Here is a 113,414-nt window from a genome sequence, read left to right as displayed (position 1 = left end):
TATACAACCTTTAGAAGACATCTGAAGGCAGCCCTGTAAAGGGAAGTTTTTTAATGTTTAAAATTTTATTATGTTTTCATATATGTTGGAAGCTATCCAGACTGACTAGTAAACTAGTAAAATTATTATTATTATTATGCAATAGGACATCCATATTTTCATCGGAGAAATGTTGGAGGGTATGGAAGGGCCTGGGCATATTCTTTCCACAAAGAGCAAGACTCCCTTGTGTGGGACAAGCAAGAGGTTTCAATTTCATGAAAGGCAGTGGAAGGTTCTGGGTTCAAATCCTGAACCACCTCCAATTCTGGTCTCTGTATGGGAGGGCCCCCAAAGACCTCGCCCCAGCAGGGCAAAGGGCTCGCCCGCCCCCCCACTTTGAATAGCAACTGCCATTTTTGGCATGAGCTAAAGGGCTCTTCCTGCCCCCTGGAAGGCAGAAAAGAGCTTCTCAACTGCTCCTGTCTTGCAGGAAATGCCCTTTGTCCCCATGAAATCCCACGCATCTTGGCTGGCTGTACCAAGGAGCTGCCCAAGGCCTTGAGAATACGGTTTGAGTCTTTTGAGCAGCTTACCCTGGAAAAAAAGGCATCAAGATTTTTGTGAGATCTGATTGAGTTGAAGGCCATCTTCCCAACACTACTTTTTTTTTAAATTTTCAATACTGTTTTTATTTATTTTCATGGTACAGCAAATAAATTTTGAGAAAACAACTGTTACAACAGTAAACAACAAGTAACGTCCTTCTAAAACCTCGCTGCATTATGGGCTCCCTAACACTCAAAAAATCAAACAGAATCTTGGAACATGCAGAGATGGGAAGATTGATAGCACTGATAAGAGATACAAATTTTGAATATTTCAAAGGAGACTTTTCTAGTCTATATAAAAAGTTGTTTCTCATAAGTGAAAGCCACAGCGGTGTTTGGAGAGTAGGAAAACAGCAGAACATATTAAGAAACATGTTAGGGTGAAATTAGATAAGACAGGAATGTAAAATGCCATTGTATGTAAACATCGATGTTGGGCGAGTGAGAAGTCACTAGTTCTATTGAATTGGAATATAATTGTTGAGTAATAAATGCAACTTTCTATACGGAAAAGGGATAAAATATTATTTAAAAAACCAAATAAAATCTCTAGGCATGTCCCCAATCTTGAAAGGGGTCTCCATTTCTGCCAGAGCTTCAGGATGGCCCCCCACAAACACACTTCATTTGGTATCTACTAATAAATAAAAAGTAAAGGAAAACCCAAGGGTCAGGAAATGGTTCTTTTATCCCAGGGTGTGAGGGAACCTTTTGAGGGCGGCATGATCTGAATTTCCACCTTGGGGAGGTTGCATGCCAGTGTGTGTAAGGGGCCCCAGGCAAAAGGAGCAAAGGGCCCCATTGTACAGAGAGAAAGATTTGGGCTACACCAAAAGCCAGAGGCTTTGTTGTACATCCTCCCAAAGCAGGCTTCTCTCTGCCTGGGCAGGAAATAGGCCTCACCTCTGTAATGGCCAGCTAGAAGTGCTCAGGCAGGGGCTTGGAGCTGAGCCCACCGTCCAGGTGAAGTCCTTCTGGTCTGGGGGGCCACAAAACAAACCTCCTGTCAACATCACTGGGCTCCCACGAAGGTGAACTCCGGAGCAGGGAAATGATTCCAGCTTAGCGCGGCAGCTAAAAAGCCCCAGGTTCACCTCCACGTTGACGATCCTGGGCTGCCCTAGTCCAAGGCGGCTTAAGGTTTTCACAATCAGAAAGAGCCAGGTAGTTAAATCTAGCAGAGGTTTTATTGGGAATGTTTCGAACTACAGTCTGCAGAAATCTCTTTTCTGCATTGCACAGGGCAAAAAATGGGGGTTTCGATGCTGCCCCATGGCGGACCAGTGTGGGGAGGACCGGCTTCAGGTTTCACCTGTACGGGAGAAGCGCTGTCCTGGCACACAGAATCCTGCTCTGCAAGACATTGCCATCCGGAGCTTCCTTGCACCCGGCCAGTCTAGGCGCTGGGTGCGTACTGCAAAGCCAGGCGGTCAAAGTCATTCTCCTTCAAGGCAAAGAGACAGACGAAGCAGAAGAAGAGTGTGAATTACAAGGGGACGAAACCTTGATTGAAACAGACCCAGAATCGTAGAAATGTAGAGCTGGAAGGGACCCCGAGGTTCACCTAGTCCAATCTCCTGCTAGGCAGGATTCTGAGCTAAAGCATCCTTGACAGATGGCCGTGGACCTGACAACAGTGTGCCATTTGTGCAGTGATCATGCACAGTGCATTGGGAGAAGTAAGTTGTTCAAGGCTCCAGAGAACACCCCTCCCCCCCCAAAAAAAACATCGTGCCTGTTGCGTCTCTGCATGATCTATCCTTCCGGCATTCTCAATCAGTCTCTGCTTGGGCCAGAATTTTCACCTCCATGGTAGCAGAATTGCCTGACACGAAAGAGGAGCCTGTCGCTCGCCTCTCTGCGTGAACCACACCCAAACCAGAAATCTGCCAGTAGGACGAGAGCACAAGAGCAACTCTCCACTCCCGCAGCTTCCAGCTACGGGGATCCAGGAGCACGGCTGCCTCCCACCGTCGAGGCAGAGCCAGGCCATTGTGGATCGTGGCCATCAATGAATTTGTCTAATCCTCTTTGAAGCCATCCAGGTTGGTGGCTGTTGCTGCCTCCGGCCGGAGGGAGTTCCACAGTTTATGCCCTGCAGGGAATCAAGTCTCCCGCGATGAATGTGTGAAGGGGGCCCCTGCCCACCCACTGCGCTCTCGCGCGCGCTCTCTCTCTCTCTCTCTAACTTTATTCCAGAACCAAAAAAGAATTACAAACATCAAGTTCAAAATCCATATTTGTTTCGTAACATAAGCCTATTACATAGTTGACTAGATTAAAACACACCTAATTGCTATAGACTTCCCTTTGCTATATATAAATGCAACGCAATTAGAAATATTATATTAGAATTTTTTTTATAAATTCCCCTATACCCCCCACTCCCCTTCACCCATGTGTGATCTCAATATTTTTTTAACTTCTTCCATCTTGTTGTGTTGTTGTAGTTTAATTATTATTCAATTGATTCTTTTTTTATTTCCTTGCTTACCCCTGCACGCTTTACACATTATCTATTAATATTCCAGTTCCGGAACCATATTTTTTCATGTATTCCTTCACTCCTCCCACTCTTTAATTATTCTCTGATTTGAACGGCCTCTAATGATTGCTGTCAATTTTGCCATTTCCACAAACTCACAGCGCTTGCTTCGCCATTCTAATAATGATGGCATTTTCTCCCCCTTCCAATTCTTTGCGATCAATATTCTGGCTGCTGCTGTTGCGTAAGGAATACATTTTTCTTATCTCTGGGAATTTTGGAACGAGGTATATGAGGAGCTGAAAAAACTATTTAAGATTTTGTTTATCAAAAAGCCAGAGGCTTTTCTGTTAGGCCTGATCTCTAATGACCTGCCCACCCACTGCTCTCACGGGGGGCAAGTCAACTTCTGGTAGGTCCAAGACAGTGTTTCCCCAACTTGGGTCCCCAGCTGTTTCCGGACTACAGTTCCCATCATCCCTGGCCACTAGGCTGGCTAAATAGGGATGGTGGGAGTTGTAGTCCAACAACAGCTGGAGAAGCAAGTTGAGGAAACCCTGGGCTGTCCTTGGATGGCCACATGTCATGGAGGCTTTAGCTGAGGTTCCTGCACTGCAAGGGGTTGGACTGGATGACCCTCGGGGTCCCTTCCAACTCTACAGTTCTATGATCCCCAGCCCAACCCACCCCGGGCTGGGTGAACAGAAGAGACGGTCCTCTTACCTTGGTCTGGTGTTCCTTGATAAAGGGGTGGTGTCGGTGGGCATCTTTCAGCTGCGACAGGTAACGGTTGGTGACCTCAAAGGGAGGAAGAAGACGGAGGGTCAGACAAAGGGAGAGTAAAGGGGTCGTCGGGAGGGGAGAACATGGCCCAGGTGGGGAGCTTTCCATGGGATGGGATTGTGACATTTTGCTCTTTGGGGGCTGGCAGAAATTCCTGCTGCTGTTACAGTTACGGAGCAAATTGTCCCTATGGACCCAAAGGTAGAGCTACACACCTCTCCAGAGTTTCACAGCTTAACAAAGAAAGATTTAATCATGCACCTGAGAACAGCTGCAAAGCTAGTCATCGCCAGACAGTGGAGATCCCTCAGCAGAGATCTTTTTTGAAGCTCAGGTCTCACATGCCTGGGGCTTGATGCTCATGGACAAATTAACCGCCTTGAGGCATGAACATCGTAGGGGGATGAGGAGCGCCATGGTTGCATTTTATTCAACATGCAGAATCCACGGAGCATGGCTTTCACGCACCAGGAACACCATGGAATGACACTTTGCATGAATTACTTTATTGATGCTTGTGAAAATTTAAGAGCTGGACAGAAGCTGCATCCTACTCAGAAGCAAATCCACCCTCTGAAGGAAAGAGTGTTATTTATTATGTAACTATGTTTTAAGTTTTTTAATATAAAAAATGTGTTCTTTAAAATCTAATCTAAAATCATCAGACCTAGCAGGGCAGCAGTTGAAGAAGGAGCCAAAAGGGTTTTCTTGTGTGTGTGTGTTTCTTTGTGGCTGATTAGCTGTTCTCCCTGTGCAAAGGTCAGAGGGGGCAGGGTTTCTGTTGAGGAAGGTGATTAGCTGTGGGAGGAGCTTATCAGAGGTAGCAGGGCAGCAGTTGAAGAAGTTTGATCCATCTTTTAGATTTAGGGGCGCTAGTCTCAAACGTTTGTTGGGGGAGACCTAGGTTTTTTTGTGGGGGGAGTTATTTGTCCTGTCTTCACGCTTTTTATGATGGAGGACCGCTGTAGCCACCCCAACGACGTTCTCAAGATGGAGGGGAAGGGAACAGCTGCAGTCGCCTGCGGTTCCTGCGCAATGTTTGCCATCTTGCCAAAGGTTGCAGGCAGCTTTACCTGCAGCAATTGCACGTTGATTGCCCTCTTAAAAGACAAAGTCCAGCAACTGGAGGAACGTGTAGCTACGCTCCAAAGAATTAGAGATCTGGAGCTCTTCTTGGAAGCAACAGAGCACACCGTCTCCACCAAGGAGGAGACAGGGGACTCCCCTGAGAAGGAGGCTAGTTCATCAACACAGGAGCCAGATATATGGAGAAACGTGACTCAAAGAAGTAGGAGGCCCAGGGTTCGTTCTGATAGTTTAGAAATACACAATCGCTTTGAGGTCCTCTCCCCTAGCATGGAAGACGAAGAGCAGACTCCATTTGAGGATCTCTCCCTCATTTCAGTCGATCAGGTATATGAAGACGAGCAGCAAAGTCAGTCCTCAGGGAATGTGCAGGCGACCTTGGAACGGACAGCTCATGGAAGAACCCCGACCAAACCTAAGAGGAGGCGTGTAGTGGTGATAGGGGATTCCCTACTGAGGGGAACAGAAGCAGTGATCTGTGGGCCTGACAAGATGTCTCGGGAAGTGTGCTGTCTCCCCGGGGCTAAGATCCAAGATGTAACTGAACGACTGCAAGGAATCATAAAACCCACTGACAAATACCCCTTCCTCTTGGTTCATGTGGGAACCAACGACACTGCAAGCAATAGCCTCCAGAAGATCAAAAGAGACTACGAGGCTCTGGGCAGGAAATTGAAGCAATTAAATGCACAAATTGTCATCTCATCTGTCCTCCCAGTTGAACGACGTGGCCCAGGGAGAGAGGGAAAAATAGTGGAAGTGAACAGCTGGCTTCGCAAATGGTGTAAACAGGAACGGTTTGGATTCTTAGATCATGGACTGCAGTTTCTTGAAGATGGACTTCTGGCAAGCGATGGGCTGCACCTCACAACGGTTGGGAGAAATGTTTTTGCCAAAAATCTCAGAAACCTCATCAGGAGGGCTTTAAACTGACTAATGTGGGGGAGGGAGACAGTGCTCCTGAAGGTAGGAGTCTATCAATTGATGAAGATGATCATCCAAATGTCATAGACCAAATGGAGCAAACAGCACGCAGACCTAGTGGTGGGAGGAAAAAATCCTTAAATAAGAGACACTGGGGAATGATTAATGGACTTCAATGTCTGTACACTAATACGCAAAGCATGGGAAATAAACAAGATGAGCTTGAGCTCTTGGTACAGCAAACTAAATATGACATAATAGGCATCACTGAAACCTGGTGGGATAAGTCCCACGATTGGAATGTAATAATGGGGGGATACAATCTATTTCGGAGAAACAGACCAGACAAGAAAGGAGGAGGAGTGGCGTTATATGTCAGGGATGTGTATACCTGTGAAGAGATCCAAGATTTAGAACCTCAAAGCCAAAGTGAGAGCATTTGGGTCAAAATTAAGGGAGAGAAGAATAACAGAGACCTCATTGTGGGAGTTTACTATAGATCGCCAAGCCAAACGGAGGACATAGATGATGCTTTCCTGGAACAGATGGCCAAGCATGCAAAAGGAAGGGAGATAGTAGTAATGGGGGACTTCAATTACCCGGATATTTGTTGGATGTCAAACTCAGCCAAGAGCATAAGGTCAAACAGATTCCTCACTGGCCTTGCAGACAACTTCATTGTCCAGAAAGTGGGAGAAGCAACAAGAGGAACAGCCATTTTAGATCTGGTCCTAACCAATGTTGATGAGCTGGTTAGTGGGGTAGAAGTGGATGGATCATTAGGCGCGAGTGATCATGCTCTTCTGAAGTTTACTATACAGCGGAAAGGAGCAGCCAAGCATACTAGGACTCAATTTCTTGACTTTAAGAAAGCCGACTTCATAAAACTTAGGGAAGTGCTGGGTGAGATCCCATGGACAGTAATACTAAAAGGAAAGGGAGTTCATGATGGCTGGGAGTTTGTTAAGAGGGAGATAGTAAAAGCACAACTTCAGGCAATACCAATGAGACGGAAACATGGAAGGTGCCTAAAGAAGCCAGGGTGGCTATCTAAAGAACTTTTAACTGAGTTAAGATTAAAAAAGGATGTGTACAAAAAATGGAAAAGGGGGGAAACCACCAAAGAGGAATTCAAACAAATAGCCAGCACGTGTAGACACAAAGTCAGAAAAGCTAAAGCACAGAATGAACTCAGGCTTGCTAGAGAGGTTAAAAGCAACAAAAAAGGCTTTTATGGGTATGTTCGTAGCAAAAGGAAGAACAAAGAAACAGTGGGGTCACTCAGAGGAGAAGATGGTGAAATGCAAACAGGGGACACAGAAAGGGCTGAACTCCTCAATGCCTTCTTTGCCTCAGTCTTCTCCGATAAAGAAAACAATGCCCGACCTGAAGAATTTGGAGCAAATGATTCAGCAAAGGAAACACAGCCCAGAATAACTAAGGAGATAGTACAAGAATACTTGGCTAGTTTAGATGTATTCAAGTCTCCAGGGCCAGATGAACTGCATGCAAGAGTATTAAAAGAACTGGCAGATGTGATCTCAGAACCACTGGCAGTCATCTTTGAGAATTCCTGGAGAACAGGCGAAGTCCCGGCAGACCGGAGGAGGGCAAATGTTGTCCCTATTTTCAAAAAGGGGAAAAGAGAGGACCCAAATAATTACCGCCCAGTCAGTCTGACATCAATACCAGGGAAGATTCTGGAGCAGATCATTAAGCAAACAGTCTGTGAGCACCTAGAAAGGAATGCTGTGATCACCAATAGTCAGCATGGATTTCTGAAAAATAAGTCATGTCAGACTAACCTGATCTCGTTTTTTGACAGAATTACAAGCCTGGTAGATGAAGGGAACGCAGTGGATGTAGCCTACCTTGATTTCAGCAAGGCATTTGACAAGGTGCCCCATGATATTCTTGTAAAGAAGCTGGTAAAATGCGGTCTTGACTATGCTACCACTCAGTGGATTTGTAACTGGCTGACTGACCGAACCCAAAGGGTGCTCATCAATGGTTCCTCTTCATCCTGGAGAAGAGTGACTAGTGGGGTGCCACAGGGTTCTGCCTTGGGCCCGGTCTTATTCAACATCTTTATCAACGACTTGGATGATGGACTCAAGGGCATCCTGATCAAATTTGCAGATGACACCAAACTGGGAGGGGTGGCTAACACCCCAGAGGACAGGATCACACTTCAAAACGACCTTGACAGATTAGAGAACTGGGCCAAAACAAACAAGATGAATTTTAACAGGGAGAAATGTAAAGTATTGCACTTGGGCAAAAAAAATGAGAGGCACAAATACAAGATGGGTGACACCTGGCTTGAGAGCAGTACATGTGAAAAGGATCTAGGAGTCTTGGTTGACCACAAACTTGACATGAGCCAACAGTGTGACGCGGCAGCTAAAAAAGCCAATGCAATTCTGGGCCTCATCAATAGGAGTATAGCATCTAGATCAAGGGAAGTAATAGTGCCACTGTATTCTGCTCTGGTCAGACCTCACCTGGAGTACTGTGTCCAGTTCTGGGCACCACAATTCAAGAAGGACACTGACAAACTGGAACGTGTCCAGAGGAGGGCAACCAAAATGGTCAAAGGCCTGGAAACGATGCCTTATGAGGAACGGCTAAGGGAGCTGGGCATGTTTAGCCTGGAGAAGAGGAGGTTAAGGGGTGATATGATAGCCATGTTCAAATATATAAAAGGATGTCACATAGAGGAGGGAGAAAGGTTGTTTTCTGCTGCTCCAGAAAAGCGGACACGGAGCAATGGATCCAAACTACAAGAAAGAAGATTCCACCTAAACATTAGGAAGAACTTCCTGACAGTAAGAGCTGTTTGACAGTGGAATTTGCTGCCAAGGAGTGTGGTGGAGTCTCCTACTTTGGAGGTCTTTAAGCAGAGGCTTGACAACCATATGTCAGGAGTGCTCTGATGGTGTTTCCTGTTTGGCAGGGGGTTGGACTCGATGGCCCTTGTGGTCTCTTCCAACTCTATGATTCTATGATTCTATGATTCTAATGCATGTTTCTGTAAATCCGCTGCAGGTCGCTTGGAGAGCTTTGAGTAACAAGCAACTAGAAGTTTCCCATTTTATAAATCACTTTGAGGTTTTTCCACAATCATTTCATGAAATAAAAAAAAAATAAAAAAATAAGAATAAGAATAAAATAGTAATAATAATAATAATAAGCACCAACATAAAACCAAAGAATACCCTCTGGTCTTTTTCCAGTAAGTGTAGGAAATCCAGATTAACGCAAGCAAAAATTTAGGGGAGGGGAATATCCTTAAAAAGGGATGGAGGAGTAGAGATGGGCACTGATTTTCCTAGATGAAGGGCAGTGGAGAGGGAAGAAGGCAAGGAGCTGGGGACAGAAGCTTCTCACTTTGTATGCTTTTTAATGTTAAGGTCTTAAAGAAAAGAAATCCCACTAAGGTCTCAGCTGGAAAGCTTCGCTTGGTGCAAATGTCTCCCCCACCCCAGATTGTAGTTGGAAAGAAAAGGAAGCACAGATTTTGGAGCAGGTGGGAAACAGAGAAGGAACCATGAAGCGAGAAACAGGCAGAGGGAAGGCTAGTTTCCAGATATGGAAGGGCAGAATCTGCCCCCCTCCTGGTGCGGCTGGACTCCCGACTGCTGCCGGGATGCTGGGAGTTAGAGTCTAGTGGGTTGCAGAGACCCCCTCCCCCCGCCAGGCCTAAAAAAAGAGGGGGTGGCCCTCACCTCTGGAGGCTTCCCCAAGTGCTGCGAGAGGACGACAAAGTTGATCAGGGTTTCAGGATGGCTGCTGTCCTGTAGGAAAGGAGGAGAAGTCAACGCTAAAGGAGAGGGAGCCGCTTGTCTTCTGCTGCTTCAGAGGGCAGGACCTGAACTGAGGGATTCAAATCGCAAGAAAGGAGTTTCCGACTCAACTTTCTGAGGGTAAGAGCTGCTCAACTCCCTCAGAGCGTGGCAGACTCTCCTTCCTGGGAGGTTTTTAAGCAGAGATTGGCAGGCCACCTGTGGGGCCGGGGGGGGGGGCTTTAGCCGAGATTCCTGCATTGCAGAGCTTGGACTGGATGACCCTTGGGGGGGGGGTTATTTCCATTCTGCGATTCTAACAAGGGAGGACACCTCATCACCAGGCCAGCTGATTAATTCCTCTAGCCCCTGAGCTGGTGGCACTAAACCTGCTTGGGCCGCAGAAGATGCCAGGTGCAATCCACACGGGGCTGAGTCTCTCTGCCTGAATTCAATTGGAAGGGAGTTCCAAAGTTTAGGAGCTGCCACCCTGAATGTGGAGCAGGTGTTATGTAGCACCTGTAACAGGGGCAGCTCTGCTGACGGGGTGAGACAACCTCGTAAGTCCCAATGTTCTAGTCCTCACTGAGCAGAGGACATGACCAAAACTGGAATGCGTCGCCTCTGCCTCTGGTTGGCCACATCAGCCGTTGGGGCTCCCTGGCTCCCACCCTACCAGTTCCAATGGGGAACAGCTGCTGCTGCACTGACCGCCTCCCAGGTGGGGATCTCAGAGGCTCTTGGCGGGCAGGGGGGTCCCTCACCTTGTCCAGAGCCTCCTGGAGAACCCCCTCGGCATCATCCCACTTGCCCTGGCCCATGTAGCAAGCGGCCTGGCCGTTGAGGAGCAAGAGGGTGGGCGACCACTTCTCAGACATCTCCTGGAAGATGTAATAGGCGTCCTGCAACTTCTCGCCGCCCTGCAGAGAGAGAGTCACAAGTGGAGAGGCCACCTCAAGCCTTTCTCCAGCCAGAGGGCTGCTTCCCCTGCCTGGGCCGGTGGTGGGCGGGGCTAAAGGTTAAAGTGGGTGGAGCAAGGCAGGCACATTCCTAGACATGCCCCTCACTCTGTCCAGCAAGGGTTCAGATGACACATTTCCAGCCAAGCAATTTTTTCCACTATTTCTGTTTAGTATACTTACATACCGCCCTTCATCAAAAGATTGCAGGGCCATTCACAGAATAAAACACAAGTAAATAATTTAACCGAAACAACAAAACAATAACCCTTCATAAATAAAATAAACAAAACCTTCCAAGGATGGTGCAAAGCAGGGCCAGGGGATAGGCCTGGAGGGCTACATGTGGCCTCTACGATACGATAATCTTTATTGTCGTTGTCCCATACAGAACAATGAAACTGAAGAAATCTACACCAGAAATTCAAAAACCAACAAGCCTGCTATCCCAGCTATCCCAGCCTGGTTAGCCCCCTACAAACGGTGATACCCCATTTTAAAAATACAATATACTCCCATAGAGACTACCTTACACTGTGTTTAAAACCAAAATCGCATTTGGATAGAAACTGTTTCTCAGGCAGCTAGTCCTGGTCTTTATAACCCTGGACCTTCTTCCAGAAGGCAGAAGCTGAAAGAGATCATTTCCGGGGTGCGCACTATCCTGCGCCATCTCTGCAGCTTTCTTATGACACCTGGAAGCATAGATTTGATCCAAGGTGGGAAGAGTGCACCCAATTATTCTCTCCGCAGTCTTTACATCCCTGGACAGCATTGTTTTTCCCCTGGGCATGATGCTCCCTAGCCATGGCGAAGAACAGGAGAACGGCCCACCGAGCCCAGCGCCCTATTCTCACAGCAGCCAACCGGATGCTCCAAATGGGAAACCTGCAAGCAGGACCAGATCACAAGAGCACCGTCCCTCTCTGGGGTTTCCAGCAACTGGACACACGACTGACTCCAGCCATGGAAGAAGAGCAGAGCCACCCTGGCTAGGAACCATCACTAGCTCTCCCCTCCATGAATTTGTCCAATCCTCTTTCAATGCCGTCTAGGTTGGTGGTGATCACTACCTCTTGTGGCAGGGAGTACCACAGGTTAACTATGGTACTTCCTCTTGTCTGTCCTGGATCTTCCAACGTTCAGCTTTGCTGGATGACCACAAGTTCTGGCGTTATGAGAGAGGGAGGAAAACCTTCCACTCTCCACGGTTTTCATGCCATGTGTAATTTTGTGCCCTTCTGCCAGGCCATCTTTCTCACCTTTTCTCTGAACTAAATAGTCCAAAACACTGCAAACTCCATTCCCTATCCTGAAGCCTTTTTGGGGGGAGGGGGCTGCTAGGCCATGTCCATCTCCCGGTGTTTTAATAAAAAAATGACAGAATGACGTGGCTTCACCCTTGACACAGGAATGCACGATATGGTACCCACCAGGGCGAGATTCACCCAAGCCGTCGCCAGCTGGGTCAGAGTCGCGTCTTCGTCTTGCTCCTGCATCTTCTTCAGCTCCTTCCTGGAGGGAGAGAGAGAATGTTACTGGAGATGGAACCTGGGACTTCTGCAGGCAACACAGGTTCTGTAACACTCAGCCATGTTCTTTCCCATAAAGACACTCGAAGATTCTAGTCCTCATGGTCCACAGCAAAAAAGATGATTTAAACATAGGAAGCTGCCTTATCCTGAACCAGACGATTTAATCCATGAAGCTCAGGACTGTCTACAGCAGGGGTCGGCAAACTAAGGCCCGCGGGCCGGATCAGGCCCAATTGCCTTCAGGATCCAGCCCGCGAACTGTCTGTGGATCAATGTGGGGATTCTGTTCGTTTGGACTGCACAATTTTTTCCCCTGAGCCATTCCATTCCCCCCCCCACACCCCATGGTGCCGCCTCCTCCCTCCCTCCTCCTGGCTTCTCCCCGCCCTGCCTAGAGGAGGAAGGGGGCTGGGCTGAGCTGGCTGACAGCCATTTTTGCAGCCCCTCTCTGGAGCCAGTCCTTTTGCACCGCTCATCTTCCCTCCGCTACTGCCGCCCTGCTGCTCCTGTGGGCCAGAGAACAGAGCAGACCAGCTCGCTCTGCCTACCCACAAGAAGCAGCAGCAGCAGCAGCAGCCCCAGGGAAGGTAAACGCAGCAGCTGGGGCTGGGGAGGAGGACTACTTGCCCCCCTCGGCTCTTCTTCCAGCTCCCCCCTCAGTGCCGCTTCTCTGGCCCGTCACAAGGTCTGAGGGACTGTGGACCAGCCCGCGGCTAAAAATTTTTGCTGACCCCTGGTCTACACTGACCAGCAGAGACTCTCCCAGCCTGGAGATGCCGATGAGGACTGAAGCTGGGACCTTCGGACCAAGGCTCTGCAGCTGAGTTATAGTCCTTCCCCAATGGTTAGGGATGGCCCAGGGCAGATGTCTTGCAGCTGGTACACCGGCTGAGACTCCGCCTGTCTACTCCCTGTCTCGCCAGAGTGGTTATTTCCTGCTTGGACTACTGCCATGCGCTCTCCATGGGGCTACCTTTGAAGGTGACTTGGAAACAACAACAAATCCAAAATGCAACAGCTAGACTGGTGACAGGGACCATATAACCCCGGTCCTAAAGGATCTTCATTGGCTCCCAGTACTTTCTGAGCACAATTCAAAGTGTTGGTGCTGACCTTTAAAGCCCTAAATGGCCTCAGCCCAGTGTACCTGAAGGTGCTGCTGCTCAGAGTAGACCTGCTGAGGGCAGAGGCCTCCAATCATGTGGCTCCAAACTGGAACTCGCTTATGCGTGACACAGCCAAGCATTCTGTGGCTGGTTACGCATTGCACCGCACATGCAGGAGGAGGTGGACGAGGGAATGGACGGACGGACAGACAGAAGCCGGCTGGTGCCAAAAGCGACTCCGGTTCTGGGGAAACTTACCGGGCCAGATCCAGGCGATCCAGTTTCAGAAGGATCTGAATAGTCATTGCCATGCTAGAGGGAACAAGAGAAAGGAGAGTTTTAGGAACTTGCACCTGTGAGTTTGCTGCCTGTGGACCTTGGGTCAGACAAGAGCCAAGTTCTTAACGTCTGAAAGACTTGTGGGCTTAGTGCCCAAAGAATCCTGGGAACTGTACAGCGGTACCTTGGGTTACAAACGCTTCAGGTTACAGACTCCGCTAACCCAGAAATAGTGCTTCAGGTTAAGAACTTTGCTTCAGGATGAGAACAGAAATCGTGCAGCGGCGGCGCAGCGGCAGCAGGAGGCCCCATTAGCTAAAGTGGTGCTTCAGGTTAAGAACAGTTTCAGGTTAAGTACGGACCTCCGGAATGAATTAAGTACTCAACCTGAGGTACCACTGTAGTTTGATTAGGATGCCAAGAGCTGTTAGGAGAAACCCCAAATCCTCTCCCAGAGCTACAGTTCCCAGGGAAGAAGGATTGGTTGCTAAAACATTCCAGTAATTAGAACTCTCTTAACTCTCAGCAGCTTTAGAAAACTACAGTTCCTGGTATTATTTGCAGTTTAAAAGATAATGCTTTAAATGTTCAGTGCAAATAGAACCTAACTTAGTTCAATTAATTTCAATGAGCTGTATGTTAGTCCAAATTTGCTATTAGTATCAGTGTTATTAATTAAATTTGTGTACCGCCCTACACCAGCAAGTCTCAGGGTGGTTCTCAACATAAAAACACAATATAAAAACACAAAATACATAGCAAAAATAATCCCCCCCTCCCATGACATTTTAAAAGGGCGTTCAGCCAAAGGCCTGGTTGAAGAAGAAGGTTTTTGCCTGGCACCTAAAGGTGAATAATGAAGGTGCCAGCTGAGTATCTCTAGGGAGAGCATTCCACAGACAAGGAGCCACTGCAGAAAAAGCTCGGTCTCATGTTACCACCCTCCAGCCCCCTCGTGGTGGAGGCACATGAAGGAAGGCCTCCGAAGATGATCTCAGGGTCCAGGTAGGTTCATATGGAAAGAGGTGGTCCTTGAGGTATTGCAGTCCTGAGCAATACCTACTCAAGAGTAGCCCCACTGAAACTAGAAGGCCTATCTTAGCCATGTGCACTCAGTTCAGTGCATCTACTCCAAGCAGAGCAAGCATTAGTCAACTCAGTGCAACTCTTTGAACGTGGTTGGCTATCAGTTCCTCGAAATATGGAAGGAGCCACTCTCCTGGAGAAGCCCCGGCCACAGTTTTGTTTTGACCGTTTGTACTGGGCTCTTCAACCAAAAAGGCTCCCACAGAGCGGCTGACATGCATTCATTTGAAACAAGGTGCTCTGGGCCCAGAGGCTTACAATCTAAAAAGATACACACACACACAAGGAAAAAGGCACAGGGAAGGAAGAGGGGGAAATCAAACTCAGGCACCAATTCGTCAACACTTGTTCTTATAAAGGTCAGCTGGCACAGTTCAGGTTTGTGCTATAAGCCAAGAAAGAAAGCCGCCACCACCACAACTCAATTCCACTCACCCCTCTAAGCTGTCCCCCTGGTGCAAGGTCCGCAATGCTGCGTCCAGGTTCTGGTCGTGGAAGTAGACTGAGGCCGCCATAAGAAGGAAAGTGTTGTGAGTGACGTCAATGCTCTTAGCCATCTTCTTATCCAGTTCAGCCACAATCGCATCTCTTTTGACACAGGGCCCAGGGTGGGGAGAGAGAGGAATGCCACTAAAGTAAGCATCAGGAAATGGAAGCAGCCCAGACCCCTCCACTCCCAGCTCTCACCTGGGAGTTGCCCCAGGGTGGCTTTGAAGACCACAGTTAATGGCAAAAACCACCATTTGCAAGCACACCTGCGAATGCCTCTCCCCACATGATCCCTGGATCCTGCAGTCCTTTTCACAGGCCCCTTGCTAAACGCCTAGTGCTAGAAATTCCCCAAGCGGCACAAGGCCAGCTGTGACCACATGGAGTTCTCCATCTGGCTGGCCCCTCCAGCTTTCTTAAGCAAGTAAGCAGAAGAGCTTATTCATTGCATTTATCTCCTACCTTTTTATCCAAGGGGTCCATTGTTCACCAACACCCCTCCTCAGCTAATCCCTACAACAACACAGAGGCTGTGACTGACTCACAAGGTCATCCAGAAAGCTCCATGACTGAGTGGGGATTTGAACCCTGATCTCCCAGGTCCAGGGCCGGCAAGGTTTACCTCACCTGGGCTGGTTCACTCCCACAGAGATCACTCCGTGGGCTGGATCACGTCTGCACATGTGCAGACTCAATTTCCAGCGCTGCAGAAGCGAGTCCTGCTCCGTGCTGCACCGGTTTAGTGCAGCGCACAGGGACTCACTGAGCAGGTGGCTTGGTTCGGGGATGGCTCGTGGGCCGTTTAAACGACCCCCGTGGGCCACTTGTCGCCCATGGTCCGCAGGTTGCCGACCCCTGTCCTAGTCTGACACTCTCACCACTACACCCCACTAGCTTCCTAGAATCCTTCTGCTATGGGGCAGCTCTATAAATTAAGTAGGCAAATAAAAATGGGGCAGAATGTCACTTAGGGAAAGATCTGAAATCTTTTCATTGAAGCTTGAATTTGTTTTAATCTGTACTGTTTTATTTGATGTTTTAATGCACTATAAACCACTTTGAAGAGTTTCCCCCCCAAAATATAAAGAGGTATAGAAATGAAATGATTAATAATAAAAATTTCACTGGGGGGGAAAATGACACCTAGACATTTTGTTGTGGTGACCATAACCCAGGTTTAAGGTGCCATTTTGCAATTAACTTATACATCTGAGTTTCTACCACTGCATGCACCTCATCTGAGGGGACCACACAAGGCAGGGACTTTTCAGTGGTTGCGCCCCTTTTGCTATAGGCTCTCCCTAAGGGTCAACCTGTCATCCAGAGTGCGCTGCAATTTTAAAATCTGGATATTATGCTTGAATCCCATCACCATTCCTAGGAATTTGATTTTCCAGGAGAAAGGCTGCTGTGTCTGGGCACCCAGACCCACCTTTGGCTCTCGTTAGAAAGGTATTCTGCAAACATCCGCACAGCTTGGAGTTCCGGAGGTGAGCTGGGCTTGATTTCATCCAACACCACTCCATATTTTCGCTGTACAAAAGGAGAAATGGGAAGTCTCAAAAGTGAATTTGGAAAGATAGAAGGCATGGCTGTTTCTGAGACAGTTGCTTTCAAGGTGTTATAAAAAAACACACATGGAATTTCAAAACTCAACCCACGCATTGGGCAAACCTGGAAGCAGGCAAACTGTCCTTTTTTTCAGAAGCCTCACCTGGGCAATGTAGGCACGATACAGGAAGATATCCCTTTCCATCTCTTTGTCAGGACTGGAGGGCTGAAGAAACAAGAGGGGGGAAGTAGAATCATTTGCAGAGTTGAAGGGCAGGAGTGGGAGGAAACCTAGAAGAGGAAGCTGTAAAGAAAGTCTCATAGAAACATAAGAAATGTAAAAACCAGTTGGTTCAGGCCAGGGGTGGGTGGGCATCTAGTCCACCATGCTTGGGCCAAGCAGATGTCCCAAAGCTTCAAGCAGGATATGAGCAGAAATGTCACATTTTGATCACCGTTCCCTTGACAAAAAGGCCTTTGGCAGGCTGTTGACATGCCATCCTCTATCTCACTCCTTTCGCCTGTCCTATCTCCCAGGAAGCTTCAAGGATATGTTTGGCGGGACAGTCTCGGATTTACAGAAGTCATCCCAGTTTCTGATTGATCCTGGAATGTCCCACTTTCCCTTAGGATGCCCCATTGTCATTGGAGGGTCTGGAGTTCTGCGACCCCCGAACCAAGGAGATACGTAACTGTACAACCTTTTGAAGACACCTGAAGGGAAGGTTTTTTATGTGTAACGTTTCATTATGTTCCTGTATACGTTGGAGGCTGCCCAGAGTGGCTGGGGCAACCCAGGGTATAATGGTTGTTGTTGTTCTGATTATGGGCTTGGGCTGATTATGGACTCTTTCCACTGGGGAGGCGCAATCAATCCCCACAGACATCAGCATCTCTGGATCTTCTCGTATTTATGGGGACTGCCTCTCCTGGTCTGCCCTGCAGAGGACCTTAAGGTCGATGAATAACCATTGTTTAGACGTCCCGGGCCCTAAGGAAGTCAGACTATCCTCCCCCAGGGCCCTGCAGGATTTAACCTCCTTCTGCAGGGCCTGTAAGACAGAGCTATTCCGCCTGGCTTTCAATTTGAACTTAGCCTGATCTTTAATTCCCCTTCCTTCCTCCCTCTCCCCTTTTTATGAACATTACCCGCTCTGAGACCCCACAGCTAATTCTCCCCTGGTCTCCTCACAGGCCCAAATAGGACTAATTTAGCCAGCTAGCCCTGGCTAAATAAACATCTAATGTTTATTTGATGGATTTTCCCCCTAAATTGATTTTTGAATTCTGAATTTATTGTTATTCACGTTTTATACTGTATTGTATGCTGTTTTTTGTTGCATCAATTAAGTGCTTTAAATTTGTTGTTTGCCGCCCTGAGCCTGGTTTTCTGAACCGGGAAGGGCGGGGTATAAATAAAAAATTATTATTATGATTATTATTCTGTGACCTTGACTCGCTGCGCTTCGTTAATGGCCGCCTGCGAGGCGCCGATGTAGAAGTTGTTCCTGACGTCGAAGAGCTCGTCGGCCTCGCCCTGGGTCGCCGCCGCCGCCGCCATCGCTGCGCCTCCTCGCCTTCGCCTCCGGGACCAGGAGCGGCCACGTCTTCGCCGCCGGACTCTCCTCAGCGCCCCTCGCAACGCACGCCGGGAAGCGCCGATTGGCCGGCCCTCGCCCTTTCGCCGCGCCCGCCCGCCCGCCTGACCAATCGGGAAGCCCCGCGGGCGAAATGCTTGCCGGGAGCTGGAGTTTTGGGGCCGGAGGGAAAGGGAGGCCCTTCTGCTTAGAGATACGAAAAGGGAAGAGGGACCCGCTCACTGCATACGGGCTCCGCCTGCTGGAAAACAAGCAGCTCGCTAAACAAAACAAGCGCCCTCTTCCTGTCAGAGCCATTGAAACCCCTGAGCCCCGCCTGGGAGTTGTATGTGCTGGGACTAGGGCTTGGTTCATTGGGCGCAATGCATGCTGGGCGTCGTAGTCCAAAGGGCGGGCCCTGGGAGGGGAGCGAGGCGTGACGCGCAGCAGATGCGCCGGCGCCTGTCGCGGTGCCTTGTGGGATTGCTTCCCTTCCTCCTGAGCGGCGAGAGGCTCCGGCCATGTCCGGCTTCCGCGCGCTGGGCCTGTCGCCCTGGCTGGTGTCGCAGGCAGAGCAGCTGGGCCTGTCGAGGCCCGCGCCGGTGCAGGAGGCCTGCATCCCGCCCGCCCTCCAAGGTAAGCCCGGCTCCCTCGCGCCTCAGGAAACGGACACGCAGGCCCCGCCCCCTGTCGTGTGAGCTAGGCCCCGCCCACGCCTCGGTCACCCATGGCTATTTAAGCCACGCCCACTGTGCCCGCAGTTCTGGAAGCCACGCCTCTTCCATGAGCCCACCCTCCTGTTCTTCTGGCCCCGCCCCTCCGCAGACACCCCGCCCCTTCACGCAGGTCCCGCCCACCCCTGCCTCAGCGAGCTAGGCCCTGCCCACCCTATTGCTGTTTAAGCCCCTCCCACTCTGCCCCCCTTCTGGAAGCCACGCCTCTTCCATGAGGCCCACCCTCCTGTTCTTCTGGCCCCGCCCCTCCGCAGACACCCCGCCCCTTCACGCAGGTCCCGCCCACCCCTGCCTCAGCGAGCTAGGCCCTGCCCACCCTATTGCTGTTTAAGCCCCTCCCACTCTGCCCCCCCTTCTGGAAGCCACGCCTCTTCCATGAGGCCCACCCTCCTGTTCTTCTGGCCCCGCCCCTCCGCAGACACCCCGCCCCTTCACACAGGCCACGCCCATTGACGGCAAGGCCTGTTGAGCCCCCCCTCTCCCCATTGCTCCAAAGCAGCTGCCTCAGCCTTTCCTAGGAACGGTTGCCCTGGCTGGGGAAAGAGTGCCTCTGAGCACGTGCAGAGCGCCTCCCTGCTTGCTGCCCTTCCCCTCTGCTTTCCTCCCGCAGGCCGTGACTGCATGGGGTGTGCCCAGACTGGCAGCGGCAAAACGGCCGCCTTTGTGCTGCCCATCCTGCAGAAGCTCTCCGAAGATCCGTATGGCATCTTCTGCCTGGTGCTGACGCCCACGAGGTAAGAGCCAGCCTGCTGCTTTTTCTTGCTGGAGAAAAGTCCTTGGTCCTCATCGAGGGCGGCCCTGCGTTGAACCAACGCTCAGATATCATTATTGTTAATCAAATTACTATAATTATTATTTATTAAGTTCATATAGGGACGCGGGGGCGCTGTGGTCTAAACCACTGAGCCTCTTGGGCTTGCCGATCAGAAGGCCGGCGGTTCGAATCCCCACGACGGGTTGAGCTCCCGTTGCTCGGTCCCTGCTCCTGCCCACCTAGCAGTTCGAAAGCACCTCAAAGTGCAAGTAGAAAAATAGGTACCACTCTGGCAGGAAGGTGAACGGTATTTCCATGCGCTGCTCTGGTTTCGCCAGAAGCGGCTTAGTCATGCTGACCACATGACCTGGAAAAACTCTGCGGACAAATGTCGGCTCCCTTGGCCAGTAAAGCAAGATGAGCGCCACAACACCAGAGTCGTTCACGACTGGACTTAACTGTCAGGGGTCCTTTACCTTTATCTTTAAGTTCAGATAGCGCTTTTTTGTCTCAGAGCAGTTCACGACAATATAAAAAACAAGAAATACATCATTATCATCATCATCGTACCCCATTCTTTCTGCCCAAGGAGTGGCGTGTTTGTTTTTTTTTTAATCTCCTGTCATTCCTTCTCCGGCAGGGAACTGGCCCACCAGATCGCCGAGCAGTTCCGGGTCTTGGGGAAGCCACTGGGCCTAAAGGACTGCATCATCGTTGGTGGGATGGGTACGTAAGTCCTGTTCAGAAAACAGAGGGGATCTTCCTCCGCCCTTCTCCCAAACAAAATTAAGGCATCTTGAAGGGCCACCAAGCAGCTGAAGATAATATATTGGCAAATCTGCACACAGCAGGGTTTCTAGTTTAAAACTACTGCTAGAGGATAAGAATCCCAAGACTACATTAAATGTAGCCAAATTCTGTGTGTCTGCAATCAATCGCAGGAAGCAGGTGGTATCCCATAATGACCAAACCCCCAAATGTTAACTACAGGAAGCACGCTAATAATTAATTTTAATTTTTATATTTAAATCCTTGTTATGCTCATATTGTTCTTTGTATTTCTGATATTTTTATGATCTGTGATATTGTGTGTGTTGACGCTGGTCTGTGACCGTATTAATAAATTCATTCATTCATTCACACAGCAGGGTGGGGGGGTGTCACTCTGCGCCCTTTGAGAGGGCTAAGGTATCCCCTTCTTTCCCCACTTTGCAGATATGGTGGCTCAAGCCCTAGAGCTGTCCCGCAAGCCCCACGTCGTCATCGCCACCCCAGGCCGGCTGGCCGACCACCTGCGAAGTTCCAACACCTTCAGCCTTCAAAAGATCAAGTTCTTGGTAAGTCCCAGAGAGTTCACCCTAATTTCCAAGGAGGCCCCTAGTTCGGCAGCCAGGCCTGCATCCGGCCACTTTCGAGCCTCCGCAGGGCTGTGCGATGCCTCTCTCCCCACAGCGGCTCAGAAAGCTTTTGGCTTTTTGCATTTCTGTTTCTCAGCAAGAAAAAGTGCAAATGCAGCAAAGAAAAGAAACAAAGGACATGTCATGTATAATTTAGTTGCGATTCCTGCATTGCTGGGGGTGGGACGAGCTGGCCCTCAGGGTCCCTTCCAACGCTGCAATTCTATGATTATGTGAATAAAAAATATGAACCGTAAGCCTTGACAGCCTGGAAGGGCAAAAGGACAAAAACGCAGCACAGCTCCAAAGGGATAGGCAACTATTAGCAAAGATTCCCTTTGCAAATAATAAAGATTCATAAAAATAAAAGTATTATCTGCCTCCCAAGTTCCATTATTATTGTGAATAACAGTTCTATAGAGTCTTAAGCGAGCCAGACATTCACATATACTGATGGTTTTGCAGGCGCCCATGTCAAATGTCCACTTTATGCAGAACCAAGGAATCGATTTATAAAACCTTTCTGCAGGAAAGGAGCTTAACCATGGCGGAGAGGGTGACTTTACAACTTACAACGTTGCTCTCTATGCTCTGACAGCCGGGAAGATTAGGGCAAATAAATTAGTTAAACGAACCGTTAATTGTAAAGGGGACGCTGAGATCTAACTTACACAATCTGCATGCAACTCCCCTTTCTCTGCTGGTCTGAACGCTTCATTCAATATACGGCCTTGACCCAGTATACCTGAAGGAGCGTCTCCACCCCCATCATTCAGCCCAGACACTGAGGTCCAGCTCTGAGGGCCTTCTGGCTGTTCCCTCACTGCAAGAAGTGAAGTCACAGGAAACCAGGCAGAGAGCATTCTCAGTAGTAGCGCCTGCCCTGTGGAATCCCCTCCCATCAGATGTCAAAGAAATAAACAATTATCAGACTTTTAGAAGACAGCTGAAGGTAGCCCCGTATTGGGAAGTTTTTAATGTTTGATGTTGTCTATGTATGTGCTGGAAGAGTGGCTGGGGAAACCCAGCCAGATGAGTGGGGTATAAATAAATAGTAGTAGTAGTAGTAGTAGTAGTAGTAGTAGTAGTAGTAGTATCTCCCCCTCCGCCTTCCATCAGCCATGAACGTTGGCTGGGGCTGCTTGGAGTCCCTTGCCCTGGGAAGGAGTAGAATGGCCTTCCTGGAGGTCTGACATTCCCATGTGGTTTTATGCTGTATGTAAAGCAGAGACAGCGGTTAGAACAAAGAGGAAAATTTAAAGGTGGAAAACTATAGAACAGGCATGTACAGTTGCACATGGGTTAGAATAGCGAGGTCCAAGTAAAGAATATCAGCCTTACCCGATTATCAAGGGTCGTTCCAGGTTTGTCTTGTCCAGGTTGTCTTGAAAAAAATGGTTCTGCTGTGTATGTCGTAAAAGACTGCCAGATCATAAAGAAAGTGCCTGGTGCTTCTTGCCCGTGTCCAGATCTCACATTAGGCGACATTTTCTCCATTATGGCTAAGGGGCAGTGCAAGGGGTGTCAACCACCCAGTGTCAGATTTGGGGTTGTTTTTCACTGAATTGCGATTACTATTCAGGCTGTCAATATCATACATAACACCAATTCTTTTAACAACACATTGGTATAATCAAAAGCATTCAGTGGCGTTTATTTTGGAAAACAAACAATATTTTCTTTAGTAATGTTCATCCTTTCTGTCAAAAGCAAATGCCAAAAACCTTGCAGCAACTTAAAATTCCCCCAATCCCTGTCTTTCCCTGGGAGGATTTCCCTTTCTGCTCCGTCCCCTTCCGTCTCTGGCAGTTCACTGGTGACACACCTGTCCCTGCCCCCTCCATTTTGGCTCAGGTCCTGGATGAAGCTGACCGGCTGCTGGAGCAGGGCTGCACCGACTTCACCAAAGACCTGGAAGTCATCTTGGCCGCAGTCCCAGCCAGCAGGCAGACGATGCTCTTCAGTGCCACTCTGACCGACACCCTGAACGAGCTCAAGCAGATTGCCATGAACAAGCCCTTCTTCTGGGAATCCAAATCCGAGTGAGTTTGACCGCCAGGCTCTGAGTGGTAGACAGTGTACATCAAGGTTCCCCAAACTTGGCCCTCCAGCTGTTCTTGGACTACAACTCCCATCATCCCTAGCCAGCAGGACCAGGGGTCAGGGGTGATGGGAACTGTAGTCCCAAAACAACTGGAGACCCAAGTTTGGGAAACCCTGGCTTAAGAGATACCTGAATGGATAGATGAGAGGCAGCCAAATGTCCTAAACATGCATTATATTGTCATTGGCGTCATTGTTGTTATATATTGTTTTATTATATGGATGATGATGATGATTCGGAGGCCTCGCAACAACCCTCATGTAGCCGGTCTCAGTCCCAACCTGCCATCTTCTTGCCCTGTTGCAAATGGAGGGGAAGAGACTGTATCTCACACTTTGTATGCTGGGAGGTCCCATGTTTAGTCCCCTCCTTTTGGAGAGTCCGGAAAACCACTACTGGAGACTCGGGGCCACTAAGAGACAGCCTTGTGCTGGGGAGGCACAGAGCCAGGTCTGGTGCAAGGAAGTTCTTAAACTCTCCGTCACCCCTAACTGGGCCTCCTCTTCCCCATCCTCCCAGAGTCCGGACAGTGGAGCAGCTGGACCAACGTTACCTGCTGGTGCCTGAGAAGGTGAAGGACGCCTACCTGGTCCACCTGGTCCAGACATTCCAGGATGAGCATGAAGACTGGTCCATCATCATCTTCACCAACACGTGCAAGTGAGTCTGGGGTTGGCCTCCCTCTGTTTCTCTGCCACTCTTCCCTGCTGGCTCAAAAGCTCACCTTCCGTTCTCAATTCCCAAGAGGGGAGAGTTCCCCAGGCTCACAGCTGGCTTGGAGGCAATCCTGAACTTCTGCTCCAGGGAGCGGCAGGTGCCAGGTTCAGCCCAGACTCCTCACTCCTGTCCCCGGAGGATTAACTGAGGCTGTCATTGCCTCCTAGCTATGATGGCAGCGCTCTACCCTCCCCTGTCTGGAGGGAATAAACACCTCTGGGTAACACCAGTTGCTGAGGAATCACAAGCAGAGAGAGCTGCTTTGCTCTGATCTTGCTTGTGGGCTTCCTGCTTGGGGCAGGTGGCTGACCACAGTGAGGACAGGATGCTGGACTAGATGGTAGGGAAATTCTTATGCCCTCAGGGCTTTTATGGTAGCTGTCTAGAACCCCATGGAGTTCTGTCTTTGAATTCCCATTTCTGGGGAAGAGCAGGAGAGGGCCCTTGTGCCCTTCTAGTGGGCTTCCCTTAGGGGCTTCTGGTTGACCCCTAGATGGAGGACCTCCTTGGGCCTCTTTGGATGTTCCCCTTGCAGGAGGATGCCTTTGAGGTGGCCGAAGGGCAGTTTGCTTGTGCTCAGAAGCACTCTTCCCTGCCAGCTGGCTTGTGGAAGCTTTTGACCTGTAGAAGAGAAACAGCTTTGCAGACGCAAGAATATGCTTGGGCAGGAGAGAAAAAGGGTAAGACAGAGTAAGACAGAAACCTTACTGGCTCTTTCCAATATATTGCATTCCCCTCTAGGCAAGTCAGGGTGATATTTGTCAGTCCTCTGAACAGCCCTGCCAGGTAAAGTACAGCTAGCTAGAGATGATGGGTGTTGTAGTCCAAAAACAGCTGGAGACCCAAGTTTGGAAAACACTGACCTCGGTCCTGCAATAGTAATTTGTGGCCACAGAGAACGGAAGCAACAACCATAACGGAACACCCTTGGCCCCCTGGATGTGGCAGAGGGTTTCCAAGAGTTCCCCTGAAGCGCCAAGGCTGACCCTCTTCCCCTCCAGAGAGCAGGGGCCGGGGCAGGCCAGAGGAAGGACGTAGATCTCTTGTTCTTGCAGGAACTGCCAAATCCTGAATATGATGCTCAGGAGGTTCAACTTCCCTTCGGTGGCTCTGCACTCCATGATGAAGCAGGTGAGCCGGAGGCTGGCAGAGGCCTTGCACTAACACACGGGGGGAGGGAGGGGGGCAAGCGGAGCCACATGCTGATGTTTCTTAAAGCAAGACGCAGTTGCTGTGTGGATTCTTTGGTGTGAGAGAATCCGTGGTCCCTCTTTGTTTCACCAGGAGCCCCCACACACCCACAGAGGGAGTTCTTGCTGGGGTTAGTTCTTCCTTCCTCTGCTTCCCCCAGTGGGTGGACCATACCTTAGTGGGGAGGGCACCTACGTAGCCTGCAGGCTTCACCCCTGGCACCTCCAGTTTAAAAAGGGTCCGCCAACAGGCAGGGGTCTCTGCCTCCCCATCCACCTGGACACTTAGCCCCGCCACTTCCTACATTTCCCTGCTCTGACTGCCTTTCCCCCTTCTCTCTCTCCACTCTTTCTAACAGAAGCAGCGCTTTGCAGCCCTGGCCAAGTTCAAATCCAGCGTCTTTAAGATTCTCATCGCTACAGATGTGGCCGCCAGGTGGGTACTGCCTATCATTCTTAACCACCCGCTTCCATCTGTATTTAATATCCTAATTATTTTTCGCTGCTACTTGCAGCTCAAGTCCTACTTGTAGGTTTATCTGACTGCTTAACTTCTTCAAATACTCTTCTTCAAATACTCTGCAAAGGGTTCCACTCCTCCCTTAACAATGATTCCTCCTGATCCCTAATTTTTGTTGTCATTCTCTCCAACTCCACATATTTTATCAATTTATTTTGACAATCTTCTTTGGTTGGTATTTCTTGGTCTTTCCACCTTTGTGCATAGATTATTTTTGCTGCTGTTGTCACATACAAAGAAAGATTAAAAGTACCTTCTTGGGAACACCTGAGTTTGTTATCCTCTGGTGATTTTAAATGTATATACAGTGGTGCCTCGCAAGACGAAAAGAATCCGTTCTGTGATTCTCTTTGTCTAGCGGTTTTTTCGTCTTGCAAAGCAAGCCCATTGACAGATTAGCGCTATTAGCAGCTTTTAGCGGCTTTTAGCAGCTTATCTGCTGATCGGATCAGCTGATCGGATCAGCTGATAAGCGGCTTAGCGGCTTAGAAAAGGGGGGAGGAAGGGAAAAAAACCCGCAGGAACTCACAAGGCATTGTCGTCTTGAGAAGCAAGCCCATAGGAAATTCGTTTTGCGAAGCACCTCCAAAACGGAAAACTCTTTCGTCTAGCGAGTTTTCCGTCTTGCGAGGCATTCGTCTTGCGGGGCACCACTGTATTTCCCCTTTTTAATTTTTGGTGGGGACAGTGCTGGGTGGACGGTTCTTCCCGACTTCTAACCCTGCCCCTCTCTTCTTCGTCTCTCTCACTTCAGGGGCCTTGACATCCCCACAGTCCAAGTGGTCATCAACCACAACACGCCGGGGCTCCCCAAAATCTACATCCACCGGGTAGGCCGAACTGCCCGGGCAGGTAAGGATGGCTGCTACAACCTGCTGATTAGCCACCATGATCAGAGTAGGAACTGGCTCCCGCATGGATGGAACATGCGGCACTTTCTTTTGCATTGGGGGTCCCTGGTGGGGAGGAGAATTGTCCTGTGTGCATGAACTCCCTTCTTCTCTCCATCCTTCCCCAGGCCGAAACGGCATCGCCATCACGCTGGTGACGCAGTATGACATCCACCTGGTCCACGCCATCGAGGAGCAGATCAGTGAGTTGAGAAAGAGAGCTTGGGAGCAACAGCCCATCGCACAGGAAATGCCAAGTTACCGGTTTGGCGGCTCCTCCGGCCACCTGGGAAAGAGGGCGATGCAAATGGCTGGGAAGGGGTTTGACGTGGCAGCACAACCTCCCTCCAACCTTCCGCCCTCCAGGCGGGAACAGCTCCCATCAGCACCCACCCAGCACAGAGTCGTAATCCGAAAAGTCCACAGGGCACCGTATTGGGGAAGGCTGCAGTCAAGCCCTAGTCAGCTTTGCTGACATTTATCAGCCTCCCTTCCCACTGGCAGACCACTCGTTTTGCAGTTGCTTCCTCTCACCCGGTTCTTCACACCGTTCCTGGTTGCCACCGCTGACCCTCTGTTCGCATGTACAGTGGTACTTCGGTTTAAGAACAGTCCTTTTTAGGAACGATTTGCAAGACCAGAAGTGGTGTCCTGGTTTGTGAACTTTGCCTCGGTCTAAGAAGGGAATCCAAACAGTGGAAGGGCACCAGCGGTGGGAGGCCTCATTAGGGAAAGCGCGCCTTGGTTTAAGAATGGTTTCGGTTTAAGGACGGACTTCCAGAACGGATTATGTTCATAAACCGAGGTACCACTGTACTTCATTTGTGTTTTAAACTTGTAAGCTCCTTAGAAACCTGCTCTGACCTTAAGCAACATATACGTGTTCAGTAACAATAAAACCGGCCAGTAACAGCAGCCACAGATAGAAAGCCCAAAAAGGCTGAGGAGGTTCGATGGAGGTGCTAAGAAATGTCTCAAATCCTTGCCCAAGATGCAGCTTCATAGAATCATAGAATCATAGAGTTGGAAAAGACCACAAGGGCCATCGAGTCCAACCCCCTGCCAAGCAGGAAACGCCATCAGAGCACTCCAGAGCTTCATCCCCCTTGCGCCACCAGCTCAGTTCTGGAAGCGCTCTGTGAGCAGAGGTGGGGGCCCCATTGGCGCCTCCATTGGCACTCACCTAAAAATAATAATTTTATTATTTATACCGCACCCATCTGGCTGGGTTGCCCCAGCCACTCTGGGTGGATTTGAACACATATAAAAACATAATATAACATCAGACATTAAAAACTTCCCTGAACAGGGCTTTTCTAAACGTCAGATAGTTCCTTATCACCTTGACATCTGAAGGGAGGGCATTCCACAGGGCGGGTGCCACCACTGAGAAGGCCCTCTGCCTGGTTCCCTGTAACCTCACTTCTTGCAGGGAGGGAACTGCCAGAAGGCCCTGGGAGCTGGACCCTGGCTGGCTGAAGGGGGGGAATGGAGACACTTCTTCAGGTATATGGGGCCGTTTAGGGCTTTAAAGGTCAGCACCAGCACTTTGAATAGGGCTCAGAAATGTGCTGGGAACCAGTGTAGATCCTTTAGGAACACCCCCATGCCTTTCTGCCTTGCAGAGATGAAGCTTCAGGAGTTCTCCGTGGAGGAACACAGCGTACTGAACATCCTGACCCAAGTGAACGTTGTGCGACGGGAATGTGAGATTGTGAGTGATGGCTTTGGGGTGGGCCGGGTTGTAGATCTGCAGTCTGGGAATACCAGTGAACTTTGCGGGGAAGCACAGATTTGAACTCAGATCTCCCCACTCCAAGATCAGTGTTTTAGCCTCCTCCCATTTCCCTGCCTCCCCAGGTAAAGCAAAACGGAAGCATACATGCTTTGAAATACATACATGCTTTGAAAACAGTGGTTCCATGAACTCGTCCCCTGCCCTTTAAAAAAGCATGATTCAGAATAGCGGTTTGCATGACCCACTAAGCAAGATAACAACACAATGAAATTCAAAACACTCGCAATTAATTTCATGTTTGTTCAAAATCTGATTAAAACCTTTTTAGCTTAATTAATTCAGCAAAACTGATGGAATCACTTGCTCCAGCGATATCAGCTTTTCAAATCCCAGTAGTCCTTTACAGCACCAGCCCCTCAGTAGGTAATCCCTCTCCTCCCCCCCCCCCCCGACAGTACTGCCTGCTCTGGGAAGCACTGCTTTCAAACAACCTTTATGTTTCTTTTCTTCCTAGAGATTGGAGGCGACCGATTTTGATGAGAAGAAGGAAATAAACAAACGGAAGCAGATGATCCTAGAAGGAAAGGTACAATCATTTCAGGGGAGGGGATGGCCCTGTGTGTGTCCCTCCCTCCTCTGCAGCAATTCCCCCTCTCGCCACATCTGTTTGCCTTAGGTGATCTTTAAGAGCGCCACATCTGCAGCAACTAGTTACATCTCCCTTCAAGGCACAAAGGGTCTCTTGGCAGCACAGTTCACAGCCCCCACCCCCTGCCCCCGCTTCTCCACTCCCTGCTCGCAGCAGCAGCAAGCAGCCTTGGCTCGGCCAGATTTCAACATCGCAATGTATCACCAGATCGCAGTGTTTGGCTGGTGATGCATCGCAATGTTGAAAAGCTGACATCACCCACCCCCTAGTCCAGGGTTCCCAAACTAAGGTCCGCGGGCTGGATAAGGCCCAAGGTACTCGTTTATCCAGCTCGCAGTGATGCCCACTGCCACCGCCCACTCTTACTGGCACTGCGCTTCGCGGCTGCCCACTTCCAGGTCAGAAGAGCACCAGAAATAGCTCGTGCGCATGCACAAGCATTATTTCCAGTGCACATCCGGGTCGGAGGAGGCCCATGCACATGCGCACAAGCTATTTCTCGTGCTCCGACCCAGAAGCGTGCCAAAAATAGCGTGTGCGCACGCGTATGGGCATACGCTCCCCCACCCTCCGGCCCACTGCGCGATCGGTGCTGGAGTCACCGGCCCCCGACCCCTGCCTTAGTCCTTGAGCAAACCCTGCTCCGTGCCCCCCTCCCTCAGTAAGCGGCAGGCCCAGCGCGGCCTCCAGCAGGTGCCCAGCCAGAAGAGCCCTGGTCAGGTGTCAAAAGAAAGCCTGTGGGCAGTGGGAGACTGGTAAAGTCAGGGTGCTCTGCGCCCCTCTGGCCAAGAGGGTCTGCTTCTCAGTCTCCTTGCCTTCTCTCCTCCTCGCTCACCAGGACCCAGACCTGGAGGCACAGCGAAAGGCTGAGCTGGCAAAGATCAGGAAGAAGAATGTCGAGTTTCGGAGCAGAGTCCAGCAGGTCCTGGAAGACAAGAAGCAGGTTGTCCTCCATCGGAAGCTACGGAAGAAGCGGCAGCGGCAGCAGCAACAACGGAAGCAGCCGGTGGCAGAGAAGTGAGGCTGCCTCTCCCTGACCCCTCACCACCCGGGGTTCTTGTGCCTTCCGTCTGGTGTGGGGAAGAAGTGGCGCGGTCCCACCTCTTTGCCCACCAGGGCTGGCCCCAGGCTGAGAAGGGCACCCCAGAGCCAAGACGGGCTCCATCAAAAGTTATTTCTTGGGGCAGAAGGTGGGGGGACTGCGGACAGGACAGGAGGATTCTGGGAATCCAGTTTTATTGAAATTTTCCATAAAAAGAACGGACTAATCTACAAGGTCTAATAACAAGAGAGAAATTAGAAGAAAAGAAAGGATATAGGAAACTACAAAGCCCTCTCTCGCTGCTGTATCTTAACTTTTATCCCATACAGAGAAAGGTGAGTCTTCCCAACTCTCACCTGGGAGTATCCCTCTCTCTCACCCTGGGAGATCGCCGGGAATCCAGTTTCCCAGGAAATCTGAATACGGAACTGGGCACCTTATCTTCATCAGTTTACCGTGGTTACTCTCTTGCCTGTACAGGAGTATCTCTCGTTCCACACAGCTGGGACTTTTGTCCCAGTTGCTTTTGACCCCTCAAGATAGTCTGTTTTCAAACTGGTCCCTTCATTACAGGATCACCTTCAAACGAATTCCTTCGTTACAAGACCACCTTCATTGTCTGCTCTCTTCTTGTACCCACGCTCTGCTGACAGATTCCGAAAACAGTTGCACCACCCAGCTTTTCCTGGGTCCTTTGTGGTTTGGATCCTGAGGACTGCAGCGATGGGAGGTCTCTCAGCCCCAGAAATCCAGCTGGTGGGAAAACAGGGTGCCTCCTATAAATTATAAGCCACGGGGAGGAGGAAATATCAGCATTTTTGTCTAGATCTCATTTGGGGTGGCTGCACCTCCACTTGGGAGTTGGGTTGTTAAGATCTTCATGAAGAGAAGCTGAAACCTGCCACCAGTGTGTTCAATTGCAAACTCGCGGCACATTCTCAGGGTTCTCGTCCCATGACGAAAAAGTCGGGAACAGAAGAGACAGGCCAAAATGAAAATTTGTGAGATAACGACTGTCCTCCTGCTGCAGAGTCTTTGCCCTGCGGGGCTGGAGGGTGGCAGGTTGGAAAGGCTGCTCTCTAACCCCAACAACCAAGACCAGTAACCCCCAAACACTCTGTCAATAAATACAAATTCTGGCGAGTCCAACCTACCCAAAGTCCCTCTCTGCATGAGTCTGTGCTCTTTTTTGGGTAGTGAGCAGGTAGTTCTTTGTCTTACACGTATTTCTTTCCATGAAGGGAAAGGCTGAAGGAAATCAGGGTACAGTTGAAACATGCCTTCAGTTTTAATCGGGGAGGGGGAGCCCAGTGGGGGGGCAGACATGCAGATCATTTAATAAAAGTGACTTTTTAGAACTATGATTTGGCCTTGGATAGTTTGGTGTTCACAACAACAAAGCAAAGAGCCAAGCTCCTAGCCCTCATGCCCGCACTGCAGCCCTGTCTCGAAAGTCGGAAGGGGGCAGGGGAAGATGAATTCCAGGGAGTTCCTGAAGGCACCTTTCTCCATCCTCCAGGTGGCCGTACACGATCGTTGGGCACTGGAGCTGACGGGAGTTGTAGTCAAGCAACACCCAAAGGATGCCAGATGGAGGAAGGCACAGAGATCCGGCTGTGAGGGTCTTCTGGTGGCTCCCTCACTGCAAGATGTGAGGTTGCAGGGAACCAGGCAGAGGGCCTTCCTGGTGGTGGTCCCTGTGGAACACACTCCCACCAGGTGTCAAGGAGATAAAGAATTATATGAGTTTCAGAAAACATCTGAAGGCAGCCCTGTATAGGGAAATTTTTTTATGCTTGGTGTTTAATTGTGTCTTTATATATGTTGGAAGCCACTCAGAGTGGCTGGAGAAACTCAGTCAGATGGGTGGGGGGGGTACTACTACTAATAATAATATGGCTGTCTTGCATGAGGAGGAACACCATCCTAAATCATGCAGAGTCTGCCTTCTTGCTTCAAACTGCAGAGTAGGGCTGGGCGATACAGCGATATATCACCCAAAACCGGTTTGAAGTCCATGTTATGATACCAGTTTCATAGTTTATGACCTGGCAATATATTGTGGATCTTCATGTGTGCGTGTGCACTATGCAAAAATCACAATGTGGGGAAAACCATCCCTATTTCAGACATTGTGGTATATCAGTATATTGCAATGTTTAGCCAGTGTATTTAGTATATTTCGATGTTGAAAACCGGATATTGTCCAGCCCTACTGCAGACCATGTTTTTTACTGCAGACTCTTGCTTTTCCTTAACTCTGACAGAGGACAAGAATTTCCTTCCCCTCCAAAGGACCTGTGGTCTCTCCCTGAGCGTCTTTTTGCACGCAGCAGCTTTAGTATTGAGCACAGTTCTGAACTTTTCAGATGGGGATGCTCTGTGTCTCCCTCAGCCACACCCTCGCCTAGCAGACTGGCCCACCTACTCCCAGCCCCTCCAGAGTAGCTGCGCAGCACTGACAAGGAGGGGGGGACCCCATTTGCTGAAGAAGCAGGCAGATCAGCAGAGGGATTTTGCTCTTCTGGTCTTGCCGTCAGCTGCTCCTCATCTGCCAAAACACCCCTCTGATCTCACATCGCGCTTCTGCCTTGGCAGAGATTAAAGAAACAGGTCTTGGCAAGCAGCCTTCATCTTCCTTATCACCTGCCGCTACCTTTCAAGGTGTTGCTTTTTTTGAAGCAGAGAGCCCCCCCCCTTGTTCCACTCCCAAACCTCCCCTCAGCTATTCAAGAAGAGAGCAGAGGCGCAAAGACTAGTGGGGATTCCAGCATCTCCGATCTGACTTGACGGCTCTTAGTGCATCATGCTGTTTGATTGTGGGTTTTGAAAAAACTTTAAGCTCCCTGCATATCGCACTCAAGTTTGAAGAGAGGGGGGCATATGAATTTTTTTACTATTCCTAGGGGAGTTGAAACACCAACACCACCCAGGCCAGAATAACTGCCTCCAGTTATTCCTGAACACTGCAGATTTTGAGATACAGGAAACTTCCTTCTGTCTAATCAGACCACGTGTCTTATCTTCCTCAATACTGGCTCCAGCTTTCCAGGGTTTCTTTCAGACACGGTCTCACAGCCTGACCTGGATACACCATTGAGAACTGAACCTGGGCCTCCTTGCAAAGCACTGAGCCACGGCCCTTTCTTGAAATTTAAGGTGATTTTGAAGCTCTGCTGCCTTGCAGGATATCTCTGGGAGAAGAAAAGACTCAGAAGCAAACGCTCCACAAATCCAGAGTTCCTAAGGTGGCTGGAAGCTGCCTTGCACGCCTCCTGCAGCCAAGCGGGTTCCAAATGTCTTGCTCTTCTTTGGACACCCTCAATGAGGCCGTGACACACAGCCCAGGCTTGTACCCCAGAGAGGTCACTTGGGTGCTGCAGCCGTTTGACTTCAACCCTGGCGGCACCCACTGTGGTCTCCTAAGACAGCCTGGAGGCTTGAACCCGGGACCTTCTGGGTGTGAAGCAGGTGCTCTGACCACAATATCCCTTTCCTTAAATCCAGGCTGTGCCTTTGTGCCTCAGCTGCTGCTCACGTGTTCGTTCTCGCTCTCGTTCTCCATCAGCTGAGGTTCTTGGAGGGGTTCCCTGATTCAGTTGCCATGGACACCGTTCCCAAGGTAGCAACTCCACTCCATCCACGCCTCTTTCAACTCTTCCCCTTCCGCTGTCGGGGTGCGCCAGCCACAACCAGAAGAAGAAAAGAAACGCGCACACCCCTTGCAACAAAGAGATTGCAGCAGCAAACGCTTTTCAAGGACTGACTTCGCGGTGGGCAAACGATCGAGGTGCCACTGCTCTGCCTTTCTTGGAAAGGAAGTGGCAACTGCTACCCATCAAACCACCGGCCACTGGAGGCCTTGTTTATTACCTTGTTTGCTTATTTATGGCATTTCCCACCAACATTTTTCTTCAAGGCGGCTGGCTTGGCTCTTCCTCCCCATTTATCCTCACAGCAACCCTGCGAGGGAGGACTAAGAATCATAGGCAGTGAAGGGACTGCAGTAATATTCAGTCATACAGTGGTACCTCTGGTTACAAACTTAATTCATTCCGGAGGTCCATTCTTAACCTGAAACTGTTCTTAACCTGAGGTACCACTTTAGCTAATGGGGCCTCCTGCTACCACTGCGCGATTTCTGTTCTCATCCTGAGGTAAATTTCTTAACCTAAGGTGCTACTTCTGGGTTAGCGGAGTCTGTAACCCGAAGTATTTGTAACCCGAGGTACCACTGTATGGCTCCCTGAGCGAGGCCAAAATTATCAGACACAGGTCACCAATAAAGGAAATAAATTATTATTATTATTATTATTATTATTATTATTATTATTATTATTATTATTAGAATATATATACCGTCCTATACCCAGAGGTCTCAGGGTGGTTCACAGAACAAAATAAAAATAGAAAACCACAAAATATATAATCAAAATAAAAACAACAACCCAATAACACACACACACCAGTCATCTCCACTCACGGTGAAGTTAACTCTTTATTCAAGGAAATGGCGTACAACTTAGCAAGTCGCTGCCTTGCACCTTAAGGCTCCTCCTCTCCCAGATGTTTCCCAAGCAGTCTCAAGCTGTGCCTGCGCACCTCTGGCCTCTGTTTTGCCTTCCGTGTTATTCTGCGTGTTCTTGGAGAGAGCTTGTTGCAGTCAGAGAGGGAGACTCCCTGATTCTTGACTCCCCTCCTCTGCTTCAGCCGGGAGTCTGAACTGCTCCCTGTCACAGACTCCTCCTGCTCATGAAACCCTGTTGCCCCTTCAGGATCCAACCCCTCCTCCCATTCTCCTCCCTCTGACCTCTCCTTGGTGCCCCACCTCCATTCCCCAGGCTCTGAGCCTTCCTCCTTTTGGGGGGTTCCCCTCCCAGTGCCTCCCACACTCCTCTTTGCCCAGCCAGCCCACGGCAGGCTCACCAAATGGACCTTCTCAATCATGGAGCGTCTTGGTTTGGCCTCCCCTCAGCTCCTCACCCCGTGGGGGGGAACTGCCTGCACTGCCCGAAATCTGGCACTGCCTGTTCTCATGGGGAAACCGAGGGGCTGGGCTGGGGGTGGTGTTTGCCAGCAGTCACACCAAGGTGGGCAGCAACCAAAGCGGGGGAGGGGGTGTCCAGAGGGAGGGCCAGGTGGGAGGCAAAGCCAGAGCAGTCTGTCTGTCCCCCTCCAGTGCAACCTGGCCACCCCCCCCAAAGGTTTGTTGTAAGACCAGGGCCTCCCCTGGTGAGGAATCCCCCACCCGCGAGGCCCTGGTGCAGCTGGCAAATCCAAGCCCTTTCAAGATCTTGGCTCCGACTCCTCTTGGCTTCCGCTGCTGATCCTGGGCCAGGCAGTAAATCTCTTCTCTACCCCCCACCTTCTGACCTCATTTTGCCTGCTTAGCATCGGCCTTCGTAGTCTTGCTCTACAAGCCTGCCAGAAATTTGCTGCAGAGGCCTTCCCCACCCCCTCGCTGCCTCCTCACCTTCCACCAAACCTCAGGGCTTGGTGATGCTCATTTCTCAGCTTAGAAGCATTTTTCAGGTCGAAAAAGCCTCATAGGCAAGCTTGCAAATATCAGCAGGAAAGCTGGTGCTCTCTTTCTAAAAAAAGAAGACACATCACTAAAGGAAAAAGGTACTGGGAGGGAGGAGGAATGGAAAGAGGAAAAGCACTGGCGCCAGTTCTGCATGGCACGATTCTTACTGCTTGGGTGACAATATTGAGAGGAGGAGTCGGAAGTGGCTGATCTTTTGGCCGAATCCTGCCTTGCGCGGGGTTGGACCCAATGATCCTCAAGGTCCCTTCCAACTTCACAATTCTGTGATTCTGTGATCCATGGTGAGAATCCCAGCTGTCCCTCTCCTAGGGAATTTGATGGCTGTGTTGGGGGACCTGCCCGATGCCTGTTCCTTGCCTGTTCACCCACCTTTCCCAAAGCGACCAGTAGTTTCTGCCTGCCTCCTATGTCTTGAGCCCAGAGGGTGAGGGAGCCCCAGAAATGAGCTGAGATGGGCTGAGAGTCTTAGTCCCCAAAGCTGGAAACTTCGTGCCCCCCAAGTCATCTTTATGGCTTCTATAGGAACAGAGGAAAGGCGCGGGGGCCGAATGCCATCCCCAGCCCCTCTATCTGGCTCTCGAAACTGTCCTCAGGCCACAACCCCTCTCCTTAGCCCACACTCTCCACCAGCCCTCTTGTCCCGCTGAGCAGTTGCTCCCTGGCTGGGAATGTCTCCTTCAGCTCTGATCCTAACTCTCGCTCGCCTAGAAGGAGAACAAAAAGTGGAAAATAAAACTCCAAGGTGGCTGTCACCGATGGAAGCGAAGGCTCAGAAAAAGCTCAATATGGAGGTCAAATGGCCGAAATATTGGGAAATTTTGGAACAAGAGGGAGATAGACTGAAATTGCAGAGTTTTGAGAAATTAAAAAACAAAGTGCGAGACTGGCTTCATTATTATCAGATAATGGAGGCATACAATTTGGACAAGAAAATTGGCTTCCAGGTGGAAAAATCAAAATTAGAAACAGAACTGTTAGAACCCAAAACTAAGATTTTGTCAAAGATGTATAACTTGCTGTTGAAATGGAATACACAGGATGAAACGGTGAAATCTGCTATGATTAAATGGGCACAAGATGTTGGACATAACATAATGATGGCTGACTGGGAACAGTTATGGACCACAGGTATGAAGTTTACGGCATGCAATGCCTTAAGAGAGAATATTATGAAAATGATATACAGGTGGTACATGACCCCAGTCAAGCTTGCAAAAATTTATCATTTGCCCGATAATAAATGTTGGAAATGCAAAGAAACTGAAGGTACATTCTTTCACCTTTGGTGGACGTGCCCAAGGATTAAGGTTTTCTGGGAGATGATCTATAATGAAATGAAAAAGGTATTTAAATATACCTTCCTGAAGAAACCAGAGGCCTTTCTCCTGGGCATTGTCGGCCAATTGGTGACAAAGAAGGATAGAATTTTCTTTATGTATGCCACAACAGCAGCAAGAATTCTCATTGCAAAGTATTGGAAGACACAAGATCTACCCACTCTGGAAGAATAGCAGATGAAGGTGATGGACTATATGGAACTGGCGGAAATGACTGGCAGAATCCGAGACCAGGGAGAAGAGTCGGTGGAAGAAGATTGGAAGAAATTTAAAGACTATTTACAGAAATACTGCAAAATTAATGAATGTTAGAATCATGTCAGAATGAAGTTAAGTGGTTTTAGCAGCAATGTTATAAAGGAATATGTAAAAATGGTTTGTTAACAGGTGAGAATCCAAAGTTACAATTTATTAAGTTAAAGGATTAGGATAAAAACAAAGAGGGAAAGGATTTGCTGAATTAACTAACTGAACTGGAATACAAAAAAGGGAGGTGTGAGGAGGTCAGGGAAACAAGTAAATGAAAGACATGACATGGAAAGATTGATTTGTTTTTAAGTGTTTTTATTTTTCTGTATTTTGTATTTTTTTTCCTTTTTCTTATTTTTGTAACCTTTTTGAAACTTTAATAAATATCATTTAAAAAAAAAAGGAGAACAAAAAGGAGCGCAGAAACGAGCCAAGCCTTTTAAAAAAGTATCAGATAAATAAAATACATCTCTTGCTCCTTCCACTTTTGCGGCCTCCGGAAGTGAATGCGGCCCCCGAGTTCCTCCACCCTTGCTCTCTGCAGCATCAAATGTTTGGGGGTGTTTTTTTTTCCGGGAAGCCAGGGCTGTTCTCCTGGTGGAATCGGCCAGTGCATGTTCTAAATTGCAGGTTTCTTTATTATTTCCAAGGTTCTTCCTGTACTGTTAATGTGTGGGGCTGACAAGGCAGGAAGAAAGAACAGAAACCTGCCAGGCGCTGCCAATCCTCTCCACAGAGGTGTGTGGGCTCCGTCCTCTCCACCTTGGAGGGAGAAGAAAAGGCTACTATGCTGTTCAAAGGGGGAAGCAGCCTTCCCTCCGCGAGGCTTTGCAAAGAGGCAAATGCTCCACTCCAGAGTGACAAACTGGCGGGAAGCCAGACATTTAATCAATTAACTGATTTAAAAACCAAAAAAAGTTGAGCCGTTTTATGCTCATTTTCTGCTCTGGGCTGGAATCTGGGCACGCATTTGTGGTTTCCACAGATTAAGATTGTGCCCCTTGTTCAGAGTAGGATTCTGGAATAAAAGAGGTATGTGTGATTGAGGCCTGGAACTAGTACACATTAGCATCTAAAGACAGTGTAGTGCAGTGGTTAGAGTCTAGGACGAGGACCTGGGAGAGAGCAGGGTTCAAATCCCGCCCCATTCGGCCGTGAAGCTGCCACTAGGTAACCTGGGGGCCGGTCACTGTCTCTCTCAGCCTGACCTACACCACAGGGCTGTTGTTGTGGGGGCTGAATGAGGGGGAGGAAGATCCTTATCTGCCTCTGCCTCTGGCTTGCCTGGCTGGAAAGCGGAGAGGGGTGGGAGGGGGGAATGAATTAACACTTGCTGCCCCTCCCACGCTTGCATCTGCCCTCCACTGCCCTCTCCCCCCCCCCACCCCAAGGCTGCCTTTAGTTTGGAAAAGGGCTCCCCATACACTCACCACCCCTGGACCCACATCTAACCTGCCTGCACCACAGTCTCCCTGGGAGGGAGTTGGCTGACCAGCCACTAGGCGGCAGCACTTGTGGGTCTTCTCATCCCTTTAGCCTCATTTTTGAAAATTCCCTGGGAGGCGACAGGAAAGGGGTGACATGGGTCTGATCCTGCAGGCCTCGGCTCCTCTCTGCTTCAGCGCCAACCTATTTAGTCACGACTCCTTGAGAACTAGCAGCTGCTTTGCATTTTGAAATGTGGGGGCGGAGAAATCCTGCGGAGGAGGAACCCATTGCTCGCTGCCTCCCAGAGCAGGACTCTGGATAGATGGGCCAGGAATAAGGGGGCTTCCTAGGTTCCTCATCGTCCTGCTCTCTTCTGCCTCGGTCAGGCCAAACCTGGAGTCCAGATCTGGGCGCCACAATTTAAGGAGGATTTTTAACAAGCTGGAAGGTGTGCAGAGGAGGGAGGCCAAGGTGATCAGGGGTCTGGAGACCAAGCCTGATGAGGAACGGTTGAAGGAGCTGGGGATGTTTAGCCTGGGAAAGAGAAGGCGGAGAGCAGATAGGAGAGCCATATTCAGACCTCTAAAAGGCTGTCACATGGAAGAGGGAGCCAACTTGTTTTCTGCTGCCCCAGAAAGGAGGATCCAATGGATTCAAATTGCAAGAAAGGAGATTGCGACTCAACATCAGGAAGAATTTTCTGGCAGTAAGAACCAGTGGAATGGACTCCCTCAGAAGACGGGGACTCTCCTTCCTCACAGGCTTTTATGCTGTTGGGGGGCCCTCTGTCATGGATGCTTGAGCTGAGATTCCTGCATTGGAGGGGGTTGGACTAGATGGCCCTCGGGTGTACCTTCCAACTTTGCGATTCTCCTCTTCTACTGAGAGCCTACTTTTCCACCCCTCCAATTTAAGGAGAGGCATTCCCTGCTGCATGCAAGAGATGGAGGAAGGCCTCTCCTTGGAACAGGGATAGAGAGCATCTGCATCCTTCCAGATGTTATCGGTCCCCCACTCCCCCAGCAGCAGCCCACTGGAGTCGGCAAGGCCACAGGCAACCCCCCTCCCTGGGCTCGGCAGCCCTCGAGAAGCACCACCTCGCCCCACAACCATTCTGCCGGGATGCCCCCTTTTGAAAGCTGCCCCCGAGCACCCACAATTTCGTTGTTCTCTATGGGACAATGACAGCACAGATTATCGTATCGTAGGGAGTCCCTCAGGTGAGCGGCCCACTGTGAGAAGCAGCTTTTCCCATGCTGTCTCTTTCTCAGCTGAGCTGAAACTGGAGCCAGCGACAGACAGGAGAGCAGGAGGCGAAGGCCTGCGAGGGAAGATCCATCTGGGCTCCTCTCCTCTGTTTGCCCTGGGAAAAGGATGACCCCGCCGAGCCGGGACGCGGCTCTCGAGGGAGACGCTCGCCTCCGGGCTGCGCAAGGAAGCCAGCAGCGCGCTCGCCCCTTCTCTGCCCTTCCTGCGAGATGCTCCCCCCGGAGGATGAGCGAGGGGCGGCCTCTCCCTGAGGATGTCGGTGTCCGAGGCTGAGGAAGGTCACCCTCTTGATTTCCTGGCAGCAGAGGCCGGGGGGGGGCCCAAATGTCCTCTGTCCGCCCGCTGGAGCGAGGTTCCCTGGAGAAGATGCGCAAGAGGCAGGACAAGGTCTTGCTCTCCTTTTGCGCCAGGGTCCTTCCTCTGGAAATAAAGTCACGACTCCAGTCCTCGTGGAATTAGAGAGTTCGAAGGGGTTCCCGTGGTCATCTAGTCCAACCCCCTGCAATGCAGGAATCTCAACTCAAGCATCCATGACACGCCCATCCAGCCTCTGCTTAGAAATCTCCAAGGAAGGAGAGTCATCGAATCCTAGACCCTGCCACGCTGCCCAGGGAGGCCTGGAGAGCTCCGTCGGCTGACAGTGCCAAGGTTGCAGGTTCGATCCCCATCTGGGACAGCTGCCTGTTCCTTCACTGCGGGGGTTGACTAGATCAGTGTTTCCCAACCTTTTTTGGGCAAAGGCACACTTGTTTCATGAAAAAAATCTCGAGGCACACCACCATTACAGCCCCATGACGTCAGCGCGCAGCGTCACGCCGGGAGGGACATGAATTGCTAGCAAATTACATAATCACCTCCTTGAGGGCTGGCTCATCTTCTCCGAAGGCAGAACCCCATTAATTAACAGCACAGACTCACACCATAGCCAAGACGAGGGGGGAAAACCTCAGTCATGCACAGTCATGCACATGTGGGGGCTAAATGAGGACGAAGACCGGGCAGAGAGCAGGGTTCAAATCACCCCACCTGGCCAGGACAATCCCTGGGTGCTCCCTTGGGCCACTCGCCTGACCCACCTCGCAGGGCTGTTGTTGCGAGGATAACACGGGGAGAGCCACGCGCGCCCCTGGGAGCTCCTTGGAGGAGAAAGCGGGCGATGAATGCAATGCACGAAATATATGAGAGGCGACCAGGTTTTGCAGGTGAGGGGCCCCCGCCAGCCTCCGCTTCCAACACCCGGCGCAACGACGCCGAAGTTTCCCCCCGGGCTCGGCTTGGGGAGCAGCGCTGCTCCCCCCCAGCTCCCCTTCGCCCTCCCGGCTCTCTCTGCCGCCCACTGGGGACCCCCCTCACCTGCCAAGTCCGGAGCGCCGGTGGAAGTTGCATGCATGCATGCAGGGCGCCAAGTTGCCATTGCATTGCACTGCACTCCATGCAACGCCTGCACGCATGCATTGCCTTGCACGCCCGTCAAGGGGTCTCCCCGCGGTCCGATGCATCCCCTCCGGCGCGGATGCAGCATTGCAAAAATAACCCCCCCGACACAGCCCTACCTGGGGGGCAGCCTCCGCCGTTCCGCCTCCCCGGGGATCCCCGGGCTCCATCCTGCCGCCCGATCTCCACGGGGGCGCAGGCAGGCTGCGCGGGGTCTGCGCGGAAGAGCCCCTGCCCGCCTGCCGCCGCTGCGCTCATTCCATGGCCGGGAGAAGAGCGCTTCAAACAAAACGCCCGGCCCGCCAGGCCACGCTGGGAAACGTAGTTTGCGCACCCCGCGCGGGCGCGGAGCCCAAGGGTGAGGGGACTACGGATCCCGGCAGCCCCCGCGCCGGGGACGGAGGGGGAGAGGCCGGGTGCAGGGATGGAGGGACGGGTGGGCGAGCGAGTGAGTGAGTGGCAGCCGCCAAGCCTTGGCCGAGAGCCAGGAAGGGCCTCCCCGGAGGAGGAGGAGGGAGGCGCAGAGCGGGAGGGAGGGAGGGAACCCCAGGGGTCATCTAGTGACGGTGCCCCAATCGAAAATTTGACTTAAAAAAAAAATATTTCAAATTTTTAAATTTTTCCCGCGGCACACCAGGCAACATCTCGCGGCACACTAGTGTGCCGCGGAACAGTGGTTGGGAAACACTGGACTAGATGATCCTCAGGGTCCCTTTCCAAGTCTGCAATTCTATGAGGACTCGTTTTCTGCCATCTCCCACCTGCCCCAGCAAAGAGAACCCCATTGAGCTGGAGCTGTGTTGGCACCCCCGGGTGGGGGCGGGGAGGTGGGGGCGCCCTGCTCTCTCAACCTCCTCTCTGGCTCAGGGAGCCGCGAGGAAGGGACGCCAGCAGAGGGAACAGCTCCCAGATGGAGCGCCAGTTGGCTTGGAGACTCGGATTCTGGCATCGCCCCACCCGGACAGCTGCTAGATTGGATTAAATGCCCCGAGCGCCCGCTTGGGGAAGAGAAGGCACAGCTCCCCCCCCGCCCCGGACAGATTCTTCACACCAAGGCATCTTATTTAACTTGGGGTGCCTTCTACGGCTGAGACGTCCCCCCAATCCAGCCACCAAGCTTCCTCCCACCTTCTCTTCGCAGGATCAGGCCCCCCCAGGCTTAGGCGAGGCAATCCACGGGGTGGGGGCGCTACCAGGTTTTTTGCCCCGGGTGACTCCTCCGAGGGGCTCCCAGCCTGTGTGTCTCTGTGTCTTTGAGCAGGGCGAAGAACAGCCTCGTTTCGCCTCTGCCGCCTGCAAGGTGAGGAGAGGAACATACAGAGCGCCTGCAGAATCAGGACCAGGGCCCATCGAGACAGGATCCTGTCCTCAGTGGCGAGGCCCGAAAGCAAGATCCGAGCACAAGAGTAACCCAGCGGCTCTTACTCCAAAGCAACTGCAGAGGCACCCTGGCTAGTAGCCATCAGTAGAGAGTGAATCTGAAGCCTTCCAAATGGGTGTGGGGGGGGGGGATTCCGTAGTTTCGCAAGGGGCTGGATTGGTGCCCTGGACTGGTGGGGGGAGCAGAGGAGGTGGGAGGAACCAGCTGGGGACCCCCCAAGGGAAGGAGGCTCAGAGCCCGAAGGGGGGGTGGTGGAGATGAGTGGCCAGAGGGAGAAGCCTGGGAAGAGGAGGGGCTGGAAGCTGAAAGGGCGACAGGGTGGAGTGAGCGGGGAGAGTCTGTGCCAGAGAGATGCCCAGGTGGGAAACCGCAAGCAAGACCCCGGCACAAGAGCAACTCTCTCCCCTCCTGCGGTTTCCAGATATTGGGTCTCCAACCGTAGAGGCTCCCACTCTGAATTAAGGTGTCAGCCCAGCTGGCGTCCCCCCCCCAACTCTATAGGTCTGGCATCTCTATGCAGCCAGCAGCCATTCTGGGGGTTGGCTTGGGCCAAAGGCACCCGCTTTGGAGACAGCGGGTCTCTCTTTCTTCACTGCCCCCCCCCCCATCTCTAAACAGGAGTTTCAGATCTGACTGGCACCCGTCCCCTTGGGGACACGTCAATCCCCCGGCCTCTGCGGCTGTTGCCTGCCGGCTGCGCCTGTCAAACATTAAGCCACCCGCTTTCTCAGCAGATTCCTCCTCTTCCCCTCTTCCTCCGCTTGCTGCAGCTGGCAGGCTCGTTGCCCGGCGGGGGTCCCTGAAGCCCCACACCTCACTCTTTGCACCCCCCACTTTGTCAGACATGAAGGAGGGACGGGGGAGGCGCAGCGGCGATGGAGGAAAAAAAATGGAGAATTTTCTGGGGAAGGGCTCCCATGGCAAAGCAGGCCCAGAGGCCACCACTCTCCTGAGGCCGCTCTCTCTCTCTCTCTCTCTGTATATGTATATATCTCCCGCACTTTTCCTCTGAGGAGGTGAATGAGATCCATAGTCCTCCTCATAGAATCCTAGAGTTGGAAGAGACCACAAGGGCCATCGAGTCCAACCCCCTGCCAAGCAGGAAACACCATCAGAGCACTCCTGACATATGGTTGTCAAGCCTCTGCTTAAAGACCTCCAAAGTAGGAGACTCCACCACACTCCTTGGCAGCAAATTCCACTGTCAAACAGCTCTTACTGTCAGGAAGTTCTTCCTAATGTTTAGGTGGAATCTTCTTTCTTGTCGTTTGGATCCATTGCTCCGTGTCCGCTTCTCGGGAGCAGCAGAAAACAACCTTTCTCCCTCCTCTATGTGACATCCTTTTATATATTTGAACATGCATCTTTCTTGATGGTAAAATTTCCTTACCGCCCCCCAGTGCTCAATGGAAGGAGGATTCAGCTTGTGCCGCAGAACCCTGAAGCCAGAACGTGTGCAGAGGGCAGCAAATGAGATGACCAAGGCTCTGGAAACTAAGCTTTATGAGGAACGGTTGAAGGAGCTGGGTATGTTTAACCTGAAAAAGAGGAGACTGAGAGGAGACAGAAGAGCCATCTTCAAACATCTTAAGGGCTGTCACATGGAAGAAGAAGCCACCTTGTTTTCCTCTGCTCTGGAGGGCAGGGCTCGAACCCATAGCTTCAAGTTACAAGAAAGGAAATTCTGACTAAACATCAGGAAGAACTTTCTGACAGTGAGAGCTGTTTGACAGTGGAATGGACTCCCACAAGAGGTGATGAGCTCTCCTTCCTTGGCGGTTTTTAAGCAGAGGTTGGGTGGCCATCTGTCAGGGATGCTTTAGTCAAGATTCCTGTATTGCAGGGGGTTGAACTAGATGACCCTCGGGGTCCCTTCCAAGTCTACGATTCCATGGCCTCAGAAGTTGGTGGACTCTCCTTCATTGGAGGTTTTCAAACAGAAGTTGGATGGACACCCATCCATCGGGGTTTCTTTAGCTCCTCCATTTCCCGGCAACTGGGACTCAGAAGCATGGATGCCTCCAGCCGCGGAGGCACAGCCTGGGAGACTGCCCTCTCCCTCCATGGCAAAGATCTTGCACTATTTGGCAATGGAGCTTTGAAACGGATTCCGGCTGGAACCTGGTCAACATGTGCCTTGAGCAGCCCAGGAGTGGGTGGCCGCGAGATCAAGAGCAGCCTGGTGGATTTGGCTGACGCTGCCAAGCCCCATTCACAATTAAGTTCCCAATGAAAGAGGAGGGAAAGAGAAAGGCAAGGGGAGAGAAGCACCCAGAGTCGTAGTTCCACCATTGCTTTGTCTTATTGAACACCTCCAGCAAAACCCGACAATCATCAGGTCACTTATACACAGCCGACAATCCACAGGTTTGCTTGAATACATTCTTTCTGGGACACGGGGACATTCTGAATTCATCACCAGGCTAAAACTCTTGTCTACTTAGTCTTAGAGAGACACAACAATAATCTGCTTTGGCTAAATACGGAGGGGTTGTAGCCCCACTCTAAATAATTCCAGCTCAACCCCCACCCACCTGTCCTCCCCTTCAGCATCACCTGTTTCTAGAGCTTCCACTGGGCATTGCCCAAATCTGTCCAAGCTTTCGTCTTCATGCAACAAATAATCAGATTTGCAAAACCAATTAGGGCCATGTTTTCATTTTGTTTTTTTTTTGGGGGGGGGAGGTTTAGAACTTCAAGAAAAGCGCAGGTTTGTGGGAAATAGCCCTGTCGCTGTACAATAGGTATGGCAAGACAAATGGAGGCAGCGTACCTGGATGCTCAGAGAAAACAAGGAAGCCTCAAGGGCCTCTATCTGAGCCTCCCGGAAGCAGGGTCTCTTCTTGGGTTCTTCAAAGTCAGGAGGACTAGAACCTTAAATGAGAGTGGAGTTTTCAAATTTGCCAAATTTCACATGGGGTGTGTGTATCAGTCTGCCTGGTGAAGGCAGCTGCATGGCAAATTCCCAGGCCATTGTCCCAACTTTTCCTCTCCTTTTTAACCACTAAAATAAAATAGGAGAAGCAAAACTGGCACTGAGCTTTGACTAACCCTGGGCACATTAATTTTGTACGTCTTGGATGCACTAGACCAGCATTCGCCCCCTTCCCTCCAAATTCCATGTGTTCAACCTGACTGGACACGCAGTTGACTCTTTGAGCGCAGGTAATGGGGCAGCCCCCTAGCTTAGCAGGTGCAAGGCAAGGGCAGCTTGGCACACACCCAGCTGTGCCCACTGCCTGCGGCTGCCACCTCACTCTGCCCCATGGCAAGAAAGGGCCCGGAAGAAAGAGAGGGCTTTGGCTGTAGAGCGCTGATTTGTTCCTTCCTTCCAGCCGCAGCTCAAATGCGAGGCAAACTGCTCAAACATTCTCCTCTTTTGTAGATCCATTTCCCAGTGGACACCAGGACAACCCATCAGCTGACTGGTGCAGAGAGAGCGCCTTCAAAAGCGCTTGCAGTAACTGGATTGGCAGGTACGGCAAGCGCCTCTGAAGTCTGGGTGTGGTTGAAACCTAATGGAGACATGCAAATTGAAAATTGCAATGGAGCAGGCTGGCGCTGCCATCGTCAGGTGTGCAGCAGGTGGGCAGAGGTTGGAGAACCACATTGTAGCCCTGTGGACCATAGGAACATACCAGACCCTGCAATCATTCTCTGAGGCCTCCTCAAGAGGTCCGGAGGGTGGCAACACAAGAAGAGGGCCTTTTCTGCAGTGGCTCCGTTTGTGGGATGCTCTCCGCAAGGAGGTTTGCCTGGCGCCTTCATTATACACCTTTAGGTGCCAGGTGAAAACGTTTGTCTTCAACCAGGTCTTTGGCTGATTGACACCCAATGCCCTTTTAAAATGTGTTGGGGTTTTTAAAATGCATTTTGTGTTTTTATCTTGTGAACCACCCTGAAACCTGCAGGTATATAGGGTGGCATACAAATTTAACCAATAATCAGTGCTCTCCCCCCCCCCACGGGGTACTCCTGGGTACGCAGTACCGGCACTTGTTTTCTTAGAAGAAAATCACTGGTTAAAAATGTGGCACTTAGTGTAAGAACTTCATAGTGAGTACCGGCCCCTTTTTTTTCTAGAAGAAAAGCACTGCAAATAATAATAATAATAATAATATTTTCGGTTCATGGGCCAGAGGTCCCATCACCTTTGGGCTAGCAAAGCAGACAAGGACCTACGTTCCTGCCAATGGGTCACACCCCCTGCCTGACTTCTTGGAATACACCTTGAGCAAGCTGCACTTCCTTCTCAAACCAGGAGAGGGTCAGGTTCTTGGTTTCGCACAATATTTGCAGAACTGGGCAACCTGCCAGATTGCCAGCTGGCTTGGCTTGCTGCCCCTCTCCCACCGGCCCCCTGGAAATAGCCTTTTCCCCTCTGACATTAGCACCCCCCACTTCCCCCCCCCGCACACACCCCAGTTTCCCCTGCCAGCTTTCCCAAGCTGACTATTCATTCCCACGTTCGCATTACCCCACTAAGACAAAGTCACTCCTCGCTTTGAAAAGAAAACCAAACGTACAATGGAAGGAGGGTGTTGTTGGGAGGAGAGTGGGGGGCGGAGAGAAGAAAATAGCCCCATTTACTTCCAGGAAGAGAGTCAAGGTTCCCTCTGGGGGGGGGGTTGAGGGGGAAGTCTCTGATAATCTATAAAAAGCAAGCTTGTTAAAAAGACTCAGCCAGGAGGATTACAAGAAAGGTTTTTGAATCAGCCGCTGGTTCTGGTAAGGCTGGCGGGGGGGGGAGGGGGGAGAAGAGTTCTCTATCAAAAACCTACTGGATCAGGGAAGGGAGGGGGGAACCACCGTACTAACTTGGCTAGAAAAAGGATAACTGGGTCTGTAGAAATGGAAGCATCCGAAAGGGAACTAAGGCCAGGAAAAAGAAGCCTGAAGGTGTCAGCCAGGATAGCTCAGCTGGTGAGAGCCTGGTGCTGAGAACACCAAGGCTGCAGGTTCGATCCCCTTATGGGACAGATGCATATTCCTGCCTTGCAGGGGGTTGGACTAGATGATCCTCAGGCTCCCTTCCAACTCCATGATTCTATGATGTCCAGCATCCTCTTGGAGGAGCATTTCTGGAGGACCAAAAATGTGCCCCACCAGCTACCCACTTCAGAGCCGCGTTGCCTGTCCGCTTCCGCCAGGAGGAGAACCACCGGGGCAGCCTCTCCACCTCCCCACCTCTGGCCAGGTTCAGTTGCTCTCCACCAGCTTGGCCAAGTCCTGCCGCAGCTCGCTCAGCTCGAAGATCTTCATGTCCATGATTTCCGCCACCTTGGCCACTTCGTGGTACATCTTCTCCCGCTCAGAAAGCGTCTCCGACAGAGACTGCTCAGCCAGGCGAAGGCGCCGCTCCAAGTCTGTGTTGCGCCTCTCCAAGTCCTGGCGAGAAAAAGGGGGAGAGGAGAATGACCTCAGGGTCCCTGTGGTCATGAGGGACCCTCCTGCTGGCTGCCCCAGGACCATCGCCCCCCAGGGAAGAGGAGCACCTGGGTTGCACACAGACCATCTCTCAGTTCCCCAGAAATGTTCAATCCATGTTTCTTTTGCAGGGGGTCTTGTGTGAGTGCCTGGAGGTGGTTGGAAGATGGATGGCTGAAATGGATTGAGGCTGAATCCTGACAAGACAGAAGTGCTATTTCAGGGTGACAGGGGGTGGGCGGGGGTGGTCCTGAATGGGGTCAGTGTGAAACACCAGGTCCGCAGCCTGGGGGTGATTTTGGACCATGGAGGCACAGGTCAATTCTGTGTCCAGGGCAGCTGTCTACCAGCTCCATCTGGTACGCAGGCTGAGACCCTACCTGCCTGCAGACTGTCTTGCCAGAGTGGTGCATGCTCTAGTTATCTCCCGCTTGGACTACTGCAATGCGCTCTACGTGGGGCTACCTTTGAAGGTGACCCGGAAACTGCAACTTATCCAGAATGTGGCAGCTAGACTGGTGGCTGGGAGCAGCTGCCGAGACCACATAACAGCGGTCCTGAAAGACCTACATTGGCTCCCAGTACTTTTCCAAGCTAGGGACGCAGGTGGCACTGTGGTCTAAACCACTGAGCCTAGGGATTGCCTATCAGAAGGTCGGCGGTTCGAATCCCCGCGATGGGGTGAGCTCCCATTGCTCGGTCCCTGCTCCTGCCCACCTAGCAGTTCGAAAGCACGTAAAAGTGCAAGTAGATAAATAGGCACCACTCCGGCGAGAAGGTAAACAGCATTTCCGTGCACTGCTTTGGTTCGCCAGAAGTGGCTTAGTCATGCTGGCCACATGACCTGGAAGCTGTCTGCGGACAAACGCTGGCTCCCTCGGCCAGTAATGTGAGATGAGTGCCGCAACCCCAGAGTCGTCTGTGACTGGACTTAACAAACAATTACCTTTCCAAGCACAAATCAAAGTGTTGGTGCTGACCTTCAAAACCCTAAATAGACTCGGCCCTGTATACCCGAAGGAGCATCTCCACCCCCCATCATCCAGCCCAGACACAGAGGCCCAGCTCCAAGGGTCTTCTGGGGGTTCCCTCCCTGTGAGAAATGAGGTTACAGGGAACCAGGCAGGGGGCCTTCTTGGTGCTGGCACCTGCCCTGTGGAACGCCCTCCCATCAGATGTCAAGGAGATAAAGAAGTATACAAGCTTTAGAAGGCATCTGAAGGCAGCCCTGTATAGGGGAGTTTTTAATGTTTTGATGTTTCATTATGTTTTTATGTGTCTTGGAAGCCACCCAGAGCGGCTGGGGCAACCCAGTCAGGAAGGTGGGGTATAAATAATAAAACAATTGTTCTTACAGGAATTGACAGGCAGGCCTAAGTCACTTAGGGGGTGGCAAACCAATGCTTTTAATTGGGAGCAAATGGTGTTGGGGAAAAGCTGGTGCCTCTGCTCAGGGGGATTTGGCCGAGTCACCATTGCAGCTGCCCCTAATCCCCCCCTCCTGCCCCCATTACCTGCACCTTCTGGCGGGTGTCCTCACACTCTTCATCCGTCTCCCAGCTTCCTCCTTTCTGCCCCTTTAGCTGCCGTAGTTCCTGGGTTGTTTAAAAAAACACACAAACAGGAATGGAAGAACGTTCCTTTTGGCCCTTCCTAGTCTGCAATGCTACGATTCTACGAAACAAAAAAGAGAACTATACCTTTAAAGAGCACGGCTCCCCCCACAATCCTGGGAACTGTAGTTTACTGCTAACAAAGCTACACCCCAAGCACCATTAGCAAACTACAGTTCCCAGGATTCTCTGGGCAAGGGGAGTCACAAGCTTTACATGTGATATGTTTGGAGGCCCTCCCAGTCTCCCTATTTTCCAGGGACAGTCCCAGATTTACAAAAGCTGTCCCAGTTTCTGATTTGATACTGGAACATCCCGCTTTTCCTTAGAACGTCCCTCTTTTTGGTGGAGAAATATTGGACTGCTATGCAACCCCCAAGCCAAGGAGATAAGTAAGTATACTCCTTGAGAAGACATCCAAAGGCAGCCCTGGATAGGGATTTATTTTTTAACGTTTCATGTTTTCTTGTGCTTTTATATATGTTGGACGCTGCCTAGAGTGGCTGGTGCAACCGAGTCACATGGGCAGGGTGTCGTTGTTGTTATTGTTGTTGTTGAATAGGACACCCTTCTTTTCACTGGAGAGATGTTGGAGGATATGTGTCCACAGCCTCGGTCAGGCAGCCCTCCCACCAACCCCATTATTTGTTTTGCAAAACGTGGTTTGGTTGCAGCATTCAAAATTACAGTGGACACTCGGGTTGCGAACATGATCCATGCAGGATGCACGTTCGCAATCCACAGTGGCGCGTCTGAGCACATGCGGGTTGCGATTCGGCGCTTCTGCGCAAAGTGTGATTTAGCGCTTCTGCTCATGCACGACCACCGAAACCCGGAAGTAACCCGTTCCGGTACTTCCGGGTTTCGGCGGTCCATAACCCCAAAAAATGCAACCTGAAGCCTCTGTAACCCGAGGTATGACTGTATTAAAATGAAAAGGGATACATTCTGACCAGCTTTCCACCCCCTTGCAGAATGCAATGGCTGAGAGGCTAAACGAGCCCAATCGCCAACCTGGCCCCCTCTGGGTGGCTTAGACTACAACTCCCAACCGCCCCAGGCAGCAATGAACCAACTCAGAGGTCCGATGCCAGGAGCACAGAGGCAATTAATGCACCTGCCCCTCTGGATAGTCACATTTCTGCATGCAATAACCTATTTTCCCTAATACAACCCCCATTGTGTGTTATTTTGACCATGCCTTTTTAGGAATACTTGACGCCAGTGCTTTCCCCCCTTTTTTTGATGGACAACCCCAATTTCTCCCCGATGCCTACTCATGAGTTTGATGTATTGGCATAATAAGAATATACACATCTGTATATTAAGGTATAGTAATGTAACAGTGTTTTTTCTTTGTCGTCCACTTTTTTCATTCTTTTTTCCTCACTCTCTCTTTTTAATAAATGAAATTCTTCTAATAAAATATTAATCTAGTCTCAAATCCCAGGGCTCAGCACATGCTCAGAGGAACTCTCGCTCCTTCATTTACGTCCACAGGGCTGAACCACAGCACTGCCCGGGGGACACCTCAGGCACCTAGCAAATTGCAACAAAGCCCCCCCCCCCCCCAGATCCTAAGAGGCTGCAGCTTAGCCCACTCCCTGCTCTACAGAAATGCTAATTCTTAGAGCTATGAGTCGTGGCACGAGTTTCTGCCGTGCGCAGCATTCTCGGAAAGGCGGATCTGCGTCTAGAGCAGGCGCCTGCCCTGTAATTAAACCTCTGCTTTAAACTGTTAATTTAATTGGCGCCCCAGCAAGAGCAGAGGTGGTGTGTGGGCTCCTGGCAGCTGCTGGTGTGGAAAGGAGAGCGATGGAGGAGGGAGCAGGGCTGGCAGGGCCAGGAGGGATGGGGGAACTCCAGCTAATCTGTCGTGGTGGGGGGGTGAAAGAGAGGGGGGTGTTGGTCTGTTGGGGCAACAGGGGCAGCCCTGTGCCCAGTCGAGAGGGAGTGTGCAAAAGGGTTGTGAGAGAGTGTCCTGATGTCTCATCCAACCATGAGACACGGTGGCTCTCCAAGGATGAAGCATGTTCCCACCCTGGTGTGGCAGGAGGATTCCAGGACAGCTAAGAAGCATTTAAACATTTCTGTGTAATATAGCATAGCATCAAAATTTGTTTATTTTTATGTGCAGAATGTGGGAAGATATCTTTTCAAAACGAGAGTAAGGTACCAAGATCCGGAATCGGCGTGACGAACTGTTTCAAAAGGACTGGAGCAAATTTATATTTAATATGAAAGAAAATTGTAAACAGGTTTGAGTTGAAATGTTTCGTAATGTGAAAATAAGGAGCTGATTTACATATAAGGAGGTGAATAAAAGAAGATATAAGGTAAAAAAGCGGCTATAGAAATGTGAAGAATTTGTAAAAGATGTTTGGAAGTCAGAAAGAGGGAGGGAAGGAGGTCAATGCTTTGTTTGAGCAAGTTATGGATTTATGTAATGAAAATGTAATGAAATATGGAAAACTCAATAAAAATTAGGTTAAAAAAGAGAGAGAGAGTAAGGTACCAAGAACAAATATGAAAGATCTGAATACAGCAAGGCTTCTTTGTGTTGATGAAAATTTATGGGAAAAGCCACGGCAGAAAACCACCGCCTGATATCGTAAGCTTTGCCTGTGAGCCCCCAGGAGGGCGGCAGCGGCCCCTCACCTCGTCCCTGGCTTTCACCAACTGCTCCAGTTCTTCCAGGGCTGGGCTGGACGACTCCTTGGCCTCCCCTGAGGATTCGTGGCCTCTCTGGGCTTCCAGCTCGGCCACCTGAGGAAGAGGAGGAGAGAACGGACAGGTTGAGGGGCAGCAGAGACAAAGGGAGAGACAGCACCCCAGCTCCCCAAGGCCTGGCGCCAGCAGAGCCCTCCATCGCACCCGAGGGCAGGAGCCTGGCTTAGGGGGTGCCCCACACACGGGGCTCCACCTCTTCTCCATACAGTATTCTGCCTGCCAGGCCCTCCTGGCACCTTCCCTGACATCCTTTTTAAAAATAATAATTTCTATTCACTTTTCAAAAATTTAACATACATACTTCAATACATAATAAGTTGGTCTTTTCCAGACTTCCCGGCCCATTTTCCGTGGTGTTTTACTTCCCCCCCACTGCACAATGCCTTCAATGTCTTATACCAATAACTCATCAATGCTGTTCTCTCAAATTCCTTCCGTTGCTCATATTTCTAATCCAGCTCACGAGTTCACCAAACTATACTATTTTCCTAAATAGTCTGAAAAGGACGTCCATTCTTCCAAGAAAACTGTCACTGTCAGAGTCTCTTACTTTGGCTGTCAACGTTACCAATTCCACGTAGTTCGTCACCTTACTTATTCATTCTTCTTTGGTGGGAAGTTCTGCCTCCTTCCATTTTTGTGCAGAGAGAATCCTAGCTGCTGGTGTTACATACATAAAGAACCAAATCATCTTTTTTTTAAACTTCTGTCCCTATAATTCCTAAGAAAAAGGCTTCCGGTGGGGTGTTTAATCACTTTAAACAGCTTTTTTAATCTCATTATACATCATTTCCCGCGAAGCCCTCACTTCCTCACAAATGGTGGAGAAAAGATCCATCTGCCTGCTTACACTTTCAGCAGTTATGCCTTCCCCAACATCCTTTTTTGGGCTAGGCAAAAACTTCTTTGGCGGACTGGTAGGGCGTTTGTCTGTAAGGCATAAGCAGGGTCTTGGCCCTCTGGGTGTGATTGGACTACAACTCCCATCAGCCATGACCGCTGAGCATGCTGGGAGATGTAGTTCAGCAACATCCAGAAGGTCAGAAGTTCACCAGCCCCACCGTAAATTGTAAAACTTGGCGCTGTTGGGGGTGTTTGGTGGTTCCCCCCCTTCTGTAATAATATTTTATTCTTTTTTCCATATAGAAAGTTACATTTGTTACTCAACAATTATATTCCAATTCAACCAAACTAGTGACTTCCCGCTCACCCAACATCAATGTTTATAACTCAAATTACATATATTGCATTTTAAGTTTCCGTCTTATCTAATTTCATCCTCTCTAACATGTTCCTTAATATGTTCTGCTGGTTGTTGTTTTTTGTACTTCAAACCCCACACTTTGCATATGGGAAATAACTTTTAGATAGACTAGATAAAGTTTCCAGTCTTCTTTAAACGGTTCTAAATTTGTATCTTTTATCAGTGCTGTCACTTTTGCCATCTCTGCATATTCCAACGTTTTCACCCGCCATTCTTCCTTGGAGGGGTTTCTCTCCTCCTTCCTTTTCTGGGCACAGAGAATCGTTGTCCCTGGAGCCGAGGCTTCCCTTGGGATTTTGCTGTCTAGGATCCCCAGGAGGAAGGATTCTGGCCTCTTGGAAAAATCACTTTAATCTGTTTATTGATTTCATTATAGATCATATCCCAAAAGGTCGTTGCTGCAGGTGAATGGTGCACAATTGAGAAGACCCATATCGAGAAGATCCACTTATGGGTGCTAAATTCCAGCCTTGCTCAGGGCACCACCATATCCCCAAAGATTACCAGGCAGAGCTCAGCCATCATGTCTAGCAGCCATCAATCGCCTTTGATCAATTAGAGCCAATTTGTGGGGGGCAACCAAAGCCGTCTTCCGAAAGACAAGGCCTTTTGCCGATCAGGAGAGCGTACGCATTGGAGCAGCAATATTGAGCTAGATGGGGCGTTGGCCTGGCTCCAAGACAGCTGCCCATGTTCCTGAGACGGAAGCCATGCTTCGATGCGCCCTTTCTCCCAGCACAAAGGAGGCGACCTCGCGTGTCCTCCCTCCTCCTCCTCCTCCTGCCCTTCCTCGCAAAGCCAGGCCAGCTGATGCAAAAGCGTCCAGCGACAGGGCCGGATCCTCAGGCCTGAGTTGTGGGAAGCTGTGCCGGCAGCTCTAGGCACCATTGCAAAAACCCCACAACAACAACAACAACCCATCAGAGAGGTAGCCAGGCACCGCCTCTCTTCCGAATGCCGCTGCCTGCAGAACGGGGTCGGCTGGAGAGAGAGGGAATGTCAATTATTCATCAAGACGGAGGGTTACATTTTTAGAAGTGCATTCTTCAAGCCTGCAGCTGCTGCTTTGGAAAGGCGGGGGGGGGGGAGTCTGGCGGAACGAGCCTGGGGTGTTGGGGTGGAAGAGAGCGAGATCCCAGGGACAAATCTGGAACCTCAGACGTTTGAGGAAAGGAAGATTCTAGCCCTCATGGCTATGGTGACAAGCTGAAGGAGGCAAGGGCGATCTTGCAGGATCAGAAGAAAAGACCATGATCCTGACATTTCGGTTCTGTTTGGGGGTTCATGTCCTGTTTGGGGGCTTCCCTGTGGGGCAGTTGGCCGGCCACTGTGAGAACAGGATCCTGGGCTTAGCTGGGCCCCCTTGGCCGGATCCAGCCGCCAGATTCTTCTGACATTCCACATAGCCAGTAGGTCGCTGTGTTCTGCATGGAGGTTTATCTTTCAAGGCCCCGTTCCATATTACAGTTGTGTTTTTAGCCTTGCAAAAAGGCTTCAGGGTTTCGAAACACGACTCCCGAAACCTCCAGCATGCAAAAAACAAATAATGAACACAATAAGATCCGCTGGAAACGTTAACTCTCCCCCCGCCAAATACTGAAGTGAAATTTTAAAAACACACATCAGTCAAAGAGTGGCGTTACAACCGATGTACTGGAAATGATGGGCTGGAGTCATTCAGGCGACTGAGTCTGCTCAGAGTATGACTAACGCAGGAGAGATCACCTTGATATTTCCTGAAAGTGAAGCCGCCTCGCAGAGAATTGCCTCCAGAATCCACCACTTCTCTCCCCACCAGCAAAGGAATTTCAGCTCCAGTGTGTCCATTTAAGTTGATTTATTTAAAACGCTGACAGCTCACCTTTCCCTGTTCGAGGTGCTTGCGGGCGAAACTGGGGTTGTCATATTTCAACAAGTAAAAACCAGGACACCCCAAAAGTTGTTGAGTTGTTTTTTACGAAAACACACACACACACAAAACCCGCACGATTTTTCGATTGACTTGCCTAAGATCCAGGACAAAGCGCAAACTTTTGGAAAGTCCCCTCGGATGTCAATTCCACCTTTGAAACCCCAGTAATGTCTGGGAAAATCCAGCCATATGGCAGCCCTAACAAAATTCGGTTTTTTATGGTTAACATTTCGAAAGAGGGAGAAGGAATGTGTGTGTGTTTGTGTGTGTATCAGAGGCAAAAAGAGGGGTGGGGAACAAACTCCCTTCCTCCCCCCAGAAATGAGGAGGGGCTGCAGCTCAGCGGCAGACCCCATGCTTCCCACAAATAAGGTCCTGAGTTCAGTTCCCATCATCTCCAGGTGGGGCAGGGAGGGCGCCCTTTCTAAGACCGGGCAGAGATGCTGCCACGAATGCAGAGCGCAGTGAGCTGGGGGGGGGGCACTGGCTCTGACGGCACAAGGCTCCTAGTTCAATTAGCCCCTTAGCCAGAAGCTGGAGGACTAGATCCTTGGTTTATTTCAATGAACTGTGCCGAAGTTCTGTGGCAGGACACCTGCTTTGCCTGCAGAAGGTTCACTCCCCCATGGCATCTTCAGGTGGGGCTGGAAGAGGCTCCTGAGTCTGGAACCCTGGAGAACAGCTGCCAGTCAGTGCAGGTAATACTGCTCTAGATGGACAAGGGGCCTGGCTCAGATTCCCCAGTTCCTGTCGGATGAGATACTCAAATCATGTGCTCACTGAATCTACTCTAAAGGGTTTCCCAGAGAATCAGAGAATTGGAAGGAACCCTGAGGATAATCTGGTCCAGTGTTCCCCAAAGTGGGCGATACTGTGGGGTGCTGGAACAATCCGGGGGGGGGGTAGCAGCCTCAGGTGCAACTGGGGTGTGTGTGTGAATAAAAATTAATAAATTGATAGCAGCGCACCAGGTTCATCTTTCTCACTGGGATTATTTTTAATATTATCCTTCACTATCTTAATTTTCTGTATGTAATGTGAATGTTACTATGGCTGATTTTAATAAATAATTTTATAATTTCAAGCTTCAAGGCGTCATATTTACAGCATCATCTTTCTTCACTATGTCGTAGGGCATAAGCAGAAATACAGGTACATAAAAGAACGCAAATTTGTCACTGCATCTTTCTGCTTGTTTGCTTAAAGAAGGTAGCTTTCCAGGGGGGCACTGAGTTTTGTTGTTTTTTTCCTGAAAAGGGGGCAGTAGGCCAAATAAGTATGGGAACCTCTGATTCTTCTCCAGCCCCCTGCAAGGCAGGACTATGCTGCTGTCCCACACAGGAATCGAACCTGCAGCTCTGGCATTATCAACACCATGCTCTAACCAGCGGAGCTATGCATGCGCTGACAATGGCCAAAAAGCGAGGTGGGGGGTGAGAGAAGAGACAGAGGGCATGGTGTATTCCCAGCCCCCGTCCTCCACCCCCCACCGGCAAAACAGAGTTGCACCAGTCAGGGTGGGGCAGTGACCTCTCCTTTGTCTGCAGAGACTGAAGTGGCCGGGGGGGGGGGGCTTGACAAGAGGTGGCTGCGCTCTCTCTCTCTCTCTCTCTCTCTCTCTCCCGCTTTCCCTCCCCAGCCGCTCCCCCCCCCAACCTGACGACCTTGGGCGGGAGCTAATATTAGCAAGCAAGGAGCGTCTTTCGCCACGCCAAGGGGCTGCAATGAAGCCAGGGACGTGCACAGCGACCTCTGGGAGAGGAATTACACGCATGCCTCTCCCTCTTGCCACATGGAAATACTTCCCCAGAGATGAGCGGCGGATCTGGTGCCGATTCCCCCAAGCTCTGAGTGTCTGGGGCGTATCCTGATTAAACTATCCTCTGCGGGGACCTATCCCCAAAGCGTCAGCTTCTGCTGGGAAATGGGGGCGGATTCCGCCAGAGCTCTATGTGCAGAGCGATCGGGTGAGTTGCTCAAAGAGGGAGCTGCCCAAACTAAAGTCTCCTGCTGGCTGCTAAAAATGTCAAAAGCCCTATATGATATATATGGGGGGAGAGAACCCAGGCGGCACCAACAGCACATTCCAGTCCGGCCGCCATGGCACAAGGTGAGGCTAGAGAGCACCCTTTGCACCCCGGGCGTGATCTGGTTGGTCAAAACAACACATATCAGCAACATTAAGGTCACAGACCATGCACCGGTAGAATCATAGAGCTGTAGAGTTGGAAGGGACCACGAGGGTCATCTAGTCCTACCCCCTGCAGTGCAAGAGCATTTTGCCCAACATGGGGCTCGAACCCACAACCCTGAGATTAAGAGTCCCATGCTCTGAGAACTGAGTTATCCCACAGAGGTCAACCTCAAACTAGAAGAGGAAATACAAACTGCCCCATCAGGATCTTTCAGCCCCATATTGTCAACAAATAAAACAAGAGAGAGTCTCTTGAAGACCCTCCAAAACTACTTTGTGAAGAGACTGAGTTGCTGATCAAGGCTTGTGCACCTCCCTTCCACAGTGGCGTAGCGTGGGGGGTGCAGGGGGGCCGGCCGCACCGGGCTCAACATCTGGCGGTTAGGGTTAGGGGGCGCAAATCCACTGGTTAGGGGGCGCAAATTACTTGCCTTGCCCCAGGTGCTGACAACCCACGCTACGCCACTGCCCTTCCCTCAGCCTACGCTGGCAGTGGGCAGTTCTGTCCTGTCTCTCTTCTAGGGGTCATTGTTAGCCCCCAATCGCCCTAAATGCAGAGATGATGCAGAACCACCTGACCTCAGAGGAGGCTGTCTTTTTTGGGGGGTGAGGGATTAGAGAGGTCCTTATCCTACCACCCCTGTGCAGCCAGCGTCTCCTGGGCCCACAGAGGCTGCATGGTCAAAGTCCAGAGGCTTCCGCCCTGAAGACCATATAGCACTGGTCCTAAAGGATCTTCACTGGCTCCCAGTTACGTTTCCAAGCACAATTCAAAGTGTTGGTGCTGACCTTGAAAGCCCTAAATGGCCTCGGCCCTGTAGACCTGAAGGAGCGTCTCCACCCTCATTGTTCAGCCTGGACACAGAGTGCCTTCTGGTGGTTCCCTCCCTGCGAGAAGTGAGGATACAGGAAAGCAGGCAGAGGGCCTTCTTGGTGGTGGCACCTGCCCTGTGGAACACCCTCCCATCAGATGTCAAGGAGATAAAAAAATTATACAACATTTAGAACATCTGAAAGCAGCCGTGTATCGGGAAGCTTTTTAATGTTTGATGTTATATGATATTTTTATATCTGTGGGAAGCTACCCAGAGTGGCTGAAGCAACCCAGCCATTTGGGTGGGGTATAAATAATAAAATTATTATTAATTATTATTATTATTATTATTATTACTACTACTACTACAACAACTACTACTACGACTACTACTATTCACAGCAAAACCACAGCACTCTTACTCCCATAGAATCAGTGCCTATTGGTGTCATAGAACTGTAGAGTTGGAAGGGAACCCAGGAGTCATCTAGTCCAACCCCTTGAAATGCCGCAATCCTGCCCAGAGCTGTCGCTGGGTGGGCTCGAACCACGAACCTTCTGGTTAACAGCCAGGAATGGCTTATGAAATGGATGGACTCTGCTGAAATGTCAAAACTGACTGCCAAATTAAGAGGACATAATGACGAAGTGTCTAAGGAAGAATGGAGACCACAGGTGGATTACCTATCCAATTATCCCCCATATATGAAGTCGCCACAGGCAGGATTTGAAATATAAGCAGCGGAATAATGAAAGATTAAGCAAAACTCTCGCCTTGAAACTTCCCTTGTACCACCAAGACCATCACCTGGAGCAGAATGTCATGGCGCCCTGAGAGCAGGACAGTGGTGAGGTGCGCTGCCAAGATGGTGGCCGTCTCGGTCAGCCCCCCAGCCAGGCTCCCACACCAAAGCCCCCCCCCAAGGTCGCCCCCTCACCCGTTGCCGCAGGGTCTCCGTCTCCTCCTGGTAGGCTGCCAGCTGCTTCTTCCACTGCTCCACGTTGGCATTGGCTTCGTTCAATGCGGCCACCAGCTTGTTGTTGTTGTCTTGCAGCGTGAAGAACTCTGCCTCCCACTGGACTTCGCAGACAGAGCTGGGAAGGAGACAGAGAGGGTCAGCGGCGGATCCAAGGGCCACAGAGTTGGAAGGGACCCCGAGGGCCATCTAGTCCAACCCCCTGCAAGGCAGGAATATTCTGCCCAAGATGCAGCTCAAACCCACGACCTGGAGAGTCTGGCGCTTTGCCAACTGAGCTATCCCAGCCGCTGGGGAGTAAGTGAGATTTGAGCAGGAATAAAATAGCCACCGTTCGGGTGGCCCTTCCCCAAGCCACCTCCGTTGCCCTCCTCACCCTTCGGAGAGCATCTTCTTGATCCTCTCCCTCTCCGTCGTCATCTCCATGTCGGCGCTCTGGCTGCGGAAGAGCTTGTCGTCTCCAGGTCCATTGGAACTGATGATGGGGCTGGGGAGGATCTGTGGGGCAGGAGAGCATGGGGAGGGGGCAGGTGAAGCAGAGCCCAAGTTCAGGTGCCCTCAAGAGCCACCTGTAGCATTCCAGGAAGGTGGGATCTCATGCACGGACAAACACAGCCTCTGAGGGGTCAAGTCCCCGTGCCACACTGGGAAATCCCAAACCTTCCAAAAATCCCAGGTGGTTCTCTTGCTATCCAAACCTAGAAGAACCCCCTCCCTTCCTCACCATAAACTTTTTTATGCTCCTCCTCCTCTGGAACTCCATGCCACTGGATGCTCAGAATTCAACTAGAACTGTCGCTTAGCACTTCAGAAGCATTGCTAAGTATTAAAATGGTGGCTTTATTTTTAACAAACGCTCCCTGCTCAATGCGAAGCTTCCCTTCTCTCCTCCTCCTCCTTCTCCAGGCCAAGGGACTGTTCACACTCCCTCCTCCGCACGGGCTGCTGATCCATCTGTGCCCAGACCGAGGAACATGGCATCCTCCACCCCCCAGATCCACCTGCCTGTCCCTTTTACCCAGGAGGAGCTGCCAAGGAGCAGCTGGGCGGGGGGTACTGCAATTCTCCTGTGTCTTCACCTGCCCCACACCTGGTGTCAGGTATGGGAGAGGTGGGCAGGCTCAAAACAATTTCATGGGCCAAATTAGGGCCCTGCTGGGCCTCGTTTTCAGTGGTTCCCCCTGCCTGGTCTGCATCCCAATCAGTCGGTTCAATTCCTGGTGAACTGGCCCATCCCCCGCTGCAGGGTTTTGGAGGAACAGGACACCTGGCCTGCTTACCTGCTGGGACGTCAAACTGAGGGCTGGGCTGGTCAGCTCCGTCTTATCCTGCGACTTCTCCCTTGCCAGGCGAGCCGCTTCCTTCACCTCCTGAAACTTCTCTGCAAACTAAGCAGGGAAAATAAAACGGAGTGGTTTGGCCGCCATCTTGGATGTTTGTAAAATGGATCAAAAAAGAGGTCCTGCCCTCTTCTACCTTGCTAGCTGAACAGCACCCTTTAACTCCTTTTCATAATTTAAATTTTTTATTACATTTCCCCAAAGTTTCCAAAGCTGCTAGGTAGGAGAACAAGAGCCAGAGAGTTGTGTGAGGGCTGAGCCGGAAGCTGGAGACACAGAGAGCTGCTTGCTCTGTGCTGGACCCAAAGCTGGATCTCTTGGGGTGCGAATGCTGTGAGCCCCCCTCACAATGCTCAGGTCATACTCATGTGCATATATCCTCAGGACACTGCAGTCTCTGCCAATCTTCCTTCCTTCCAACACTGAGCCCTGGTTGAGCAATTGGAACCCCCTGGAGTTTCCCACTGCTCAGAGATTAGGGTAGTGCATCGCTTTGCACTGTGTGTTAAGTTTAATAAAAAAACAGACCCCGTTCCTTCCTTTCCTTGTGCTGCCCCTGAGTTCTTACCTGGGAGAGGTGCTGCTCAGAGGCAAATCCCAGGCCATAGACGGTGTTTGCCCTGCTGTCGGCCCACTGGCCGAATTTCTGTGAGGTCTTGGTGAACGTCATGTTGGGGGTGATGGTGCTGTTGATGATGGCCTTTGGGGAGCAGAGAAAGGCAAGCGTTTTAAGGGTCTCCTTCGGCCTCAGGTCGCGAGAAAGTGGCAAGAGCAAAGCTCTCCTCACTTTCTCAGAACACTAGAATTTGCAGACACCCAAGGAAGCTGAGGGATGGGAGACTCAGGGCAGAGGAAAGAAAACACTTCTTCATGCAACGCAGAGTTGGACAGAGGAACTCCCTGCCGCAGTGACGGCCAACAACTTGGCTTCGAAAGAGGATTGCGTGGAGGAGAGGGCTATCAAAGGTTACTAGCCATGATGGCTGTGCTCTGTTTCTATAGATTTTAAGAAATAAGAAAAAAAGCTTTTCCAAAATGCATGCCTATAATGGGGTTTGTTTTCTCCCTCTCTCACCTTGGTGCCTCCCACACTGATGATTCGGTAGACGTTGCGTGTGGCATCGTAGAAGTAGGAGACGGTCAGCGCGTGCTTGCTGGTGGGGATCCAGTTCCTCTTGGTGGCCGGGTCGATCTGGAAGATGTGTGCCCTGGTGCTGAAGATCGGCTGCTCCCTGCAAAGGAGGGCGGGAGCAGAAGGGGGTGCTGAGCAGCGGCTGAGATTGGCAGCCAGCAATTGCTCCCCCACCCCCCACCCCCAGCCCACCTCGTGTGCTCTCCTGCTTAGTGCCAGGCTATATCTGAGAGACCTTATTCCCTGCAATGAACCTGCCTGGGCTCTGAGATCTCGGGGGAAAGGGTCCTCTCTTGGTACCACCACCCTCTCTGCAGGACGGTGGCTTCTTGGTTGCTCCCAGACAGCTTGGGAACTCTCCGTTCCTAGAGAAATTAGACCAGCTCCCTTCTTGTCACTCACCTTTGGTCCCTTTCCCTAAAAATGAAGCTAAGTTTCTAGTCCCCATTCTTCTGAATCAAAGGCTATAGGGAGATAGGAATCGGAGGGTTGATCTCCCAGCTCTAATGATTCAGCTATACCCATTCCCTGGAAACTGAAGCCCCCCCCCCCTCCCCACCAAGCAACGATCGATTCATGGCAGCTCAAAGCTCAAAATCAAAAGAGGGATTTCAAAGTCTTGGCCTTTGTTAGTTCGAATGTTAACACAGAGACACGGGGGGAGCAGAGCGCAGAGATTAAGGCAAGGCTGTTACCTAATTGTTGACATTGGTTAATTCTGACCGAAGCAGATGGTTAGGTGACAAGTGGGGGTTGGGAGAGGGGTCTGAGAACGGTCTTCAACCATCAGGGTAGTCCTTTCTGTCCCTGGGCGAAATTCCCAGTTTGGCTGGGGTCTGGCGGGCGATTCATTTCCTAGCCATGGAAAATGACGGCTGTTAATTGACACACAAAACACAGGAGAGAAAGAGACGGAGGCAGAAAGCAATATTGCTGAGCAAGAGCTGGCTAGAGGTTTTCTGAGCTGTTAATCTGTAATGATTTTGGGCCACTTAGGAAGAAGCGGGAAGGAGGGAGAGACAGACACAGAGAGAATCAATCTTTGCAACCCCTGTATACTGGGCTCCCATGTCTCAGGGAGATTTAGATTTCCTGACACCTAGAGAGGCGAATGCATCAAGAGTTAGCGACACAAACAAATGTTGCATCTCTGCTTCCTTTGCTGCGTCTATTTTTTAAAAAAATTGTAGGTGATGATGATGATGATTCTTAATTGAATTTGCATGCAGCCCTTCATCCGCAGATCTCAGGGCTGTTCACAACATAAAAGTACAATAGAAAACAACAGTAGTTGACGGTCTGCTGAGAGGCTTGGTGTGGGCAGCAGACCTGGTCCCTTGCAGCCTGCCACAGCAAAGCACATTCGGGAATCAGAGAAGCAGAGAACCACAGATTTAAGGCCCATCCGTAACGTGAAATGCCCGCAACTCGAAGCGCTGTGTCTGCGCAGGCGCATGACGCGATTTTGCGCTTCTGCACATGCACGAGCAGCAAAACCTGGAAGTAACCCGTTCCGGTACTTCCGTGGGATGTAAGGCGAAAAGACACAACATGAAGCGGATGCAACACAAGGTATGACTGTACAATGGAACCATCGTTTTCAAGACAACCCTAGTCATAAGCCGGACAAATCTGGAACTAGACTTGATAACGCTGGCATCTTTTAGTTGGACTTTGTGAATTTAGTTTACAGAAAAGCTGAGTATGAGTTATTATGCATGACATGGAGAAAGTGGACAGAGGAAAGTTCTTCTCCCTCTGAACATGAGAACTTGTGGACATCCAAGGAAGATTCTGAACAGGTCAAAGTCCTTCTCCACACAGCACATAGTTAACTATGGAACTTCCTCCCACAGGAGATGCTTCAGAAGAGGATAACACACATCCATGGAGGAGGAGACAGCTATTGATGGCCACTGGCCAAGATGGCTTTGCTCTGCTTTTGAATACCAGTCGCTGGGAGTCACAGGAGGGGAGAGGGCTTGTGTTCGAATCCTGCTTGCTGGTTTCCCACAGGCAACAATTTGGCCACTGCAAGAAGAAGATGCTGTACTAGCTGGCCTGCTGGCCCGATCTAGCAGAGCTCCTCCTATGCTTTCATTTTAGCCCACTCATTCTCCGTGCCTCTTCCAAAGTTTCGTTTGTCATCTTTTAATTTGCACCTGCCGTTCTAGCTGCTCTCTCTGGCTTTAAATATATTATAAAACAGAACGAAGAAATATTTACCAAGAAGGAAACACACACACACAGCTGGGATGGTTCCCTTCGCTCTTCTTCACAATACCTCACTGAGCAGGAGCAGTCTATCTGAGGAGTGTGGGCTCTGAATTTCAGCAGCTATTCTTAAACCACCCTCATAACCCCCTAGCCCGGCTCTTGATGCAGGTTCCTGTCCAGAGAAATCGCACCATTTATTGTCATAACCTGGTCTTTGCTTTGAGGTGGCTCCAGGCTTGTGGTCCAAAATTGCACCACTTATGCCAGTGGTTCTCAAACTTGTTTCTCTGGGCCACACTTTGAGAATAAAAATGTGCTTGCCCCACACTGATTTTTGTTGCTGTTGACAAGAAGCATCTTGAAAAACAAAAAGAAACCATTCCTAACAGTGCTTGGTTTATAACACAAACGCTACTACTTTATAATATGATCACAGGACACCCAGAAGGTATTACAGTGGTGCCTCGCAAGACGAAATTAATTCGTTCCGCGAGTTTTTTCGTCTTGCGATTTTTTTCGTCTTGCGAAGCACAGTGTCGGGAAAGTTTTGGAAAAGATTCAAAAATCACCAAAGTCTTTAAAAACCTCAAAAAAGGCTACCACACCGCGTTCTATGAGTTGCTCCTCGAAGTCAAGTCGCAACTGTATTAACGGTGTCAAGAAAAAGGAAACAAACTTGCAAGACGTTTCCGTCTTGCGAAGCAAGCCCATAGCGAAAATCGTCTTGCGAAGCAGCTCAAAAAACAAAAAACCCTTTCGTCTAGCGAGTTTTTTGTCTTGCGAGGTACCATTGTAAACAGTGCAGCTACAAAAGGGCACAAATCATTTCCTCACAACCTCACAATGCATATGATAGCAGCGTCGCACAACAAATGTTAACTGACCTGTGGGCAGAGCTCTAGAACTGAAAACAGAGATGATAGATGAACATTTGCAAACCATTAAAATCTTCCAATAAAACCAATTATATATATATGGATGGTATTTCTTCTTCTTCTTCTTTGTAAATTATTTTACTCTGTGTGCTTGTAAAGGTAAAGGTAAAGGGACCCCTGACCATTAGGTCGAGTCACGGCCGACTCTGGGGTTGCGGTGCCCATCTCGCTTTACTGGCCGAGGGAGCCGGCTTACAGCTTCCGGGTCATGTGGCCAGCAGGACTAAGCTGCTTCTGGCGAACCAGAGCAGTGCATGGAAACGCCGTTTACCTTCCCACCAGAGCGGTACCTATTTATCTACTTGCACTCTGAGGTGCTTTTGAGCTGCTAGGTTGGCAGGAGCAGGGACCGAGCAACGGGAGCTCACCCCGTCGCGAGGATTCGAACCACCGACCTTCTGATCAGCAAGTCCTAGGCTCTGTGGTTTAACCCACAGCGCCACCCGTGCTTGTAATTATGTGCTTTTCATTTTTCTATAAAGAATATATATATTAAGTAGGTATACAAACTCAGAGGCAGAGCTTGCTTCTGTTGGGCAATCTCTGGATAGTGGCTCCCTGGTTGGGGAAAGCTCTCCCCAGAGGTTCACCTCTGGCACCTTCAGTCTATATTTTTAGGAACCAGGCAAAAACATTCCTCTTCAACCAGGCCTTTGGGCGATTAATAGCCTTCTGTGGGAAGGGGGTTATTATGGTCTTGCTGTTTTGGTTCAATTATTTTCTTGTGTTTTATCTTGTATTTTCTTCTGTGAAGCACACTGAGATCTTTTGGTGAAGGCTGGTATTTAGTAGTAGTAGTAGTAGCAGCAGTAATAATAATAATAATAATAATAATAATAATAATAATAATAATAATATAGTGAGTCTAGTTTGAGACAAACTCATTTCCTCATCAACACAAAGAAGCCTCACTGTTTTCTGATCTTTCATATTTGTTCTCAGTATCGCTAGATCCTCTCTTATTTTGAAAAGATTCTGACCCACATTCTGCAAATAAATAAAAATACATTTTGATACTAAACTCTACTACCCTGCAATGCTTAGATGTTTCTCTGATCATCCTGGGATCTTCACGCCACGCTTGCCACCCTCTCCTGGCGCACCACACCCCTGGAGGCAGGGTTTGGAGGTCCCAAGCGGCAGGGACTGATCTGCTGACGGTGTGAGTCCCACACCCCCTTCCATGACAGGCGCACATTCCAGCAAGCCATGTCCCCCGCCCACCCCCAGTCTGCAGGCTGCCTTTTTCTCTCTTTTGTTCTTTGGCTTGCTTACAGATGCTTCCAACCAGCCGTTCAGGCTGCAGACAATGACTCTTGCTCCGCTGCCAGAAACAAACTCCCTTTGCTGATTTCTTTATGCCAGGCTGCTCTTTAAAAAAGGAGGGGAAGGCAAAGAGGACCAGCGTAGCCTGGTCAGTTGGCAACCCCATCTGGGAATCAAAACAAGGCCAAAGGAAGGAAGCCAGGGTGGTTGGGGGTTCGAGATCTAATGCACAAAAGGCTTCCTCCATATCCTGCAACATTTCTCTGATGAAAATAGGGACATCCTATTTAGTGGTGGTGGTAGTAGCAGTAGTGTTATATCCTGCCCATCTGACTGGGTTTCCCAGCCACTCTGAGCGGCTTACAACATACTGTATACAGAAACATAATACAGTCATACCTCGGGTTAAATACGCTTCAGGCTGAGCATTTTCAGGTTGCATTCTGCAGTGACCCGGAAGTAATGGAATGGGTTTTGCTGCTCGCGCATGCGCAAACGCTCAAAATGACGTCACACGCAGAAGCGGTGAACTGCGGCATGCGCAGACACGGGTTGTGTTCTGCTCAGGATGCAAACGGGGCTCCGGAACGGATCCCGTTCGCATCCAGAGGTACCACTGTAACTATTATTATTAATAATAATACCTTGCCCATCTGGGCAGCTTCCAGCAAAATATTAAAATACAATAATTCATCAAATATTAAAAGCTTCCCTAAACAGGGCTGCCTTCAGATATCTTCTAAAAGTCTGGTAGTTGTTTTTTCCTTTGACATCTGATGGAAGGGCATTCCACAGGGCAGGCGCCACCACCGAGAAGGCCCTCTGCCTGGTTCCCTGTAACCTCACTTCTCTCAAGGAGGGAACCGCCAGGAGGCCCTCAGAGCTGGACCTCAGTGTCCAGGCTGAATGATGGGGATGGAGACGCACCTTTAGGTATACTGGGCCAAGGCTGTTTAGGGCTTTAAAGGCCAGCATCAACACTTTGAATTGCACTCAGAAATGTACTGGGGGCCAACGTAGATCCTTTAGGACCAGTGTTATGTGGTCTCAGCGGCCGCTCCCAGTCACCAGTCTAGCTACCACATTCTAGATTAGTTGTAGTTTCCGGGCCACCTTCAAAGGTAGCCCAACGTAGAGAACATAATAAAACATTACACATTAAAAAACTTCCCTATGCACGGCTGCCTTCAGACGTTTTCTAAATGTTGTATAGTTACTTATCTCCTTGGCTCAAGGGTTGCATAACACTCCAACATTTCTCTGATGAGAATAGGGAAATCCTAACGAAAAGTGGGACATTCCAGGCAGTGGTGTCGCAAGGGGGGGGTGGGGGGTGATGCGCCCCGGGTGCCATGTCTGGAGGGGTGACAAGAAGGCACACCGCGGGGAGCTCACCCCGCCATCCCTGGGCGCAGTGGCACAATGGGCGCCGCATGCGGAGGATCCTCCGTTTGTGGCTGCAGCCGCGAGCAGAGGATCCCGCCACCGTCCCTACGGCATTCGAGCGGCACCAGTGGCAAACTGCTACATACAACGCATGCGCAGTGTCGCATGCACGCACTGTATGTAGCGATACCACGCAATGCGCCCTATGTAACGACGCTATGCATGTGTCGTACGTAGCAGCGCAATGCATGCGCAGCCAGTGGTTTGCCCCGCCCCAGGTGTTGGTTAGCCTTCATTCACCCCTGATTCCAGGATCAAATCAGAAACCAGGACGGCTTCTGTAAATCTGAGGCTGTCCCTGGAAAATAGGGACACTGGGGGGGGAGCAAAGTCTGCTTCTTTCCCACAAATGTTCAGACTGGATATGCAAACACTGATGTAGGACAGGCCTGCACCTCCCATGTTGTTAAGCACAGAATCTGTGAGAGATTGTAGACCTGGGAAAAGTTCTTTTCAGGATCATATCCCAAAATCACATGAGAGCACGGAACCCCAATTGGCTGCCATGCTCTCGCAATTAAAAATGGGACACCCCATTTCCCCCCCATGACAGTTGCAATGTAAAATATAGGAATATAGGTAGATGCCTTATACAGTGGTACCTCAGGTTACAAACACTTTGGGTTACAGACTCCGCTAACCCGGAAGCAGTACCTCAGGTTAAGAACTCTACCTCAGGATGAGAACAGAAATTGTGCAGTGGCGGCAGCAGGAGGCCCCGTTAGCTAAAGTGGTACCTCAGGTTAAGAACGGTTTCAGGTTAAGAATGGACCTCCGGAACGAATTAAGTTCGTAACCAGAGGTACCACTGTAAAGGTAAAGGTAAAGGGACCCCTGACCGTTAGGTCCAGTCATGGCCGACTCTGGGGTTGCAGTGCTCATCTCGCTTTATTGGCCGAGGGAGCCGGCATACAGCTTCCAGGTCATGTGGCCAGCATGACTGAGCCGCTTCTGGCGAACCAGAGCAGCGCACAGAAACGCCATTTACCTTCCCGCTGGAGCGGTACCTATTTATCTACTTGCACTTTGGCTTGCTTTCGAACTGCTAGGTTGGCAGGAGCAGGGACCAAGCAACAAGAGCTCAACCCGTCGTGGGGAGTCGAACCACCGACCTTCTGATCGGCAAGTCCTGGGCTCTGTGGTTTAACCCACAGCACCACCCGCGTCCCATAGTGAGGTACCCAAAGTGGTACCTCAGGTTAAGAACGGTTTCAGGTTAAGAATGGACCTCCGGAATGAATTAAGTTCGTAACCAGAGGTACCATTGTACTTAATGCTTTATTATGTTTTTATATATGTTGGAAGCTGCCCAAAGTGGCTGGGATAATAATAATAATAACAGCAGCAGCAGCAACAACAGCAATAGCAATAGCAATCAAAACAACAACAACAACAACAACAATTGTTGTTATTAATAATAATAATTATTATTATTACTACTACTACTACTACTACTACTACACCATATTACCATGCAAAAGAGCAACAATCTGAAAGCGACCAGGGGCAGACTTTGGACTTTCAAATTTCGGCAAGTCCAAAATTCCCCATGCCCCAACCTCCCGTTCTGCACGCCTACTATGTCACAGTTGCAGTGCCCCCCCACCCCCAACTCAGCGGTCACACTCCCTCTGATCTGCCTGCAAAGCTTCATTAACTACGAACTCCAAAATCTGGGATCCTGTTGAATCTGGTGCCAAAGTTTTGCAGTCATTTTGTAGCAAAACCCCCATGTTTTGCAGGACCCCACAAACGTGGGGTTTTCGCTGCAAAACAACCGCAAAGCTTTGGCACCAGTTTCGAGGCGATCCCATATTTTGAGGTTTGTAGTTAAGGATGTCTGCCTCCAAAGTGGCCCTTGAGAGAGGACAGAGCAGGACCAGTTAAGCAGGTGGACGTCACGTGAAGCAGCCGCTGGGACTGCAGCTTTGCAGTCTCGACATGCTCAGCCCAGGACATTCTTCGGAGCATGCCAGCAGCCTTTGGTTGCCTGGAGGCACTGGGAGAGCGCTTCACGCACGGCTGCGGAGGGCTTTGAAGAGGCACTTAGAAACCAGCCGGCCACCAGCAGGGCCTGGCGGGGAGAAAGGAGCGTCTCCGCATGTGAGCGGGTGTGTGTGTCCTGGGGCAGAGGGGCGTGCGCACGCGTGCGTGCATGCGAGAGAGCATTCTCCTCCGCATGCCGGCTCCTCGGGACTCTTGAAGCGTGCAAGATTGGCGCTTGATTGTTTGCAGAGAGAGAGAGCAAGGATGCTGGGAGCATAGCAAAAAGAAATGAATGGATCTCTTTTTAGATATAAAAGGAGCAGGACAAAGGACAGTGAGGAGATGGGAATGGGAGGGGGGGCATGCTGATAAAACCAGCCTCACAGAGAGAGGAGGCATCACAGCGCAAAGACGAATCGGTCGGAGCATGCAGGGCCACAGCGGTGAAGCTTTTTGCTGCTGGGGGCTGCCTGGCCACAGTGGATGGAGCCAAGGGCCACAGGGCCCCGTTCTCTGTCTGGCTGCCTACACACCACACATTCAAAGCATGTTTTCATCCCAACCCTAGAATTCTGGGAGCTGTAGCACATGCCCCCATGACACCTTAACTCCCAGCACCTTTAGAAAACTATAGTTCCCATGATTCTTTTTTAGGGGGATAAATGTATGCTGTGCATGGGTTTCTGGCAAAACCCCCTTTCTGCTGCCCCTTGCACCTCTCTTCCTTGTCACATACACAAAAGGGACTGCATATGGTTTTGGGGGTGCAGGTTGCTCACCCCCCCAATAAAAAGTAAACCCAGAGTTGATGCTGTTGCACCCAGGTCCTCTTTGCAGGCTTCCCATGGGGGCAACTGGTTGGCCACTTTGAGAACAGGACATTGGGCTAGACGGGCCACTGGCCTGATCCTGCCACAGGGGTCTTCTCACAACCTTGCTCCTGGGGAAGCGCTCCAGTGCAAAGCTGGGACAGAATCAGAGAATTGTAGAGTTGGAAGGGACACTGAGGGACCCTGAGGATCATCTAGCCCACCCCTGCAATCCAGCTGTTCCCTACGGGGATTGAACCTGCAGCCTTCGCATTAACATCAGCAACATGCTCTAACCAGCGGAGACTCCTAATCTCACGGCCGTGGGTTTGAGCCCCACATTGAGCAAAAGATTTCTGCAATGCAGTGGGTTGGACTAGATGGCCCTCGGGAACCCATCCAACGCTACAATTCTATGCTTCTATGGCAATGCACCCAGCCTTCCCTTTTCCACGGTAACTTTCAAGCCTGTTTAAAAATAGCCTCCGAACGCTCTCAGGTCAGGCCAGCCGCCTCTCCTTCTCCCCGTTTTCTTCTCTGAGCTCAGAGGCTTCGCAGCAGTAGATGCTGACAATGCCTGACTTTGCTGGTCTCTCTGTGTGTATGGGGGGGGGGGGAGCGAGATATTTCCACCCAGCCACATGGAAATAAATGCCATTTGCAGAGAGAAATCCACTGTACAGCTACTCCACAGGCAAATTTTCCCTTGCCCTGGTTCCCTCAGGTTTTTCAAAGTGACTATTTTAAAAACAGGAATGGGTAAAAAAAGGAAGAGATGAAAGAGTGGAGGAGGTAGAGAAAGGACTACAGCAACCTCTGCCATCCAGCCATGTGTGCAGCTGCATCTCTTCCTGTCCACACTTCCTCCCCCCCCCCCATTCATTAACTCTGCCTCTCTCCTGGCCGCTTTCCCCCAGACATCAGCAGCTGCCTGGCCAAATCCCGCTCCACACCCAAGTCCTATCTGCATGGCATGGTTTCGTAGCCTGGCCTTCCTCCGATGAACTGGATAGCTCAGTTGGCAGAGCAAGAGATTCTTAATCTCAGGGTTGGGGGTTTGAGTTCCACCTGGGGCAAAAAGGTTCCTGCATTGCAGGGGGTTGGACTAGATGACCCTCAGGGTCCCTCACAACTCTACAGTTCCATGAATCAAACTCTGGGCGGGGCGAGAAAGTCCATTGGGAGTGGGCAGGCCTTTTTGGATCCTGGGGTCACAGCCTGCAATGGATAAATGCTTTAAATTCTGCTAGCTTCTCTGGAAAAGGATGCAAAGCAATCTCTAGGGGACTAAGAACAGCCTTGCAGGATCAGACCAGAGGGGACCCATCTGGTCCCGTGGTGGGGAACCTGCAGGCAGGATCCTGTGCACAAGAGCGATGCTTTTCCCCTCCCCTCCTGCGGTTTCCAGCCACCGATATTCAGAACAGAAGCATTACTTCTGAATAGGCAGGGCAGAGCCATTGTGACAGCTTCACCCAACATGAATTTGCCACCTTCCCCAGCAACTTCCATTGCACATTAAGCAAAAGATTCCTGCATCACAGCGGCTAGGACTAGACGGCCCTCATGGTCCCTTCCAACTCTACAGTTCTATGAGTGGCAGACTGACTTCTGCCTACAGAGGACGCATCCAGCTGCCGTGGCTAATAGTCACCAACGTGGCTAATAGGCACCAACAGATCTATCCTCCTCTACGAATTTACCGAATCCACTTTTAGAACAATCAGACTGAGTGGCTGCTAGTTCCACAGGCTAGCCTGGTCTCGTGGGAAGGCTTTTTCATTCTATTCTTTTTCAAGACGCCAGTAAATCCCCCTTGAGGAAAGAAAAGAAGGCTTTTTGCACATCCAGTATGACCTGATCTACTCTTCCCTGCCAAAACACTGAAAGGGGGTCGCTGGGCTCCTGTTGCCAAGACCTCCCTCCCTCCCCCCCCCTCTCTCTCCTTCCAACTTTTAAGCAGGTGCCTAGCAGCATCCCTGACCACATGAGTTATTAAAATAGTACTCCTCCTCTTCCCCCCCCCCCCGCAATTTCCAAACTACCCCTCCCTGCTGTGTCTAAAGGGGGCGTGAGGGGAGGAAGGAGATTCTGATTGGTCTCTGCTGACCACCTCACTCATCCAATGGGAGGCTTTGCAATGGGGGGGGGCTGCTAGGAAGAGGGAAAGCGAGAGAAGGTGGAAACCACCAGTGGGCTGAACAGATCTTGTGCATTCATTCCCTTCATCCCTCTCCTGCAACCTCCAATCTGCAAATCTCCCTCAGGGCCATCTTTTCTGCAACCTCAAAAATCTGCCTCTTCTTCAGGTTTGGTGAATTGTGCCTTTGCCTCACCAGCTCCCTCCTCATGCCCTCCTGTGTGCCTCTGCCCCTTCCTCCCCTCTTCTCTGAATTCCATCTCTGCCCTTGGCCTGGGAGGGCCTCTCCTTGGGTGCCACGGCTGAGGAGGGGGGCAGACACATCCCGACATGGGTGAAATTGTAGAGTTGGGAGGGACCCTGAGGGTCATCTAGTCCAACCCCCCCCCCAATGCAGGAATAGGCAGCTGTCCCTTCGGGGATCAAACCTGCAACCTTGGCATTATCAGCACCACACTCTAACCAACTGAGCTATTGCACCCTCTATATAAAGAAATACTTCCGTGGCCTGAGGACCAGGGTTTGGGGAAACCCACTGTCTGGTCACAGTGCTGCTAGCAATAGGTGCTGCCGGAGGAATAATAATAATAATAATAATAATAATAATAATAATAATAATAAGCCGTCCATCCAACTGGGTTGCCTCAGCCACTCTGATGGCACCCAACCAAATATTAAAAACAACAAAACATTAACCATTAAAAACTTCCTGATACAGGGCTGCCTTCATATGTCTTTGGAAAGTTAGACAGTTCTTTATCTCCTTGACATTTGATGGGAGGGCGTTCCATAGGGCGGGAGCCACCACCGAGAAGGCCCTCTGCCTGGCTTCCTGTAGCTTCCCATCTCGTAGTGAGGGAACCACCAGGAGGCCCTTGGCGATGGGCCCCCAGTCTCTGGGCTCCATCTAAACAATGTTGAAATAATGCCCCTCAATGAGGCCAAACTTAGATTCACAAAATGTACCCCTGTGTACCCCCAGCAAAAAGCACTGCATGGCACTATATAGAGTCATCGGCTGGCTTCATGGTTTTTCCCACATTGTGATTTTTGCATAGCGCACACATACACACAACATGATTCATAAAATATTGTCAGGTCAAAAACTATGAAACAGATATCAGGATATGGGCTTCAAAGTGGTTTTGGACAATATATCCACATATTGCTCCTCCCTCTACCCTTCCCCAAAGGCTCTCCATGATCTGCTGCAGCTTTTTGCTGGGTATGGCCCTCTGCGGACCCTGCAAGCCCTGGACAGATTCTCCAAGGAGGAGGACAGCCTTCTTTGCAAACTCCCTGCCTTCGCTTCCCGCGGCTGCCTCACATCCGATGAGGCAGCGGAGGAGACGCAGCAGAGAGCTGGCAGCCAGCCCAGGGCCTGCTGAGTCAGCTCAGCTGAACCGGCCAAGGTGAGAGTTTGCTCCTCTCTTTTTCTATAGCTCACATGGCTTCATGCACATTGCCCTGAAACGTAGAATGAGAAGGGTATCCCGCAAACCCCCCATGCAGGAAATATGGTTGGTCAGAGGTGGTGGAGGCACACATCCTGTCTCAAACGGAACGGCAGGAGCCCCACACTATGTCCACGGAGCTTGCACCTTGCGGAGGAATCCCACTCAACCCTTAGAGAAATATCAGGACAGTCTCATGTGAGCGGGTGGAGAACAGAGCTGTTTCATTCTTGACAATAAAAAGGATTCTAGGGGAAAAGTTATAGGGGAGAACATGTGAGCAGAATTCAGAAGAAGATAAAAGGCTCAGGAACTGGCCTTCCCAGGTACAGCTAAGGAGGAGTCTGGAAACCTGAGAGAGATGCTTCTGGTCGATACAGACCAGGAGAAGGGAAGCTTTCCCAATAAATCAATGGACTGAAGTTAGTGAGGACTGTCAGGTGCAGCCCAATGCAGGGTCACAGGTATTAGAATCACAGGATCGTAGAATCATAGACTTGGAAAGGACCCGAGGGTCATCCAGTCCAACCCCCTGCAATGCAGGAATCTCAGCTGAAGCATCCATGGCAGGCGGCCCCCAAACCTCTGCTCAAAAACCTCCCAGGAAGGAGCGTCCTTCAGCTCTTACTGTCAGAAAGCTTTTTCCTAATGTTGAGCTGGAATCTGCTTTCTTGTTACTTGAAGCCATTGCTCCCACCCACGGCCTAATGCAGGCTTCCTCAACCTCAGCCCTCCAGATGTTTTTGGCCTACAACTCCCATGATCCCTAGCTAGCAGGACCAGTCGTCAGGGATGATGGGAATTGTAGTCTCAAAACATCTGGAGGCCCGGCCTAATGATTCAAAAAAGGGAGAATGAGAAGCCTTTCCGATTACTGCCATTAACCACAGTGCTCAAATAAGAGTGGCTGGAAAGGGTTTGGGTTTTTAAATAAAATAAACACATCATCATCATCATCATTCTATTAGCGCCATTTATGAGCTTAATGTCAAACCAGGTTGTAAAACAGCATCTGTTTGGGGGTTGTGGTGAACGCTCACTGATGGCTCTGAACAACATCATGCTCACCGGTGCATGTGGGGAACGAGGGCGGGGTGGACGGGGGTCATGCATGCAGGAATAAGCACAGCGCTTCCAACGGTGTGGAGAGCCAGGGACAATTCCACTTGGAGCAGCTAGAAGTGGGTGGACTTTTGCACACAGCCCACCTCTCGCCTTCCATTCTGCATCCTAGTTGTGGTGCCCCGAAGGCTCCACACCCAGTGCAAGCAAAGCAGCTGCACTCCCTTAATTCAGCCTCTGGCGCCAGAAGTCAGCACACCTGGAAGCAGTCTGCAGTCTGCCCTGAACCTATGGTCGCCCTCTTAAGAACATAAGAAGATTCACGTGGATCAGGCCAAAGGGCGTAGCGTGGGTTGTCAGCACCCGGGGCAAGGCAAGTAATTGCGCCCCCTAACCCGTGGATTTGCGCCCCCTAACCCTAACCCCCAGATGTTGCGCCCGGTGTGGCCGGCCCCCCCCCCCCGCAGCCCCCACGCTACGCCACTGGGCCCGTCTACTCCTCACAGCAGCAAAATACCCTATAGAACTTCAGATACACACTTCAAAACGACCTTGACAGATTAGAGAACTGGGCCAAAACAAACAAGATGAATTTTAACAGGGAGAAATGTAAAGTATTGCACTTGGGCAAAAAAAATGAGAGGCATAAATACAAGATGGGTGACACCTGGCTTGAGAGCAGTACATGTGAAAAGGATCTAGGAGTCTTGGTTGACCACAAACTTGACATGAGCCAACAGTGTGACGCGGCAGCTAAAAAAGCCAATGCAGTTCTGGGCTGCATCAATAGGAGTATAGCATCTAGATCAAGGGAAGTAATAGTGCCACTGTATTCTGCTCTGGTCAGACCTCATCTGGAGTACTGTGTCCAGTTCTGGGCACCACAATTCAAGAAGGACACTGACAAACTGGAACGTGTCCAGAGGAGGGCAACCAAAATGGTCAAAGGCCTGGAAACGATGCCTTATGAGGAACGGCTAAGGGAGCTGGGCATGTTTAGCCTGGAGAAGAGGAGGTTAAGGGGTGATATGATAGCCATGTTCAAATATATAAAAGGATGTCACATAGAGGAGGGAGAAAGGTTGTTTTCTGCTGCTCCAGAGAAGCGGACACGGAGCAATGGATCCAAACTACAAGAAAGAAGATTCCACCTAAACATTAGGAAGAACTTCCTGACAGTAAGAGCTGTTTGACAGTGGAATTTGCTGCCCAGGAGTGTGGTGGAGTCTCCTACTTTGGAGGTCTTTAAGCAGAGGCTTGACAACCATATGTCAGGAGTGCTCTGATGATGTTTCCTGCTTGGCCATTGTGGCCAGTAGCTGCCAATAGACTTCTCTTCCGGGAATTTGCCCAGTCTTTTTAAGCCCTCCAAGCTGGTGTCCATTGCTGCTTCCTGCAGCAGCGAGTTCCATAGTTCTATGCACTTTCACAGGAAGGACCATGAACACAAGTTCTAACATCACTATAAATGTGGTGTGCAGCCCCAGGTTCCTTTGGGAGGGTGGGCGGGATACAAACTGAATGAATGAATGAATAGGATAAGAATAAGAGAGAAAATCCTTTCACTTCCTTAGTCTCTCGCAAAAGGGTGGCTGGTCCTTTTTTCTTTCCTTTTTTACATGCCCACGTGCCCATGAGGTCCACGCAGATCAGCTAGGGCAGAAGCATTGTCCCTATTTGTCAAATGATCACTTTCATAGAATCATAGAACTGCAGTTGGAAGGGACCCAAGGGTCATCTAGCCCAACCCCCTGCAATGAGGAATCTAAGCTAGTTCATTCATAACAGATGGCCATCCAACCTCTGCTTAAAGAGCTCCAAGGAAGGAGAGGCCGCCACCTTCCTCGCTAGTCCATGCTCCACTCTCGGACAGCTCTGGTATCTTGAAGTCATGGCTTCAATCCTCCCCTCCAGAGCAGGAGGAAACAAGCTGGCTCCCTCTTCCATGTGACAACCTTTTAGATGTCTGAATATGGCTCTCCTATCTCCTCTCAGTCTCCTCTTTCCCAGGCTAAACATACCCAGATCCTTCAACTGTTCCTCATCTGGCTTGCTTTCCAGTCTCCTCTCAGTCTCCTCTTTTCATGACCAGGGAGAGAGCGTGTGCCCCTGTCTACTGCCCCCCCCCCCCCAGCTTTGGACGTATTTCATTTTTTCTTTTTCCGCCATGCCAAAACTGATGGGGTCTACAAGGGCCTTGCAGAGCTGGGGTGTGGAGTTGATAGAGCCCCACTGAAAAACGATGATGAGTGGACAGTTCTGTATAAACCCATCACTAATGCACTATTCCTGCATTGATGAGCCTTTCTGCTGCTTAGCTTCAATTGTTTCTGCAAGGACCTCTCCAGACTGCAGTTTTTTGTGGGTGTATTACGTATTAATTATTGTTGTTAATTACCCACCCTTCACCCAAAGGTCCCAGGCTGGGTTAAAACACAATACAGTGGTACCTCGGGTTAAGTACTTAATTTGTTCCGGAGGTCCGTTCTTAACCTGAAACTGTTCTTAACCTGAAGCACCACTTTAACTAACGGAGCCTGCTGCTGCTGCCACGCCACTGGAGCACGATTTCTGTTCTCATCCTGAAGTAAAGTTCTTAACCTGAGGTACTATTTCTGGGTTAGCAGAGTCTGTAACCTGAAGCGTCTGTAACCTGAAGCATCTGTAACCTGAGGTACCACTGTACAGGCAGCCCCCAGTATTTGTGCATTCAAGATGTGTGTGTGACCCTCCAACATTTCTCTGATGAAAATAAGGACGTCCTATTCCACAATATTATTATTATTAATAATTTTACTACTTATATCCCACTCATCTGACTGGGTTTCCCCAGCCGCTCTGGGCAGCTTCTAGCATATATAAAACAATAATAAAACATTTTTTTAAAACTTCCCTCTACAGGGCTGCCTTCAGGAGTCTTCTAAAGGTTGTCTAGTTACTTATCTCCTTGGCTTGGGGGTCACATAGCTCCAACATTTCCCCCATGAAAACAGGGACGTCCTAAAGAAAAGCAGGACACTCCAGGATCAAATCAGAAACTGGGACACCGAACCCAGGAGAGACCCAGAAACATCATAAGACGTCACTGAAATGTCACTGGAATGGGTGCTTGCCAGCTTTTCCAACGAGTTTCAATTATACGCAAGGTGCAAGGTGCCTGGGAACGTAAGCCCCACATAAACAGGGGGCTGCCTGTGCCTCGGTTTACAAACTTAATCCACTCCAGAGGTCCGTTCTTAAACCAAGGCACACTTTCCCTAATAAGGCCTCCCGCCGCTGGTGCCCTTCGACCGTTCGGATTCCGTTCTTAGACCGAGGTAAAGTTCAGTTTTGCGGAGTTCGGAAACCGAATAGTTTGTACCTAGGGCTGTTCTTAAACCAAGGTACCACTGTATTTAAAACAACACAAAACCAATTCCAACCCTTTAAAACGAGGTGGCTTCTAGATACATACGCCCTGAGCATTGGAAGCCAGGGTAAAGAGGGAAGTCTTTAACATTCTCCAAAAGCCAGACAAGGAAGGTGCAGGATGTCCTTCTGCAGGGATTTCCACAGCTTAGGGGCCACCACAGAGAAGGCCTGGTCCCTCTGGGCCGCCCCCCACCTCTGAGAGCAGAGTAACTACCAAGAGGCCCCCTCTGACCTCAGGACCTGAGAGGGTCTGTAGGGAAGGAGGCAGTTTTTAAGGTATTTTGGGGCCTGAGTCATTTAGGATTTCTGCAATATTATTATTTCCTCACTAAAGGTGCCCAAAACGACCATGTCATTGGCACAATAATCGTGCCTTTAGTGGTGGTTATCCTTGACTGTCTACACATTGTTCTGCATTATTACTCACTCCCCCCAGCGTTGCAGTGATATTGCAACAAAGTCGCAAAGAAAAAAATAAACAAGCAAGCAAACCCCGAACTTTGGGGATATGAAAATTTTCAGGATGTCCAACCCAAAACTCTTGCAGGCGCCAATAGTGTTGAAAGCCAGGTCACACGTTACCATCCAGATGCCATTATGAGCGCAAGTCATCACGAACGCACGCTAAAGGACACCTAGAATATACAGCTAAACTGGCGCACTTCCTGAACACTTCACTGGGTCGCCCTGTGGACGCCCTGCCTGCTCAGAACCCAAATTGATTATGAGAGTTCAACAGCTGGGTGTCCCAGGTTCAGATCCTGCCCTGCTGTGAGGACAGCCAGAGCTGGCTTCACATTTTGCACATGTTCCCATGTGCCCTTGGCAAGGAGCCATATTGGTGCCCCCTTTCCCCTTTGCCAGAAGAGCCTGCGCACCTCACCCGGCCGCCCAGAGCAGCAGAGGAACAGCCAAGGGAGCGGGCAGGATCCTAGCCACTCCAAGCCACCTTGCAGAGCCCCTGGGCCTACACCCCTGCACCCAAGGAAAGAGAGGCTGGAGGAGCAACAGGCAGTTGCCCCAGTGGGGGTTGCAAGATGGGATTTGTGGAGGTAATGGGGGGGTGGGAGGGGGGCGGGGAGGCCAGCTGACCCTCGTGCTCCACCCTACTTTCTCCAAAACTGGGGGTCAGGTGAAACTAGTCACTGAGCAGAGTGAGGCGCCCCAATGAGCCATCCTGCCTTTCAGCAGAGAAGGGCTAGAGAGGATGACTGAAAACAGGACCACTTTTTTCTGTTGTTATCATTATTGCTATTGCTATTGTTATTGCTATTGTTATTATTTAAAATGAAACTTCTTGCACCCTGTGATGGCCAGAAGCAGGGGGGGCTGGGGAGGGGAAAGAGGAAGGGAGCCTGTGGCAGGATCAGTTTAAAAGGTCACTGGCAGCAGAAGAGGGAGGAAATAAATCCTCCCCTTTTGCAGCAGGGGCTGCCCTGACCACAATCCATTGGCTCCAAATGAGAACCTTGTGGCAGAGAATTTCAGAAAAAACGCCTCTCCCCGGGACCTCGAAACTTTCGAGCGATTCAGCGGTTTGGCTTTGTTGCAAATCTGTTCATTCATGGGAAGCAAAACCTTTTTTTTTAACAAAACCCCGCACACACATAGTTTTTTTGTTTTAGAAAGTGGCAAAAAACCATCACCCCCAATTCTTTTTGTGCAAGCCGTGCAAAAGTCAAAGGCTGCTTCTCACCCCATCTTCGTCTCCCGGAGGTCTCTTTTCTTCCAGGTCTCCCTCTGATCCTTTCCACGTTGCTTTCCCCACCTCCTTTCTTCGGCTCTTTCTCTCCGGATCCGGATCCTCCTCAAATTTCCGGAATTTCACTTTGGGAATCCACTAGTTGGGAAGCGGGAGGGGGACGGGGGACGGCGGGGTGGCAGGGCGGATGCGGGCGGACAAAAGGGAGAGATTTGAAATAGTGTATGAGTCTGGAGCCATGCATTGCAAAGGCAGATTACCCAGACCGGAGCGACCCCCCTCTCCCCGCAAGCCACAAAGGGGTCCCCCCACCCACGAGGGAGCCCCGCCAGAAGAACTTTGCCTCTCCTGCTGAGCAGATGTGTGTGTGTGTGTCAGGAAGAGGGTGGAAACAGAGGAAGGCTGTCAGCTGCCCCCCCCGGGGTGTGTTGCAAATATTTCTCCTTCTCTAAGCCCGACCCCAAAGATTTGCAAATAAATCAGAATCAAAGTCGGTCTCCTTACCCGTTTCTATGGCCTTTTGTGGGGTAGCTTGGCAAGGTCTTTGTTCTCCTTTTTTCATTAAAAAAAAATTCTCTTCCTTCCTCCACCAACTCTCTGCTGCTTCATCTCTCGGTCACATTTCTTCTTTGAGTTATTTCCAAGGGCTGGGGGGGGGGGGGAGTGTCCTATTTGTCGGCTCCTGGGCGCCACCTGCTGGAAGGCCCTGGCGCGCATTTCGCTTGCAGACCCTCTGCGGGGGCGCAGAGTCACTTTCAGGACCCCCGGGTCTCTTTGGGGGCGAAGCGACTGCAAGGACAGGGAAGGAAGGGCATCCCAGCCCGTGCTGGGGTTTGTTTTAAGCACTGCTGTGTTTTAAATATATATAATGGGGAGGGGCGGAACCTTTGCATCCTGATCCTGGGGGCCGTATCACCTTCCCAGGGAGCCTTCCAGGGGCCACATGCTCTATGTTTCTATCATATTCTTATTTTTGTCATTACTATTATTACTATTGGGGTGTTAGGGAGGTGTGGTCGTTTGACCACCTTTGGTCCCCACCCTGCACTCAGCTGAGCTCTCACCTGTGGTTCCTGGAAGCTGTCAGCAAGCGACCACAATCCCTGGAAGGTCTTCTCAAGGCGTTAAAGACTTCCCCTGCCTGTGAAGGCCGGCTCCAGTAGATGGAGCAGATGAGACCAAGGGTTTCTGCACAGGTTGAAGAGGGAAGTGAGAGGCAGGTGGGGCTCATCCCCCTGGGAAAGGAAACTCTGATCCTAAACTTCTGTTGCCTTGTGGGGTGTCTTCAGGAGAAGAAAAGGGCAAGGACTAAACCCTACACAAATCTGGAGTGGAGCCCTAAGACGGCTGGATGGTGTCTTGAATGCAAGGGGTTTGACTAGATGGCCCTTGGGGTCACCTTTGCAATGCTTCAATTCTATGAGTGTCCCCAACACGAAACTCTCAAGCAGAACTGAGGCTCAAGAGCACCTCCCTCCCTCCCACCATTTGCATGATCTGTATAGGGAAGTTTTTAATGTTTGATGTTTTATTGCATTCTTCCAGTGGCGTAGCGTGGGGGGTGCAAGGGGGGCAGGCCGCACCGGGCGCAACAGCTGGGGGGGGGCGCGCTCGCTGCCTCCGGAGTCGCCGAAGAGCCTCGGGTGCAGGCTGTAGCAGAGCCGCATGTCTTGCGGCGCCCGGCTGAAGGTGCCCGGCAGGCAGCGGCTCTCAGCGCTCGCTGCGGAGGACGCGCCAGGCAGCCCCTCCTCACAGCCCCGCCTCCGCCGCCGCTGCTGCAGCTGCTGGGCCGTTGCATTTTCCTCGCCTCTCTGCCCCCCTCCTCTTCCGGGCAAGCGGCGTCGTTTGGGCAGCAGCACCAGCGGCAACTCGCAGGTTAGGGGTTGGGGGGGCACAAATTACGTGCCTTGCCCCGGGTTAGGGGGCGCAAATTACTTGCGTTGTCCCGGGTGCTGACAACTCACGCTACGCAGCTGCATTCTTCTATCTGTTGAGGGATGTGGGTGGCGCTGTGGTCTAAACCACTGAGCCTTGGGCTTGCCAAACAGAAGGTCAGCGGTTCGAATCCCTGCGACGGGGTGAGCTTTTGTTGTTCGGTCCCAGTTCCTGCCAACCTAGCAGTTCGAAAGCACATCAAAGTGCAAGTAGATAAAAAGGTACCGCTCTGGTAAATGGCATTTCCGTGTGCTGCTCTGGTTCGCCAGAAGCGGCTTAGTCATGCTGGCCACATGACCCGGATGCTGTACGCCGGCTCCCTTGGCCAGTAAAGCGAGATGAGCGCCGCAACCCCAGAGTCGTCCACGACTGGATCTAATGGTCAGGGGTCCCTTCTTTACCTTTACCTATATCTGTTGGAAGCCACCCGGGGTGGCTGGGGCCACCCGGTCAGAAGGGCAGAGTACTAATAGTAGTAGTAGTAGTAGTAGTAGTAGTAGTAGTAGTAGTAGTAATAATGGCTGGTAGCAGCCCTTGGGGATGTGTGCAGGGGGAAGTTTCCTAAATTAAAACTAGATGGACTTGCTTTGGTATATTTCCAGCAGGACTCAGAAAACATCCATTCCTTTACTTAAGTTTATAGAAAGTGGTTGCTTTCTTTTTTTGCTATTTTTTCCTCTCCCTTTTAAAAAGACACCTGTCCTCATTTCAGAGGTTAGGGATCTTTCAGACCTTTCAGAGGGACTCCTCTTGAGCTGGCTGCAGCACCAGCACCCAGCACCCAGCACCCCTGCCCTGGGCGCAGCTTCCTTCTCTGAGCAGGAGCCGTCTCGGGGCTCTGAGTCAGATCCTCATGTGGGAACTTGTGAACGGCTGGGTGATTAATGCTCCAAATAAAAAGCACCCCTTCCTTTCCTGTTGAACATTTGGGAGAGGCACTTCTGATCCCAGCAAGATGGGACAAGGCACATAAGCATCACTCCCAGAGCAAGGCCCGCAATATGCCCACATCCCGTTCCAGCCCCCGCCAACCCAATTAAGACAATCTGCCTCGTGCCCAATAATTAGTTTCTAAAATGAGCCTCAAGGCAGGTTGAGGGTGCCCCTACTTGCCCTACTTTCTAAGGTGTCTTTAGCACCATTTGAATTTTGTCTTATTTGGCCATGGTGGTGGTAAAAGAATCATAGAATCATAGAGTTGGAAGAGACTACAAGGGCCATCGAGTCCAACCCCCTGCCAAGCAGGAAACACCATCAGAGCACTCCTGACATATGGTTGTCAAGCCTCTGCTTAAAGACCTCCAAAGGAGGAGACTCCACCACACTTCTTGGCAGCAAATTCCACTGTCAAACAGCTCTTACTGTCAGGAAGTTCTTCCTAATGTTTAGGTGGAATCTTCTTTCTTGTAGTTTGGATCCATTGCTCCGTGTCCGCTTCTCTGGAGCAGCAGAAAACAACCTTTCTCCCTCCTCTATGTGACATCCTTTTATATATTTGAACATGGCTATCATATCACCCCTTAACCTCCTCTTCTCCAGGCTAAACATGCCCAGCTCCCTTAGCCGTTCCTCATAAGGCATCGTTTCCAGGACAGGAAGGATGGAGCAAAACAAGAAAACGGGTGATGATGCAGAGCATGGCATTGTCCAAGCGATTGCCAAATCACACCTTCCTTAAAATAATTCACTTTATCCACCAGTGTCTATGCTTTGAGAAATGAAGTTCAACAAACCCTTCTTGCATGCAGGAGTGTGCCTGCTCTCTCTCTGCACAAGTCCCTGTTCCAGCTTTGCCTCTTCCCTATCAGCCTCTGAGAAAGGCAGGTGATTTTGCCCCGCTTCTGAATTCTACCACTTTGAGGGGGGGGGTTTCCTAGTCAAGTGGTATGCAACTTTTACAAAATAAAATGGGTGGCGCTGGCTCATTCAGTCATTCCCAATGTAGACACACAGAGGAAGTACCTGTCCTCTGAGGAGGCTGCAAATTGCATCCCTGCATGAACTGCTGCCACCACTCTGGCTTTCTCTTCTTCCAATCAGCCTCCACCGCGGAGGTATGCAGTTCTGACATGTCTCTGCATCTGGGGTGACTGGATCTGTCCCTTCTGATGCAGAGATGCAGCAGAATCGATGCCTGCCGGGAGGAGGTTCCCGGTTGCACCCCTGCATGAATGTCTGCTCTGGGTTTCTTCTATGAAGGATGGACTTCTCTTCTTCCTACACACTCAGGCGCAAGGAGTGGTTTCTAATTTTAATTTGGTGTGAGAGGAATAAGCACACCTTGGAAACCATTTGAGAAGAAATGAATGTGTGATGGTGCAGAAATTTCCTAAAAGGAGGGTCACGTTTGGATGCAAATGGAGACAGCTCACCAAGCAAACTACTTGAACGACTGCACTGCATCCACCCTCCAAAAACAAGTGTGCTCCTGCCACTATCCCCACACTGAGCAAGGCATGCCACCCTTTCCCAACTCTGGGCTGCTGTGCATGCTTTTAAGAAATGTGTTTTGTTTTCTGCTGCAAACCTTGTAGTTCCCTCTCTCTGGCATGCTGACACTTGTCTCCCATTTCATACCCTGTTCTGGGGGCGATCCCGGCAGCACTCACCAGCTGCGCTCGCTATTAGGATGAGCAACGAGTGCCCTGGGATTCACATGCTCCCCCCCTTGCGCCACCAAGTTTCCGACAACTGCGCTGACCAGCAGCAACAAAGAAAGGAATCCTGGCAAAGGAAGGGACAAGAAGTCACAGTTTTGCCCAATGGACACAACGGCAGCCTAACGACGAGGGAATCAAGCTGCTGAGTTAACATTAAAGAAAGGCAGCTTGGCATCAACTTTACTTTTTTATTTATTTTCCAAACCCTCTGAAAATGGGGGTCCTGGGCACACAATGGGACAGTTTGTGGGGTTTCCGTGGTGCGGACCCTCTGCCAAGGCCGTCATGCTGCAAGGCCTTCTTCGTCAGTGAGCTGGACTTTGCTGGCCAGGCAGTTTGAAGAACAGCAGGCTGCCCTGCCCGCGGCAAGGCTGGTGGTCTGCTTTGCCTTTGCGCTGCATGCCTCTTGGGGTGAGCTTGCCAGCAGGGCTGATTCGCTGGCCGAGCCGGAGATGGGACAGGAGGCCAAGCTTCCCTTTATCAAGACTGTTTGCTCTGGCTCAGGACTCGCTGCCCCAAGGGCATCCACCGTTTCTGACCTCCTGCTCCACACACTTTTCCAGGGGGGAGAGAGGTGGCCCTCGTAAAGGTTCCAGGAGAGCAAGGAAAGGAAAAGCAGGGCGAAGGCTCCTCCCCAAAGCACCAATGTGAAGGAGAGCCCTTGGACTCTCTGGGGTCGCTCCAGCCTTGCCGGGTCCTCCGTCTGGAGAGACGCCAAGGGCTGCGACTTTGGAGCTGCAGAGACGGCACACTCCCGATTTGATGGATCGCTCTCGGGAGCCACAGCGAAGCTGCTCTCTTGCTGGAGGTAAAGGAAATAGGTGGACATGGAGATGCGGAATTCTCTTCCGTTGGATGTCTCAACAGACTGGCACTCGTAAAGCCCGGTGTCAGAAGCCGTCATGTTAAACACGACCAGTCCCCTGGCGTGGAAGAGGTATTTGGGCTCTTCGTCCTGCAGGCTGCTCCCATTGAATGTCCAGACAGACGTGGCCAGGTTGGACAGAGAGCTGCAGCTGAGATGTGGGCTGCTACCCAGGGGGACAGGGAGCCTCCTGACGTTCTTAGCTGAGAAAGGAAAGAAGCCAGAGGTGGTTACCCTTCTGCTACACTCTCCTCCCTCCATCATTTCAATGACCTTCCCAACCTCCTCCTACAGCACTGTTTTGCTTCTTATTATGATTGTTTTTAGTAGGAGTAGTACCCCACTCCACCTGACTGGTTGCCCCAGCCACTCTGGGAGGCTTCCAGCATATATAAAACATTAAACATTAAAAACTTCCCTATACAGGGCTCTGCCTTCAGATATCTTCAAAAGGTTGTATAGTTACTTATCTCCTTGACATCTGATGGGAGGGCATTCCACAGGGCGGGTGCCAACGCCAAGGCGGCCCTCTGCCTGATTCCCTGTAACCTCACTTCTCGCAGTGGGGGAACTGCCAGAAGGCCCTCGGAGCTGGACCTCAGTGTCTGGGCTGGTATAGAGGGCCAAGGCTGTTTAGGACTTTGAAGGTCAGCACCAACACTTTGAATTGTGCTCAGAAACATACTGGGAGCCAATGTAGGTCTTTCAGGACCGGTGGTATATGGTCCCAACAGCCACTCCCAGTCACCAGTCTAGCTGCCACATTCCGGACTAGTTGTAGTTTCCCAGGCACTGTTAGGTAGCTTTAAGCTTCTAGTCCTTGTGTTTTTTAAGGACCCCCACCACCATCTGAGGTGCAGAGGGTGGAAATGTGGGACAGGTTTTTTTGGTAGCCATACCCAGAGCTGGCTAACCCCACCCCTTTTGCACATTTAGAATCATGGCATTGTAGAGCTGGAAGGGACCACAAGGGCCATCTAGTCCCACCTCCTGCAATGCAGGAATCTTTCGCCCAACGTGTGGATCGAACCCACAACCCTGAGATTAATAAGTCTCATGTACTACCAAGTGAGCTACCCCAGGTCAAAAATGAGTCAGTAAATCACCTGTTAAACAGGTGGATATTTCATAGAATCATAGAGTTGGAAGGCACCCCGCGGATCATCTAGTTCAAGATCTTGCAATGTTGGAATATGCAGCTGTCCCATGTGGGGATTGAACCTGCAACCTTGGCATTGTCAGCACCGCACTCTAACCAACTGAGCTCTCCGGGCTGAGCTGGATATAAATAAATATTATTTAGGGCAATAGTATTTAGAAGCACATTTAATCTATGCTCGCAGGGTGCTCTTAGACCTGATTTGACTTGGGCTGTGCTGCTGATGTTCTTTTCCTGCCATTTGTGGCACTTGAGGGTTTTAGGGTGGTAGCTAGCAGCTCTGAGGTCCCGGTTTCTGATGGAAGGGTGGGAGGTGGATGTTATAAAGCAATAAATGACGCTCTGGCAATGGCATGCCATGGTGGCCTAGGTGTGTTTGTGATCCTGAGATTGATACAGCCAACGTGAGCGTTGTCCCTTTGACCCCTATAGGAAAGAGTTTTCCATTTGTGTAGTGGCTCTCAGAGAAGGAGAAGAGATTTCTTGCTGTTTCCCCCTCCTCGCATCTTTGGAAGCGCTGCTTAACATGTGCTGCACGGAGGGTTGGGGCTCCTGAAATTTTAATGCGCTTTCTGCTCTTTAATATTTGCCGTCTTGTACAAGATGCGCTCAGCGGCAATGGCACCGACAATCTCTGCTGCAAGCCGCTGTTGCTGGTCCCGCTGACATTCACTCCCCAGCACCCGGGAATTCCCTGGGTTCAGCCTGGGGCTAAAAATTAAAGGCGGCAGCTTCCGAGAGAATGGCTACAAAAGGAAAAAGCGAACATGCCTTCAGTCCCATTCTCTAGAGCCAGGAGGGGGTTCTTGCTAACAAAGGGGGGGGGGAATCTGTGCCTGTGGGAGCAAAGGCAAGCTTTTTTTAAACCAAACACAATTTTTCCATGCAGTGCCTCTGGGAAATATCAGAAGTCGCCATGCAGCAGATTCAAAGGGAGATGCGCGCAATTAACCAAAGAGGCAGCAACTGTGATCCTAGGTTCAAATCAGACTCTGGGGGCACAGTAATGATTTGCCCTTAAGTGACAGCCCAGTTGGTTAGAGTGAGATGCTGATAATGCCAAGGTTGCAGGTTCAATCCCCATAAGGGACAGCTGCATATTCCTGTACTGCAGAGGGTGGGACTCGGTGATCCCCAGGGTTCCTCCCAACTCTATGAATCTAGGATTCAAGATCATGTAGTTGTTTGCAAAAGGGACATGGGTGGCGCTGTGGGTTAAACCACAGAGCCTAGGACTTGCTGATCAGAAGGCCGGCGGTTCGAATCCCCGCAATGACGGGGTGAGCACCCGCTGTTGGTCCTGCCAACCCTAGAAGTTGAAAGCACGTCAAAGTGCAAGTAGATAAAATAGGTATCGCTCCAGCGGGAAGGTAAACGGCGTTTCCATGCGCTGCTCTGGTTCGCCAGAGGCAGCTTAGTCCTGCTGGCCACATGACCTGGAAGCTGTACGCCGGCTCCCTCGGCCAGTAAAGTGAGATGAGCGCCGCAACCCCAGAGTCGTCCGCGACTGGACCTAATGGTCAGGGGTACCTTTACCTTTAGTTGTTTGCAATGTAGACAGAATACCTCCAGGCTGCATGGAGGGCTGAGAGGCCTGAGAGGGTAGGGGGAACTGGATGGCACAGCGTCCACTAGTGGCAAATCTGGAACATGCATTCATGGCCTCTGATGCCAAAAGTGCATTTCGGGTGCATGTGAGAAGTGCCTGCAGGCTTGCGAGGGCATGTGTGTCTGTCTGGGTGGAGGACAGCAGCATTACCGTTACCATGGAGAAAGCAACAGGCTCTTTGGAAAGGAGGTGCAGGGCTCCTGGCCCCCCGCCTGCCTGCGACATCACTGTTGCCAGGCAAAGTCAAGTTCCGAAGGGCAGTTCCAGATTACCAAATAGGCAGAATAAGCACCAACCTATGGGCCCCACCCATATTAGGGGCCCCATGACAACGGGTCAAAATAATATTGATTTGATCTTGAAAGAAAATTACAACCAAGCCTTCTTAGTTCACTGTTATCCCACTAGAGGGGGGCGGAGACTGCCTAGGGGCCTCCACAGGGTTTAATCCAGCACTGCCAAAGGGGTTCTATGGCACTGACATGGCTGGAGCTCTGGACAGGCTGCCGGCTGGAAACAGAGGCTGCAAACGATCCCTTGCAATGAAGCCTGGCAGGCATTCTCAGCTGGGTCACATCAAGGTCAGAGGATTCCTGGGCTTACTTGGGGCCCTTTAAGCCACAGCATGCTGCCCAACAGGCTGGCATTTTTCTCTCCGATACCCTGAGGATTTCTCTTTCTTTCTTTCTTTCTTTCTTTCTTTCTTTCTTTCTTTCTTTCTTTCTTTCTTTCTGCACTAGCTGCAGCCTTGTCCTGAAGAGCGACCTTTTCACACTGGCTGCTCACATCTGACTTGTCTCTCAAGCTCTGTGATTGACAGGCACCTCTGGTTTTGTGGCTCCCCTGCCCAGCTCCCATGACCTTTGAAATCTCAACCCCTGGCAGCCTCCCCGCTGCCTGGATGGGTGCCTGAACTCCCTTCCCCATTGGGTGTGAGGCCTCCATCTCCCAGCCCTTTTCCTGCAGATCCTGCACAAGCACAGGGATGTTTTAATTGTATATTTGACATCTGCATCGCAGGGGGTTGGACGAGATGGCCCTCGGGGTCCCACCCAGCTCTACAATTCTATGATTTTATGAGTCATGGGTGGTGGGGGGGGGAAGAGACAAATGTCATAATAAGACTGAGTGTGAGAGAAGGTGCTCCTCCAGATAACTTGCTTATCCAGAAGTTGCATGATGTCTGTTCTTCAGACAGCATTTGTCCTTATTTCTTTGCAGGGGAGGTTATATGTCTTTCCCATCATTTGACAGCTTATCTCACACTTTTCAGCAAAGCTCCTGATCACAAAAAGTGGGCAGCGTCTGAAAGTGGGTGGGTGGCCATGTGGCCAAACTGCTGCTCCAACGGGAAACCAGGAGTCAGGATTCAAGCACCAGAGTCCTCTCTCCCCTCCTGCAGTTTACAGCAAAAACCAGGTTCCTGCAAAGGGAAGCCCACAAGGAGGAGGTGACAGCAGTGGCCTTCTCCCACTCTTGTTCGCCACTCTTCTAAGGTGGACTGGCTCTGTCCATGGAGGATCCATTTAGAAATGATAAGAGCCCTTCAGCAGCTGGGTCAGGCCAGCCTTGTCTAGTCCAGCCTCCTGTCTGCATAGCGGCCACGCAGATGCCCCAAACAGAAGCCGGCAAGCAAGAGTCGAGCACCTCGACCCTCCTGTGGTTTCCATCAGCTGAGATCTTTTGTTTTCTTTAATGATTCTTCAGCTGGACCATTGAGGTGGAGACGCTTCTTCAGGTATACAGGGTCGAGGCCATTTAGGCCTTTAATGATCAGCACCAATAATCTGAATCATGCTCGGAAACACATTGGGAGTCAGTGAAGGTCTTTTAGGACTGGAGTTATATGGTCCCAGTCACCACTCTGGCAGCCACATTCTGGATTAGTTGCAGTTTCCGGGTCACCTTCAAAGGTAACCCTATGGAGAGCACATTGTAACAGTCCAAGCAGGGGAATAACCAGAGCATGCACCCCTCTGGCAAGACAGTCCACAGGCAGGTAGGTCTCAGGCATGGGTAGGCAAACTAAGGCCTGGGGGCCGGATCTGACCCAATTGCCTTCTAAATCTGGCCCACGGATGGTCCGGGAATCAGTGTGTTTTTGCATGAGTAGAATGTGTCCTTTTGTTTAAAACCCATCTCTGGGTTATTTGTGGTGTATAGGAATTCATTCATTCCTCCCCCAAAAATATAGTCCAGCCCCCCACAAGGTCTGAGGGACAGTGGACCAGCCCCCTGCTGAAAAAGTTTGCTGACCTCAGACTCTCAGCCAGCGCGCCAGATGGAGCAGTTGCTCTGGACATAGTATCCCTTCTGTAACTTGGCATCCTGTGGATCATTATGGTGCCGGCTTTAGAAAGGTAAAATTCACATGTGTTTCTCTACCCCGTTTAACCTCTGGCCCTGAGCACCACTTGTGAACTAGCTAACTACATCCAGGCAGAGCACTTGCTTACAGACCCTATTATCTCCAGAAAATAATAATAACAATAATATATATATAAAACATTCCCCTACCGACTTCAGGGCACCTGGAGGCATCACCATTCCTGACACTCTGAATCAGATCCCTGCAGGGAGGAAGAGGCGAATTAACATGAATACTTCATGCAGGCATGAAAAAGCATTTGGCGTTGCGCAACCACTTCTCTCAGAAAGCATCCTCGCCTGGCCTTGAAATTCACAGAATCATGGCTGAGGGGCTCGGAGCGAACAGGGACTCTCCTGTGAAGAGCAGAGAACAATGTGCTTTGGTGGCGCACGCTGAAGTGTGGCTGAGAGTGCGTGGGTTTCAAAGCCTCACCTTGAGCGTTTATTCTCCGCACCGGCAGGGCTGGAGCCTGGGAGGTGGGAAGCACACTGTGCCAGCCCAGTTCAATCTCTGGGAACAGACAGAGAAGCTTTTCCCCAGCCCCATATGGAGATGCCGGTGGTGGAACGTGAGATCTTCTGGACATGAAGGGCTCTGTCACTGAACTATGGTCCTCCGCCTCAAAATAAACTAAAATCCTAATCCTCATGGTTCTGAGGAAAGGTTCTGATTCACAGGGGTACAGAGGGGAGCTTCTACTGAGTCAGACCACTGTTCCTTCCTTTACAGATAAATATAAGATTCTAGTCCTCATGGTCTTGAACAAAGAGCTAAGTTTTCCAGAGAAAACCACAAAGCTGCCTCGTGTCAAGTCATATCGCTGGTTCATCTAGCTCACGATTGTCTCCAGAGTTTCCCAAACTTGGGTCTCCAGCTGTTGTTGGACTACAACTCCCACCATCCCTAATTAGCAGGACAAGTGGTCAGTCCAAAAACAGCTGGGAGTTTGGGCAATACTGGTCTTGCCTGGCGATGCAGAGGACCTTCTTCATGCTCCAACCCTTAAAGGAAGATTCCAGCCCTCCTGGCTTTGGCTTAAGAGCTTATTGAAAGGGAAGCACAGAAAGGTGCTCATTGGTCCACCTGCCCCAGAAGTAGCTCTCCAGGGTGTCAGATGGGGTTTCCCCCCAGCCCTGTGTAGAGACGCTGGGGTGGATCCTGGCCCTTCTGCATGCCACACAGTTGCTCTGCCACTGAGCTAAGGGAGGTAGAAGTAAGCAGAAGAATAATGTGTGTTCGTTTCAGTTACAGGCACGGAGGTCGCCTAGAGGGCTCAGAGTGAAATGAGAGGCAGTGATGTTAAGTGAATGGTAAATAATGCACGGCGTAGCTTTCAAACCCTCTCAAATGCTGCATAAATGCTAATAGCTATTGTTATTATGTATCCCACAGGGCAGGGGTTGTGCTACTCACCGCAAACCCCCAGACCGGTTCGCCACGGGGATGCAGGCGCCAAGAGGCAGTGACCAGGCACAGTAAGGATCCCTGGCTAAGACGCAGTCGAGGCAGAACTTGTACCGGCTGCAGGCGGCCACGGGGAGCTGCACCAGCCGGGAGGCAGACCCAGCATACAGCAGGCCCTGGAAAGGGAGCACCAAGCAGACAGGACTGCAGTGTAGCTCAGCTGGCATGGAGCATGAGAGCCTTAATCTCAGGGCCATGGGTTCCAGGCTGGACATGTTGCAGGGGCTTGGGCAAATGACCCTTGTGGCCCCTTCCAACTCTGATTCTAAGACATCTTTCCTGCACTGGACTAAACTGTACATGAAAGAGATGCACGCAAAAGGGCAGGCAGAAGAAGACATGTCAGGCTAGGACCTGGGGTGCCATGGTTCAAATCTCCACTCAGTCAGGAAGCTCACCGGGGGGCAGTGGGCCAGTCCTTGCCTCTCCGCCTGACCCAGCTCACATGGCTGTTGTGGGGATTAGAGGAGGAGCAGGAGAAGCAGGTGCACCTTGGGGGGAAGTGTGGGGTGCAAAGGCAATAACTAAATGATGTGAAAGGAAAAGGCTAAACGGTGAGGAAGGTGTGGTGTCATGCTGCACAGCCCATGTAGGCATTTAGAGGCCAAGCCAAAAGGCAGCCACTCTTTCAAATTTCAATTTCTCTGGTTTTGGCATTGCAGTTCTCCAGCCAGGCAACACGTACAAAACTGACACATGACAGGTTAAACCTAAAAATGCCTAACATACAAAAATGCATTGTGCTGGGGGAAACTGCTCTGCAAAAGGGGAAGCTACAACAAAAAAGGTCAACGTGGGGAGAAATTCAGACCCAAATGTCACTGGATTTTCAAAACCTGAAAATAAATAAACTGCAAATTGCTGCAGAATTGTAGAAAGCTGAACTGAAGTTTCGGAAAGATGAGTAACTGAGAGAAACCAGAATGGATGGATCAGGACAGATGTCCTACCTTTTGTGCAGCCAGCTTGAGTGTCTGCACAGGCTCTGGAGATGGAAACAGCTGTAACTCTTCCACAATGAAAATCTCCCCCTGGAGGTTGACAGCTTTATGCAAATAGCCCTTATCTGCACAAAATCAAGCACACTTTTAAACCCCAATTAAGGTAAATGGGGTGGGGAGAAGAAGAGAAGGGACCACTGTTTTGAAGGAAACATGGTCTAAATTACTCAAAAGCAGGAAAAATGTGAGGTTAAGTCCCCTGCCCTCCTAAAAAGGTGCTTTATTCATCGGATAAAGAAGCCAAAAAGACCTTGGTAAAGTCACTGCTTGCCCCAGCCACTCTGGGTGGCTTCCAACATATATAAAAAACCATAATAAAACATTAAACTTAAAAAACTTCCCTATACAGGGCTGCCTTCAGATGTCTTCTAAAGGTATGTGTAGTTACTTATCTCCTCGGCTCAGGGGTCACATAACCTCCATATCCTCCCACGTTTCTCTGATGAAAATAGGGACATCCCCTGCTTCTTGGTAGCCGCCCTGTCAACCTTGCGGGGGGGGGGATGCCTACATCAGCCCCCACCACTCTCACTCCAAGACAGAAGTTCTTTGCCCCTCTCCTTTGTTTGGAACAGATGGGAGGATGCCCGTCCCACCTTGGCACCCAGCAAAAGGAAGGCATGTTTAGAGAGGGAGCGTTTGATGTGAGAGAGACTGAGTCAGCACAAGAAGGAACTGAGCGGGAAAAGCAAAGAGTCTCTCAAGCATGGCAGATTTTTGAGATGTTTCCCAAGACCTTCAGCAGATTCCATGGGAGGTAGCAGAGGGCACACGGGCGCCTGCTTGTGCCATGCTGGCAATTCCCAATCTAGGAAGTTGGCCTACCTGTCCCTAGGAAAAGGATGTCATACGTTGCATTATCCATGCCACTAGTTTGGTCTACCACAAGATGTGTGTATCGCACGCCTCTTTTGACCAACATCGGCTGGCGGCCGATGGGGTTCACGGTGCCATCCATCAGGGGATGGTCCCTGGCAAACTGGAGGACTCTGTCCGGCAAGTCAAGGGAAGAGCTGTATCCCTCCTGGTGCCTGGCAGAAATGTCGAGGCACTAGAAAAAGGAAGATGGTTACAGTATTCCTTTTATTCAGACGTTCACCTGTTTGGTACAAGTGATATCCACTTGAACACTTACCACATGGGGGCATAGATGGTCAACCAGGGGAGGGGGACAACTTACAGCGCCCGGGCGAGGCGTGGGGACCTCTCCCCTGTGCACCACCCATTTTGCATGTGAATTCTCAATGGCAAGGGGGCCTTTGAAGTTTCCTTTCTGGAAGAGGTCTTGAACAGCTTCCATCCTGAACGCACAAATGGCGGAGATGTCCAATCTCCCCCTGAAACAAGATGGAAAGGAAATAAGTTCTGCGACAGAGCACGTCTTTCCAGAATGCCTCCCTGCTTCTGGAACAACCAAAGGATTTGTCTGATGAAGAAATTTGCCCACAAAAAAGATGAAAACTCCCTCCCACTCTTCAGAAGTGGAAGAAGCAAATCATGCAGAGATGCAAGAAGCCGCCATCCCTGAAGGTGGGGGGGGGATCTGGGCTCAGCCTATGAAGCTGCCTTATCCTTGGCTGTCCAACAAGCCAAAGATTGTACAGCTAGCATGGTCCAACTTCTCAGGCAGAGAAAGAGCTTTCCCTTTCCTACCTTTCCCCCCAAACAGGAGATGTCAGAGATTGAACTTTCTGTATGCAAAGCGGGTGGCGCACCACAGTGAACTACAGTGCCTCCCGAATAAACAAAGAATTGGTTATTTTACCAATTTACTGTTTACAGAAACAGGCGCTTCTCTCCCATTTGCTCCAGCAGAGGTTTGGCAACAATAATTCTACAGGCCGGGGGGAAACAACAACAACAGCACAGCTCGGCCACACAGTCTGCATGATGCATTCACTGTTTCTCAGGTGCTAATTGCAATCTTCAGGTGCCCACTTTTCCCAATCATCCTTTGGTGACAAAGCTTCTTCGTATGAAAAAGTCAGAAACAGAAAGGGTGGGGCAGTGGGGAGAAAATTATTCACACAGGAGACTTCTGCCTTGAGTCAAACGAGGGTACCGAAATGTGGGCCGCCCTTAAGTTGTATCTGTCAATTATTCACAAGACCTCAATAAAAGCTTGTGTTGCTGCCATGTTAGGGGGCCTTTAGTGAGGCTTTTTCTGCCATTCCTGTGGGATGGCTGATGTAGTTCTGTCATCATTGCCATGTGCTCTTATCTGGGCTGTTGGGAGTTGCAGGGAAAACACGCAAAGAAGGCTGGTGTAGCTGCGGTTTCTGCTTTATGCCCAAAACAACACATGTTCCCCACCATTTTTTGAAGGAAAAACTGGAGGTTGGCTTTTGCTGCCCAACTCCCCAATGGGCTCTGAGTCCCCTAAGTCCATGAGAAGAATGGCTGGAGGTAGGATCCAGAGAAAACAAGGCAGGTCTTTATTTTTCTGTTGCAACAGAGTACCCTGCCCTCCTTGCAAGGATGTGAGAGACCAAGAACAAAGTGTGCAGAAACTTTTAAATACTTTAGACATTGCCCAACCCCTTAGCCAAAGACTTAACTAAAAGCATCATACATACATCACAGAAAGAGGGTTTCCAGCACAAAAAATTGAGTGTGCAGTCATCTCTCCTGTCTGCCAGGATACCTGATAATGTTTTACTGACTGCATTACCTGGGAAGCCTGGCCATTTTTTTGAGATGTTAAATACTTTAGTTCTTCAATCCGGGTCAGAGGCCCACCCTATTCATACACAAATGTGCCCTTAAAACAGATTTTGTAGGATTTGTAAGTGAAAAGAACTACTGGGAAAGGTTTCTCCGATATATTTCCTTCTGTCGAGGAAATATTTTGGGTTATTAAGAACCAAACTGCAGGAGGCAGTGGAAGACAGGAGTGCCTGGCGTGCTCTGGTCCAGGGGGTCACGAAGAGTTGGACACGACTAAACAACAACAAAGAATCAAGATGGCATCAGGACTGCCCCACAGAACAATTTCAGACATGTGATTTATTTACTGATGTGCTTATGTGTGCTTACCTTGTGCATTTATGAACATTTATTGTATATTTGAGACCTTAGAATTCTTATAACACAGTCCTTCTGCACACAGCAAATATTTAAATGATGAAACTCCCTGCCACAGGAGGCAGGGGTGGCTGCCAACTTTGATGGCTTTTAAAGAAGCTCAGGTTCTGGCCCTGATGTCCAGGCTCTGCCTCCAAATCCCAGGGGCTGGAAACGAGAGGCGGGGAGGGGGGGCTCTTGGGCTTCCCTTTGGGGCAACTGTTTGGCCTCGGGGAGGACAGGAGGCGGGCCTAGCAGCGCTCTTCTTGTGTTCTTACGGCTGTGAGAAAATCTTACCACTGCTGGGTGAAAATCCCATAAAAGATGCTTTCCTGCCAGTTGGTTGTTTTGATCATGAAGACGGCGTGGAGGACATTGAACTGAAAATCTGATTCAGGAGCTGAGCAGACAAGGGTGGCCTTTAGAAACGAGGTCCACTTTTTCTTCAGGGTGCGCCTCCCACCGAGATCACCCTGTGGAAAATAACCCAACAAGATAGCAGCCAGCAACTCTTCCCCCTCCCCTGAATCAGGGCCTCATTCCCTGGGCAGGGCTGGGGGAGCTTCATGCCAATAGTGGGCAGGGTCAGAGCTAAAGTGGATGGGGCCAGTCCTTTTCTTCCTGGCACCCCCTTTTCTCTTTCTCCCACCCCTTCCACACAGAACTGAAGGTGCCATGTTCTAGCCTAGGGATGGAGGACCTTTTCCCGCACTGGTAAGACAATCAAGGGGTCCAGGTACGCACTGTGCAGATCTGGGCTACCCGCGAGACCAGAAGTTTGTCGTAGAAGTCAAACTCAACTGCCGCTTCTGTGAAGAAGACATAAACTCTGTCCGAGTCGGAGCCTGCCCCATTCTCCTGCACGAGATCCATGTGAACGAAGGTGGGCTCTGAAGAAGACAATGACACAGGGTTAGTGTTCAATGTCAGGGGTAGAGATCCTAACCAGTTGAAGCACCGTACTCTCCCCACTCAGACTTCCAAACTTCATGATTTTTTTAGGAGGGAATCCACCCCCTCTGATACCAAAAGGGGAGGGGGAAAGAGTTCTGCAGCACCCAACAAAAATTATGTTATAGCATCGATATATCATTCAAAACCACTTTGAAGCCCATGTTGTGATATCGGTTTCATAATTTTTGACCTGGCAATATATATATATATATAGTGTGTGTGTGTGTGTGTGTGTGCGCGCGCGCGCGAAAAATCACAATGTGGGAAAAACCATGAAGCCAGCCAATGCCTCTACATAACTCCATTCTTATTTGAGACATTGTGATATATCAGCATATTGTGATGTTTAGCTGCTGATATATCACAAAGCTGAAAACCAGCTCCATCCCTATTTCAGACATTCTGGTGTATCAGTATATAGCGATGTTTAGCTGGTGATACACTGCGATGTTGAAAACCAGGTATCACCCAGCCCTAATCAGTAGTGATAGCCACCAACCTAGATGGTTTCAAAAGAGGAGGAGGAAGCGAAGTCTGTCCATGGCTACCAGTCATGATGGCTCTGCCCTTCCTCCACTGTCAGAGGCAGGCAAGGGAAACCTCAGGAGGGAAGAGTTGCTCTTGTGTGTCCGTCTTGCTTGTGGGCTTCCCATTGGGGCACCTGGCGCCCAAGGGGATGGGTAGGGTGGAAAGCAGGGAGCCCAACAGTAGACTGGTAAGACTCCCTGGAAAAGACCCTGATGTTGGGAAAGATGGAGGGCACAAGGAGAAGGGACAACAGAGGACGAGATAGTTGGACAGTGTTCTTGAAGCTACCAGCATGAGTCTGACCAAACTGCGGGAGGCAGTGGAAGACAGGAGTGCCTGGCATGCTCTGGTCCATGGGGTCACGAAGAGTCGGACATGACTAAATGACTGAACAAAAAAAAACAAGAAACAAGGCAGGCAGGTGGGGGACAAGTGAGGGCAGACTGAGGTTGGTGGGGCAGTGCCCTTTTCCTAAATGGATCATGTGAACATAAGAAGAGTCTGTTGGATCAGGTCAGGCTCTTCTTACATTCCCAAAATCTTATGGAACGGAACACACTTCATCAGACACTTGAAAGATCCCTCCTCTAGACGTTCCGACACTCAGTGCAAGACTCCCAGGGCAGTGTACAGAAATGCAATAAAGCGCAATAAAATAACAATAAAATAGCACACAGCAGTCATCAAGAAGAAAAAGGGGAAACATAATCGTCCAATGATTTCCAAGAGGCCCTGAAACTGAATAAAAGCAGGGAGATGAATTCCCTTATTTTAAAATTTCAAGTGTTTTGTGCATCCTTGCTTGGGTCTCTCTCCCCTTCTGTGTTGAAACTTGCAAAACAGCAAAAATCAGCATAGATTAACATCAGGCATCCAGCGGTACAAAGAAACCTAGATTACTCCTTCATAGAAAGGACAGTTTGTTATCACTCAGGCTAAATGAGAACATCCTTGCCCTCATTTAAATAAAGGGGCCGTTTATAGAAATTAATTAAATTGCCTTGCATCTCCTTTCTGTTGCGACAAGGCAGAGCAAATAAAGCCTTTCTGGTGGCAAGGAAAATGGGTGAAAATAGGCCTGTCAACAGATTAAAGAACTTTATTTATGGATTAATTATCTGATTTGGAAGCGCTTAATCACGGGGAGCACGTTTACAAATTGCAAAAACATCGGTGACGGAGCCCCCTTGGGAGGAACTTGATTGCAAGTTAAAAATTTAATAACAAAATTTAATAAGCTGAAAGATGGCGCTTATTGTTGAGACATGAAAGGTCATCCATATTGTAGCTTGCTTATTTGCAGCAGGGAAGCCTGCAAAGCTAATTGGCTGAGAGGCTGTGATAGCATCCATAGGTGGTTCCATTTATTTATTTACTTATTAAATTTGTATATTTCATCCTTTTTAAAAGTTCACAGGGTGCTTCACAACATAAAATGCAAAATGAGAACACAAAATACACAATAAAACAAAAACTCATAATTCCCCCTCCCACAAACACATTGAAAAGACCATAGAATGTTAATCAGCCAAAGACCTGGTTATAGAGAAATCTTAAAGATATGTAATGAAGGCACAAAGTGAGTCTCCCTAGGGAGAGCACTCCACAGATGGGGAGCCACTGCCGAAAAGACCCGTTCTCATGTGGCTGCCCTCTGGATCTCTCATGGAGGAGGAACATGAAGAAGGGCCTCAGAGGTTGAACACAGGATCAGGGTCAGTTCATATGGGGAGAGGTGGTCCTTAAGCATTGCAGGGGGTTGGACTAGATGGCCCTCAGGGCCCCAACTCCAGCATTCCATGATTCTACGAAGAGAAGACGGAAAATGAGGCCAAAGGGAAATGAAATTAGGAAGGAACCAGGGTCAAGATAATACGGAGAGCCTTAGCTTTTATAGAAATGCTCAGTGCATTTACAAGTGCCTGTCCTTGCCCAACTGCTTTGTGAGAGGTGCAGCTAGGAAGAAGCTGGCTAGGGGGGTGGGGAGGTGATGGCTGTGGCTTAGGCAACATGCAATGGAGCCAGCCCAAATTGACTTCCATTTGCTCTAGTGTGCCTTTGTGACCTCATTAGCCATTGCACCAATTGCTGCTGTCACCTCAGCCCTATCTGCAGGGTTAACAGCGTATGCACCACATGCACAGTAATGGGGCGTAAGCAAATGTCAGCCGACTGTGGAGGACACAGTGACAACACGTTTTTACTCACCCCCAACCCAAATCTTTCCTGAACCAAACCTGTGCACCAGTTCCCTGGATCTCTTTCAATCTAAGGACTGGGATACTGTATTTTAAAACATGGACTTGTGCTACTTTTAACATCCCCTCCAGCACTAGCCTGGTTTGATGGTTTGTTTTGTTTTTTTAAAGATCTCCCTTTAACAAAATCTGTTTGGTGTTTTAATGAAAACCTGCTTTTTAAGCTACCATGTAAAGAAAAGCTGTGCACATAGCGTTTGGCTGCTGCGCCGCTTTCTCGCCAGATGACGCCGAGGCAGGGTGTGTGTTTTCCAACAATGGCAGATTTAATTGCATGTGCAAAGGGCCCAGTACATGACAGGAGGCAGAAGCGGGCAGATACTGTCACGAGATCGAAATAAGCACTGCACCTCCAAGCTCCATTAATTGGCGACATCTGCCTGGCAGAGGGGTTAAAGTGACATACCTTTTTTAAAAAAGAGACTTACCGTTAAGCCATGACGCTTTAAATTCCGTCCTTAAAGGATTCCTCAAACTCCGTAGTATAATTGGCTCCGAACCCAAGAAGTTGTTTGAAGTGGCGGAATAAAGTGCACCGTCTGGGCAGGAGAATAAAGAGACAGGCTTTTTAAAAATCTCTGGCACTAATGACAGAGAACAGGCAAGTATTTTGTGTGTGCATGACAGGCTGATGGCTATATTCAGAAGCAGGGCAAGCGAGCACATGGGCGTAGCCTGGGGGCAGCTGCCCCCCCCAATCAAGTAAATAAATAAAAATACTTAACTAAAAGTATAAATAACCAGAATATTTGAAATAATAATTTAATAATAATTTTATTATTTATACTCCGCCCATCTGGCTGAGTTTCCAGCCAAATGTTTTGACAGATTTTTCTGAGTGCTTGGGGTCAAAAGAAGACATTTCATTCCAAATCTGCTAGACAGAGCCAGGCAGAGGATGATGACAGGTGGGTGTCCTGGCCCCCGTCTAACATAAATCTTGGCTACAATCATGACCCAGAATCATTCAAAATCTTAAGCACCCAAGACGGAAGGATTAAAGGTGGGTGGAGCTGGAAAAATGCTGTTAGCATCTCAGAACTGTATCCAGTGTTAGCCCTGCTCAGGGCAGATCTGTTGAAATGGATGGACATGACTAACTTTGGGGAAAGTCCACGGGGGGGGGGGGGAGGCTGGCTTTATGCAAGCAGACAGACTGGGCTGTGTGTAACAAAATAAAAATAAATCGGCTTTCTGATTCCCTTTTCAAGCCAGTCTTTTGTTCAAGGCCTGAAAGGACACAACAGAGCCAAAATATCCCCAAACACCTAATTGGAACAATTAGCACTCAGCAGCCATGACTAAGTGGGAAAGATCTCAGCTCCCTCCGTGGTGGTGTTGTGACAATGAGAAAACTCACCAACCACCAGAGACGTGTATCGCGTCCTCGGCTCAAAGGGGCATCTTCCCCGGCTTTCTACCACCTTGGACAGCAGCTTTAGCTTCCTATTGTCCATGACCTATTTGCAAACCAAGCAAAACCAAATGAGCGGAGCTTTTCTGTTTAGAGACAGCAGCCAAGGTGAGGCCCACATTCCCTCAGGGGGCCACATGGCAGGGATGGAGGGGGCAAGAGGTGAGAAGGGGAGGGGCGAACAGATGCAGGCCTCTCTGTTCGACCATCAGGACTCTCCTAGGTTGCCCCAGCCACTCAGGGCAGCTACCAGCAAAATATAAAAACACAATAAAACATCAAGCACTTCTCCTACTGAAAGCTTTGCTCAAAGAACAGGGTTTTAGCTGCCAGAGCTGCCTGCGCACTTTTTTAGAGTTAAAACCTAAGAGAGGTTACTCTGAAGTAGACATATATGCTTTAAAGCAACATAAACAAATAAATAATGCTTTTAAGGGGAACAGAACTCACAGATCATGGAACATAGAATCATAGAATTGTAGAGTTGGAAGAGACCCCAAGAATCATCTAGTCCAAACCCCTGCAAAGCAGGAACCGAAGACCTCTTGGACCATAAGGGGATTGAACCCATGACCTTGGCATCATTAGCACCATGCCCTAACCAACGGAGCTTACACAGGACGCTGCTTTTTACTGAGGCAAGTGGTCCAACTGGCCTAGTATCGCCCGCACAGACTGGTAGCAGCTATCCAGGGTTTCAGGCAGGAAACTCTGCCAGCCCCAGCTGCAGGTGCCACTGGCGACTTGATCCTGGGGACCTTCTACATTCAAGGCAGTTGCTCCCCCTCTGCGCTACGGCCCTCCCCCAACGACACTATATGAGAAAGGGGAGGTGTCAGGGTGCTGTTGACAGCTCCTGGCTGATTGCCCAGGAAAGCAGAAAGGCAGAGAAAGCACAGGCTTTTTAGTTCTTTTTTACTATTATTCCAGATGCCAAGGCAAGGCAACCAAGCACCTTTCCGTACCTAATATTGCTCTGAGTGAAGCTCCACACAGGACACACCCCTTCTTCGTACTTCCCTGTTCATCAGACTCCTCCCCTCTCATACAGTTGCTGTTCAGGGCCACCTGCCTCCAATCCCTCTGCTCTGCTATTCTCAGTGAACGCCTGGTTTGTGGGGAGGGAATGGGTTCTGGGAGTCTCCCCAGTGACTGCTCGGGCTCTGCCTGCTCAATGCTACCTAGATTCTCATCTCCCATTATTTCCCAACTTCTTCCCTCTTGTTCTTCCTCTGTGCCCTGTGTCGAACCAGCCCTGTAGATCTACACTACCTGCCCCTTCCTCCTCTCTGGAAGGCTCCTGGGGAGGTGGTCTCCATCACTCCATCACTCCTCTGCATCTGCCCAGTCCCTGACACTAGAGCACGATACTTATACGTGTTCCACGAAGCTTATTTTGCAAACTTACCACATAACGACAAGCAGGATAAAATGCATTGGTTCCGCAAACATATAAGCTGGTGGCATTTATCTTGTGCAGAATGAGGATGTAATTCTGGCAATCTGCCTTTTAAAAAACAACAACACACACACACAAAATGAAACAGTGGGGGGAAGGGAGAAACAGATCAAAAGCACATGTAGCTCTGAAAGCTATTCTGCTACTGGAGTTAAGCAGCCAAGTCTAGACTCAAAAGTCACCTGACTTACAATACTGAAGATAGCAGGGATTTGTTCATTCATTCAAAGATAAGCAACTCACTGAGAGAGATGCCTTGGACAGCCGCTGCCCGTCAGGGTAGGTGGTGGTGGTGGTGGTGGTGGTGATGATGATAATAATAATAATAATAATAATAATAATAATAATAATAATAATTTATTACTTGTACCCCGGCCATCTGACTGGACAGCTTCCAACAGAATCAAAACACAGCAAAATATCAAACATTAAAAACTTACTGGTATCCCTTCAGATATCTTGGGAAAGTCTTATGGTTCTTTATTTCCTTGACATCTGATGGGAGGGTGTCCCATCTTGCTACCCTCTACCCGGCTCCCTGTAACCTCACTTTTTGAAGTGAGGGAACCACCAGAAGGCCCTCACTCCTTCAGGTCTATGGGCCAAGGCCATTTAGGGCTTTATAGGTCAGCACCAACATTTTGGATTTTGCTAGGAAATGTACCGGGAGCCAGTGTAGTTCCTTTAGGACTGGTGTTATGTGGCCGCTCCCAGTCACCAGTCTGGGTTAGATGGACCAAAGGTTTGACTTAGTGTATAAGGCAGCTTCCTAAACCTGGTGAGGGTCTTAAGAGATTTGCAGCCAGAGGTCCCAAATCTGCCTCCGGAGAGTTACCGTCTCCAGGGAGGGCAATTGGAGTCCGTGGATTGCACCCTGTTCCTGGACAGAGACCCACATTGCTAAAGTGACCCAGAAGCACCACGGCCAAGACCTACTTTACTCTTTCCTCGTCGAAGGCACTCAAGCTTCCTGTTCTCTGGGGCAAACCAGGCCTCCTGGGAACCCAAAAGCAAATGAAACATTAGGATGAATGAACGGAGACAGCAGACCAATTCCATTTTCTACTTTATAGTCACCACTGCTTTTAGCTGAACACTTCCTGGGCTGGAAGTAGAAGTACTTTTGGGGCAAAGTTGTTGAGCTTTTTCCCCCCAGTTTTTCCCAGAGCTGTGAAGCTTTTTTTGTTATGTTTTTAGGGCATATTCGCGCACCCATAGATGCTCTTTCAGCGGCTTGCCTTGCAAGGGGGCTCACTCCCATGCCACAAAGGCAGAAGGTTCCCCGTCATCCCCAGGTAAAAGGATATCAGGTTAATAGGAAAGACCTTCTCTCAGTCTGGAGAGCCACTGCCAGTCAGAGTAGACAGTGCTGCATTAAATGGACAAGTCTTCTCACCCGGGGCAAGGCAGGTTCCTATTTTCCACCTCCCAGCCCTGACATAAAAAGCTTTTAAGTTAGGCTTTTTTTACTTTTTTAAAAAAGTAAAAGAAAACAAGGGACTAGAAATAATCTGACAATTTGGTTTCTTTGCAAAAAGTCTCCTGAAAGACACACAAGTGTGAATATTTTAAACAATGAAATAATAAAAAATTAATATTACATACCCTGGTTATTTCTTTAGAGATATCACTCAAGTCCAAAGCAAGGATATAGCCTTTGGCTCCCACATACAAAATGTTGGTTTCTTCACTCAGGAAGAGGGTGGAAAAATGGGATAGTCCTTGTTTCCAAAAAACGTTAAAATTCTCAGCTATAATAATAATAATAATGCCTTTATTGTCAATGTACAACCTGTGTACAATGAAATTTAAATGGAATATAAATGGAAGAGAGAAGACAAGGCCTAAACATGACTTGAAAACGACTATCTGGGTATCTGCATTCCACTTTCCCAGCAACGCTGAGCTCAAAATGGCTTATAGTAAAAGCATTAAAAATTAGTGAACATTACTGTCACTATAATCATAATGATCTGATGTAGAATTATATAATTATATATCATATAATAATTCTATCTGCTGCAAAACAGAGAGATTTACTTATAGTTTCTCTTGCATTGCTTTCTTTTGGTGGGTCTACTCCGTGTGGAACAAAGATCCAACCCTTTGCTTTTCTGTTTTGTTCCCTGCCAGTGGTAAATTGGTCTACAGGTGATGGGTTGAATCCTCATGGAAATGCATGGGACTCAGGTTCTGCTGTGCTTAAATGTTCACATTGATTTTGGTGGGGCCCAAGTTCAACAAATGCAAGTCTCCGGATTCAACCTGATGTAAATAAGTTAGCTTTAGAATACAGAGGGGCAATACCCTATGTGGCCTCCAGCCTTTTATGGACCCAATCTCATGTGCCCGTACAGCGTTCTCTCCTCAGGAGGAGCTTGTCCTTCCTACACTCCACCTCCAGCAAACATTTGGATTTCAAAAAGTACAAATTTTCCTGTTACATCACACCCACCACCACCTTGGCAACCTGCCAGTTCTGACCACTCCTGGGCGAGCAGACAATCCTTAATAGCTCAGTGCTTGGTTCCCCATTGTTCCTTAACAGCTAGCCTTAGCTAGCCTGGCCAGGTTGGTTTGCATAAACTAACCCATTAATTCCTTGCCTGGCACAATTCTGAAGCTTGTATTTTCCCTTCATATACAAATATTATCTGACTACATTTTATTACTTTCTAATATGCACTGTTACCCCAGCTATAACAATAATGAAAATGACCCCTTCTAATAAAATAAAAGGTTGCCCTGTTGTATCAGATCTCCCTAGCCCTGACTTTGTCAGCTGGTGCCCTCCAACTGATGGGAGTTTCAGTCCAAAACCTCTGGAGGGCACCAGGTTGGCAAAGGCTGACAGAGTCTGACAGACTGCCTCAGCACCCTTTTCATTAACAATTGTCGTGGGACACCCACAGTGGTACACCACCGTTTTTCTTGGTACACAGTCCAGAAGACCCTGTGTGTTGTTGAGTGACCGGATCGTTCCCCAGAGGGCAAGAAGGTGAAAGAAGGCTGTGATGACGCCCGACATTTCGTTGCAGAGCCCTGCAGTCTCTCCTGCGTTGGCTCAGTAGCCTTGAACAACCTGAGGTGCAAAAGACGGTTTCAAAGGTTTCATACGGCAATGTTTGCAGTCTCTACGGTGGACTTTACAATAAACCCTAGACAATTTATTTATTTCTTATAATAATAATAATACATTTTTATTTATACCCCGCCCTCCCCAACCACAGCCGGGCTCAGGGTGGCTAACACCAATAAAATTTCAATAAAACCTAATGGGGGGGGGGGGGACACAAACAAACAAACAAACAAACAACCAGTTTATTAAAATATGGGTTAAAATACAATTTAAAATGCAGCCTCATTTTAAAATTAGCCCATAGATCAAAACCCTAAGGGAAGGGAAACATAAGGGTCAGACTGAGTCCAAACCAAAGGCCAGGCAGAACAGTTCTGTCTTGCAGGCCCTGCGGTAACATGTCAAGTCCCGCAGGGCCCTAGTCTCTTGTGACAGAGCGTTCCACCAAGTCGGGGCCAGTACTGAAAAGGCCCTAGTTGAGACCAATCTAACCACCTTGCGGCTTGGGACCTCCAGGGTTGTTATTTGTGGACCTTAAGGTCCTCCGAAGGGCATACCAGGAGAGGTGGTCCCGTAGGTACGAGGGTCCTAGGCTGCATAGGGCTTTAAAGGTCAAAACCAGCACCTTAAACGTGACCCTGTACTCCACTGGGAGCCAGTGCAGTCAGCGCAGCCAGTGCATTTGTATGTAAGCTGTGCATGGTTTTGTCCTGCTCCCCGTTTTAGCCTCACAAGAACCCGGTGAGGCAGATTCAGCTGAGAAACAGTGACTGGCTCAAGGGCAGCTACGGAGCTTCATGGCTGAGTGTGGATCCAAAGCCAGGTCTCCCGGGTCCTAGCCAGCCTATTATTACCTTTAGAACAGAGCCCTTACACGCACACAAATACCAATCACCATTTTTGCTTCTTAAATTGTGGCGTCCAGAACTGGACACAGGACTCCAGGTGTGATCTGACCTGCAGAACAGAGCAGGATTATGCCTTCCCTTCATCAGGACACAAGACCTCTAATGCCGCAGCCTAGAATAGCATTCGCTTTTTTCCCTGCTGCATCACACTGTTGATTCATGTTCAGCTTGTGATCTACTAAGACGCCTAAATCCTTTTCACATCTACTACTGGCAAGCCAGGTGTCCCAGGGCTTATATTTGTGCAGCTGGTTGGATGCCATTTTCCAGAGGTGGTATCCAACAAATTCCAATAATAATAATAATAGTAGTTGTAGTAGTAGTAGTAGTAGTAATAATAATAATAAATTTCTTATACCCCACCCACTCTGGGTGGCTTATACTCAGAACAGATCCATAACATGGTTACAAGTGCCACATAAAACTCCTGCCACAGCTGTAGGAAGGCAACAATTTTAGCATGGCAGCACCTGCACTTCGGAACTCCCTGCCTGTTGACCTCAAGCAGGCAACTCCACTGCACTCTTTTTGGAACCTGCTTAAAATATTTTTTGTTTAGGCAAGCCTCTCCAGACATGTAGGAGTTACATGCATCCTTGATTTTAGTGCTACTGTTGATTTCAATCACCTTTGAAATGTTTTAAGAATACCTGTTTTTAATTGCTTTTATTGATAATCTAATTTTTCTTTTTGTGAACCACTTTGGGGCTCTCTCATAATGAAGTGGTGTACATAAATGTGGAAATAAAATTTAAAAAATAATTAACATTAGGCATTCTGAGCAGTCCTATCTTGCCATTAACCTTACAACAGTCCTGTAAGATAAACTGACAAGATAATGTAAAATATGTAATGTCAGGTAATGCAAGATAATGCTGACAAAGTGTGTTTTAATCTCTTGCTGCTAGTGTTAATTACCTTTTGAAAGGTTTTAGTTGTTTGGAACCGTGCTTTATTGATCATTTCAATATTTTTTTGCAAACCACTTAGAGCTTATTCTGATTATTCTTTATTAAGTTTATAAACTTTGTAAGTTTTGCAATACAAAATAAAGAACTGGGCCTAAGTTGTTGAATTTCATCTGAGGAGGTCTGACATGGGAGACGATCCTTGAATCCTGCTGTTGCCACAATAGTCAATGGGGTCTAAACTACTGTACTGAGCCTCTTGCAGATCAGAAAGTTGGCAATTCAAATTCCAGCTCCTGCCAACCTAGCAGTTCGAAAGCAGGCCAGTGCAAGTAACCCTAGCCCCCCCCCCCAAAAAAATCACTTTGAGGTTTTGTTTCTTTGTCCTGTAAAGACCCCCATATATATATGTGTGTGTGTAGACACACACACACACACACCCTCAGGACATCTCCCTCCCCCCACCAAATATCCCCATATTCTCTCTCCATAATTGTCCCTCTAAGCAAGGGCGTCTCCCCACAAAAAACAACGCCCTTCCTAGGACCAAAGACACCCCAACCCCAAAATATTCCTCTCAGGAAACCCCCTCCCTGGTCTTCAGTTGCAGCCCCCCCCCGCCCCCATAATTCTCCTCAGGGCAGCCCCTCCCCGCCAATTTTACCAGCTCCCCCACATCCCCTTATTTCACGCATTCCCGGGGGGCTGGACTGGAGGGCCTTTGGGGTCCCCCTATCACAGCCCCCTCCCCAAGTTCGCCCTTATCAACCTCACCTTTCTATTCACCTGCCACAAGCCCCCAGGCGCCACCCCACTTTATTTTCAGCCCTCACCCCCACCCAATTATTAAACCTGCCAATATTATTATTATTACTATTATTCCCCCCTTCAGGTTCTCTGCCGGCTTCCCCCGCTCCCCCCTCCTCAAATTACCGGGCGGGGGAGGGGGAAACGGCCGGGGGGGGCGCTTTTATACGCCCACGTGACCTGCGCCCCCTCCCACTTGGCCCCGCCCCCTCCGAGCTCCGGCCCCCGCGGCGCTCGAGGGCGAACAAAGGAGCTTCGGGGGCGGGCGGGGGAGGCTTCCCTGCGCGCAGGCGGCCATTCTGGAGTTCCAAACCATCAGCCCATCAAATGGATTATTACCAATTGTTATTGGTAATAATTGGGGTCCCTACGCCAAGCTGCAGTTACATATTTTGTAATTACAATAAGTAAATAGTAGTAGTAGTAGTAGTAATACTAGTAATAATAATAATAATAATAATAATAATAATAATAATCAGCAGCTTCGGTGCTTCAGTTCTGGACTTTGCAAGAAAGCAATCAATCAATAGGCAGGCTTCAGTTCTGGACTTTGAAACAAACAGATTGCCAATTATTGTGATCTCCTTACACCCTACTCCTTTCTGCAATTCTGTGTTTTGTAATAATAATAATGATAATGATAATAATAATGATCCATACATCTCAGGGCAGTTTACAGCATTTAAAAAACGGGGGGCACAAAATACATAATGAAAACAAGAACAAAAAATAATTATATGAATTAGTTTTCTTACGAGCCTAAACTTCTATTCAGTAGATCCATCCAAATTAAATTTCTACTAAACTTCTATTCAGTAGAACCATCCAAATGAATGGAGCCAAGTTAGACCTATCTATTTCATCTTAGGGAGTCTGCTTTCAGGAGGGCTGACGTCTTGGTGTCTTGCGCCACCTTCAAGTGCAGAGCAGCCTAGGCCTGATCTTTCATTATTTTTTATTGCAGGGCCCCTTCCAACTATATGATTCTATGTTCTTCTCCACTCCTGTTTGTTTGTTATACAGGTTTGCATCTAAATGAAGCCTACTCAGAGGAAACCCACGGAAATTAATGGGCCCTTTATTCTTATATTAATTTATTGCATTTATACACCACCATTTTCCTCCGAGGAGCTGAAGGAGGCTTATGTGGTTCTCCCCCTCCTTAATCCCAGGCGGCAACTGGTCTCCAAGCTCACCCAACGAGCTTCATCCCCAAGTGGGAATCCAAACCCTGGTCTCTCCCAGGTCGTAACCCTTCACTCTAACCACATTGCTTCTTGAATTGCAATGGCCATACTTTGAATTTAGGGGCTGTATGGGGCGTTAGGGGAGGGGTGGTACCTCTGCTGGGGGGTACCTGCTTCTTCTGGGGGTTTCGTCCACCTTTGGTCCCCACCCTGCACTCAGCTCCCACCTGTGGCTCCTAGAAGCTGCCAGTATGCGACAGCGGCCCCAATCCCGGAAACGGCTTTGACTTCCCCTGCATGCAAAGACAGGCTCTGGCGGACGGAAAGGACAAGACCAAGAGTGGGTCCAACAGGCAAGGGGGCAGTTTCTGCCCATGCTGGAGAGTTTGTCCACCTGGGAAAGAAGCCCATCTAGGAGAAAGAAAACTCTTCTCCTAAACCTCCGCTGCCTTGCGGGATATCTTCAGAAGAACAGGCTCAGCAGTAAACACAACACAAATCCAGAATGGAGTCCCCAGGATGGTTGGGTAGCACCTTGTACGCCTCCTTCCGGCAACTCCTGGTGCTCAACATCTTGCTCTGGTTTCTTTTGGACCACCTCCGTAGTCCAACCCCCTACAATGCAGGAATCACAGATAATAATCCCTGGCAGGTGACCATCCAACCTGTTTAAAAACCAGCAATGAAGGAGAGCCCACCCCCTTCCGAGGGAGTCGACTCCACGGTCAAATGGGTTTTACTGTCAGAAAGTTCTTCCCAATGTTGAGTTGAGTCTCCTTTCTTGCACTTTGGATCCATTGCACTTTGAATCTTTGGAGGTCTTTAAGCAGAGGCTTGACAACCATATGTCAGGAGTGCTCTGATGGTGTTTCCTGCTTGGCAGGGGGTTGGACTCAATGGCCCTTGTGGTCTCTTCCAACTCTAGGATTCTATGATTCATTGGTTTGGGTCCTCCCTGTGAAGCAGGAGAAAACAAACTTGCTCCACCTTCCTTGAGGCAGCCCTTCAGATATTAGATGGCCATCCTATCTCCTCTCAGTCTTCTCTTCTCTAGGCTAAACATCCCCAGCTCCTTTGGGAATTCCTCCTAAAGCTTGGTTTCCAGACCCTTGATCATCTTGGTCGCCCTCCTCTGCACACATTCCGCTTGTCAATAGTCCTTTCAAACTGGGTTGAGTTGTATCCAACATCAATTCTTGTGTAGTGCCGACCCACTGAAATGCATGGTTTAATTTCAATAGGTCCCACTCTGCAAAAATCTTAGGTTGGATATAGCGCCCCCCATAGGATGGGAACCCATGGACCTGTTACATAAACCAGATGGTCACTGCTTTCTGCAGAAGAGCTTCTCCTTCTATACCCCACAATGTAAGAGGTTAAATGCAATAAAAAGCAAAACATCTGAACATTATTAAGATCAAAAATATACACATTGGATCTCTTAATTCTTATATCACGTGGAACAAGGCCTTTTCAGTGGTGGTTCCCTAGTTGTGGAATGCCCTTCCCTAGGGAAAGACGCATCTCCACCATTGTTGTTAACTTCCAGGAGACATTTGAAAACATTCCTGTTTACACCCAGGCATTTGGTGGCAGAAGAATATCAATCTTAGCAACCCAAAGATCACTGAATGGAACAATGTTTTTACTCGGAACAGCTTGTAGTTGTTTAAATTGTTTTTAAGATTATTTTTTTTAAACTGCTTTAGATTTTCTTGTTTTTAAATGGCTGGCGTTTCTGCTGCCCTGGGCTTCTTCGGAAGAGAGATAAATTGAAGAAATTTCTCCTTTCTCCATGTTCTGGCTAGCTGCTGGGTAGAAAGATCTTGCTCTCTCCATCGTCTGTTCCACCTGTGCCTTTATTTCCCAGTTTTTGCTTCTCACACCTCCCCTTCCACTGGTTCAGCTTTTTATGCAGCTTGGCGGGACAGTGGAGGGAAGCAGGAATGTGTCGGACAGCCAACTGTTGCCACCACGGACACAGCCAGGCTGAGGGAGGAGTGAGCAACCAGCAGCAGTCAAACTTAGCTCAGTGCAGATCCTGGGAGCTCTTGAGCAGACCTTGCAAATGGGCGAAGGCATTTAGCAGGGGAGTTTAAGGGGGAGGCCCAGAGTTCTTTCTCTTGGTGTGCATTGGACCAGAGACATGGAGGGCAAGGGAGCTGCTGCTGTAACACCTGTGCCATGTTTGTCATTCTGCCGGAGAACAAGCAAGTGCAAGTTGGTTGTCTTGCTGGAAGAGAAGGGGCAGCAACTTGAGGCCTGCCTAGTCACACCCCAAGCAACAGGTTCACATGCAGAGTTACTTATAGAGCTGAGTTGACTGAGACTGAGCACCAAGAGAGATGGGGTGCCCCCAGGGTGGAGAAAGATTGCCCATTGCAAGAGTCTAACCCCTGAAGGAATGAGACACACAGGAGGAGGACAGTCACAAACCACACTTTGTCATTAGAGTTGCAAAATTGCTTCCATGCTCTCACCTTGGACACAGATTCTTGGCCAGAAGAGCTAGGACAGCAGTTGCCAACCTCGGAAGACATGAAAGTGGCTGTGAAAGGTACAGTGCACAGAACAATTATTGCCACCCCCAGAGGAGAGACAGGAGGAGATGGATTTGGGGGATCCATTCTTGATCTAACCCAATCAGATCCAAAGCTACTGACCATGGATGAGTATGCCAATAACGTACTTGCTAACTTCCGTGGAGACAACACTGGAGAAAGGGAACTGCAGCCTAGAGATGATAAGCTGGGAGGAAGGAGTAGGAAGTACTCAAAACCGTAAGTTTCCTCTTTGTTTCTGCCTGGTTTTCTGTTCTGTTACATGGAACAATTGTCTTGTTTTAGGGGTGGGAGGTGGGTCTGGCAGACACAACAGACAGGCTGTGAGCTGGTGCTGGTGTTGCTGCTATTAAACATGCTCTAGTTATCTCCCGCTTGGACTACTGCAATGCGCTCTCTATGGGGCTACCTTTGAAGGTGACCCAGAAACTACAACTAATCCAGAATGCAGCAGCTAAACTGGTGACTGGGAGTGGCCGCCGAGATCATATTACACCGGTCTTGAAAGACCTACATTGGCTCCCAGTACGTTTCCAAGCACAATTCAAAGTGTTGGCGTTGACCCTGAAAGCCCTAAATGGCCTCGGCCCAGTATATTTGAAGGAGCGTTTCCACCCCCATCGTTCTGCCCGGACACTGAGGTCCAGCGCCAAGGGCCTTCTGGCAGTTCCCTCGCTGCAAGAAGGGAAGTTACAGGGAACCAGGCAGAGGGCCTTCTCAGTAGTGGCGCCCACCCTGTGGAACAACGCCCTCCTATCAGATGGTAAAGAAATAAAC

General features: G+C 49.9%; 4 protein-coding genes across 12 annotated transcripts; 1 reads left to right on the top strand and 3 right to left on the bottom strand.

The window, feature by feature from the left end:
- Positions 1–1,758: 1,758 nt before the first annotated feature.
- COPE (COPI coat complex subunit epsilon) lies at positions 1,759–18,357 on the bottom strand. The gene is made up of 10 exons (XM_083484137.1): positions 18,109–18,357; positions 16,822–16,884; positions 16,540–16,640; positions 15,054–15,206; positions 13,512–13,565; positions 12,046–12,127; positions 10,418–10,573; positions 9,597–9,665; positions 3,799–3,873; positions 1,759–2,034 (listed from the first exon to the last, which is right to left on the bottom strand). Exons 1-10 carry the CDS (start codon positions 18,217–18,219, stop codon positions 1,987–1,989), a joined length of 912 nt encoding a protein of 303 aa, XP_083340263.1. The 5' UTR covers positions 18,220–18,357; the 3' UTR covers positions 1,759–1,986.
- A 316-nt stretch (positions 18,358–18,673) lies between these two features.
- Positions 18,674–31,129, top strand: DDX49 (DEAD-box helicase 49). 3 transcript variants are annotated; one of them, XM_083483955.1, is made up of 13 exons: positions 18,674–18,871; positions 19,580–19,703; positions 20,364–20,449; positions 20,939–21,060; positions 22,975–23,162; positions 23,744–23,884; positions 24,997–25,072; positions 25,491–25,567; positions 26,406–26,503; positions 26,670–26,744; positions 28,167–28,255; positions 28,794–28,865; positions 29,767–31,129. In XM_083483955.1, the coding sequence occupies exons 1-13, from the start codon at positions 18,757–18,759 to the stop codon at positions 29,947–29,949; spliced, it is 1,446 nt and encodes a 481-aa protein (XP_083340081.1). In that variant the 5' UTR covers positions 18,674–18,756; the 3' UTR covers positions 29,950–31,129. The 3 variants fall into 3 exon arrangements, 2 of the variants coding, with proteins under 2 accessions (XP_083340081.1, XP_083340082.1); XR_014521012.1 differs by having other exon boundaries at positions 18,705–18,871; positions 26,670–27,537; positions 27,635–28,255; XM_083483956.1 differs by having other exon boundaries at positions 18,740–19,081; positions 19,275–19,703.
- A 13,770-nt stretch (positions 31,130–44,899) lies between these two features.
- HOMER3 (homer scaffold protein 3) lies at positions 44,900–81,738 on the bottom strand. 4 transcript variants are annotated; one of them, XM_083484083.1, is made up of 12 exons: positions 81,512–81,738; positions 80,952–81,236; positions 80,442–80,585; positions 62,715–62,874; positions 61,963–62,119; positions 61,456–61,587; positions 60,828–60,935; positions 59,924–60,045; positions 59,509–59,665; positions 52,315–52,422; positions 49,558–49,638; positions 44,900–48,004 (listed from the first exon to the last, which is right to left on the bottom strand). In XM_083484083.1, exons 4-12 carry the CDS (start codon positions 62,726–62,728, stop codon positions 47,816–47,818), a joined length of 1,068 nt encoding a protein of 355 aa, XP_083340209.1. In that variant the 5' UTR covers positions 62,729–62,874; positions 80,442–80,585; positions 80,952–81,236; positions 81,512–81,738; the 3' UTR covers positions 44,900–47,815. The 4 variants fall into 4 exon arrangements, with proteins under 4 accessions (XP_083340209.1, XP_083340210.1, XP_083340211.1 ...); XM_083484084.1 differs by lacking the exon at positions 81,512–81,738 and having other exon boundaries at positions 49,564–49,638; positions 80,952–81,111; XM_083484085.1 differs by lacking the exons at positions 62,715–62,874; positions 81,512–81,738 and having other exon boundaries at positions 80,952–81,111.
- Positions 81,739–85,218: 3,480 nt separating this feature from the next.
- LOC310697274 (semaphorin-4D-like) lies at positions 85,219–109,116 on the bottom strand. Of its 4 annotated transcripts, XM_083483735.1 has the most exons (15): positions 109,016–109,116; positions 106,098–106,269; positions 104,793–104,938; positions 104,124–104,183; positions 103,137–103,235; positions 101,675–101,774; positions 100,743–100,853; positions 97,319–97,464; positions 96,872–97,047; positions 94,692–94,848; positions 94,337–94,562; positions 93,461–93,576; positions 92,460–92,626; positions 91,193–91,245; positions 85,219–86,110 (listed from the first exon to the last, which is right to left on the bottom strand). In XM_083483735.1, the coding sequence occupies exons 2-15, from the start codon at positions 106,213–106,215 to the stop codon at positions 85,326–85,328; spliced, it is 2,460 nt and encodes an 819-aa protein (XP_083339861.1). In that variant the 5' UTR covers positions 106,216–106,269; positions 109,016–109,116; the 3' UTR covers positions 85,219–85,325. The 4 variants fall into 4 exon arrangements, with proteins under 4 accessions (XP_083339861.1, XP_083339863.1, XP_083339862.1 ...); XM_083483737.1 differs by lacking the exon at positions 103,137–103,235 and having other exon boundaries at positions 109,016–109,110; XM_083483736.1 differs by lacking the exon at positions 104,124–104,183 and having other exon boundaries at positions 109,016–109,110.
- Positions 109,117–113,414: the final 4,298 nt, after the last annotated feature.

This window comes from Podarcis liolepis (assembly GCF_965112155.1).
Source record: "Podarcis liolepis genome assembly, chromosome: 18".
NCBI lineage: Eukaryota > Metazoa > Chordata > Lepidosauria > Squamata > Lacertidae > Podarcis > Podarcis liolepis.
This window is presented reverse-complemented; position numbering and strand designations above follow the sequence as displayed.

Coding starts and splice junctions, on each gene's coding strand:
- COPE (XM_083484137.1), bottom strand. CDS start 18,219: ATGGCGGCGGCGGCGGCGACCCAGGGCGAGGCCGACGAGCTCTTCGAC. Junction 12,128..13,511: donor GATCGCCTGGATCTGGCCCG/GTAAGTTTCCCC, acceptor CTCTCCCTCCAG/GAAGGAGCTGAAGAAGATGC. Junction 9,666..10,417: donor TCCAGGAGGCTCTGGACAAG/GTGAGGGACCCC, acceptor CCTTTCCTACAG/GACAGCAGCCATCCTGAAAC.
- DDX49 (XM_083483955.1), top strand. CDS start 18,757: ATGTCCGGCTTCCGCGCGCTGGGCCTGTCGCCCTGGCTGGTGTCGCAG. Junction 23,163..23,743: donor TTCTGGGAATCCAAATCCGA/GTGAGTTTGACC, acceptor CCATCCTCCCAG/AGTCCGGACAGTGGAGCAGC. Junction 23,885..24,996: donor ATCTTCACCAACACGTGCAA/GTGAGTCTGGGG, acceptor TTGTTCTTGCAG/GAACTGCCAAATCCTGAATA.
- HOMER3 (XM_083484083.1), bottom strand. Junction 61,588..61,962: donor TCAGTGTGGGAGGCACCAAG/GTGAGAGAGGGA, acceptor TGCTCCCCAAAG/GCCATCATCAACAGCACCAT. Junction 60,936..61,455: donor CTGAGCAGCACCTCTCCCAG/GTAAGAACTCAG, acceptor TTCCCTGCTTAG/TTTGCAGAGAAGTTTCAGGA.
- LOC310697274 (XM_083483735.1), bottom strand. CDS start 106,215: ATGTCGGGCGTCATCACAGCCTTCTTTCACCTTCTTGCCCTCTGGGGA. Junction 104,939..106,097: donor AAAAACGGTGGTGTACCACT/GTGGGTGTCCCA, acceptor TTATTATTATAG/CTGAGAATTTTAACGTTTTT. Junction 101,775..103,136: donor ATCCTGCTTGTCGTTATGTG/GTAAGTTTGCAA, acceptor GTTTGCAAATAG/GTCATGGACAATAGGAAGCT.